Genomic DNA, 143,132 nt, shown 5'->3' with positions numbered 1-143,132 from the left:
TCGGTTCGCTCTGTAGGCAAATTGGTGGGGGTCAAGGTTTCGGGGCAAGCTTCCTATGATGTGACTCCGGACCAGTTTTTCAAAGCACTTCATCACCACTGGCGTGAGTGCTACTGGCCGGTAGTCGTTGTAGCTGGAAATGTGGGTTTTTTTGGGCAGGGGGACTATGGTGGAAGACTTTAGGCAGGGTGGTACAGTGGAGACTATGGTGGAAGACTTTAGGCAGGGTGGTACAGTGGACTGTTCCAGAGACAGGTTGAAAATCCTTGTGAAGACTCCAGCCAGCTCGTCAGCACAGTCCCTCAGCACACGTCCCGGGACGCCATCAGGTCCCGCAGCCTTCCTCGGGTTGACGGCCCGCAGCGTGCGCCTCACCTCATGCTCCTCTACTGTGAAGTTTAAGCTGCTGTGGACCGTGAGGTTTGGTGATGCTGTCCCTTGTGGTGTCACCTCAAAGCGGGCAAAGAAGAGGTTCAACTCCTCTGCCAGAGCGGTGTCACCATCAGCAGCTCCGCGGTTGGCCCTGTAGTTGGTGAGGTGCTGGACTCCCTGCCACACCTGCCTGCTGTCGTTACTGTCCAGGCGTTCCTCAATCCTCCTCCTGTAGTCTGCTTTGGCCTCGCGGACGCCTCTCTTCAGGTTAGCTCGGGCTGTGCTGTTGAGAGCTTTGTCTCCGGAGTTGAAGGCGATGTTCCTCTCCTTCAGCAGTTGCTGGACCTCCCGGGTCATCCAGGGCTTCTGGTTGGGGTAAACCCGAACGCGTTTGTCCACAGTGACAGTGTCTATGCAGTTTTTAATGTAGCACAATACACTATATGTGAACACCTCCAGGTCCTGATGTTCGAAGACCCCCCAGTTGGTCCTATCAAAGCAGTTTGCCCACTGACAAAGAAATTATAAGTCTATAATTTGAATGGTAGGTTTATTTGAACAGTGAGAGACAGAATAACAACAACAAAATCCAGAAAAAGGCATGTCAAAAATTGTATAAATTGATTTGCATTTTAATGAGGGAAATAAGTATTTGACCCCCTCTCAATTAGAAAGATTTCTGGCTCCCAGGTGTCTTGTATACAGGTAACGAGCTGAGATTAGGAGCACACTCTTAAAGGCAGTGCTTTGTTACCTATATACAAGACACCTGTTCACAGAAGAAATCAATCAATCAGATTCCAAATTCTCCACCATGGTCAAGACCAAAGAGCTCTCCAAGGATGTCAGGGACAAGAATGTAGACCTACACAAGGCTGGAATGGGCTACAAGACCATCGCCAAGCAGCTTGGTGAGAAGGTGACAACAGTTGGTGCGATTATTCGCAAATGGAAGAAACACAAAAGAACTGTCAATCTCCCTCGGCCTGGGGCTCCATGCAAGATCTCACCTCGTGGAGTTGCAATGATCATGAGAACGGTGAGGAATCAGCCCAGAACTACACGGGAGGATCTTGTCAATGATCTCAAGGCAGCTGGGACCATAGTCACCAAGAAAACAGTTGGTAACACACTACGCCGTGAAGGACTGAAATCCTGCAGTGCCCGCAAGGTCCCCCTGCTCAAGAAAGCACATATACATGCCCGTCTGAAGTTTGCCAATGAACATCTGAATGATTCAGAGGACAACTGGGTGAAAGTGTTGTGGTCAGATGAGACCAAAATGGTGCTCTTTGGCATCAACTCAACTCGCCGTGTTTGGAGGAGGAATGCTGCCTATGACCCCAAGAACACCATCCCCACCGTCAGACATGGAGGTGGAAACATTATGCCTTGGGGGTGTTTTTCTGCTAAGGGGACATGACAACTTCATCGCATCAAAAGGACGATGAACGGGGCCATGTACCGTCAAATCTTGGGTGAGAACCTCCTTCCCTCAGCCAGGGCATTAAAAATGGGTCGTGGATGGGTATTCCAGCATGACAATGACGCAAAACACACGGCCAAGGCAATAAAGGAGTGGCTCAAGAAGATGCACATTAAGGTCCTGGAGTGGCCTAGCCAGTCTCCAGACCTTAATCCCATAGAAAATCTGTGGAGGGAGCTGAAGGTTCGAGTTGCCAAACGTCAGCCTCGAAACATTAATGACTTGGAGAAGATCAGCAAAGAGGAGTGGGACAAAATCCCTCCTGAGATGTGTGCAAACCTGGTGGCGAACTACAAGAAACGTCTCTAAGTCATGTTTTGCAGAGGGGTCAAATACTTATTTCCCTCATTAAAATGCAAATCAATTTATAACATTTTTGACATGCGTTTTTCTGGATTTTGTTGTTGTTATTCTGTCTCTCACTGTTCAAATAAACCTACCATTAAAATTATAGACTGATCATTTCTTTGTCAGTGGGAAAACGTACAAAATCAGCAAGGGATCAAATACTTTTTTCCCTCACTGTATCTGTATGGCTAAGTCGCCGCGTGTGCGCCATTCTCAGCTCCTCGAAGTTCGCCGCCGTGGGTTTCTCCGAGGCTCTGCAAGCGGAGCTGCGCTTGCTCGGCCGGGACGGCGTCCGCACCACCTGCCTGTGCCCCTACTTCGTGAACACCGGCTTCGTGCAGAACCCCCAATCACGGTGAACACCCGCCACGGCACTCCTGCTCCACCCACTCCTCCACCCACTCCTCCACCCCACTCCTCCACCCACTCCTCCACCCGACTCCTCCACCCGACTCCTCCACCCCACTCCTCCACCACACTCCTCCACCCCACTCCTCCACCCACTCCTCCACCCCACTCCTCCACCCCACTCCTCCACCCCACTCCTCCACCCCACTCCTCCACCCCACTCCTCCACCCCACTCCTCCACCCACTCCTCCACCCCACTCCTCCACCCACTCCTCCACCCACTCCTCCACCCACTCCTCCACCCCACTCCACCACCCACTCCTCCACCCCACTCCTCCACCCCACTCCTCAACCCACTCCTCCACCCACTCCTCCACCCACTCCTCCACCCCACTCCACCACCCACTCCTCCACCACACTCCTCCACCCACTCCTTCACCCCACTCCACCACCCCACTCCACCACCCACTCCTCCACCCACTCCTCCACCCCACTCCTCCACCCCACTCCACCACCCCACTCCTCCACCCCACTACTCCACCCCACTCCTCCACCCCACTCCACCACCCACTCCTCCACCCCACTCGTCCACCCCACTCCTCCACCCCACTCCTCCACCCCACTCCTCCACCCCACTCCACCACTCCCACCTCCACCCCACTCCTCCACCCCACTCCTCCACCCCACTCCACCACTCCCACCTCCACCCCACTCCTCCACCCCACTCCACCACTCCCACCTCCACCCCACTCCTCCACCCACTCCTCCACCCACTCCTCCACCCACTCCTCCACCCCACTCCTCCACCCACCCACTCCTCCACCCCACTCCTCCACTCCACTCCTCCACCCACTCTACCACCCACTCCTCCACCCCACTCCTCCACCCACTCCACCACCCACTCCTCCACCCCACTCCTCCACCCTACTCCACCACCCACTCCTCCACCCCACTCCACCACCCCACTCCACCACCTACTCCTCCACCCCACTCCTCCACCCCACTCCACCACCCACTCCTCCACCCCACTCCTCCACCCCACTCCTCCACCCCACTCCTTCACCCCATTCCACCACTCCCACCCCACTCCTCCACCCACTCCTCCACCCCACTCCTCCACCCACTCTACCACCCACTCCTCCACCCACTCCACCACCCACTCCTCCACCCCACTCGTCCACCCCACTCCTCCACCCCACTCTTCCACCCCACTCCTCCACCCCACTCCTCCACCCCACTCCACCACCCACTCCACCACCCACTCCTCCACCCACTCCACCACCCACTCCTCCACCCACTCCACCACCCACTCCTCCACCCCACTCCTCCACCCACTCCACCACCCACTCCTCCACCCCACTCCTCCACCCACTCCTCCACCCCACTCCACCACCCACTCCTCCACCCCACTCCTCCACCCCACTCCACCACCCCACTCCACCACCCACTCCTCCACCCCACTCCTCCACCCCACTCCACCACCCACTCCTCCACCCCACTCCTCCACCCACTCCTCCACCCCACTCCTCCACCCCACTCCTCCACCCCACTCCACCACCCACTCCTCCACCCCACTCCTCCACCCCACTCCACCACCTACTCCTCCACCCCACTCCTCCACCCCACTCCACCACCCCACTCCACCACCTACTCCTCCACCCCACTCCTCCACCCCACTCCTCCACCCCACTCCTCCACCCCACTCCACCACCCCACTCCACCACCTACTCCTCCACAACACTCCTCCACCCCACTCCTCCACCCCACTCCTCCACCGCACTCCTCCACCCCAGTCCTTCACCCCACTCCACCACCCACTCCTCCACCCCACTCCTCCACCCACTCATCCACCCCACTCCTCCACCCACTCCTCCACAACACTCCTCCACCCCACTCCTCCACCCCACTCCTCCACCCCCACCTCCACCCCACTCGTCCACCCACTCCACCACCCACTCCTCCACCCACTCCACCACCCCACTCCTCCACCCACTCCTCCACCCACTCCTCCACCCCACTCCTCCACCCCACTCCACCACCCACTCCTCCACCCCACTCCTCCACCCACTCCACCACCCCACTCCTCCACCCACTCCTCCACCCCACTCCACCACCCACTCCTCCACCACACTCCTCCACCCCACTCCACCACCCACTCCTCCACCCCACTCCTCCACCCACTCCTCCACCCACTCCACCACCCACTCCTCCACCCCACTCCTCCACCCACTCCTCCACCCACTCCTCCACCCCACTCCTCCACCCCACTCCACCCCACTCCACCACCCACTCCTCCACCCACTCCTCCACCTCACTCCTCCACCCCACTCCTCCACCCACTCCTCCACCCCACTCCTCCACCCCACTCCTCCACCCCACTCCTCCACCCACTCCTCCACCCACTCCTCCACCCCACTCCTCCACCCACTCCTCCACCCCACTCCTCCACCCCACTCCTCCACCCACTCCTCCACCCCACTCCTCCACCCACTCCTCCACCCCACTCCTCCACCCCACTCCACCACCCACTCCTCCACCCCACTCCTCCACCCACTCCTCCACCCACTCCTCCACCCCACTCCTCCACCCCACTCCTCCACCCCACTCCTCCACCCCACTCCACCACCTACTCCTCCACCCCACTCCTCCACCCCACTCCACCACCCACTCCTCCACCCACTCCACCACCCCACTCCTCCACCCCACTCCTTCACCCCACTCCTCCACCCACTCCTCCACCCCACTCCTCCACCCCACTCCACCACCCACTCCTCCACCCCACTCCTTCACCCCACTCCTCCACCCACTCCTCCACCCCACTCCTTCACCCCACTCCTCCACCCCACTCCTCCACCCCACTCCACCACCTACTCCTCCACCCCACTCCTCCACCCCACTCCACCACCCACTCCACCACCCCACTCCTCCACCCCACTCCTCCACCCCACTCCTCCACCCACTCCTCCACCCACTCCACCACCCCACTCCTCCACCCCACTCCTTCACCCCACTCCACCACCCACTCCTCCACCCACTCCTCCACCCACTCCTCCACCCCACTCCTCCACCCACTCCTCCACCCACTCCTCCACAACACTCCTCCACCCCACTCCTCCACCCCACTCGTCCACCCCACTCGTCCACCCCACTCCTCCACCCCACTCCTCCACCCCACTCCACCACCCACTCCTCCACCCCACTCCTCCACCCCCACCTCCACCCCACTCCTCCACCCCACTCCTCCACCCCACTCCTCCACCCCACTCCTCCACCCCCACCTCCACCCCACTCCTCCACCCCACTCCTCCACCCCACTCCTTCACCCCACTCCACCACCCACTCCACCACCCACTCCTCCACCCCACTCCTCCACCCACTCCTCCACCCACTCCTCCACCCCACTCCTCCACCCCACTCCTCCACCCCACTCCTCCACCCCACTCCTCCACCCCACTCCTCCACCCCACTCCTCCACCCCACTCCTTCACCCCACTCCACCACCCACTCCACCACCCACTCCTCCACCCCACTCCTCCACCCACTCCTCCACCCACTCCTCCACCCACTCCTCCACCCCACTCCTCCACCCCACTCCTCCACCCCCACCTCCATAGTCGTCGTTGTTGCTGCTGCTTCTTTGCTCCGCAGGTTCGTTGACGTGCTGGAGCCCGAGGCGGTGGTGTCGCGCCTCCTCTCCGCGATCCTCGCCGGAGAAACCCTCGTGCTCATCCCTTCCTCCATGCACTTCAATATTCTCTTAAGGAGGTGAGGGTGTTGGGGAGGTGGTGCGGAGAAGGCGCTTGAGGGGGGCGGTGAGCGAGCGAGTGAGCGAGCGGAGTTTGTATGTTCTCCCGCGGTTCTGCATGGGTCTCCTCTGGGTTTGTGGTTTCCTCCCATAACTAAAACAAACACACACGCACGCACTGCAACTGGTATTGGCTAAAACATCGCAATGCTGAAACATTTCCAGCAAACAGTCCTCGACTTATGAACATCCGACTTAAGAACACCGTACTTATGAAACAGCTTCCATGACATCTAAAAAAAACATCAACTTCAAACGCGTTTAAATACAGTGCATTGTTGCGTTCCGACTTACGACCCGTTCGACTTGCGAACGGGTCTCACGAATGAATTCGGTTGGTAACCCGAGGACCCCCCGGACCTGATTCGGGTTTCAGACTCAGCAGCAGCAGCAGCATCGCCCCCTACTGCAGCAGCGTGGCATTGCCCTCCTGACAAAGTCCCGAGACTCGGCTGAAGCCTTTCGTGCGTAAACAAGTGTGTGGGTGATCATGAGTATTATATTACTAATCGTAATTAACCAGGTGGGAACACGAGAGATCTGGATCGGAGTCTCATTCACACGAGCGGCGCGCGTCACCACAATCACAACGACAGATTAACGCGCAGTAGAACTTGTACTTTATAACTTGTACAATATGACTTGTACAATATAACTTGTACAATATGACTTGTACTTTATAACTTGTACAATATGACTTGTACAATATGACTTGTACAATATAACTTGTACAATATAACTTGTACAATATGACTTGTACAATATGACTTGTACAATATAACTTGTACAATATGACTTGTACAATATGACTTGTACAATATAACTTGTACAATATAACTTGTACAATATAACTTGTACAATATGACTTGTACAATATGACTTGTACAATATGACTTGTACAATATGACTTGTACAATATAACTTGTACAATATAACTTGTACAATATGACTTGTACAATATGACTTGTACAATATGACTTGTACAATATAACTTGTACAATATAACTTGTACAATATAACTTGTACAATATGACTTGTACAATATGACTTGTACAATATGACTTGTACAATATGACTTGTACAATATAACTTGTACAATATGACTTGTACAATATGACTTGTACAATATAACTTGTACAATATAACTTGTACAATATGACTTGTACAATATGACTTGTACAATATGACTTGTACAATATAACTTGTACAATATGACTTGTACAATATGACTTGTACAATATAACTTGTACAATATAACTTGTACAATATGACTTGTACAATATGACTTGTACAATATGACTTGTACAATATAACTTGTACAATATGACTTGTACAATATGACTTGTACAATATAACTTGTACAATATAACTTGTACAATATGACTTGTACAATATGACTTGTACAATATAACTTGTACAATATAACTTGTACAATATGACTTGTACAATATGACTTGTACAATATAACTTGTACAATATAACTTGTACAATATGACTTGTACAATATAACTTGTACAATATAACTTGTACAATATGACTTGTACAATATAACTTGTACAATATAACTTGTACAATATGACTTGTACAATATAACTTGTACAATATGACTTGTACAATATGACTTGTACAATATGACTTGTACAATATGACTTGTACAATATGACTTGTACAATATAACTTGTACAATATGACTTGTACAATATAACTTGTACAATATGACTTGTACAATATGACTTGTACAATATGACTTGTACAATATAACTTGTACAATATAACTTGTACAATATGACTTGTACAATATAACTTGTACAATATGACTTGTACAATATAACTTGTACAATATAACTTGTACAATATGACTTGTACAATATGACTTGTACAATATAACTTGTACAATATGACTTGTACAATATAACTTGTACAATATGACTTGTACAATATAACTTGTACAATATGACTTGTACAATATAACTTGTACAATATGACTTGTACAATATAACTTGTACAATATGACTTGTACAATATAACTTGTACAATATGACTTGTACAATATAACTTGTACAATATGACTTGTACAATATAACTTGTACAATATGACTTGTACAATATGACTTGTACAATATGACTTGTACAATATAACTTGTACAATATGACTTGTACAATATGACTTGTACAATATGACTTGTACAATATGACTTGTACAATATGACTTGTACAATATAACTTGTACAATATAACTTGTACAATATGACTTGTACAATATGACTTGTACAATATAACTTGTACAATATGACTTGTACAATATGACTTGTACAATATAACTTGTACAATATGACTTGTACAATATAACTTGTACAATATGACTTGTACAATATGACTTGTACAATATGACTTGTACAATATGACTTGTACAATATGACTTGTACAATATGACTTGTACAATATAACTTGTACAATATAACTTGTACAATATGACTTGTACAATATGACTTGTACAATATAACTTGTACAATATAACTTGTACAATATGACTTGTACAATATAACTTGTACAATATAACTTGTACAATATGACTTGTACAATATGACTTGTACAATATAACTTGTACAATATGACTTGTACAATATAACTTGTACAATATGACTTGTACAATATGACTTGTACAATATAACTTGTACAATATGACTTGTACAATATGACTTGTACAATATGACTTGTACAATATAACTTGTACAATATGACTTGTACAATATGACTTGTACAATATAACTTGTACAATATGACTTGTACAATATGACTTGTACAATATGACTTGTACAATATAACTTGTACAATATAACTTGTACAATATGACTTGTACAATATGACTTGTACAATATAACTTGTACAATATAACTTGTACAATATGACTTGTACAATATAACTTGTACAATATGACTTGTACAATATAACTTGTACAATATGACTTGTACAATATGACTTGTACAATATAACTTGTACAATATAACTTGTACAATATGACTTGTACAATATGACTTGTACAATATAACTTGTACAATATAACTTGTACAATATGACTTGTACAATATAACTTGTACAATATGACTTGTACAATATGACTTGTACAATATAACTTGTACAATATAACTTGTACAATATGACTTGTACAATATGACTTGTACAATATGACTTGTACAATATGACTTGTACAATATGACTTGTACAATATAACTTGTACAATATAACTTGTACAATATGACTTGTACAATATGACTTGTACAATATGACTTGTACAATATGACTTGTACAATATGACTTGTACAATATGACTTGTACAATATAACTTGTACAATATAACTTGTACAATATGACTTGTACAATATGACTTGTACAATATGACTTGTACAATATGACTTGTACAATATGACTTGTACAATATGACTTGTACAATATGACTTGTACAATATAACTTGTACAATATAACTTGTACAATATGACTTGTACACTATAACTTGTACAATATGACTTGTACAATATGACTTGTACACTATAACTTGTACAATATGACTTGTACAATATAACTTGTACAATATAACTTGTACAATATGACTTGTACAATATAACTTGTACAATATAACTTGTACAATATAACTTGTACAATATGACTTGTACACTATAACTTGTACAATATGACTTGTACAATATGACTTGTACAATATGTCTTGTACAATATAACTTGTACAATATGACTTGTACAATATGACTTGTACAATATAACTTGTACAATATAACTTGTACACTATAACTTGTACAATATAACTTGTACAATATGACTTGTACAATATGACTTGTACAATATAACTTGTACACTATAACTTATACAATATGACTTGTACAATATGACTTGTACAATATGACTTGTACAATATAACTTGTACAATATGACTTGTACAATATAACTTGTACAATATGACTTGTACACTATAACTTGTACAATATAACTTGTACAATATGACTTGTACAATATAACTTGTACAATATAACTTGTACAATATGACTTGTACAATATGACTTGTACAATATAACTTGTACAATATGACTTGTACACTATAACTTGTACAATATGACTTGTACAATATGACTTGTACAATATGACTTGTACAATATGACTTGTACAATATAACTTGTACAATATGACTTGTACAATATGACTTGTACAATATAACTTGTACAATATGACTTGTACACTATAACTTGTACAATATGACTTGTACAATATAACTTGTACAATATGACTTGTACAATATGACTTGCACACTATAACTTGTACAATATGACTTGTACACTATAACTTGTACAATATAACTTGTACAATATAACTTGTACAATATGACTTGTACACTATAACTTGTACAATATGACTTGTACAATATGACTTGTACAATATGACTTGTACAATATAACTTGTACAATATGACTTGTACAATATAACTTGTACACTATAACTTGTACAATATGACTTGTACAATATGACTTGTACAATATGACTTGTACAATATAACTTGTACAATATGACTTGTACAATATAACTTGTACAATATGACTTGTACAATATGACTTGTACAATATAACTTGTACAATATGACTTGTACAATATAACTTGTACACTATAACTTATACAATATGACTTGTACAATATGACTTGTACAATATGACTTGTACAATATAACTTGTACAATATGACTTGTACAATATAACTTGTACAATATAACTTGTACAATATGACTTGTACAATATGACTTGTACAATATAACTTGTACAATATGACTTGTACACTATAACTTGTACAATATAACTTGTACAATATGACTTGTACAATATGACTTGTACAATATAACTTGTACAATATGACTTGTACACTATAACTTGTACAATATGACTTGTACAATATGACTTGTACAATATGACTTGTACAATATGACTTGTACAATATGACTTGTACAATATAACTTGTACAATATGACTTGTACACTATAACTTGTACAATATGACTTGTACAATATGACTTGTACACTATAACTTGTACAATATGACTTGTACAATATGACTTGTACAATATAACTTGTACAATATAACTTGTACAATATGACTTGTACAATATGACTTGTACAATATGACTTGTACAATATGACTTGTACAATATGACTTGTACAATATAACTTGTACAATATGACTTGTACAATATGACTTGTACAATATGACTTGTACAATATAACTTGTACAATATAACTTGTACAATATGACTTGTACAATATAACTTGTACAATATGACTTGTACAATATGACTTGTACACTATAACTTGTACAATATGACTTGTACAATATGACTTGTACACTATAACTTGTACACTATAACTTGTACAATATGACTTGTACAATATGACTTGTACAATATGACTTGTACAATATAACTTGTACAATATAACTTGTACAATATGACTTGTACAATATGACTTGTACAATATGACTTGTACAATATGACTTGTACAATATGACTTGTACAATATGACTTGTACAATATGACTTGTACAATATGACTTGTACAATATGACTTGTACAATATGACTTGTACAATATAACTTGTACAATATGACTTGTACAATATGACTTGTACAATATAACTTGTACAATATGACTTGTACAATATGACTTGTACAATATAACTTGTACAATATGACTTGTACAATATGACTTGTACAATATGACTTGTACAATATGACTTGTACAATATAACTTGTACAATATGACTTGTACAATATGACTTGTACAATATAACTTATACAATATGACTTGTACAATATGACTTGTACAATATAACTTGTACAATATGACTTGTACAATATGACTTGTACAATATGACTTGTACAATATAACTTATACAATATAACTTGTACAATATAACTTGTACAATATGACTTGTACAATATGACTTGTACAATATGACTTGTACAATATGACTTGTACACTATAACTTGTACAATATGACTTGTACAATATGACTTGTACAATATGACTTGTACTCGCGTTATGGTGCAAACGAACACCACAACAACCGGCAACTCCACCTTAGACCACAATGACACCCATTACAACCAACAACAGCAGCTAGAGCCACGGGTACTACCACAAGACTGGCGATAACAATAATAACCACAACATTGGCAACAACAACAACCACAACACCGGAATCAACAACAAACATTACAATGGGAACAACTACAACAACTGGAACGATGTGAACAACAATAACCACAACACTGGCAATAACAACAACACAAATAGCACCGCCCACGGCACGACGACAAGCACATCAACCACTACGACATCGCAGCCACAACACAGACTCACACAGCACAACCACCACAACACAGACTCACACAGCACAACCACCACAACACAGACTCACACAGCACAACCACCACAACACAGACTCACGCAGCACAACCACCACAACACAGACTCCCACAGCACAACCACCACAACACAGACTCCCACAGCACAACCACCACAACACAGACTCACACAACACAACCACCACAACACAGACTCACGCAGCATAACCACCACAACACAGACTCACACAGCACAACCACCACAACACAGACTCACACAGCACAACCACCACAACACAGACTCCCACAGCACAACCACCACAACACAGACTCCCACAGCACAACCACCACAACACAGACTCCCACAGCACAACCACCACAACACAGACTCCCACAGCACAACCACCACAACACAGACTCGCACAGCACAACCACCACAACACAGACTCACACAGCACAACCACCACAACACAGACTCCCACAGCACAACCACCACAACACAGACTCACACAGCACAACCACCACAACACAGACTCACGCAGCATAACCACCACAACACAGACTCACACAGCACAACCACCACAACACAGACTCCCACAGCACAACCACCACAACACAGACTCACACAGCACAACCACCACAACACAGACTCACACAGCACAACCACCACAACACAGACTCACACAGCACAACCACCACAACAAAGACTCACGCAGCATAACCACCACAACACAGACTCACACAGCACAACCACCACAACACAGACTCCCACAGCACAACCACCACAACACAGACTCACACAGCACAACCACCACAACACAGACTCGCACAGCACAACCACCACAACACAGACTCACACAGCACAACCACCACAACACAGACTCCCACAGCACAACCACCACAACACAGACTCACACAGCACAACCACCACAACACAGACTCACGCAGCATAACCACCACAACACAGACTCACACAGCACAACCACCACAACACAGACTCCCACAGCACAACCACCACAACACAGACTCACACAGCACAACCACCACAACACAGACTCCCACAGCACAACCACCACAACACAGACTCCCACAGCACAACCACCACAACACAGACTCCCACAGCACAACCACCACAACACAGACTCACGCAGCATAACCACCACAACACAGACTCACACAGCACAACCACCACAACACAGACTCCCACAGCACAACCACCACAACACAGACTCACACAGCACAACCACCACAACACAGACTCACACAGCACAACCACCACAACACAGACTCCCACAGCACAACCACCACAACACAGACTCCCACAGCACAACCACCACAACACAGACTCCCACAGCACAACCACCACAACACAGACTCACACAGCACAACCACCACAACACAGACTCACGCAGCACAACCACCACAACACAGACTCACACAGCACAACCACCACAACACAGACTCCCACAGCACAACCACCACAACACAGACTCCCACAGCACAACCACCACAACACAGACTCCCACAGCACAACCACCACAACACAGACTCACGCAGCATAACCACCACAACACAGACTCACACAGCACAACCACCACAACACAGACTCCCACAGCACAACCACCACAACACAGACTCACACAGCACAACCACCACAACACAGACTCACACAGCACAACCACCACAACACAGACTCCCACAGCACAACCACCACAACACAGACTCCCACAGCACAACCACCACAACACAGACTCCCACAGCACAACCACCACAACACAGACTCCCACAGCACAACCACCACAACACAGACTCACACAGCACAACCACCACAACACAGACTCACACAGCACAACCACCACAACACAGACTCCCACAGCACAACCACCACAACACAGACTCACACAGCACAACCACCACAACACAGACTCACACAGCACAACCACCACAACACAGACTCACACAGCACAACCACCACAACACAGACTCCCACAGCACAACCACCACAACACAGACTCACACAGCACAACCACCACAACACAGACTCACGCAGCATAACCACCACAACACAGACTCCCACAGCACAACCACCACAACACAGACTCCCACAACACAACCACCACAACACAGACTCCCACAGCACAACCACCACAACACAGACTCACGCAGCATAACCACCACAACACAGACTCACACAGCACAACCACCACAACACAGACTCCCACAGCACAACCACCACAACACAGACTCACACAGCACAACCAACCACAGCGCACACGGCCACAACAGAGCGATGGGCGTGTGGGCCCCTAGGTTATGACGCTTGCGGGTGATTGAGTGATGGGGCATGTGGTGACGGGGGGGGGGTGTAATGATGGGGTGTGTAGGTGTGTGGGCGATGGAGCGACGGGACCTGCTGATGATGGGGCGTGTGTGTGATGGGGCGTGTGTGTGATGGGGCGTGTGAGTGATGGGGCGTATGGGTGATGGTGTGATGGGGCTTGGAGGTGATGGGGCGTGTGAGTGATGGGGCGTGTGAGTGATGGAGCGTATGGGTGATGGTGTGATGGGGCGTGTGAGTGATGGGGCGTGTAGCTGATGGGACGTGTGGCCCCGCTTCTCCCAGCCTGCTCCCCACCCGCGCCCTACAAGCGATCTACGCCACGATGGCGATCAGCTTCAAAACCCGCGCCGGCCTCGCGGGGACGAAGACGAGCGGCGAGGAGGCGCAGGAGCCCGGAGCGGAGCACGGAGCCAAGGTGCGCCTCTGAGAGCCTCCCAACCATCCAGCCCCGGCCCTCCGGTCCGGGGCTGGATGTTGTGGCAACGTGTCTGCTCGGATCTCTCGCAGAGCAACTCCTTCTGAGATCGCCGAATGTGACTTTTGTTTTCATCGACACACGCGGGGACGCCCTGAAAAAGAGGGGAATGCTGATCCCGCAGTCGCCAAATAAAAAAAACCTGACGAACACGTCGCTTCTGTGCCGTCTGTGATGATTCGCTGCACGAGAGCACCCGGTTTCATCCCGAGTGGCTGAAACCCAGGTTCAAGGCCAGGGTCTCAGCAGTGCCACCTGATTGTCCTGACCCCCCCCCCCCAATCCACCCGGCCACGGCGAGCTCTGGCTCAACGTTGAACGCAGATCGTTTTCGTCGGTTCGTCGGCTCGTCCGTTCTTCGGCCAAAACCGCGACGACGTCTCCATCATCAGCGGCACGGCGAATCGCCGCGCAGGGCGACGGTCTTCACGCGTCACGCGTTCCGTCGGGACGCACACCACCTGCCCGCTGGGACCTGCTGCAGCTGGCGGAACCGTCCGTTCGCGCGTGCGTCCGTGCGTGTGTCTATCCATGCACGTGTCCATCTGTGTGTCTATCCGTGCGTGTGTCTATCCATCTGTGTGTCTATCCATGCGTGAGTCCGTGCGTGTGTCTGTGCGTCCGTCTCCAGATCAGAATGCCAACCCCCACACGGGAGCTGCACGGCCCTCCACCAGAAGGGCCCTGAGACCCACTGAGGCTTTCCTGCATTAACGACTCCTGCTCCTATGAGAATGATTTGCGATGGTGACATTGACCAGGGGTTTGTGGTCCGATTCCAGTAGGCCGCACGGGTTGAACCTGCGGGGTGTACTCACCGTAAACGATGCGCAGTCCGCTTCGTAGTGCATGAGACGTCGGTCAAAGAATGGTAGAACGGCGGTGTGTGCGGGCATCGCGGTCAGTGGCGGATGAAGCTCGTGCGGGGCCTGTAGCATGATGCTATAAAGGGGCCCAAAGTAAAAAAAAACACGTAAATATTAAAACACAAATGTTTACTTGCATAGTAAAGTAATTAAATTTTTTTATTTGCTATACAGCCAGAAAATATGACAAATCGCTAACCTTAAACACCCAGTCGGTCATAAAAGTTGAAGGCAGTGTAGTACTATAGAAATACAGCAAGTGCAGAACCACTGAACCGGAATTGATAGCTTGAAAGCATTTAGCGCGGATCCCTTGAAAGTGCGGGGCCCGTAGCTACTACACCTGTAGCTACTACACATGCAGCTACTACACGTGCAGCTACTACACGTGCAGCTACTACACGTGCAGCTACTACACACATGTAGCTACTACACGTGCAGCTACTACACACGTAGCTACTACACATGCAGCTACTACACGTGCAGCTACTACACGTGCAGCTACTACACGTGCAGCTACTACACGTGCAGCTACTACACGTGCAGCTACTACACGTGCAGCTACCACACCTGTAGCTACTACACCTGTAGCTACTACACGTGCAGCTAGTACACGTGTAGCTACTACACGTGCAGCTACCACACCTGTAGCTACTACACCTGTAGCTACTACACGTGCAGCTACCACACCTGCAGCTACTACACGTGCAGATACTACACGTGCAGCTACCACACCTGTAGCTACTACACGTGCAGATACTACACGTGCAGCTACTACACGTGCAGCTACTACACGTGCAGCTACTACACGTGCAGCTAGTACACGTGCAGCTACTACACGTGCAGCTACTACACGTGCAGCTACTACACCTGTAGCTACTAGACGTGCAGCTACTACACCTGTAGCTACTACACGTGCAGCTACTACACGTGCAGCTACTACACGTGCAGCTACTACACGTGCAGCTACTACACGTGCAGCTAGTACACGTGCAGCTACTACACGTGCAGCTACTACACATGCAGCTACTACACGTGCAGCTACTACACGTGCAGCTACTACACGTGCAGCTACTACACGTGCAGCTAGTACACGTGCAGATACTACACACATGTAGCTACTACACCTGTAGCTACTACACATGCAGCTACTACACATGCAGCTACTACACGTGCAGATACTACACCTGTAGCTACTACACGTGCAGCTACTACACATGCAGCTACTACACATGCAGCTACTACACATGTAGCTACTACACATGTAGCTACTACACATGCAGCTACTACACATGCAGCTACTACACATGCAGCTAATACACGTGCAGATACTACACCTGTAGCTACTACACATGCAGCTACTACACATGCAGCTATTACACATGCAGCTACTACACATGTAGCTACTACACATGTAGCTACTACACATGCAGCTACTACACGTGCAGCTAGTACACGTGCAGCTACTACACGTGCAGCTACTACACGTGCAGATACTACACGTGCAGCTACTACACGTGCAGCTACTACACGTGCAGATACTACACGTGCAGCTACTACACATGTAGCTACTACAAATGCAGCTACCACACGTGCAGCTACTACACATGCAGCTACTACACGTGCAGCTACCACACGTGCAGCTACTACACATGCAGCTACCACACGTGCAGCTACTACACATGCAGCTACTACACGTGCAGATACTACACATGTAGCTACTACACGTGCAGCTACTACACGTGCAGCTACTACACGTGCAGCTACTACACGTGCAGCTAGTACACGTGCAGATACTACACCTGTAGCTACTACACGTGCAGCTACTACACGTGCAGCTACTACACGTGCAGCTAGTACACGTGCAGCTACTACACGTGCAGCTAGTACACGTGCAGATACTACACCTGTAGCTACTACACGTGCAGATACTACACCTGTAGCTACTACACGTGCAGCTACTACACGTGCAGCTACTACACGTGCAGCTAGTACACGTGCAGCTACTACACGTGCAGCTAGTACACGTGCAGATACTACACCTGTAGCTACTACACGTGCAGCTACTACACGTGCAGCTACTACACGTGCAGCTACTACACGTGCAGCTACCACACGTGCAGATACTACACATGTAGCTACTATACGTGCAGCTACTACACGTGCAGCTAGTACACGTGCAGATACTACACCTGTAGCTACTACACGTGCAGCTAGTACACGTGCAGCTACTACACGTGCAGATACTACACCTGTAGCTACTACACGTGCAGCTACTACATGTGCAGCTACTACACGTGCAGATACTACACCTGTAGCTACTACACGTGCAGCTACTACACGTGCAGCTACCACACGTGCAGCTACTACACGTGCAGCTAGTACACGTGCAGCTACTACACGTGCAGATACTACACCTGTAGCTAGTACACGTGCAGCTACTACACGTGCAGCTACTACACGTGCAGCTACCACATGTGCAGCTACTACACGTGCAGCTAGTACACGTGCAGCTACTACACGTGCAGATACTACACCTGTAGCTAGTACACGTGCAGCTACTACACGTGCAGCTACCACACGTGCAGCTACTACACGTGCAGCTACCAAACGTGCAGCTACTACACGTGCAGCTACTACACGTGCAGCTAGTACACGTGCAGCTACTACACGTGCAGATACTACACCTGTAGCTAGTACACGTGCAGCTACCACACGTGCAGCTACTACACGTGCAGCTACCACACGTGCAGCTACTACACGTGCAGCTACCACACGTGCAGCTACTACACGTGCAGCTACCACACGTGCAGCTACCACACGTGCAGATACTACACGTGCAGCTACCACACGTGCAGCTACTACACGTGCAGCTACCACACGTGCAGCTACTACACGTGCAGCTACCACACGTGCAGCTACTACACGTGCAGATAATACACGTGCAGCTACCACACGTGCAGCTACTACACGTGCAGCTACTACACGTGCAGCTACCACATGTGCAGCTACTACACGTGCAGCTACTACACGTGCAGCTACCACACGTGCAGATACTACACGTGCAGCTACCACACGTGCAGCTACCACACGTGCAGCTAGTACACGTGCAGCTACTACACGTGCAGCTAGTACACGTGCAGCTAGTACACGTGCAGCTACTACACGTGCAGCTGCTACACGTGCAGCTAGTACACGTGCAGCTGCTACACGTGCAGCTAGTACACGTGCAGCTACTACACATGCAGCTAGTACACGTGCAGCTACTACACGTGCAGCTACCACACGTGCAGCTACTACACGTGCAGCTAGTACACGTGCAGCTACTACACGTGCAGCTAGTACACGTGCAGCTACTACACGTGCAGCTACTACACGTGCAGCTACTACACGTGCAGCTACCACACGTGCAGCTAGTACACGTGCAGCTACCACACGTGCAGCTAGTACACGTGCAGCTGCTACACGTGCAGCTACTACACGTGCAGCTACTACACGTGCAGCTACCACACGTGCAGCTAGTACACGTGCAGCTGCTACACGTGCAGCTACCACACGTGCAGCTACCACACGTGCAGCTACTACACATGCAGCTAGTACACGTGCAGCTACCACACGTGCAGCTAGTACACGTGCAGCTACCACACGCGCAGCTAGTACACGTGCAGCTACTACACGTGCAGCTACCACACGTGCAGCTACTACACATGCAGCTAGTACACGTGCAGCTACCACACGTGCAGCTAGTACACGTGCAGCTACCACACGCGCAGCTAGTACACGTGCAGCTACTACACGTGCAGCTACCACACGTGCAGCTACCACACGTGCAGCTAGTACACGTGCAGCTGCTACACGTGCAGCTACCACACGTGCAGCTACCACATGTGCAGCTACTACACGTGCAGCTACCACACGTGCAGCTACTACACATGCAGCTAGTACACGTGCAGCTACCACACGTGCAGCTAGTACACGTGCAGCTACTACACGTGCAGCTAGTACATGTGCAGCTACCACACGTGCAGCTAGTACACGTGCAGCTACCACACGTGCAGCTACCACACGTGCAGCTAGTACACGTGCAGCTACTACACGTGCAGCTACCACACGTGCAGCTACTACACATGCAGCTACCACACGTGCAGCTACCACACGTGCAGCTACCACACGTGCAGCTAGTACACGTGCAGCTACCACACGTGCAGCTACTACACGTGCAGCTACCACACGTGCAGCTACTACACGTGCAGCTACTACACATGCAGCTACCACACGTGCAGCTACTACACGTGCAGCTACCACACGTGCAGCTAGTACACGTGCAGCTACCACACGTGCAGCTACTACACGTGCAGCTACTACACGTGCAGCTAGTACACGTGCAGCTAGTACACGTGCAGCTAGTACACGTGCAGCTACCACACGTGCAGCTACTACACATGCAGCTACCACACGTGCAGCTAGTACACATGCAGCTACCACACGTGCAGCTAGTACACGTGCAGCTACCACACGTGCAGCTAGTACACATGCAGCTACCACACGTGCAGCTACTACACGTGCAGCTACCACACGTGCAGCTACTACACGTGCAGCTACCACACGTGCAGCTACTACACGTGCAGCTAGTACACGTGCAGCTAGTACACGTGCAGCTAGTACACGTGCAGCTACTACACGTGCAGCTACCACACGTGCAGCTACTACACGTGCAGCTACCACACGTGCAGCTACTACACGTGCAGCTAGTACACGTGCAGCTAGTACACGTGCAGCTACTACACATGCAGCTACCACACGTGCAGCTAGTACACGTGCAGCTAGTACACGTGCAGCTACCACACGTGCAGCTACTACACATGCAGCTACCACACGTGCAGCTAGTACACGTGCAGCTACTACACGTGCAGCTAGTACACGTGCAGCTACCACACGTGCAGCTAGTACACGTGCAGCTACCACACGTGCAGCTACCACACGTGCAGCTAGTACACGTGCAGCTAGTACACGTGCAGTTAGTACACGTGCAGTTACCACACGTGCAGCTACCACACGTGCAGCTACTACACGTGCAGCTACCACACGTGCAGCTACCACACGTGCAGCTAGTACACGTGCAGCTACCACACGTGCAGTTACCACACGTGCAGCTACCACACGTGCAGCTAGTACACGTGCAGCTACCACACGTGCAGTTACCACACGTGCAGCTACCACACGTGCAGCTAGTACACGTGCAGCTACCACACGTGCAGCTAGTACACGTGCAGCTACCACACGTGCAGCTACTACACACATGTAGCTACCACACGTGCAGCTACTACACGTGCAGCTACTACACATGTAGCTACTACACATGTAGCTACTGCATGTGTAGCGACTTTTGCTACTAGGATAATCCGTCACTGATCACGGTCCGAATCCACCAAAGTGTAGAGAGAGAGAGGTAGCCCGGCTGCATTGGGAAACAGGGCGATCGTCGCCCACGTGATGCGAGCACGTGGGCAGCGCCCTCTGGGTCAGGGGTCGGCAGCCTGCGGCTCCGAAGCCCCACGCCGGCTCTTTGGCTGCCCCCTTTGCGGGCAGCCGCTTTACAAATTACAAAAACAACGTAATTCTTCAACGCAATGTTACGTCAAGATAAGTGATTAAATATGGCAGGGAATGGGCAGCTATGGAATGTCTTGGTGATGACAAAATGTACAAACAGGCAAACTGTATTGTTCAAGGTTAGCGAAGGGGGACAAACACTAAACTAACGCAGCTAATGAGAATAGGGTTCCCCCTTTTATCTGGCAACAAAACAGCTGTGTTAAGTTGTTAAAACACCAGACTGAAACCTGTTACGAGGAATCATGTCTGCATTAACTACAATAAATGTGGTCAGAATGCAAACAAAAAAAACACACTGATAATATACAGTGAGGGGAAAAAGTATTTGATCCCCTGCTGATTTTGTACGTTTGCCCACTAACAAAGAAATGTTCAGTCTATAATTTTAATGGTAGGTTTATTTGAACAGTGAGAGACAGAATAACAACAACAAAATCCAGAAAAACGCATGTCAAAAATGTTATAAATTGATTTGCATTTTAATGAGGGAAATAAGTATTTGACCCCCTCTCAATCAGTTAGATTTCTGGCTCCCAGGTGTCTTTTATACAGGTAACGAGCTGAGATTAGGAGCACACTCTTAAAGAGAGTACTCCTAATCTCAGCTTGTTACCTGTATCAAAGACACCTGTTCACAGAAGCAATCAATCAATCAGATTCCAAACTCTCCACCATGACCAAGACCAAAGAGCTCTCCAAGGATGTCAGGGACAAGATTGTAGACCTACACAAGGCTGGAATGGGCTACAAGACCATCGCCAAGCAGCTTGGTGAGAAGGTGACAACAATCGGTGCGATTATTCGCAAATGGAAGAAAAACAAAAGAACTGTCAATCTCCCACTGTCTGGGGCTCCATGCAAGATCTCACCTCGTGGAGTTGCAATGATCATGAGAACGGTGAGGAATCAGCCCAGAACTACACGGGAGGATCTTGTCAATTATCTCAAGGCAGCTGGGACCATAGTCACCAAGAAAACAGTTGGTAACACACTACGCCGTGAAGGACTGAAATTTTGCAGCGCCCGCAAGGTCCCCCTGCTCTAGAAAGCACATATACATGCCCGTCTGAAGTTTTCCAATGAACATCTGAATGATTCAGAGGACAACTGGGTGAAAGTGTTGTGGTCAGATGAGACCAAAATGGAGCTCTTTGGCATCAACTCAACTCGCGGTGTTAGGAGGAGGAGGAATGCTGCCTATGACCCCAAGAACACCATCCCCACCGTCAAACATGGAGGTGGAAACATTATGCTTTGGGGGTGTTTTTCTGCTAAGGGGACATGACAACTTAATCGCATCAAAAGGACGATGAACGGGGCCATGTACCGTCAAATCTTGGGTGAGAACCTCCTTCCCTCAGCCAGGGCATTGAAAATGGGTCGTGGATGGGTATTTCAGCATGACAATGACGCAAAACACACGACCAAGGCAACAAAGGAGTGGCTCAAGAAGATGCACATTAAGGTCCTGGAGTGGCCTCGCCAGTCTCCAGACCTTAATCCCATAGAAAATCTGTGGAGGGAGCTGAAGGTTAGAGTTGCCAAACGTCAGCCTCGAAACCTTAATGACTTGGATGAGATCTGCAAAAAGGAGTGGGACAACATCCCTCCTGAGATGTGTGCAAACCTGGTGGCCAACTACAAGAAACGTCTGACCTCTGTGATTGCCAACAAGGATTTTGCCACCAAGTACTAAGTCATGTTTTGCAGAGGGGTCAAATACTTATTTCCCTCATTAAAATGCAAATCAATCTATAACATTTTTGACATGCGTTTTTCTGGATTTTGTTGTTGTTATTCTGTCTCTCACTGTTCAAATAAACTTACCTTTAAATCATAGACTGATCATTTCTTTGTCAGTGGGCAAACTCACTGTATGCATTGTCTTTGAAACTGATTGGTCCACATCAGAGACAGCTTTCCTTAGAGCCTCGTCTCCAAAAGGTGTTCGACCAGAGGACGCCAAAAGGCGAACAGCACAAAGACAGCGCCACTCTCAGAGCAACGAGAGCTCGGGGCGAGCAGCTACATCACGGGACCTCCTTTGCCAGAACCACAATATGAGAATACGTTTTTCCCCTTTTATCTGGCAACAAAACAGTCGTGTTAAGTTGTTAAAACACCAAACTGAAACTTTTTTTACAAGGAATCATGTCTGCAGTTTACTCCATCGCCTATTTCGTTTTATTTACGTGAGAATGTGTGTTGTCATCTGCTGTATACTTGCTGCTGCTGTGTTTGTGTACACACAGCTTTGCGTGTGGTGCGGCTCTCGAACTATTGTGGTCAAAGGCAAACACTTTCAAAACACGTCTCTCCTTACTGTTTGAAACGTTGCCGACCCCTGGGCTCGAGAGAAAAAGAAGAGTTGGGAATCCGCAAAGGCTTTCCGGAGTAAACGAGCGTAATAATCGACAATGTTAACCTCTCATGAAACAATAGATGTTATCATAACGCACACGCATACACAGGGAGACATCAACAAAAACATCCCCCCCCCATAGCCTGCAAAGACAAAGCTCATGCAAAGACAAAGATCCCCGGTATAGCCCTTTAACAGAATGTTGGGGCAAGTGCTGTTAGCGAACACCGATTAAGACCGGCACCACGCCCCGTCGCCTTTGTCTCCCCAGCGCTGATGTTTACACACCGCAGCAGGTACTCATTTGAGGCTGAGTAAATCTTGGGGAGGCCCATGTCCGGTTCAAATATGCGAGACTGTCATTGGTCGTGAGCGGGAATCGAACCCGGGTGGCCGGATTCGTGGCACAGTGCGCTAACCACAACACTACCGCTCCCCATAGGCACGCTCACACAGGCAAAGACACAGGCAAAGACACAGGCACAGACACAGGCAAAGACACCCGCAGACAACAACAGAAGCCGCCATTCTCCACCACGTGGCCTTGATGTCACCACGACGCTCGTGTGTCAGGCCAGATGCACGTCGAGGCCACGTGAAGGCTCGCTGACGGGAGGTCACGAGGCAGACCCAGGTGCCGTGGTTTGACTGACTGAGATGACTGGCAGATGCATCAGCTGTGGCCCCCACCCCCCACTGTGCCAACCTGCGGGATTCTATCCGCGCGGCGCTCCGCTCGTTGTGAGCGTCGCTCCGCTGCCCTCCGTTGCTGTTGGAGGGCGACTCCTCAGGAGCGTCGACCTTGACACTGCTGGTATCAGTGTTCGACAAGTCCACCCATCTCCATGTCCGCCTGAACAACATCACTCCATCGTTTTTCCAGTATTTGTCGCGCCCGTTTAATCCCCTCTATCCAGCCAAACAGAAGCTGCTTGGGCATGCAGTGGCTGGGCATGCGGGCTACATGACTCAGCCATGTAGCATGCGGGCTACATGATCCTGCCAATGCAGCCTTGCCCGCCGGAGGCGCTCACCGATGGGAATGCGTCCAGATCTTTTAAGGATGCGTGAGCTCCTCGCACAATCCAGCCTGGTTAAACCCAGAATGGATAGTGGGCAGTCTAGTCTGAATGCTTAGAACTGGCGCAGATGTTCCATTCGAGGAGTCCAGGTTTCGCAAGCATAGATAAGGGAGGACATGACCGTGGCCGAAAAAACCCGAAGCGTCGTGTGGAGCGACAGACCAGGTAGCTTCCACACAGCGTTATGCAGCTGGTGAAATGGAAAACTCTCTCCAGAACTGCGCCATCACCAATGGGGAGTTTAGGGGGTGTGATAGCAAAACATTCCCAGTCAAAGTGCTTAGTTTTGGTGGGGCTGATGGTAAGTTACCACCTCTTAGTGGCACGCTCCAGGTTCAGCAGCAGCACCTCCATCTCCTTCTCTGAGTGAGAAGCAATCACCAGATCATCAGCATACATAACATGGTTGACCAATAGGAAGTCAATCGTCGACCGCACCAGAGCATCGATCAGCCTCCCATTGTATCTGTACCAGATGGACATTCCTCTGGCACAGCTATGAATAGTTTATCAAATTACATGGTCGAAGAAGATGTAAAAAAAATGTGGGATCCAGATTACATCCCTGTCGCACCCTAAGGTGAACAGGAGCTTTACCAGTGACTGCCCACTATCACCAAGGCGCTTAATGATTGTGAACAGAGTCAGGGACTCGGAAAGCACGATGAACAGTCCAGAACCCTGTCCTATTGATGGTATCATAGGCCTTGACCAGGCCAATAAAGCAGAGATGCAGGTCGTGTGGGAATTCCCTCACCTCATCTACAGCAGACGGAGAGAGAATATGGCATCCGTGCAGGACCGCACCGCTCTGAAACCACATTGGGGCTCCGCAAGCCTCTCCTCAGCGTGCCTGGCCAGGCGATGTCAAATAATCCCCGCCAGAACACACACACAGAACACACACACAAAACACACACACAGAACACACACACAGGACACACACACAGGACACACACACACAGGACACACGCACAGGACACACACACATGACACATACACAGAACACACACACACAGTACCCACAAACAGAACACACACACACAGGACACACACACAGGACACACACACAGAACACACACACAGGACACACACATGACACACACAGAGCAGACACACACAGGACACACACTATACACATGACACACACACACAGGACACACACATGACACACACAGAACACACACACAGGACACACACACACAGGACACACACACAGGACACACACACACACAGGACAAACACATGACACACACAGAACACACACAGGACACACACACAGGACACACACACACAGTACACACACACAGGACACACACACAGTACACACACACAGAACACACACACAGGACACACACATGACACACACAGAACAGACACACACAGGACACACACTACACACAGGACACACACACAGGACACGGGCATGCGCGTAAACACAGAGACAGCGGATCAGTCGGGACTCGCCAGACCCCGCGTACCCCGCCCGCCCCTCCCCTCCACACCCCCTCCCTCCCCCCACGCCCAGAGCGTGCTCATCAGCTGCTCCCCTTCCCGCACCCCTACGCGGACACGACGTGACGTCACAGCCCCCCCTTCCTCCCATCCCCCCCAACCCCTTCCTCATCATCAGCGCTTGAGCTCGCAGCGCATTCCCCGCTCCGCGTCTCTCGTGCACCACGCAGCGAAACGAGCCGCGTCCACCTCCTCGCCTCCTCCTCATCCTCCTCCTCATCCTCCTCGTCTCGCGCCCCGGCTCGGCATGAAGCCGCTGCTGCTGGTGCTGCTGCTGGCGCTGGTGCTGGCGCTGGCTCGGGCCGAGGAGCCGGGCCCGAGCGCCGCCGGCTGCGGGCCGTGCGAGCCCGACTCGTGCCCCGCGGCAAAGTGTCGCGCTCCGGAGCTGCTGGCCAAGGACGCGTGCGGTTGCTGCCCGCTCTGCCTCGGGGTCGAGGGGGAGCCGTGCGGCGGCGTCGACCCCGCGGGCCGGGGCCGCTGCGCGCAGGGCTACGTGTGCCTCACCTCGCCGGGAGACGTCGGGGCGGCGGCGGGGGCCGCGAGCACGACGGGCCGCTGCGTGTGCAAGCACGACTTCGCGGTGTGCGGCTCGGACGCGCGCACCTACGAGACGGTGTGCGCGCTGCACCTGGCCAGCTGGCTCGCGGCGCACGCGGGGCGCAGCAAGGTGCACAAGGAGCACGACGGGGAGTGCAAGTACGGTGAGTGTGCGGTGGGGTGAGTGTGTGGTGGGGTGAGTGTGTGGTGGGGTGAGTGTGTGGTGGGGTGAGGGCGCGGTGGGGTGAGTGTATGGTGGGGTGGCGGGGTGAGTGTGTGGGGTGAGGGTGTGGTGGGGTGGCGGGGTGAGTGTGTGGCGGGGTGAGTGTGTGGGGTGGTGGCGGGGTGAGTGTGTGGGGTGGTGGGGTGGCGGGGTGAGTGTGTGGCGGGGTGAGTGTGTGGGGTGGTGGCGGGGTGAGTGTGTGGGGTGGTGGGGTGGCGGGGTGAGTGTGTGGCGGGGTGAGTGTGTGGGGTGGTGGCGGGGTGAGTGTGTGGGGTGGTGGGGTGGCGGGGTGAGTGTGTGGCGGGGTGAGTGTGTGGGGTGGTGGCGGGGTGAGTGTGTGGGGTGGTGGGGTGGCGGGGTGAGTGTGTGGCGGGGTGAGTGTGTGGGGTGGTGGCGGGGTGAGTGCGCGGTGGGGCAGGTGCGCCACGTAGGGGGTGGCGCGCACGCGAAGACACCCACGGACGCGACATCTCACGGGCGCTCTCACGTGCAATAAGCTCAAGGGCACGCACGGACACACACGGATGCGCACGGACATTGATGGAATTCAAGCATGTATATGTGTGTGCGTGTGCAGGCGGGTGTGTGTGCAGGTGCGTGTGTGGGTGTGTAGGTGGGTGTGTGTGTGTAGGTGGGTGCGTGTGTGTGTGTGCAGGTGTGTGTGTGTGCGTAGGCGTGTGTGTGTAGGTGGGTGTGTGTGTGTAGGTGGATGTGCGTGCGTGCGCACGCGAACCGCAATTTATTCGAACGGAACAAAAAAGCCACAAAACCACAAAACCCGGCTCCGAGGCCAGGGGTCGCACCCCGCCCCTCCCGCCAAGTCCCCGCGGAGCTCATCGCGATCCCCGCTATTGAGCGGGGACCGCGGGATGGGATTGCGATGTCGGGGGGGAGGAGGAGTTCAATCGACGTGGCCGAGTGAGGAATTCAAATCGTTCAGCGCGGGCGACGGCGCTCCCGGGCGGGCGTCGCTGCTCGTGGAAGCGGCGACTCTGGCGACTGCTCGGCTATAACGGGGCTCCTGGGCTATTTATAGACTTCCATGTGCACCGTGCAACACAGACACACACAGACACACACAACACACACACACACACAAACACACACAAACACGCAGATACACGCACAGCCACACGCACAGCCACACACACAGCCACACACACACACGCACACAGACAGGCGAGCACGCGGTACAGTACACGCACGCTGATAGGCACCTTGTGCACACACACACGTACATACAAGAGACAAAGATCCCCCGTATAGCCTGCGACAGTCTGTTGGGGAAAATTATGCTAGCGAGCAGCACCTATGAAGGCCGGAACAGTACACGAGGGGGGTAGGTGACCAGCACCACGCCCGGCCGCCTTTGTCTCCCCAGTGGCGATCTTTACACACCGCACCAGGTACTCATTTGAGGCTGAGTCGACCTATGGAATGCCCAGGGCCGGTTCAAATAATTGTCACCGGTGTAGGCCGTGAGCGGGAATCGAACTCGGGTTGTCGGGTTGGCAGCGCGGCGCGCTAACCACTACACCACCGCTCCCCACAGTACAATGCGCACACAGAGAGAGACGCGCGCTTTGAGGATCAAGAGCGAAAGACATTAGCTTCTCTGTCTCGCCGCCGCTGCTGCTGATGTTGCTGAGCTCGTGATGGGCCTTGGCTGTGGGTTTTATTTATTTCATTGTTCCCCATGACATTTCGCATGAATGAGACCTCCCCCCCCATCTCTCTCGCACGCCCGCGCACTGCGTGATGCACACGTCCCATCGGCAGCGGCCGCTACTGCTGCCGCCCTTTCCCGGCGGGGGTTAGGGGTGTGTGGGGGGGGGGGTCACCCTCGCTGGGGGGCTCTGCTACATCAGGGGCTGTCGGCACAGCGGGACGTGGCCCGGGAAGAGATGCCCGTTGTGAGGCCGTCACCGTGTTCCGAGGAGTGGCACGCACCAAGAGGCTGTTTGTCGCCCGTCACCCCCCTCCACCCTCCAATCCCCTTTAATTTGGATTCGCGGGGTCCGCGATGGACGGGGGCGTGGAGCCCCTTCCGTGGTAGCGGCTGGTGGCGGCGACGCGGCTCCTGGGGAGCGAGAGAGTTGCTGGACCGCCGAGAGGTTCGGTGGCACTCACGGACCAGCTGCACTCTGCCGTGAGACCCCGAGACGTGAGCTCGATTCCCTGCGCCACGATCAATATCGGTGGTGATATCTGAACTGATCCTGCCCCCGCCTCTCTCCACATCCCATCACCAATTGGCACCGACCAGCGTGGTGAAGTATGGTCAAAAAGTCCCCCGGGGAGGCCATCGTTCAGCAGGGGATTTAAATGGGGTTGTACATTTATGTATTTTGCATGATGAGCGTGTACACTGATTCACACACACAGTGACGCGCATCTCAACGCATCTCACACAGTGGCACGCAACTCACACAGTGAAAGGCAACTCACAGAGACACGCTCGCGGTAACCGCGTTATCACGGGGACGACGCGGAGTCGTCCCTTCTTCCCCCGTCGGCCGCGTACTCCCCCCCCCCCCATCCATCTCCACCCCATTGCCCCGCCCCCCACCAGATGGGGGCACCTGCTCCTGGGGGTCTCGGGGGTCCGCGTCTCGCCTCGGCAGCTGAGCGCAGGTCCCGCGGGGTCCCGCGGAGTCCCGCGGGGTCACGCGGGGTCCCGCGGGGTCCCGCAGGGTCCACTCGCCCCGACACCAGACCTGGGACTAGCCTTAATCCTCGCCTTAATCCTCGCCTCATGCCGAACCGAACCATTAACTCTGACCGTAATCCTGAAGCCAAGCCTCGGCCTGACCTTCAGCCTGACCCTAACGCTAGCGTCGACCCCGTAACCGGTGACCCTGGCAGAGTGACCGTGACCCCGGACACTGCCATTGCTGCTCGTGGCCGTGAGGGACCCCCGAGAGGAGTCCGAGGCAGGAAGGCCGCTCAGGAAGGCCGCTCATGAAGGCCGCTCATGAAGGCCAGGAAGCCCGCAGCTGCGGAGCTAAGGCTGTTGTCCTTCCTAAGCAGCTCCAATCCCCCCCTCCCCCCAACTTCCACCCCCCCCCCCACTTCCCCCCCCCCACTTCCTTGCCTCCTCCTCACTGATCCCCCGCAGGAGCTGCGAGCTCACACACAGCAGCAGCAGCAACTCCGCTCCCACGCGCACAGAGCCGCACCTTGTAGAACCCCCACCCCCTTTGACTGGGGTTTGCGGGATGAATGGGGGTTGCTGCAGGGTCCCAATCCGTGGCGGCAGCTGGTGGCGGTGGCGCACGCCAGTGAGCCGGCGCCCTGGACGGGGAGGGTTGGTGGATCATGTAGGGATTTGTGAATCTCCCAAACTCTTTTGTTGTTGAGCATTGGGACAGAAAGTGGTCTCGACGTGACCCAACTGCGCGCAACTTTGAACGTTAATCCTTAAGATGCGTGCTGGGCTTTCTCCGGGTATCCTGTTTCCTTTCACACGAAACAAACCCTTAATTATAATAACTAAAGATGTTTTTGTAACCGCACGAATTGGCCAGAAAGCTCGATGTCGCAGGGCCAGCTCCGAATGTCAGCCAGAACATTCCAGAAACATCGTCCCGGGGATTCCTCGGCACGCCGCATGCATCTCGACTCTTTTATTTTTTGTCCTCAGCGCTTCACGAATATCGGATGGAATAATACATTTTGATTTAAAGCTTTCGTGACTGCAGGAATTCATATTCTTGGTTATTTCGGTAAAGTCACGTAGAAGGGAAATAATAAAATAATAAACATAGAAAAATAGAAAACAATAATAGATGTGTAGGATTATTATGGCTCGACACAACTCGTGCTATAGTCGTAGTGCCTTACCATCATTATGGCTCTTTCAAGTCAGTTCAGTAGCATTCCTGATAAATGAAGCTTTGGGCAGAACCATCTTACTGGACATCTGTAAAAAAAAAGAGAGTTTCACAGCTCATCGGATTTTTTCCAGGATAAATCTCGTTTTTAATTCTGATTCTCTTAAAAAGAAAATTATCCTTGAGACTCAATGAGACTTTCCTGGGAAAATAATTGAGAGGGCGACCCGGCACAGGGGTTAGAGGATGGTGGGGGGGGGGGCACCTGGTCGACATGGGACGCGCACATCGCTTGGATTCGCCACTGCACCGATGGGCCACGCACCTGGCGCGCCTTGCCAATGAAGCGTCCCGCGAAGTCGTCGTTATTCTGCGCATCTTTACCTCGGCGGACGTGGCGTGTTTGCTTTTTTTTATGCGCGTAGACCCGTCCACCCCCATGACAATTATGACCTCAGCCAACGTTCTTCACTGGCCGATTCATTATTGAGAGCGTTGCATCCACAAGCAGGGGTAGGAGAGGGGGGTGAGCCAGTTGGGACAGTTTTTCCCCGAGACTCAGATTCGAGGAGAATCTAAAAAAAAGACCGATGTGAGGCCTCGTCCAGGATTTTCCTCCGGGACCTCAAAAAAAAACCTGTGGGAGCCTTGGCTGCCGCAGCATTGCGAGGACCTTGGGGCGGGGGGGGGAACAGTTGCGCTCACGCGACTTGAAGACCACACGGGGTGCCACGGTGGCTCGGAGGTGTTAACTACCTCGCCTGGTATACAGGAGGGCGTGGGTTTGATCCCGACCCTGACGCCTCCTGCTGTATATTTGGAATTTGCATGTCTCTCCCCGTGGTCGCGTGGATTTTTCTCCGGGTCCTCCCCTCGACGTTTTTAAACATGCGCTTCGAGTATTTGGCTAGTATAAATGTCCACATGATAAGCCACTTAGCTGAGCTATCATTCGAGGCCAGATCGTTTCTGAAAAGGAGCTAGATAGTTCAATGGGCCTTACCAAATTATGTGCTGTACATATGGTCTGCCCTCCAACTTAGAACTCGTTCTCATGCAACTGATTGAATTCATCCTGGGATGAGCTACTGTGAGTAATGTACACGCAAAGACGAATATCCCCCTCTGTAGCCTGCACAGATTGTTGAGGACCACCTATTGGTGGCCTCGAGGGAGGCCCAGGACCGGTGCAGATCATTATTAATCGTAACCGGTATTGGCCGTGAGCGGGAATCGAACTCGAGTCGCCGGGTTCGCACCGCTAACCACACACATGCAGCGACAAAAAGACAAAGATCCCCCGTATAGCCTTAACAGACTGTAGGGGCAAGTGCTGTTAGCGAGCACCTATAAAGGCCGGAACGGTACACGAGGGGGTGGGTGGCCAGCACCACGCCCGACCGCCTTTGTCTCCCCAGTGGCCATGTTTACACACCGCACCGGGTACTCATTTAAGGCTGAGTCGACCTAGGGGAGGCCCAGGACCGGTTCAGATAATCGTCACTGGTGTTAGCCGTGAGCGGGAATCGAACCCGGGTCGCCAGGTTCATAGCGCAGCGCGCTAACCACTGCACTACCGCAGCGACACACACACAGCGACACACACACAGTCACACACCACGCTCCCACACACACACAGTGACACACACCACGCTCCCACACACACACAGTGACACACACCACGCTCCCACACACAGTGACACACACACAAACAGTGACACACACACAGTGACACACACACAGCGACACACACACAGTCACACACCACGCTCCCACACACACACAGTGACACACACCACGCTCCCACACACAGTGACACACACACAAACAGTGACACACACACAGTGACACACACAGTGACACACACACACAGTGACACACACACAGTGACACACAACCAGTGACACACACACAGTGACACACACCACACACACACAACTGTCAGTGCTACGTGACCCGAAGCGCGGAACGATGCCGCGCCGGTGGCGGGGGGGGTTCTGACGAGCCCCCCCCCCTCCCCCTCCCGGCGCGCCCGCGGCTGCGCTGCTCGCTCGACCCTAATTGTTCACCCCCCCCCGCTCTCACCACCCCCCTCGCTCTCACCCCCCCCCCGCTCTCACCCCCCCCCCCGCTCTCACCCCCCCCCCCCCGCTCTCACCACCCCCCGCGCGCTTCCAATGAACGCGGCGTCATTAGGAACGGGCGCACGTGCGGCGGCGGCGTTTCTGTGTCCAGGAGGCGGGCGCGGCGAGCGCTAATGAGCGCGGCTGTAACAATGTTGGCGGCAATTAGCCTCCATCTCGACTCGCTCTCCAGCGCCCACCCCCCCCACCCACCCACCCACCCCCTTCCTCCTCATCATCATCCTCACGCCGCGACTCCACGCGGAGGGAGAAGCGTGAGCCCGAGCCAGCCGCCAAGGTGGAGTCGACCCTTTGGCTTGAGCCGTGCCCCGAGATGGTCTCCGCACGCACGAGTCAGCACCTGGGGTCCTCGTGCGAGCCATCACCACAACTCGCAAAGTAACCCCAACTCAAACCCTACGCCTTACCCCTAATCCTAACAATTACCCATCACCCTGACACTAAACCCCAATCCTGACTCTAACCCTTACACGTGACTCTTACTCAATCCTAGCCCTGACCCAAGTCTTAATCCTTCATCATAACCCGAGTCATAACCCGAATTCAAGCCCTATCGCTTGCACTATCCCAGGCCGCATTCCCAGCCAGGCTCATGCCTCTCACTCCGGACTTCGCGTGACTGGATCACGCCGAGAGGTTCCGGACGGCGCGATGACGACTCGATCGTGGGTCGTGGAGATGATGTCCATGCTGGACCGTGGAAGAAGTTGAACATACATACAGTACATACATTCTACAGCTCATAGAGGTCACGGTATCCGTGATGGATCACACGGATAACGGAGCCAAATAACGGGTCTCTGTTCACGGATCGCTCGGCCACGCGCTGCCTTCAACGAAGTCATCGCCCATCGGCACTGACGGACGCGTGGAGGCGCCTTCCCTCCCTTCCTGCTGCCAGGCCGTGTGCGGTGTGGGGCCGGCGTGCCGCGTCGAGCAGTTGTGACTATTGGGGCGGTCACGTGCCGGGTGTGTGGTGCGTGGTGCGCAGTGACGCGGGGGGGTTCGGGCGATGGGGTTTGTGTAAGGGGTGCTGCGGCGTGTGTGTGTGAGTGTGCGAAAGGTCGCGTGCTTTATCACGGCCACATGGCTCAGGAACGCGAGGCCTCGACCAGGCAGCGAGGCGTTAACAACAGCCGCCGCCACAGCCACCATGACAGCCATCATCACAACCATCACCGCAGCCATCATCACAGGCTCCATCACAGCCATCACCGCAGCCACGACCAGCACAAACCCTCACAGACATCGTGACAGCTGCAATAATGAATTGTCATCACCATTATCCACACGCTGCTGATGTCCACCGCGATCATCACTGCGGGCCGCGTGCGCGCCTGAGCGGAGCGAGGCGACACCGCGCGGGGGGGGGGGCAGTGGGAAGATGGGGGGGGGGTGGGGGGGGCAGTGGGGAGATGGGGGGCGGGGGGGGGGCTCACAGTTCGCAGTCTCCATCGTTCATCACCTCCCGCTGATCCGGATCAATCATCGGAGGGGATTCTAATCTCACCGTCGGGATCAATGTGGACTTTGACGATTCGTGAAGTTCAGGCGCGTGGGAGGAGAGGCGATAATCCGCGGGGACCTTTGAAGGACATTCATTGACGGTGGGGGGGGGGGCAAGAGAACGTGGTGGTGGTTGTTGTGGTGTAGTGGTGCTGGGGTGTGTACGTTGAACTTCTTTCGTACCGTACGTAGCCAACCGTGCTAATCGGAGGTGCGGGAGGAGGGCCAACAAACTAAACACAAAAAGCTGTTCTGAAGAAACAGTTTTCAATCTAATATCGTGGTGCAATGTATGATAGTTGTGTAGTGTTTCTTAGTGTAGCATATAGGAGTGCGTAGTGTATAGTGTGGTACGTAACACGCAGTGCAGTAGGTATGTGTGGTGGCGACGGTGGGAGTGGTTGGTTGGCGTGGCGGGGTTGGTGGTGGAGGAGGTTTTGTGTTTGCCCGGCGCGAGGCCTCGTGGCCCCGCTGCGAGGAGATTCGGGGAGGGCCCCCAACATGTCCCCTCTGCCCCCCCCTTCCCCCTCGCCCCCCTTCCCCCTCTGCCCCCCCCCCCAATCCCTCTGTCTCCTCTGCTTTCTCGCCCCTCGGGTTCAAATCACCGAGACATTGATTTCGGTTTTTGTATCTCATCAGCGGCTGCTGTGGGTAGCATGCATGGGGGAAGGGGGTGTGGGGCTTGGTGGGGGCGATCGGTGTCGCAGGAGGGGGTGGGGGATGGACAGACACAGACAGGTAAGGATTGCACAAAGACGCCCCCGTCTAGTCTAAACAGACTGTTGGGCAAGTGCTGTTAGCGAGCACATATGAAGGCCGGCACGGCACACGGGAGGTGAGTGACCAGCACCACGCCCGGCCGCCTTTGTATCCCTAGTGGCGATGTTTACACACCGCACAACGTACTCACTTGAGGCTGAATCGACCTAGAGGAGGCCCAGGACCGGTTCAGGAAATCGTCACTGGTGTTAGCCGTGAGCGGAAATCGAATTCGTGTTGCCGGGTTCGTAGCGCTAACCGCTACACAGGGATGCACACACACAGAGACAGACGCATCGGGATACGGACATATTTACATACACACGGGCAGGCAGACGGGAAGGCAGACAGACAGAACAACAAACGGAGCGACATCGGACTCGAACCGGGATGAGATCCTGACCCCGCGTCCCCACGGCGCCAATCCCGGGCCGGCTCCGCGCGTCTGCAGGACTCGGGGTCGCGGGGAGCCGCGCGCACGAGTCTCCACTCAGAGCGGGAGACCGGCCGCGAGACAGACGTGAGGCAGAGGGGTCCCTGTGTTGTCTACGTGTCCTTGTAAGGTCAAGGGGTGCTATCCGTGATCTCCACTGGGAACCCCGTAATCTCAAGACACGGGGTTCTTCGCTATGGAATGTTCCCACTCGCAGCTGACGTCCAGCTCCCATCGGTGCGGCCCGACAGCGCGTGGATGCAGCTGCTGGCGGCCGCAGCTGGAGACACTCGCAGCTGCGTCTCCCCCCCCCCCTCTGGGGCCTCTCGTGTGTGACCCTCCCCGCCCCCTCCCCCATCCACCCAACCCCAACTTCCCCCATCATCTCCTCCCCCCGTGCCCCCCCCCCCCGATCTTGAGCAGCTGTTCAGCTGTAGCGAGGGATGGAGGAGGAGGGCAACATAAACACGGCCCTGCCCCCGCCCTCTCTCGCACGGGCGGCCCGGTGTGTGTGTTGATGTCTGAGCCCCTCTGTGTGTGCGTACGTTGGACTTCTTTCGCACCGTACATAGCCAACCGCGCTAATCGGAAGTGCGGGGGAAGGACAACAAACTAAACACGTACAAAAAGCAGTTCTAAAGAAATGTGTTTTCAATGTAGATGATTTAAAAGTACATTGCTTCCGTGGCTTCCTAATATATCGGAAGGAAGAGCGTTCCAGACGGCCGCAGAGACGCATCTGAAAGCGCGCGATGCAGTGGCCGTCTCGCCGTCTTTGTTCGACGATCAGCCACAAGCCGCTGCGAGGATGACCGGAGTCCCCCACGTGAGGGTTGATGCTCGTTCACGAGTCTGTGTTTCTGTCTGTGTGTGGGGAGCGGTCGTGTAGCAATCCCGTGCACTCCCTTAGGTCGACTCAGCCTCAAATGAGTACCTGGTGCGACGTGTAAACATCGTCACTGGGGAGACAAAGGCGTCTGGGGCTCGCTAGCAGCCCTTGCCTCAACTGTCATGTCAAGGCTACACGGGGGATCTTTGTCTTCTGCGTTCTCGTGGCTGGCGCACTGCCCTACGAACCGGTGCTGGGTCTCCCATAGGTCGACTCAGCCTCAAATTGGTGTGGACGTATCAGCACTGGGGAGACAAAGCCTGCAGCCGTGCGGGGTGGTGACCCCCCCACCCCACTACTCGCGAGCAGCAGTCTCCCACAGACTCTAAAAGGCTCTATGGATGGGATCGTCTCTGTGTTTATATCCGTGTACAATGCACGGGGTCTGTGTGTGTGGGTGAGTGAGTGTGGAAACACCGAAATAGGCGCCTGTGTGTGTATATATGTGTGTGTGTATATATGTGTGTGTGTATATGTGTGTGTGTATAATTGGGGGGAAGCGGTGGCACAGTGGTTAGCACACCATTGAGCTCAAAACCTGGCGAGCTGAGTTCGATTTCCCGCTTAAGACTAATAACAGCGGTGAATATTTGTACCGGTTCTAGGTGTGGGCCTCCCATAGGTCTACTCAGCCTTAAAACATAGAACCTGGTTTCGGTATGTAAACATCGAGGCGGCCCGGCGTGGTGCTGGCGACCCACCCTTGTGAGCCGTGCGGACATGCATAGCACTTGTCCCCAACAGTCTGATGAGGCTATACGGTGCTTCTTTGTCGACAGTGTGTGTGCGTGTGCGCGAGTTTGTGTTGACGTGAATTTCTAAGCGCGAGTGTGCACACGCGGAGTCCCGGGGGGCTGATGGGAGGGGGGGTAGCGGGTTTTTCTGGGGTTAGGGGTGTGCAGGGGAGGGGGGGTGAGGCGGGGGTGGGGGGTTATGGTTGTGAAGCGGGGGGGGGGCATGCTTCTGGATGTGGCCCAACCCCGCACAGAGCCGCGATTGTTGCGAGGATTCCGCGTCCTCCTGCGTCGTCACTCGGCAGCCGCAGCCGTTAGCATCCGCGGAGGGGAGGGGGGGGGGCGCGCCTGCACTGGTGAACAAATGGGGGGCACCTCCCAGGAAACAGCGGGGGGGCGGTGCTCATCTCCAGTGGTGGAAATTCCACATTCCTATGGCCAGGGCTTATTTGCTCACGGAATTGTTGTTGCTGTTGCGGTTCGCCGCGAGACTGTAAGAAGTGGCGCGTGGCTACGAGCCTCCGCAGTCACAGCCAGAGGCTGTCGAACATTAAACCTGTCGATGGTGAGCATGGGAGGGACATTTGCGAGGAAAGTCACTCAATAAAAATGACAATGACAATAACAATGACCACTGTTGGACGAAGGGCTCACCATGTCAGTTATGTGGGGCTATGTGGCCATACTTCACCACACTGGTCAGTGAGGTTTGAATATCGCTCCCCACTCATGTTAGCCATGGCCAGGAATCGAACTTGGGGGCTAGGATCAGAGCGCGGTCTGCTCACCGCTGCATATGGCGGTGTGTGTGTGTGGGAGTGTCTTTGATCTCAGTCTATTCCGGCTTCATGGTGAGTCTTTGTCTGGAGAGCGGTGGGGTCGCCGTTAGCGCGCTCCGCTGTGAACCTGGCGACCGGAGTTCGATTCCCGCCCACGGCCAACACCAGTGACAATCATCCGAACCGGTTATGGGTCTCCCCTAGGTCGACTCAGCCTAAACACGAGTCATTGGAGCGATGAGTAAACATCTTCACTGGGGAGACAAAGGCGTTAGGGCGTATCCCGTGCCGGCCTTCACAGGTGCTCGCTAACAGCACTTGCCCCAACAGTCTGTTAAGGCTATACGGGGGATCTTTGGCGATGTGAATCTATGTGAGTGTATGCGAGTTGAAGGAGTCTGTGTGGGGCGAATTATTTCTTTGGAGGGACTTTAACCGTGAAATTGCATTAATAATACTGGAAGCCAGTCGACCTCAACGCCTAACTGGTTACTCAGTGATCGATAACCTTCGGTGACTATGAGACGTTATTATATTTCATCTCTCCGGCGCGTTACCTTAATTCAACTCTCACGCATCGAGGCAGCAACATTGAAAGCTCACGTAAGGAAATGCCCAACTAGAACCCCCCACGGTCACATGCCCCGAATGCTGCATCCGCTGGCTTTAAATATCGCAGGCCAGACCAAAAAGCCCCCCGGCGTTTATCTGACAGTGTTTTGAATGCGTCCCAAGACGATAATGACGACGATTATGACGATGTTGATGATGATATTGATGATGATGTTGATGATGATGTTGATGATGTTGTTGTTGATGATGATGATGATGTTGATGATGTTGTTGATGATGATGTTGATGATGATGTTGATGTCCGCCTTGCCGCACGGGGGATCCGAGCTCGCCGCACGCGGTGCGAGGAGTGGGGGGGGCGGACGGCGCGTGGCACGAGCAGAGCCCCACGACCCACGGGGACATTGCGCCGTGCAGCTCCGCTACTCGGCCACGAGAATATTTATTTTATTTCCAAAGAATGAACACGTGGACACTCGCCCAGTGTGGCCTTATGGGAGGAAGTGTGACGTATGTACGTATGACACTCTTTCACACCGTACGTCGCCAACCGTGCTCATCGGAGGTGCGGGAAATGTACAGTGATAGGCGACGTTTCGGGCAATGGCCCTTGTTGATAGCACATCAGTCACTTGTGTAAAGGACTGCTCGTGTGTAAATGCACGTAAGGGGACTTGCACACCAGGGCAGCCAAACACCCCTCCCCCGCCGCAACCCTCGTCAGTGGCTCTGGCACGGAGTCCCAACATTACAACTCCCCGAGCCCACCCGACACCAGCACTGCGATTGCGACCGTGATCTCCCGGGGTGCACCCCCACCCCCCATTCCCTTCTTACCCCTCCCCTCCGCGGCGCCTGGAGGAGCGATAAGGGGGGGGAGGAGGAGGCGGGAGAAGTCTCCCCTGGCGCGCTCCTCCCGGCAGGAGCCGCGTCGGAATCTCCGCGGAGATCGCCCCCCCCCACCTGCCCCACCCACCTCCCCCCCCGCCCTACCGACCCCCCCCCCCACCGAACCCCCCCCCCCCACCGAACTCCCCCCCGCCCTACCCCCCCCCCCACCGACTCCGCACCCCCACCGACCCCCCCCCGCCCCCACTCCCGGATCGTTCGCTATTAGCGGAAAACTCTGACGGAAGTTCAAAGTGGTGCTGACCGGGTTGACGATGACCCTTTTGCGTGGAGATAATCACCATCGCCACCCTCGGCCGTGGTCGATCCACTGCTGGATGAAAGTTTCCTCAAACCGCCGCAGCCGGCGGCACATGAAGTGATGTCCTCGCTCCATCTCCTCAGTGGATGCCCGACACGGTGTGTGGCGGCCTTCATCCCGCAACGGGTCGCCAATGGGCTGTGATTGGGGTCCTTGGTCGCAGCAGTCTCGGCTGGGCTTCTTACCTCGGTTCAGAGCCGACGTTCAGAACGCTTCAGCGACGCGCGGTTGGAGCGCTCGCCACGAGGTCGGCCAAACATCCCAATGCAGAGTAGGACCGTCTCGAAACCCAGCCTCGGGAAGCGGCAAGGCTTTCAGTTATGTAACGATCGAAACGTTGCTGCTAACAAATGTGTGACTCTACCGTGCTCTCTTACGGGGTAGAGTGCGTGAGTGCACGCGTAGCCTCGTGTGCTCACACGCGCCCCGGGCGTGCGCTCTGCCAGCTCCGTCCCGCACTCTCGGAAGCCGTCGCGCTCTTCACGCGGGTGCGGACAATCCGAGTTTCGCAGTGTGCCCACTCACCCGGCAAGAGTGTTTGTGTGGGTGGGTGTGGGTGGGTGGGTGTGGGTGTGTGTGGGTGTGTGTGTGTGGGTGTTTGTGTGGGTGTGGGTGTACGCGCCCTACCAATTGCGCTACGAATCCGGCGACCCGAGTTCGATTCGCGCTCACGGCCAACACCAGTGACGATTCTCTGAACGGGTACTAGGCCTCGCCTAGGTCGACTCAGCCACACTACGAGGGCGCCAAAGGTGGCCGGGCGTGGTGTTGGCCCTCGTGTTCCGTGCCGGCCTTCTTAGGTGATCGCTAATAGCACTTGCCCCAACACTCTGTTAAGGCTACGCAGGGGATCTTTGTGTTACATTGTGCACGCAAAACCCAGGTGTGCACGGGCCAAATAGCACTCCAACGGTGTGCGAACTCACCCGGCGAGCGCATCACCCCCTGCCACGGTGAGCGAGTGAGTGTGCGTGCATTACACCCTGCCACGGTGAGTGGGTGAGTGTGCGTGCATCACACCCTGCCACGGTGAGTGGGTGAGTGTGCGCGCATCACACCCTGCCACGGTGAGTGGGTGAGTGTGCGCGCATCACACCCTGCCACGGTGAGTGGGTGAGTGTGCGTGCATCACACCCTGCCACGGTGAGTGGGTGAATGTGCGTGCATCACACCCTGCCACGGTGAGTGGGTGAATGTGCGTGCATCACACCCTGCCACGGTGAGTGGGTGAATGTGCGTGCATCACACCCTGCCACGGTGAGTGGGTGAATGTGCGTGCATCACACCCTGCCACGGCGAGCTGCAAGTCGCTGCGTGATGCCGGGTGTCGTAGACTCCGGGGCGACGGGGGCGGTGCTGACGAGGTGATTAAGGACCCCAGTGCGAAGAAGACGAAGAAGTTTAATTATCAGAGCGGTCACGTGCGGCGGGGCGGATAGATGGGAGTCATTAAGGCCGCATGAGCCGCGATGAACGCCGCGGCCCGCCACGAGAGGCCGCCCTCTGCGCTCGGCGGCGAAGGGAGCCGCCCCCTGTGAGCCTGCAGCAGTCGTTCGCTCTCTCGTTCTCTCGCTCAGCTGCCCACACATCCGTTCACACACCCACGACTCCGCTCACAGACGCACCGACTTACTCACCCACTCACTCCCACCCCACCACCCACCCACTCACTCATCCACTCCCCCATCCACTCACCCACCCATCCAAAAAACAAAGGTTCACCCCGTATAGCCTGAACAGTCTGTTGGGGCAAGTGCTGTCAGCGAGCACCTACGAAGGTCGGCACGGCACACGACGGGATGTGGGTGGCCAACAAACACCACGCCCGACCGCCTTTGTCTCCCACCCACTCACCGACGCACACACTCAGTCCAGTGGGGCGAGACGCGCGTGCGAGAGGGAGAGGCGCAGGGCTGGCACTGAGCGGGGATCGTTGTGGGTATTGTTTACGTGTTTACACGATCGTTGTGGGTATTGTTTACGTGTTTACACGATCATTGTGGGTATCGTTTACACCAGGGCTCGGCAATCAAAACAAGAAGAGTCATTTATTTTTTCAAATTTGCCGCAATGCTTGTGAACACGAGACGGTGAGTCCCTTCGTAGACAACGTCCCGAGGTAGCGGTCCTTAACGAGCCTCATGTTGCCGACCCCTGGGCTACACGAACACAGTGCCGGATTCATTATCCTCGTAACACAAGTAGCTACTACATGTGTAGCAGCTACATAAGTAGTAGCTCCATAAGTAGTAGCTACGGGCCACGTACTTTCAAGGGCCCCGCGCTAAATGCTGTCAAACCATCAATTCCGGTTCGGTGATTCTGCACTTGGCTCTATTACTATAGTACTACACTGCCTTCAACTTTTACGAACGACTGGGTGTTTAAGGTGAGCGATTTGTCGTATTATCTGGCTGTATAGCAAATGAAAAAATACAATTACTTTACTATGCAAGTAAAAAATGTCTGTTTTAATATTTACTTTAAAAAAATGTAGGGCCCCTTTATAGCATATGCTGCAGGCCCCACACTAGCTTAATCCAGCACTACATGGACACCATCGTTGGTGTTGTCTACACGGGCACCATCACAGGTCACCCGAGGGGTTCACTAAAGCGCTGTGACTGCAAGGCACGGGGAGTTGATGATTTTCAGAGTTTATTATCTCAGCTGGCGAGGACCCATTGAGCTCAGCAGCTCTCTCACAAAGACGACCATAGAACATGGCCGTTGGCAGTGGCTGGTGTGTGTGTGTAAGTGTGCGTGTGTAAGTGTGTGTAAGTGTGTAAGTGTGTAAGTGTGCGTGTGTGTAAGTGTGTTTGTGTATTTGTGTGTGAGTGGGGTTGTTAGCGTGTGTAGTGTGTGTATGTGAGTGGGGTTGTTGGTGTGTGTAGTGTGAGTGTGGTTGTTGGTGTGTGTAGTGTGTGTGTGTGAGTGGGGTTGTTGGTGTGTGTAGTGTGTGTGTGTGAGTGGGGTTGTTGGTGTGTGTAGTGTGTGTGTGTGAGTGGGGTTGTCCCTGCGCTCGCCTCTTCCTCGGCACAGCGCAGACCTCCATCCAGCTCCCGGCTCCTTCCCTTTATATCTCCTCGAGTCCCAGCTCCTCTGCCGGGGAAGGGACACGGCACGTGCCCTCTCCGTGACCACGCGGCGCTTTCTCCTTCTCCGCGTGGTCAGGGCCCAAACCCCAGAGTACACGCGCATCGACAACCACGACAGCATCAACAACAGCCACCGCATCAACAACAACCACGTCATCATCATCATCAACAACCACTACAGCATCAACAGCCACTACAGCATCAACAACCACATCATCAACAACCACAACAGCATCAACACCCACCACATCATCAACAACCACAACAGCATCAACACCCACCACAGCATCAACACCCACCACAGCATCAACACCCACAACAGCATCAACACCCACCACATTATCAACACCCACCACATTATCAACAACCAGCACAGCAGCAGCAACAACCACATCATCAACAACCACAACAGCATCAACACCCACCACATCATCAACACCCACCACATCATCAACACCCACCACATCATCAACACCCACCACATCATCAACACCCACCACATCATCAACAACCACAACAGCATCAACACCCACCACATCATCAACAACCACCACATCATCAACAACCACAACAGCATCAACACCCACCACATCATCAACAACCACAACAGCATCAACACCCACCACAGCATCAACACCCACCACAGCATCAACACCCACAACAGCATCAACACCCACCACATTATCAACACCCACCACATTATCAACAACCAGCACAGCAGCAGCAACAACCACATCATCAACAACCACAACAGCATCAACACCCACCACATCATCAACACCCACCACATCATCAACACCCACCACATCATCAACAACCACAACAGCATCAACACCCACCACATCATCAACACCCACCACATCATCAACAACCACTACAGCATCAACACCCTGCAATCGTGATGAGCCCCAAAGGGGAACACGCATTTCGGAGCGCATCAGCAAAAATATGGCACGGACAGCGGACCCGGGATCATTGTGAACCCAATTGAGGAGTGGTTGGGTCATCTTCCGTGACGTCCACACGCGCACGCCCGTGGTGCCTCCATCACCAGCGATGGGGCACATGGCCCGGTGCGTCGCATCTCCTCCGACCTCTGTCAAGGCACGAATGCGGCCCCGTGGTCGCGTGCATTTTTCTCCGGGTCCTCCAGTTTCCCCTCCACATTTAGAATCAACGTGCGTTCATAGTATATGGCTGCGATACATTTCCACGTGACAAGCCACTTCGTTGAGCTATCATTTGTAGCCAGGTCGCTTCTGAAAAATTGCTTTTTGAGACTAGGCTCCAGCGAAAGCTGTCTCTGGTGTGGACCAATCAGTTTCAAAGACAATGCATATATTATCAGAGTATTTTTTTTGCATTCTGACCACAAGTATTGTGGTTAATGCAGACATGATTCCTTGTAAAAGGTTTCAGTTTGGTGTTTTAACATCTTAACACCTGTTTTGTTGCCAGAAAAAAGGGGAAAACCTATTCTCATATGTTGGTACTGGCAAAGAAGGTCCCATGATGTAACATGAATTTAGTTTGAGTGTGGTTGCTCTCTGTCCGAGTGGTGGTGGTCGTAGTGGTGGTAGTGGTGGTGGTGATGGTAGTAGTGGTGGTAGTGATGGTGGTAGTGGTGGTGGTGGTAGTGGTGGTAGTGGTGGTGGTAGTGGTGGTAGTGGTGGTAGTGGTGGTGGTAGTGGTGGTAGTGATGGTGGTGGTGGTAGTGGTGGTGTAGTGGTGGTGTAGTGGTAGTGGCGGTAGTGGCGGTAGTGGCGGTAGTGGTGGTGGTAGTGGTGGTGGTGATGGTGGTGGTAGTGGTAGTGGCGGTAGTGGTGGTGGTGGTGGTAGTGGTGGTGGTAGTGCCGTCACGGTGCCACCTCCACCGGGCCTCACCGATCAGGGACTTCTTTCCGATGTCCTCCAGCGCTGCTCTCAGTGCTGTCCCGCGTTTCTCCTTCTCTGCCCGGCAGTTCCAGTAGCGAAGGACCTGGGGGAGCCGGGGGGGAGTCGGGGGTGGGGGGGGAGCCGGGGGGAGAACCGGGGGGGAGTCGGGGGTGGGGGGGGGAGCCGGGGGGAGAACCGGGGGGGAGTCGGGGGTGGGGGGGGGAGCCGGGGGGAGCCGGGGGGGGGCGCCGGGAGAACAAAGGGAGGAGAGAGAGCGAAGCGGGGGGGGGGGTGAGCCCTGGATCTCACGGACGGACGGGCAGGGCCAGGGTCATGAAGGCGTGACAATTCTGTGGCCTGGGGTAGAAGGGACTGGGGTCCATTCGGGAGGGGATTGGATCCCATTATCTCCGTGTCTGGGGGCAGAGAGGCGTGCAAAGCGCGGCGTTGATGGGGAGGCTCAGGGGTTGGGGGGGGGGAGATGCAAACACGACGGTGGCGATGGGAGATGGAGGTTGCTGATGGCAGATGGCAGCGACTTGGAGGTCATGGAACATGGAGGCGGTCAGGAGACCGCTGAGAGTGAGGAGGGAATCTCCAATGTGAGAAAGTCGTGTGGTGTTCGGCACTTGGAGGGAGCAAAGCCGAGGTGGCACGGAACACACGAGCCAACTAACAACACCTAACCCCCCCACCCCCCACCACTTTCACTACCGATCACCTCTCGCTGGTGCTAGTGGGAAGGGGGGTGGGGGCAGACGCGTGCGGAGAGGGGCCCGTGTTGTTACGACGCTTTGTTTGGGCACGCGGGGAGGGCACGCGGGGGTGGTGTGGGGCGCCTGGACCCGCATCTCGCCCTGTGAGCCAGGGAGAGGCGACTCCGTGGCTCGACTCCACCACGTGTTGCCGTGTGGCCGGCACGGTCCCAGTGGATTCAGGACGGCTATCCCTGGCATCCTGAAACTTTGGTGAAAAATTGGGATTTTGTCCAGGGTTTAAAATCCCCTAACCTCATACTCGCGACTCGTGTGGGCCACCGTAGACACGGGCAGTCCCACAATTAGGTGCAATTTAAATGTGCAATGTCATCACCTGTGTAAATGGTGTCTAATTACACAGCTCAAGGTAATTGGTAATTTGTATCTAATCACATTTCCGCGAGTCATTTGTAATGGATTTTGCCATTCTCTGGGGGAGTGGGTGGGGCTGGTAGTGTAGCGGGCGGGGCCTGATATAAGCAGAGGGACATCGGAGACCCAGGGCACACCTCGTGACCACGCAGCTGGTTAACCCAGACCTGGTGACCCGCACACGGTGACGCGTGACCCCGGTGACCCCACACCCAATGACCCGTGGCCCCATACCCGGTAACCTGGTGACCCTTGACCCCGTACCTGGTAGACGCACTCGGCGACCCCGTCGCGCAGCGCGTGGTTGTAGTGGATGTTGTCGATGATGTGGTCAGGGACGAGGAGGGCGCGGGCGAACGCGCGCCACTTGGGCCCCACCTCCTCGCTCAGGGCCCTCATCTTGGCTCGCAGGGGGTCCTTCTCCTTCTCCTCGTCATCGTCAGCGCTCTGGCGCAGGATCTTGGTGTCCATCTGCGGCAGGGCCACGCGCACGCGTTAACCCCACCCGCCCGCCCGCTTTGTGACCGCCCGCTTTGTGAATCCACTGCTGGATGAATGCTCTGGCACGCCGCGTCGGGTGTGCGGGTGAAGTGCTGGGGATGTTACCCGCCACTAACGTTAGCCCTGGCTGGGAATCAATCGCAGGTGGCTGGGTTACTCGCGCAATGTGCTAACCACTGCGCCAGTGCTCACCCGCCACCAAGACAAAGATCCCCCGTATAGCCTTGACAGACTGGTGGGGCAAGTACTGTTAGGGAGCCCCTATCAAGGCCGGCACAGTATACGAGGGGTGGGTGGCCAGAACCACGTCCGACCGCCTGACCGCCTAACCGCCTGACCGCCCAGTGGCGATGTTTTTATACACACCGCACCAGGTACTCATTTGAGTAAACCTAGGGGAGGCCCAGGACCAGTTCAGATAATTGCCACTGTTGTTGGCCGTGAGCAGGAATCGAACTCGGGTCGCCGGGCTCATAGCACAGGGCACTAACCGCTACGCCACCGCCACCCCACACACAGACACACACAAGGGATCAGGCGATTTGTTTTAAGTGCCAGGTGAACTTCAGTCACGCACGATACGCTGCTGAGGGCCATGATATATGGGCCGATGTCTCCTGCGTGACGAGAAGAGCCATGCAGGACTCAAGTCAGCGCTCAGGCTGGGGGCTGCTTTTGTGAGACGGAAAATAGTCGGACACGGGGAAACAAGCGGAAATAATAAAGGCTCCAAACATCAGAGAGATTGCTTAGATGTATTAAAATTGCGTATGAATTTTTAAAGGAATATGAAAGACCTTTGCCTCGGCTCCATCTCGGCTCCATCTCTTGGATCTCCCCAGGGAGCGCCGTGTTTGTTCCTACCGGCTGATTGCCGGCTCACAGACTCTCGCTTCCACATCCTCCTCCACTCCGAACCAACCCTTTCCCCCCTCCTTCCTGTCTCTGTACTCTCTCCTTCCTCACCCCCCCCCCCTCCACCACCACACCAAGCGGCATCCAGCAGTGGAGGGCAGCCGCGGGCCTACAGACCCCAAGGTGGCCCCGTCCCTCAGTGCGTCATCACAGCTCTCACGCACGGCGGTGACATTCACACAAATGTGGACGTACAGCGGGAGGGGTACACACGATTTAACCCCCACCCCACCCCCCGCTTCCACCAGCCTGTCTCTCCCCGGACGTTTTGCGTCGATTGAAAGGAATATTGCATTTGGAAAATCTGACCTCGAGAAATATCACTCCCATCGCACTGGGTGAGTGTCGCTGCGTCTCACCCCTCTGCCTCTCTCTTTGTTTTCTCAGGTGTCTATCTCTCCCCATGCCTCTGTCTCTTTTTTTGTATTTCTCCGCGTGTTTCTCTCGTGTGCCTTGTGTCTCTCTGCACGTCTCTACGAGCCCGAATGGGGGGCGGGGGGGGGGCTCGATCTTCCCTCATGTTGCACAGGGCACGGGGCCTGCGGGGTGCGGCGTGGAGCCGGAGAGTTCGGGACCACGCAGCGGGAGACGGAGCCGGGGGAGCGAGAGACTCCCCACGCGCTACCAACCCCGGCCCGAGCGAGACTCCGCGCACGATCGCAGCCCCCGGCCTTGAATTAGCAACGAGGCAGAGCAAACTCGCCCCGCAGCGTCCCGGGGGCACCGCACAGCTCGCTCGCCGCAGGCGCCGCCTTGCTGCAGCAAGCGGCAGCAGGAGGAGGTGGTGATGAGATAGTGATGGGTGGTGATGGGGGTGGTGATGGGGGTGGTGATGGGGGTGGTGATGGGTGGTGATGAGGTGGTGATGGGGGTGGTGATGGGGGTGGTGATGGGGTGGTGATGGGGGTGGTGATGAGGTGGTGATGGGGTGGTGATGGGGGTGGTGATGGGGGTGGTGATGAGGTGGTGATGGGGTGGTGATGGGGGTGGTGATGGGGGTGGTGATGGGGGTGGTGATGAGGTGGTGATGGGGTGGTGATGGGGGTGGTGATGGGGTGGTGATGAGGTGGTGATGGGGGTGGTGATGGGGGTGGTGATGAGGTGGTGATGGGGTGGTGATGGGGGTGGTGATGGGGTGGTGATGGGGTGGTGATGGGGGTGGTGATGGGTGGTGATGGGGGTGGTGATGGGGGTGGTGATGGGGTGGTGATGGGGTGGTGATGGGGTGGTGATGGGGTGGTGATGGGGGTGGTGATGGGGGTGGTGATGGGGTAGTGATGGGGTGGTGATGGGGTGGTGATGGGGGTGGTGATGGGTGGTGATGGGGGTGGTGATGGGGGTGGTGATGGGGTGGTGATGGGGTGGTGATGGGGGTGGTGATGGGGTGGTGATGGGGTGGTGATGGGGGTGGTGATGGGGGTGGTGATGGGGTGGTGATGGGGTAGTGATGAGGTGGTGATGGGGTGGTGATGGGGGTGGTGATGGGGGTGGTGATGGGTGGTGATGAGGTGGTGATGGGGGTGGTGATGGGGGTAATGATGGGGTGGTGATGGGGGTGGTGATGAGGTGGTGATGGGGTGGTGATGGGGGTGGTGATGGGGGTGGTGATGAGGTGGTGATGGGGTGGTGATGGGGGTGGTGATGGGGTGGTGATGGGGTGGTGATGGGGGTGGTGATGGGTGGTGATGGGGGTGGTGATGGGGGTGGTGATGGGGTGGTGATGGGGGTGGTGATGGGGTGGTGATGGGGTGGTGATGGGGGTGGTGATGGGGGTGGTGATGGGGTGGTGATGGGGTGGTGATGAGGTGGTGATGGGGTGGTGATGGGGGTGGTGATGGGGGTGGTGATGGGGGTGGTGATGGGTGGTGATGGGTGGTGATGGGGTGGTGATGAGGTGGTGATGGGGGTGGTGATGGGGTGGTGATGGGGGTGGTGATGAGGTGGTGATGGGGTGGTGATGGGGGTGGTGATGGGGGTGGGGGTGGTGATGGGGTGGTGATGGGGGTGGTGATGAGGTGGTGATGGGGTGGTGATGGGGGTGGTGATGGGGGTGGGGGTGGTGATGGGGTGGTGATGGGGGTGGTGATGGGGTGGTGTTGGGGGTGGTGATGGGGGTGGTGATGGGGTGGTGATGGGGGTGGTGATGAGGTGGTGATGGGGTGGTGATGGGGGTGGTGATGGGGGTGGGGGTGGTGATGGCGTGGTGATGGGGGTGGTGATGGGGGTGGTGATGGGTGGTGATGGGGTGGTGATGAGGTGGTGATGGGGGTGGTGATGGGGGTGGTGATGAGGTGGTGATGGGGTGGTGATGGGGGTGGGGGTGGTGATGGGTCGCGATGGGGTGGCGCGTTAATGGGTAACCCCGGCGTGGCCGCACCGTGACATTGGCCACGGTCGACCTCCAAGGGCAACGGGAAGTTGAAGCTGCCCGCCGGGGGACGGAAAGGGCAGCGCGGGGGTGGGGGCAGGCGACTGCCCTTCCCCCAGTCGCGTGCTGTGTAGAGCGTGCCGTCATGTCGTCATCATGCCGTCATGTCGTCATCATATCATCATCAGCAGCAGCAGCAGCAGCCATGATCTCTCCGCTGCAGAATGAATGCCTCCCCCAGCTGCCGCTGCCTCACGCCTGCGAGATCGATAACGGCCTTCAATCCATCTCACCTCATTCCACGTCTTCTTCTTTTGCCGCCTCTCAAATTTGACGCCCAAGGGCAGGTAAAACAAGGCAAGTGTTAATAGTTTACATCATCTAGTTTAGATCCATGCTGCAGTTCCCCCCCCCTCTCCTCACTCCCCTCCTTCGCCTCGTGGCGCCGCGCGAGAGGCGCTGAGCCCCGTCCCCTCGCCTGCCCCAGTGGAGATGTGAGGCGACACCATCGCCAGATGCATTCGGCATCGCCCCCGGGACACGTCCCACGTTCCGAACATCCTCGTCGTCATCCCGCGAGCCGTGCGCCGTCAGTCTCGGCCGTGAAGGGGTGAATGTCTTACACGTCCGATCGTTCGTGTTGGTCAATGCTATCCCGGCATTTGGTGATGCTCCGTCGAACTGCTACGAAGGGCCATTGCCTCGTGTTTTTATAAATATTTACATTTATTTTCAAGGTCACACACACTGCTACTGACGTATGTGTTGAGTTTGTAATGCACACACATCCCTGCACTCACACACATACACTAGTTACTGTGTATACGGTAATAGCATTCCTTTATACACACGCGTTTGCGTGCGTGCGTGTGTATACACGATAATAGCTTTCGCTTGTACACACACAGGTGCGATTAGGTGTGTGTGTGTGTACCATAATAGCATTCCCTGACACACACACAACACACCGCCGTGCGTGTCTGCTGTTGTTACGTGAAATATAATTTGTGGCCAAGCAAGCAGCCCGAGCGCAGGCAGAGCCGCTGTGATGTGTCCATCAGCAGCGGAGAATTCCTCCCCGCGTCGCTCCAAGAAACCCACCGAGAATCTCGCTACAGAGCGCGGTGCCCCCCCCCCGCGCCGTTCACACAGCGCTCACAGCCCCGGTGCCACCCCACTGCTGGGCTAGAGCCTCGTAGCGGGCGTTATGTGTCCATACTTCACCGCGCTGGTCATCAGTGCGCAGTGGAACTCCTCAGGGGAGACGCTTCATCGGCCAGCACACAACCGGATGTGGCCGCCCTCCCGCAACACAACGCGCGCTCGCTGACTACAATGGGACTGCCGATTAAGCTTCCCATCACGGGGGGGGGGGGGCCTGGATGGGGGGGGGGTCTGGATGGGGGGGGTCTGGATGGGGGGGGGGGTTCTGGATGGGGGGGTCTGGATGGGGGGGGTCTGGATGGGGGGGGGGCCTGGATGGGGGTGGGTCTGGATGGGGGGGGTCTGGATGGGGGGGGGGGTCTGGATGGGGGCGGGTCTGGATGGGGGGGTCTGGATGGGGGGTCGAGGTCTTGATGGGAGGGGTCTTGATTGGGGGGGTCTGGATGGGGGGGGTTCTGGATGGGGGGGGGGGTATAATCGGTGCACGAGGGACCTCCGCCCGGGTGCAGGAAACCGGGAGAGGACGCGGCCCCCGCCCCCTCAACCCCCGCCCCTCAACCCCGGAGCGCGACGCCGCAGCCACCTCGTGGCCCCCAGCTCGGCTGCCGTGGCGGTGTCGCGAGGAGGGGCGCTGCTCTTTGTTTCGACTCGGCTCGCCGTGGTTGAGTCGGCGAGTTGGTCTGCGGTGTCGCGAGCACAGCGGTGACGCAGGACAAAGCGGCTGCTGCCCTTGAGGGGGTGATGGTGGTGGCGGGGGGCGCGGGAGGCACGGGGGGGGGGGGGCACCGCGCGGTCGAGGAAGGGACGAGGTGGGAACTGGGGATGGAGGAAGTTCGATGCCTGGAGCCCCGTGTCTCTTCCCCACTCTCCTCGCCATCTGTCGCCCACTCTCTGCTGAGGACACGTTGTCCCCGAGACGGACCAGCCCACTCCAGACCGCCGGCCAACTCGGTGATCCAGCCCACTCCATCCTCCGAGACGTCTGCCTCTCTCTGTCCTGCAAATCTAGCGCCACTCTCTGCTCCAGCCCACAAATCGTTCATAGTTTTTGCTGCAATCAATATATTACTGTACTTCTGATGAATATAAAACCACGCAATACCGTTCATCTGCCTAAGCACAATGAACCATCGGTGTATTTTTCCATGTGCTGTGTGTTCAGCGTCTCGCGTGCACACAGAAACGAGTCATGCGGCTTCCGTCACTCGTATTCGGTTTCCTGACAGTGCCCCCCTCTGTTCCGTGCTGAACCCCCCCGCCCCCCTGACCCCCCCCGCCCCCCACCCCGGGGTCTGGGTGGACGTCTGATTTTATTCCGCCTCCGCTGAGAGCCGCCACGCGCGCGGCGCCGTGGGGACGCGGAGTGGGGGAGGGAGGCCGCGCCTGCCGTGAAATCTGGCCCCGACGCGAGCGGCCTCCCAGCGTGCGGCCTGGGCTGGTGGGTGAGACTAGGGAGATTAGAGGGCCCTGTAACGACACCGCGATGGGATGCGTGCACGAGAAGCTCTGGAGTAATGAGGGGCCGCTGCCTGGCAACGGAGAGGGTGGGGATCCGGGTTGGAGAGGGGACGGCGGTTTGAGAGTCGGAACAGGGAGGCTCCCTCTTACCCTCCCCCCCTTCAGTGCGATCTTGTGGTCGACGCGAGCCCCCCATGATTGGAGGTGAGGGGCGGAGGGCGGGCGGGCACGAAGTCCGCTGGATCTGAAATCGGGGCTGGAATTTTTGCTCCCGAGACACCAGAGCCAGAGCGCGACACGGGGGCTGGGGAGGGGTTCGACTTTGTAGGATGGGGAGAACTGGAGGATTACGTTACATTAACCCGATAATTATAATAATTTCCTCGGAAAGCCATACTTTGAGGAGGGTCCTCCTACATTGGAATGTCTGGTCAATGTAATTTACACTGTTTAACACGTAGGAGGCTTTCGCGACCAATATCATCCATAATAGAGGGTTTTTGGGGTTAGATCGCATAAATATGTAAATGTCTCGTTATACCCGCCACCACCCGACACAGCCAACTAATAAGGTCTGTCACGTAAACAGAACGTGCCAATTCGTCGCTAGTACAGCACACCGGGTGTGTTGGAGAGCCAAGCCACAACATTTACAATCTGAGTACGACGTTTGGCCAGTAATTACAACTAGCTTCATCAGGCGACAGCCAGATTTGGCTGTAAATGTTGTGGCCTCTCTATTATGGGTCATGTACACTGTGTGTGTATGACGTTAGCTATGGGGGTAAACCAGGGAACCCGAAGGGAACCTTGGTTTGAACAGGGGGGCAGCATAAACACTGCACGCAGAAAGGTGCCCGAGTCACGAATCGATTCCGGGAAGTGCGTGGCCACTGCACCCTCCCCTTTGACACGGTTATATTGTTCAGATGGAATCGATACAACGTGTGCATGTTGTTGAACTTCATTCGCGCCGTACGTAGCCAATCGTGCTAATCAGAGGTCCGGGGGAAGGACAACAATGACTCAACAGCGATCACTTCCCGAACAACAACATGTATATCTCCCCGTGGGACTCTGGAACTTTGGGCTATGGGCACGTCTCGCTTACCCCCCCCACACCACACACACACTCTAGCCCCGAACTTGATTAAGCAACGTTGTTAATTACAGATACATTTAAACCATTACCAATTAACAGTCGTCTCATCAATGTTTGACTGTAGTGTCTGAGGCAAAAATGTACTCTCCCAACCGGAGGGGCGCTGTGCCCCATCAGCGGTGCGAGACTCAGGATAACCGGACCCTGCTCGTGACAATAGTCAACTAGCCCGGCATGGCAAGTCAACGAGTCCTGGATGCATACAATAAAAACGTATTATTCAACAATGCCCTTTATTTAACCAGGAAATGCTCGTGGAGTCCCAATATGTTTAGTTTTAAGTGAATCCTGCATTGGGATGTTTGGTCAATTCCAACTGTGAGGTCATCTCGCATGGAATGCGATGCCACGATTCCTCCCTGGGGCATCCTCCGTCTTAGAGGCGGAGTGGTCGGTGGTGAGTGGGGGGATGGGAGGGGGAGTTAGTGGGGGGCGGCGGCCTCACCTCGATGCTGGAGTGGGTGGTGTGGGGGTCGAGGACGGTGAGGGCGTAAAGTTTGAGCGCGAGGTCGCGCACCTCGGCGGCCGAGCCCTCGTACGTGACGTCCAGCTTGATGTGGCTCTGCACCACGGGCGCCCTCGCCTCCCGCTCCATCGCGCCGCGCCTCCTCCGTCCGCTCGCGTCGAGAAGAGACCACGCGCCGCGTCCAGTGATGTTTGTCTCACGTCTCTCTCTCTCTTCTCTCTGCAACTCGAGTTGGATGTTGGTTGCTGAGTGCTTTAGTTCGAGACCAAGAGAAACAAAAGTCGAGTTAGAGTTGACAATCGTCCAAGCCGGTGATAAGAGAGCACCATCAATCACGCTCTCTCCCCCTCGCTGTCCCCCGAAACGCGAGCTCGCGGCGCGCCGTCGGTTGACTTTAGCTTTGGGAACAAGAAAACTGGCGATGAGGAGAGGCGAGCGAAGAGGAAACTCACTTTGACGTTCGCGGGAAAGCTGCCGCGTTCTCACGCGCCTCTCCGCTCCGATGACTCCAGCCTCAGTGGCGCGCGCGCGCTCGGGGCACAGGAACTGTGGCCCCCCTCCCCAGCTGACGTGGGCGGCCCGGACTCTCTCGCTCGCATGCCAGAGAGAGCGAGCGAGCGAGAGGGCCCTCCCACCCGTGAGCTGCAGCCGGTTGGCAGAACTCACAAACACAGGGACCCTTTCACTCGACCGAGCTCACACGAGCGCGTTGGTGCGGGCTAACGCCCCGAAACGCAAACACGCAGCGTCCAGAGCGGGGGGTCGGCACGTCGGCGTGAGAGGCAGAACTTGTTTCATTCTCCCTCCTCTGGGAGAATTGCCGCCCCGTGTCGACTGAGGCTGCGACTCGGAATGGGCTCTTGGTTGGGGGTGGGGGGGGGTTGCGCTGGACTTAAATGCTCGCGCCATCGCACGCAGCACGGAAAGTTTCAGATGCGCTTCTGCGGTCGTCTGGAACGCTCTTCCTTCCGATGTTAGGAAGCCACTGCACTTCTAAACCCAGATTGAAAACTCATTTATTTAGAACTGATTTTTGTGTTCGGGTTGTTGTCCCTCCCCCGCACCTCGGATTAGCGCGTTTGGCTACGTACGGCGCGAAAGAAGTTCAACGTACATTCATACAAAGTTAAAGGCTTTATTTGGTATGTTCTTTATTTGGCATATGTTATAAAGGGGCCCTAAATACAAAAACACATACATATTAAAACACAAATGTTTTACTTGCATAGTAAAGTAATTGTATTTTCTCATTTGCTATACAGCCAGATAATACGACAAATCGCTAACATTAAACACCCAGTCGTTCATGAAAGTTGAAGGCAGTATAGTACTATAGTAATCGAGCAAGTGCAGAATCACTGAACCGGAATTGATAGCTTGAAAGCATTTAGCGCGGGGCCCTTGAAAGTGCGGGGCCCGAAGCTACTACTTATGTAGCTACTACACATGTAGCTACTACACATGTTGCTACTACACATGTAGCTACTACACATGTAGCTACTTTTGCTACTACGCTAAATATAATCCGGCACTGGGCACGCCGCGTCGCAAGGAGGAGGAGGAGGGGGTCGCGGAGCGAGGCGCTGGCGTCGTCGTGCCGCGAGGATGGGTGGGGGGGGAAGTGACGGGGGTCGCTCTCCCGGGATCCGGCGAGCCCCGAGCAGGAACTCCCGGGCCCCCAAAACTCCTCCTGCCAACAAGAAAGCCGAGGCAGCACAGCAAGCGGGACTGCATCCCCCCCCCACCCCGGGTCGCTCTACGCTGCTAGAGCAGAATTTGTTTTCCTTTTCCCTTCTCTGCACTCCTTTTTTGTATTGTTTGTTGTTATTGTTGTGACGTTCTTACCCGCCCCTACTGAGCTTTGTAGCTCATCAGCTTCCTCCATAATATTTAGTTAGAACGCGTAAGTATTAATGTGTCGTTAAACCCGCCACCACCCGACACAGCGAATTAGTAAGGGTTGTCACGTAAACAGAACGTGCCAATTCGTCTCTAGTACAGCAACACGGGCTGTGTGTTGGAGAGCCAAGCCACCACATTTACAATCTGAGCACGACGTTTCGCCAGTAATTACAACTAGCTTCATCAGGCGACAGCCAGATTTGTGGAGAAGCCCACCCGTGTCGTTCCTTAAGTAGAGGCGTAGATGTGGTGACCACACTTGTGCAAAGTGGGGGGGGGGGTTAATGAGTCAACGTACATGATACATGCTCAGTATGCAAACCCATTGATCTTCCTGCAGTAAACATTCATACTCTGATTCTGATTCGGAGCCGTCGCTAGAACGTCGCAAACAAAGAGCGGCGGCACCACCAGCTCCCGTGTGTGGCCAATGGGTGTGGATGGCAGCGAGAGCACCTCTTCAATGCGCTTGTTGCGTTAGTCACGGTTTGCTGGCGATGTAAACGCGTCCGTGTACAACTCGAATGTGGCTACCGCGGTCGGCACCAACAGCACACGGGGCAGGCGCGGCTCGGATCGAAATAGTGGTGGCAGTGGTGGTGGTGGTGGCGGCGGTGGCGGTGGTGACGGTGCAAGATCTGCGCCTCTGCTGGGAGCCGCGATTTCGAGCGTGCTGGACACCGCGCGTCGAGTCACCGTGGTCGATGTGGCCGCTGACGCCACGAGAGCCGCGTGTGTTGGGAAATTATTGATTTCGTCACAACAACAACAAAAATGTCACTTCCTGCAGCATTCCAACAGTGGTGTGCAGTAGACCCCCTTGCCGCCCAGCGCTCCCATAATCAGTTATTTATTTGTTCCAGTATAATACAGTATTATTAATTTGTTCCAGTATAATACAGTATTGTTTATTTGTTCCAGTATAATACAGTATTGTTTATTTGTTCCAGTATAATACAGTATTGTTTATTTGTTCCAGTGTAATACAGTATTGTTTATTTGTTCCAGTATAATACAGTATTGTTTATTTGGCTGCCTGGATATACGTGTCAGCGATAGCGCTAGTAAATGGTTGCGATTTGACGATAACAACGTACAAGCGTAATTTCACTCTTTGTGCAAACGTTGTTGGTAGGTTTGTGGCATACCGTGTGGTGTAGTGCGTGGTGCGGTGATGTGTGGTGTGGTACCTGGTGTGGTGATGTGTTGTGTGGTACGTGGTGCGGTGATGTGTGGTGTGGTACGTGGTGTGGTGATGTGTGGTGTGGTACGTGGCGCGGTGATGTGCTGTGTTTTTATGTGCGGTGCTGTGCAATGTGGTGGCCGGTTCGGTGATGTGCACTTTAACGATGTGCCGCGTGTGCGTTGCACTTGTGTGTGCGGGTTTGCGTGCAGCCCCCATAATCGTGACGACTCCCAAAAACATCGTGAACGTGACGGGCTCCCAGGTGTACCTGTCGTGCGAGGTCAAGGCCGTGCCACTGCCCATTGTCACCTGGAGGAAGGTTCGTGCCAGCACCACACTCACCTCCCGTTGCGGGGCGGCGTCCCCACAGCGGAACATTCCAGAAAAATGACAGTGGGCTGAGTAGGCGTGGTGTTGGCGCGATCATTCTTATCGCGCGCAGGAAGGTGCTGCTGTGTGTCGCGCAGTCTGCAGGGAGTTGTCGAAAAAGGGGGGCGACGTTGTTGCTGGGTGCAATTACAATTGAGTGAACTGCGGTGTCGCTTTTAGAATTTAGCAAATTTGGACGACGAAGCCAGCACACAGTGACCTACTCGTTTCGAATAACGTCGCTGTTAGTAAGCAGACGGCACGTGGTATTACCGTGGTCAATCCCACAACCACCGCAGTATTAACCAGGGCGGCCTGCTGGATTCGACCCGCGAACCTCTGCAACGAGTGGCGAGCGCGCTCCCCGCTGGGCCACGTCACCGCAACAAAGGCAAAGATTCCCCCGTATAGCCTTACCATGCTGTTAGGGCAAGTGCTGTTCGCGAATACCTACGAAGGCACACAAGGGTGGGCAGCACCACGCCCGACCGCCTTTGTCTCCCCAGTGGAAATGTTTACACAACACACCAGGTACTCATTTTAGGTTGAGTCGACCTAGGGGAGGCCCAGGACCGGCTCAGATAATCGTCAATGGTGTTGAGCGTGAGTGGAAATTTAACTCGGGTAAATTGGGTTTGTCGTGCAGCGTGCTAACCACTGTGCCACCGCTCTCGCAATTTAAACAGTCATCTTGACAAGAGACATGTTTGTCATATGAGCGTCACACCGATACGTGCCATTCTCGGAGCTGGAATTTGTCAACATTAAGCAAACACCCAAATGTAATGTTACCGTTTATCTCTTTTCCATCTCATGAAATCTGTATTTCTCTGTGTCTTGGCGAGCCAAATCTCTGGGCGCGGGTCACTCCAAGAGCCACATCGGGCCTGCGGGCCGCCAATTGCAGAGCCCCGTGGCTCACGCAACTGGGTTTTTCCTTCTTGTGTGAAGGGCGGCAAAGTCGTGCAGGTTTGGGCAAAGCGAACGACATTCGCTTCACACGCGACTCCATAAGACACGTGTCCGCGCGTCACTGCGTGTTTTCTGACGAGACGTTCCATCCCGAGTGGTTTTACACGTACCATCGCCGGGCGTCACGGTGGCGAGATGTTAACTGCCTCGCCCGATATGCAGGAGGTCGTGAGTTCGATCTCGACCCTGACGCCTGTATATTTGGAGTGCGCGTGTTCTCCCCGTGGTCGCGTGAATATTTCTCCTGCTCCTCCGGTTTTCCCTCCACATTTAGAATCATCGTGAGTTTAGAGTATTTGACTGCTATAAAATGTTACGTGACAAGCCATTTCGCTGAGCTCTCATTTGTGGCCAGGTCGCTTCTGAAAAAAAGCTATATAGCTCAGTTGGCCTTACCTGGTAACATAAAAAAAGTTTAGTCTAGATAGACAAACCATGGCAGATACACAGGCCATGGCAGCAGCAGATGCGGATACTTGACGATGGTGATGCACAGATGGAAAATTTGAATCTTCCCGGCAGTGTGAAGCAACTGTCGTCACCACCCAGAACAGAGAACCGTGGAGCAGAGAACATCGACTCAATGTCCGATTCACAAATTACTAAGGAGGAGGCATCGTCACCACAACAGCGATTCACCACCTCAATGTAAAATCACAGCTGTTGCTCTACATCAACCGTAGCCACACAGAGGAGGAGGAGGAGGAGAAGCAGAAGAAGAAGACACCGCAATGAGATGAGTTCACTCTCGTTCCCAGGTGACGGAGTCGCCCAAGGGCGTGAAGCTGCTGGAGGAGCTGCCCGGGGATCGCATCAACTTGGCCGTGCAGGTGCGCGGAGGGCCCTCCAAGTACGAGAGCACCGCCTGGGTGCTGGTGAGTGCACACCCCCCCCGATCACCACCTCGCCCGCAACACCTCTCGCGCAATGCAACGCACGCGGGTGAATCGAACGTCCGCGCGGTTTTACGTCGTGAGTCTTCTTCCGCTCATCGCCCGTTTGCAGCCCTGAGCCAGCGGTGGTAAGTCCTCGTTCACGTTGACCCTCCCCACAAAATAGTACCAATTTTATCGACCTCGGATGGATGATGGGCTGAATCAGTCCCCCGAACAGGATTTGAATTTGCAATCTTACAATTACTCATTGGTTCTTTCGGTAAAGTCACATAGGTATAAAATAAAATAAATCACGACGTTTCGATTGCAACACAAGCAATCATCATCAGGTGGGAAAACCACAGCAAGAAAAAAGTGTTTTTGCTAAAGTGGGAGAGAGATGCTGTGGTAAGAGGTTATATAGGTAAGAAAGGGGGGAAGGGTAAGGGGGGAGAGGGAGGAGGGGGTGTGGGGTAGGGGGAGCGCTGCGTGGACGCTAGGAGAGGGAAGTGAGGCTGGGGGGGGGAAGTGGGTGGGGCTGGAAGTGGGAAGTCGACAGAGCTGAGGATGCGGGGGTTGGGAAGTTAACATTTCCACGTGATAAGCCACTTCCGCTTCTGTATCGCTCAGTGGGCCTTAGCTGGTAAAATTAGAATAGTTTTTAGTTTAGTACTTTATTAAATCTGGTTGATAGCTAACCAAACTGGCCACGTGGTTCAGCAGTAGAGCGATTTGAAAGCTTCAAATCGAGATTGAATCTTACAATTGTGAGCCGCTCGCTCTACTGCTGGGCCACGTGGCCAGTTTGGTCAGCTATCAACCAGATTTAATGAAGTACTCAAATAAAAATAATTTAAATTTTACCAGCTTAGGCCCACTGAGCTATACAGCTCGTTTTCAGAAGCAAAGTGGCTTATCACGTGAAAATGTATCGCAGCCAAATACTCCAACGCACGTTTCTAATTGTGGACGGAAAAACCGGAGGACCGAGAGAAAAGTCCACACGACCGCAGGAAGAGACATACAAACTCCAAATACACAGCACGCGTCAGGGTCGGGATCAAACCCACAACCTCTGGTATACCAGACGAGGTAGTTAACATCTCGTCACCGTGACACCCCCAGCACAGTGAGATACACATCTGTTTGTGTGGAGAGGGCTGGCAAACCTTGTCCTCGCCGAGGGCCAGAGAGGACGTTCAAATATCTTTGGCAGGCAACCACGCGTTATAACACACGTGATATCGTCGTCCAATAAGAACGCAAACATATCATCAGGGCTCACTGTGTTTACAAACAAACATTGTTTTCAAGTAAAAAAAAATCCCGTCTAAGTAACTGATTAGTGCGCCTAAGATGCCTGCAGTGACGGATGAATATTGTCTGTGGGCCGTCTTGAAGTGGTATACCTGGGAGAATATAATATTAATAGTCTGTGTGAGCTACCTGAAGCATGGCGACCGTCTGACTCTTAAATCCCCCTTTGTGGCCTCCTTGTTTCTCCTGCCGTGCAGATCAACCCTCTGATGCGTGAGGACGCGGGGACCTACCAGTGCCACGCTAGGAACAGCCTCGGGGAAACGCAGGCCGAGTCCTCCATCAAGGTGGTGGAGGGCAAGGCCAAGGCAGGAGGAGGCGTGATGACCAAAGGTGCCCGCACGGCACCGCCGCGGACACCAACAGAAAAACACAAAACGCGACGTGACACGCGCAAGTGATGGAGCTGTGGTCAGGGATGAGGGAGGGGGCCGAGCCCTCCTGTCTGGTTGGCTCGCTGGTGCACGTTGGTGGTTAGGGCTGCTGCACCTCTGAACGGTAGTGGTGGAGTGGTGGCATAGCGGTTAGCGTGCTGCGCTACGAAGCCGGCAATCCTGGTTCAATTCCCGCTCATGGCCAACATTGGTGCCAATTATTTGAATCGTGGGGCGACTGAACTTCAAATGAGTACCTGGTGCGGTGTGTAAACATCACCACTAGGGAGACAAAGGCAGCCTGGCGTGGTGCTGGCCACCCACCCCTAATGTGCCGCGCTGGCTTTCATAGGTGCTCGCTGACAGCACTTGCCCATACAGTCTGTCAAGGCTATAGGGGAGATCTTTGTTTTTTATTTTGTCTTTGCACCCCTGAACGACTTGCAGCCCCCACTCCCCCCCTCGTCGTCCCCATAGCTACGCGCGCCCTCTTCAACGTGTTCTCCCTTCTCGTGGTGTCAGCACCTCCTCACTGATGGGCAAACAGGCCACCGTGGAGCCCACACGGCCACTAAGGGAAGACCTCGTTGTTGGTGTCGTCGTCGTCGTTGTTGTTGTTGTGCCGCCTCTCCGTGTGATCTGTGACCTAACCCGCGCCGCCCCCTGTGCCACCGCCCCATGTTTTCTGTCTTCCCCCCCCTCCTCCAGACGGCCGAGGGGACAGCGTCGAGGGGACCTCCAAGTGAGGGCCGACGTCCCGAGGCCATGGCCGCGCACCGACCGCGAGCTTCTCAGGCCTTAGCAGCTTCCCTCGCGTTTTCCCCACGCTAAATAGTTAGCAAAAATATTCTCGAATGTACAACCTACAACGAGACGCCGTGAGAACACAAGTGGTTAAGATGCGACAGTGAGGGCGAGCAGGCCTCCAACACTCATCAGGTTTAAAACAAGAAAGTGGAATCTTTATATTTTTTAAAATGAAAGATTCGTTGTTTTGAGAGAGAAAAGAATCCTGATATTTTTGCTAACTACACAGTTCGATAAATGCTTAATGCAGCATGGGTAATAAAATAATCAAAAAGGACACCAATGCTAGTACTTGGACAGGGTAAAATAAGTGGCTTTCTGTGTGCTGAGAGGTATTTTTAGACGTTTATCAAGTGCTTTACTTTAAAGCCTTTATTTACTTTTGCTATGCGCCCGTGCGTGCGTGTACGTGTGTGTACGGCCTTCATCGGTGCTCGCTGGCAGCACTTGCTCCATCAGTCTGTTAAGGCTATACGGGGGATCTTTGTATAACACTTGGCAACGTGGCTACGTTCCGCGCGGGAGAGACACCCACCCCTCCTTTGGCACGCACGGAGCGCCGCTTGTTCGCGCACGCTGCGCCCATTACCGCGAGCCGCTTGTTCGCGCTCCGCCAGCCCCGCCAGCGGCCAGCCGAGTGCCAGGTGATCATAACACACTCCGCCAGCGGTTGTCATAAACACGCTGCGTGTGTGGGCATGGGCCCGCGTGCCATTATATCTGCGGTGGGCAAAGCCTCTCTCCCACGTGGAGGGGAGCGGTGGGCAAAGCCTCTCTCCCACGTGGAGGGGAGCGGTGTGCAAAGCCTCCCTCGCACGTGGAGGGGAGCGGTGGGTAAAGCCTGCCTCGCACGTGGAGGGGAGTGGTGGGCAAAGCCTCCCTCGCACGTGGAGGGGAGCGGTGTGCAAAGCTTGCCTCGCACGTGGAGGGGAGCGGTGTGCAAAGCCTCCCTCGCACGTGGAGGGGAGCAGTGTGCAAAGCCTGCCTCGCACGTGGAGGGGAGCGGTGTGCAAAGCCTGCCTCGCACGTGGAGGGGAGCGGTGGGTAAAGCCTGCCTCGCACGTGGAGGGGAGCGGTGTGCAAAACCTGCCTCGCACGTGGAGGGGAGCGGTGTGCAAAGCCTGCCTCGCACGTGGAGTGCAGCCAGCTTTTACGAGTGTGAGAATGTAGCGGACGCCCGAGGGAATCCGGACAGAGTCCGACACCAGCAGAAGTGTGGCAGGGCTTGTTGAGTCGACTGAAAGGGTGGTGGTGGTGGCGGCCAGGGTCTGGCGGTTGGTGTCACTGGCCCGGCCGTACGCGCAGGGCCAGAGGTGTTGACAGAACGCTCTCATCGTAGTAATGTTTGTGGGTGCAGTGGTTTGTTCATCGTAACATTTGCATTGGAAACTCCATGCCTTTATGCTAATCAGTATTATGCAGCACAAAAATTGAGCACAGACCATTTTACTGTTGTTTTGTACCCAAACGTGGCATCGAACGCACATTTACTCCGCGCTTGAGAACGACTCGTAATCAATATCAAGGTAACCAGAATGGAATTGCATTTTCACGAGCTTCTGTATTACTAATTACTAACCGCGTCAATAAAGGGTCAGCATCTATGGATTAAACACGTGCATTTCTGTAAACGAATGTGAGGTGTGGATGAGTTGCCTCTGTGTAAACAGGATGGCACTCGACAGACATGTAACGGGTTGTGCACAACGTGTGTCTGCTTAAATGTTCAGTTTGTGGTCGTCTGTAAGTTCGCAGCGGGGTGTGGTTTCTGTTTGAAGGAGCAGGGCAGTGGCCTCTCCGTGTGTGACCAAGCCTCTGTGTGTGACTACACTCTCTGTGTGTGACCAAGCCTCTGTATTTTACTACACTCTCTGTGTGTGACTACACTCTATGTGGACTACACTCTCTGTGTGTGACTACACTCTCTGTGTGTGACCACGCACTTCTGCACCGAGGGAGGGCACTGGGGAAAGCGCACGTGTAAAATGCGATCACCCCATGCTACTTTGCGCATTTAAAAACACGCTGAGATAGAAGAGGAACATATGGATCGGAGAACATACACAAGGTGATGGCATTGGTAAGGAAAGTTAGTGGGATTGTGCTAGACACGCCACGAAAAGGGATGATAGCCGGTGGTCGAGACTAACTACGGAGCGGCAATCAAAGGAGTGAGCAACAACCACACTGAGTGGCGGTGGCATCACCACGGCGCTTGCGCCACGCTATGTACACCGTGAGGCCACGTGGAGTGTCGAACGCCCACTGGTGGGAGGTCACGGGACAGAACCCAGGTGCCATGGGTCGACTGACTGAGATGACTGTCCGATACACCACCTGTGCCTCCTACTGTGCCAGATTGCTGTGTTTTAGCCGCCCGGCGCTCCGCTCGTTCTTGTGACCCTGCTCCTCCGCCCTCCGTTGTTGTTGGAGGGCGACTGCGTCCAACTGCTCAGCAGCGTCCTTTACAAACCTCCTCCATATAGGCCGATCTTGACACCGCTGGTACCAGTCTTCGGCAAGTCCACTCAGCTCCGCATCCTCTTGTACCACATCACTCCATCTCTTCTCTAGCCCTACAGGACGTGCACCACGGAGATGGAGCGTTCACATCAGTTCGCGTGCATGTACAAGTTGAATTGTTACAGCGTAGGACAGCCCAACGCTGGATTGGACATGGCTGATGATGGTCATATGAGCACGCCTGGCTAATTCAGTCGATTAGTTTTGGTGTAGGCGAACCCTGAACTGGTTCCACGGCGAGTCTTATGTGGTTATAAATGTCATGCCAAGAATCGCTGATGGCCACGTGTCACTTACAGCAGAAACCCGTGGGCGAGTTATTAGGTTTGTTAAAATATGGCTCTTTTTTCTGAACTGGTAACCAAATATATAAATGCGTACAATAATCAACACCACGTGTTTATGTTTTTAAAGTAAAACAATATGGGAGCTGCCACAGTGGTGTAATGGTTCGTAGCACACTGCACTTGCAATCGAGAGGTCGCCGGTTCGAGATAATGGTGCGAGTTTGTTCCCCCACTCCCCCACGCCTCTGTCTACCAAGCAGCAGATGAACAAATTCGTTCACCACCGCTGGTCGATTGGCAGGGGGCGCGTCGTGGGGTAAAGTGTGGGTACGGCCACTTCTTCCAAGACGTCGGGTCAGCGTGGAAGAGTAGGCCAAATAACCTCCAGCGCTCCATCTATTGTCGGCTCTTCCACCGGCAGTGCCGTGAATAATTGATTATGATCAATTGCAAGGCTGCGTCTTGCTGGATGGAGGTCTGCCCAGGCCGTGTTCCATCTCTCGCGGTGCTGCGATGCGACACCCCAACTCGTTCTTGCAGACGAGGGGAACTCATCGCTGCAATTAGACTTTAACAAAAGTCTAAGACGATTATAACACCCCCCCGCTCCCCATACAACTTGTGTAAAGAGTTGCCTCACGTGGACTTGCAACGAGGAACACATATTGATCAGAGACATTGGTTAGAGCAGCATGTGTCAGGCGAGAAAGGGGTGGTGGTGGTGGTGGCCGGGGGTCGAGACGAATGACGGAATGGCAGCCAAAGGTGGAAAAACACGCCCCAGAACATGTCCACTACTGATGCAGCTCGTAGATGCCCGACTCAAAACCGATGCGTGGTGGTGATGGTGGTGATAATGATGCACTTGTAATAAAGGACTCTCAGCCGTTGTTGTTCTCCGTGTCCTTTATTGGGTTCTTGCTCGCACCCCGCGATGTCTCCGCTCCGACCCGCACCGTCTGCTCGCACCCCGCGATGTCTCCGCTCCGACCCGCACCTTCTCCGCCTCGTGCCTCCGCACGTCGTCTGAGTCCTCCGCTCCCGCTCACTCTCTCTGCAGCCACCCCGCTGCTCGTATGTTCCGCACACTCTGCAGCCCCCTTGCTGCTCCGTGTGCTCCCGCACACTCTGCAGATACCCCCGTTGCTCCACGAACACCGCTAGCCAACGGTGCCGTGACTCCTGCCTCGTGGCACTCGCGCCACTCCTCGCCAGCTCTCCGCGTGGCCTCTCCCTTCTCTATTCTGTCTCCACTCCCGATCCCTTTCTGGTTCTCCCCTTATATCCTCCCCCTCACGTGACCCTGACTCCTCCTCCGCACGTGACCCTGACTCCGCCCACACTCACGTGACCCTGTCCTTGCTCGCATTACACACTGATGCAGCTGGTAAACATGCATGTCTCTACATATCTTTACAATGTACATCATTCAGCTAAAACTGAACTATATATTTATTTATTATACCAGGTGTGCCCCACTGAGCTGTATAGCTCTTTTTCAGAAGCGACCTGGCCACACATGATAGCTCAACGAAGTTTCTTATCACGTGCAAATGTTATAGCAGCCAAATACTCGAAATCCCATGTTTCTAAATGTGGAGGGAGGAAAACTGCAGGGCCCAGAAGAAAATCCACGCGACCACGGGGAGAGAGACACGCAAACCCCAACGCGACAGGCGCCAGGGTTGGCGTTGAACCCACTAGGCCGCTGTACGTGAGCTGTATCGTTCAGTTTCGTTCCGACAAACGGGGCACTACTTTTTCTTTTGCTCAATATGTTCAACGTTAATAAAAGGTATCCAAGCAAAAAGTTCTCCACGCATAATCCTGCAGTTAATGAGAAAAGTGTAATTTATTGGCGCACTATATTGACTGCGTATTGAGACATATAAAACTGTTGAGCTAGATTTTGAACCAATCAGCATCGAAAATGTAATTAGTAGGTCTGAGCCAAAATCAAGCCAATATCACTACGCACATGTAAACATGGAGGACGTAAGCAGTGCAGCTTCATCTGATAGCGGCGATCAAGCTCGATTAAGGTGAGTTCCACACAGCCATGTCCTTTATGGCAGTGATAGGCAAACGTTTCAAAGAAGCAGGACTACAGAATATGCTGATTGAATCAAATGTGGTAGCTGTTGGTTCAATAAATGGAGTCATTAGTGGACATCACTGCAACCGTAGCATTCGTGCACACAAACTCCTATTTGAGGCAATGCATATCTTGCGGTTGAGGTCATTTCTTCAGTTCCTTCCTGAGCAACAGCACACTCGTTACATATCAGCCATGGAAGATCTAGTACGAGAGTACAAGTCTGAGGCAGGATTTTCATCTAACTCAGTGTCTGACATATTATCAGATATGCTGCCCTGCTATGATAGATATGTACATGAGATGAACTCTGTTAATCCCACCTTTGGACTTTGGAGCTCATACATTGAAATGGTTCAACTGTTACTGAGTTTCATTAGAGCAACCAGAGACTCTGACTGGAGCCTTCACTTAGCAACAGTGAGACGTATGCTGGCATGGTATTTTGCATATAACCGCCAAAATTATGCAAGGTACCTATCAGCATATTGGTCGAGATGATCAATCTTCCAAAGACTCATCCACACTGCTATGAAGAAGTTACTGCAAAAGGAAACTGGACAGTACAGCGTAAGGATGCTAACAGGTTCTCATCCATAGCTTGTGACCAAGCAATAGAACAAACTTGCAACCGTGATTCAAAGACCAAAGGCGGCATAACTGGGATAACATTGAACAGAGGTGCCCTCCAGCGATGGATACTGTCTCATCCTGAACGTTCTGCAATCACAAGGCAGTGTGAAATGATGGCTGGAATGCAACAAGAAGAGAGGGGTCATAAAGAGTTCTATGCAACAAGAATTGCAAAAGACAATGCTGCTGTTATATCTTTGGTTTCAGCGGTTGAGTCTATGATCAATCCCTTCCTGCCTCGTGAAGATCTTGTATGTATTAGCTCTGGTGTTGTTGCTACAAAGACTGTCAGAGATGACATACAAAGTGCTTGTGATAAAGGTGAAACAGCTCTGTAAAATTTCATCCAAGATCGAGTCCAGTCATCAAAAACAGACTTCTTCTCTCCAATAAAGTCCTTGAAGCTCACTACGTTTGGGGATAAATGAAGAAATCATCCAAGACAAAAGATGGAAATCAAGTCATTCTAAAAAAGGACAGGAGACTCTTTGCACGACTCTTAGTGATAAGTCAATCCCGGTCTGTAAACTTGAAAGAGATTCTGACATTCTCTTGGCAAAATCTCATCCCCGCTAGCAAGCACTGATGGTTCATTAGCCAAAACAAATAAGGCTGCTCTTCTAGCTTGTTTAGCATCAAAGAACAAGGACTGTCATGTGAACAAGACTGTTGGTGATAATGGTGCCCTACTGATAGATGGCATGGCATTGATCAGGAGTCTCAAGAATATACCAGACACATTCGGTGAGCTTGCTGATGATCTTCTTCAACTTATGATTAAGATGGGTAGAAAGTTCAGTTGTCCAAGGGTCGATTTTGTCATTGATCGCTACCCGGCAGTGAGCATAAAAAATGCTGAACGATCAAGACGTGCTGTTGCTGGACAACAATTACTGCAAATATACAGCATCAAGCAGAAGACTCCAAGTCAGTGGACCAAGTTTCTAGCCAGTGGTCAAAATAAAGCAGCCTTGACAGACTTTCTCTTTGAGACATGGAGAACTGTGCCTTTACAAGCAGCTGGAAAAGACATAGCTATCTTTGTGGCACACAGAAATGTATGTCATCAACTCACTCTTAAAAATGGCATTATGTCTGTCAAAGAGGTAGAATCTTTGACTTGTGACCATGAAGAAGCTGACACGAGGCTCCTACTTCATGCAAAACATGACTGGAGTGAACTTTATAATAAGATAATCATCCAGAGTCCTGACACTGATGTTGCTATCATTTCACATTCAATAATGGCTAAGCTTCCCTCAACAAAGATGTACTTTCTGACAGGAACAAAAGACAGGCAAAGAATGTTCGATCTCCAGGCTATTGGTTCTGCTTTGGGTCCTTCACTAACAGCGGCACTGATAGGACTACACACATTCACTGGCTGTGACTCAACTAGTTCCTTTTATGGGAAAGGAAAAGAGAAACCACTAAATATAGTGTCTGGAAATGCAGAGTACATCAGTGCATTTGTTGTTCTTTGGAGGCAATTTGAAATGGACAGCACCACATTTGTGACCATAGAACGTTTTGTGTGTGAGCTGTATGGAGAAAATGTATCAGATATTAATTTGGCCAGATACAATAGGTTCTGTGTCCAGGCCTCTTCCGAGCAGGCATTACCTCCAATAAAAGATGCACTTACAGAGCACTTCAAGCGTGCTAACTACCAAGCTGCAATCCACAGGAGAGCATTGGATCCTTTTATAAATGCTCCCAGTCCAGACGGCTTTGGATGGATTTGTCAAGGATGGTGATCTCATCATATCATGGATGACTTAAGATCCAGCTCCTCAACAGATTTTGGGGTCACTCCACTGTGGGTGTAAGTCTGGTACTTGTCCAGGTGGAAGGTGCTCATGCCACAAGGCTGGCCTGGCCTGCACTGACCTATGTAAATGTGTTCATTGTGACAATGTGAGATTAACTGAGGATATTGTTTCATGTGAATCTGATAGTGAGGACAGTGATCTTGATATTTAGTGATGTGTATATGATAATAAAATTAATATAGGACATATATATTTAATATAAATCAATCAAAATTAAATCTTGTTTACAATAATCATTCCTGTGAATATGTACATGTAGTGCAGTTACTGCTCGTGTATGCGAATTGACAATTCACCATTAAATTTGTTAATTTGAAAAGTTTTTTTTATATATTATATTTTGGCTTAATTCTATTTGTTATTCAGATTTTACCTCAAATATTACCTTTGAATTGGAACAACATAATGAGAAGTAATTGGGATGTTAATGCTACAGTAGAAGTTTTCTTGATAATTTTATGATGTTTACTGTGCATAGATAGCAACTTCAGGTATATCACACATTTCAAACTGGTTTATTTTGTACTTCAAGTGGTAATTCTGCATTTTTGGGTTTATATGATAAACAGGTTTGATAGTGCAAAATTCCCTATGGTTTCCCTTTTTTCAAAATGGGCACCTTTAGCATAATTTTTCTCAAAAACTGCAAGGTTGTGTGCGGAGAACTTTTTCCTAAGGAATCTCTATATATTTCTGATGTTAAATATAAAAAAAAGTAGGTAGTGCCCCACTTGGTGGAACGAAACCCTATTTCTAGGCCTCTTTTAGGCTACCGACAGCGGCCTACACGACCTCCTGCATCCCAGGCGAGGGAGTTAACGTCTCCTGGCCACCGTGGCGCCCTTTTTGCAATGCACAATCGCAGGGGGAATTGGATGACAATTGCACGTCCGTCTTGGCACGGCGGTGACAGCTGATGGCATCGACCCTCCTCAAGCGGCAAAGCTGCGCCCCGCACAAGCAGAGCGCTGCTTTGTCCAGTGGCGTTAATTCCACATTGCCATGGCGAGGGCGAGTCATTTCTTCATGCGGACACCGCGTACGTGTACAGCCCGGTTTGTGCACGGCCCGTTTGGGGCTCCACTGCTGGATGAGGTCCTGCGAGGTCACGTGGGCAAGGGTCTCAACAACACCGTGTGGGGCGTGGGGATTGTTCGGCCATACTTCACCACATTGGTCAGTGCGGATTGGTGAAGGTTATAGGAAGCATAGAAGTACAGGACAACAATGGATGCTATGCACCTATGCTGCCCACAACGTAGGGCCGTAGCCTATAGCAACGGTGGTGGCCCATCCAGGTAGTACCCAGGCTTAACTCTACTTAGCTTGAGACAAGTCACGTATGATGCACCCCCAGCCGTCACCCTGACCCCCCCCCCCTCATAGTTTCCACGGTAACGGGGCGTAGGCCCCCATCCCGGGCGGTAGTGATTGACAGACAAACCATCCAATCAGCGTCCGCAACACCCCCCACCTTCCCACCACTCGCGTCCAATCGCGGCAGGGCTTCTTGCGCGGCTCCGTTGTCATGGGGACGCGTGGCCCCGGAAGCTGAATGCACGCGCGCGGCATGGCGGAGCCACCGCGTGCGGATCGCGACGTAAACACGGAGCGGAGGGAGCCGCTCAGGAAGCCGCGGAGCCGGATCGCGACGTAAACACGGAGCGGAGGGAGCCGCTCAGGAAGCCGCGGAGCCGGATCGCGACGTAAACACGGAGACGGATCACGACGTAAACACGGAGCCGGGGAAGCCGCGGCGCAGCAGCAGTCGCAGATCTCCCCATGAGACGCCTCCAGTCGCAGCAGCAGCAGCTCCCGGGTAAGAATCGCGGTTTGCTGAGGCCACGCTCGCGTGCAACGCAGCGGGAGTGACGGCGGTTTCGCTGTCACCGCGCGTGCCGATATTGATGGATGTGCGGGGGGGGCGGCTGAGCTAAAGAGCTCCCGCGCACAGGCAGGGAGCTGTGAGGGGCGCGGATGCCACGCGACGGCTTCGGAGAGCGAGGCGGAATCCGTCGGTCGGTGGCTTCGATTCCGTTGCGTTTCCAAAGGTCGCGGTGGTTCACAGCGAGCGCAGCGACGCTCAAGGAACCCGGCGCCGCCCCCCGCTGTCGCGATATCGGCGGTGCGAGCGCGTCAACAGGCGACACGCAACGTGTACACAGTGCCACGCACACCGCGATTCGTCCTCGTCCGCTCGCAAAGCAGGGGCTGTGATTGCCGCCACTCGAGTTAGACCCTCTAAGGGGTTGGCGCGATCTCCCCGCTGGCTGCCGTGTTCGTCGAATTACGCAGCTCCCCGCCGCGGAGACGCGGGTTTGCGTGTCGCCTGAAGAGACCGCCGCGCTTAATGCTTCCTCGCGATGATTGGGGACGTCTTCAGCTGTTGCTGCCACGCGGCGGGTCGCGCGCAGTGACCCCACACGACCCCTCGTGCCCGGGAGCTCCGCGGGCTTCGAGGACCGTCAAACCAATCGTATCATCAGTTCATGTAACTTTCACATGAAGGCTCTCAGACACCTACGTCCTCTCATCTCCACTAAAATTGCCAACACATTGGCATGTTGCATAGTTGGGTCTCGCCTTGACTATTGCAACTCCGTCCTAGTCCGGACCTCCACTGGCAACCTAAAAAAAAACTTCAAAGACTACAAAACAACCTAGCACACTCATCCCCGTCTCGACTCACTCGCCTGTCTCCGTGCTCTCAACTGGCTACCCATCGCCAGTAGGGTCATGTACAAGATCGCCTGTCTCTGCCACAATGCCTTCACATCTGCCTGCCCGCCATACCTTTCTTCATTATTGACAACTTGCAGCTTAGCACATGGCAGATGCTTGCGCAGCGCGACTCACGACCTCCTCTTGATACCAAGATCCAGGATGGTCATGTCTATGCGCCGCTTCTCAGTGGCAGCCCCAACAGTCTGGAACGCAATCCCTCTGCACATTCGCAGCATCACCTCAATCGCCTCCTTCAAGAGAGACTTAAAAACTCCCCTCTATAACCACGTGCTTTCGAGCGAATCTGAGCTTGGCTCCGCGCCTCTGAGTTGCGGCCGTTACGTCCGCAAATTTGCGAGCGTTATTATTATTACTTTCCAGTCTTTTAATCCGCTTATCATCCGAGATCTGTTGTACGTAATCACGATTGCACTCTTTTCATGGGTTACGGGTTCTGCCAAATTTTAAACGGACACCTACCTATCTGTCACATCACCAAAGAAATAACACTTGAGCGCAACAGCCAATTTGATTTGCGGAGCACATCCTGCTCACACGAATTAACGTCAAAACCGATCCCGGCTTAGGCTGATTAAATCCAGGCCGCTGGAGAACATTGCTCCAGAAGATCTCTTCGGCTGATGGAACTACATCTATTCTATTTGCTGTTGGCGACTCTCATGGCTATTTTGTTTGCACGAGTTCAGGTGCATTTTAAGGTTGTCACGGAAATGCTTCCTTTGACCTCCGGGGGCACGTGATCCATCGCTGAGCTGGGAATAGAAGATTTGCTTAGGAAGCCTCGAGTCATTCATCCTCACGAGGTGACTTGCCCCTCTGAGTTGATACTTCATCATGATGGCCTCTATGCTGGATGAGTTGGATCGCTCCAGGACACTGATATTAGTTTGTCTTTCTTCCCAGGTGATGTTCAGTATTTTCCTGAGACAGTGTTGATGAAACATTTCGAGAGATTCTACGTGTTTACGATAAGGTGGTCCAGGTTTCTGCACCATATAAGAGCGTTGGAATGATCACAGCATTATACACAGCCACTTTGGTCTTGGTGGTAATGTCGTGGTCTTCAAAGACCCTGTTCTTGAGTTTGCCTAAGGCAGCACTAGCTCGGGCAATCCGATGTTGGATTTCATAATCAAGTAAGACATTTCTAAAGAGATGGCTGCCTAAGTATGGGAAACTGGGAACGTTTTCTAGTATTGCATTGTTGGTAATGATTGTAGGGGGTGGTAGGTGTCCTCCCGGAGCTTGTTGAAAAGGATCTTTGTTTTGCTGGTATTCAATGTTAGACCCATCCTGCTGTAAGCATCTGTAAATATGTTGACGACCTGAAGGTCAGCGTCTGAGCAGGCACTGACTTGGTCATCATCAGCATATTGGAATTCAATAACGGATGTGATTGATGTTTTCGACTTGGCTGTGAAACTTTGATGTTGAATATGTTCCCGTCTGTCCTAAATGTGATATTTATGCCTCTGGGAAATCTGATCTCTGTCAGATGAAGCATTCCCGCCAGGAAGATGGAGAAAAGAGTTGGTGCAATAACGCAGCCTTGCTTCACACTGGTCCTTCCAGAATGATTCTCCATAGTGCTTCACAAATAACAGAATCGGAAGCTTTAGTCAAATCAAAGAAGGTCATGTACAATGGTAGTCTCTGCTGCTGGCACTTCTCTTGGAGTTGAGGGGCTGAGAAGATCATGTCTGAGGTTCCCCTGCCAGGTCGAAAGCCACTCTGCGATTCAGGAAGGAGTTTTTCAGCAAGTGGTAGAAGTCTGTTTAGTAGGATTCTTGCCAGTATTTTCCCAGCGGTGGCGAGAGATTCCTCTGTAGTTGTCACAGTCTGACTTGTCACCTTTTTTGAAGACGGTGACAATGGGGCATCTTTCAGTTCACCAGAACAATGCCCCCTAGGGCCCCCTTCCATGCCATAACATACTCTGGTGTCAGAGAGAGGCTCTAACACTCGCAGTTCTACTCTTCTACCAGTAGCTGGCGCTAAACGCCGTAGTGACCCAATATATATGACTACACTTAGCCACGCAGATCAGTGGAGGTTGGTTTAGGTGTGGAGTATAGAATCGGAGTCTTTATTTAGACTGGATGAATCCGATGAGCTTTGAAACTCTTTTTCACAGATGTCCAGAGTAAACACGTTGGGACATAGAATCAGAGTACCTGTACAGTATAACATTGGGCAATACCGCCAGTGGCCCTTGCTGTCCACATTGCCTCGAAAGCCTCATCACAGATTGTTTGTGAATGGTGCACTGTCTAAGCTCAACGCTGCTTAGCCAGGTGCATTATAGGCGATTTGTTCATGGGCATGTGTCTCACGGGGATTGTATCCACTGTTACGTTGCCCCTATTAACGCCGCTGGGGGGGGGGGGTACCACATGTTCTGCAGACGTCTGTAGCTTCCCCTGGTGGTGGAGGAGCGGCTGAGGAGTGAAGAGAGCACTGTGTTCCAACAACTTCCCACAGAGCGGCAGCGGCCTCATGCACTGCTCTGCCCCCTGTCCCCCCGACCATGATGGCTCACCTGCCCGGGAGCATTGCCGTTCACCCCATGTCCCCTGGTCACAGCCTCAAGGACAGGGGAACCTCAGCCCGGAGGCCAACGGCTATCACGGGAGAGCTGAGCTCGAACAGCGACCAACCAACTTGTAAGTCAAGTGAACAAAAATGAAACCCACCACATTCGTAAATAGCCAGGAGTGTAGCGCGGTTGGCATTGGCCTTGGTAGAAGGAATGACATGGGGCCTCCTGTCTAGCCCATGGGCCCCCGCGTGGTTGCACTGCCTACACACCCAATAACTACGTTACTGTCAATAGCACCGCCTTGCAACAGGAATGTATATGGTGGGCTAACGTTTCAGGCATTGGCCTGTCTTCAGAGATTAAAGATTATGAATTTGGAGTTATTAGATTTTAGTTTGAGCAGCTTCTGCATCATTGCCTACATACTAATTCGAACGTTTTGTCTGATTGTGAATAGTGAGTAGTGTGGAGGGGCTTGTAATAATCCCACCAGCTTCGTGTGGATTTATCAGAGCCCATGCCTTTGTGTGTCCAGTATTCATCATCGTCGTGACAAAATCATGTTCATCATGGAATCACGATCATCATCATCTTAATTTATAATGCACAAATGACAACACAAGTCCCAATACATAACCTCTAAAAATATGTTTGCAGATGAATATTTTATGAACGAGTGATATTATGAGCAGGTAATTACCGAATGAAGTGACTTGGCTACGTGAGCGGACTGTTGTTCTGTGCATCTGAAGGGACTCGCTGTGTCTGTGTTGAGATGCAGCAAACTCGTGTGGGGAAAACTGGCCAAGCAATACATGGCAAATGATGAATGTGAAATGTGACAAACTTGAATATAATCACTGAGCCTCACTCAGCCTTGTGTGTCTTTATTTTAGCTGCTGCTGCTGCTGCTGCTGAAACATTGCCATCTGGTGGACAGTCTCCTGCAGGCGGCTCCAAGGTATAATTTCATTCTTCTAAACCAGTGGATTTAATCTCTTTGGTATGCCGAGTCCCCAATCAAGATCACTAGATCGCGTGCCCTCCTCCCCTCCTCAGATTACTAAGGCCACAATACACAGATCTCATGTTCACATCTCTAGTCAATGCGGTTTTGGTAAGGTATTTTGGTTTATATCTTGGAGTGGTTTTTGACACCAAAACGTGGCGCTGACGTTTCCCACGCATATTAATATTTTTCCTGCACGGTATCTATGCCACTGCCTGCGCCCCCCATGATGAGTTTGGGGAGGGCACCCCCACAGTTTGAGAACCGCTGATCTAAAGAATGCTTCATCAGGTATGCAAATTAATAAATGATGACTCATTAACTGAAAATAAGTAGGTTATAAGAATTATTATCATAATAATTAGATTTTTACGGTCATGATACTTACATCGAAATATAGCGTGCAGGAATTAAATACGATAAACGCAGAGTGTATGCAAATGTTTTGTTGAGGGCAATAGAGTGGATGCTGACTGTCAAAACGAGACAGACCGTACAGGAAACAGCCGAGCCAGAATGGTAACGATGAGACGAAATTCGTCCTCTTCAAGTGCGATCCCGAATTGTGACGATTCATCAGATTGTGGGGGGAGCACTGAATCATTAAATGGTTCATAATAACAATTATGTTTATTTATGCAGGAGTGCTTCACTGACTCTGAAGACTTTTGCATGAGGGTCCTGAATGCTTTTGGCAAGTTCTCTTCGAAGGAAGTTTCGCGTGCGGATTAAAACACGAGTATCCAGAGAACATCCGCACAGTGGAAGGGTTAATCCGCAAGTGATCCACACAAGCTGGCCTAACGAAGCCGCTTGCTGTACTGCCATCTGGTGGCCACCTCTCAGCCTGGCGGGTTTGAGAGTTTCGCAAATTTGGTTGATCCACCAACCCTTGCCTCCAAAGCGCTGCTTAATAATAATTCATGAGTTGTCTAGGTGCTTTCTAAAAGCGTTATATTAACGTTTAGTGAATGACAGAGAAGAACGCGAGTACTGAAGTGTGGGTTTGGTGGCCCCAGCTGATGAGGAAGATGTGAGACAGCCATATCTCAGCAGCAGGAGAGAGTCGGGGATAATTGTTGCTGAGCCCGAGGAGTGAGTGAGTGAATCAGCCTCTTAAACCAAACTCGGAGCAGGACAAGGTGGGCCCTGTTCTCCACACGCCAGGTGCTGGTGCGATCCCTTCGATGCGTTTTACCTGCGTGGCTTCTCCATGCAGAATGTCGATGCGCAGTCTTGTTTCGCATTTTCTTGTTGGCACGTTGCTCGTTCTATTCATGGCTTTCCTGTATTTTTTAACACACATTTGCCTTGAGATGTGTATCCTCATAATCTTTCTTGGTCATAAATAATTTGTATCGTCAATGTACATTATGTCATTAATGGAAACGTGCGCTTAATGATTAGCAGGCAATTCTGGTTGTAGATAATCGCTGTGTGTATTCTTCTCGATCACAGGGTGAGGGGAGTATGAGCAAGAGTGGGATGGAGCCTCAGCTGTCCAGCTTGCTGGCGCCTATTCAGGACGGTCTTCTTGACATGGTGCACGACTTCCGCGTGAACGGTACAGTGGACCACTGCGGGGGCCCTGCATCACACAACTACTGCTTGCACACATCCGACGTGAACTCGTGGGCGTGCAGCGCTGAACTCGGTGTAAACTGCCGCCAGCTCAAAGTGTTCCAACGATTTGCCGTACAGCACTCTTGTGTTTTCGCCTGCAGGATTGAAACCGCTGGTGCTGGGCTCCCAGGTGAAGGAAGGTGGCACTCGGCGGAAGCGCGGGCCCAGCCTCATGACCCGGTTGAAAACCATGGCTGGCCACGAAGGAGGGCAGCACGAGGAATGCCCCGGCCAGCAGCTGAGCAGAAAGGGTGGCCATCCGCCAAGGGAAGGGGGCAACCGTACCCAGCACACGCTCACAGCACACCTCCACGCCTGCCTGCAAAACCTGGGCAAGCACTATCGCAGCGTTGCCGTACCCACCACTCCGCACACCAGGTGGGTTGTGTTTTGGTAGTCCGTGCATCCGCTCACTCGCGCGGCAGCCAGTGCGCATTTGACGACCGTGGTGCTGACCACCTGTTCACGACCGTGTTCGCAGATGCTGCCACTTTGTGGTGGAGGAGGGTGAGGCTGCCGCCCTGGCGTTCTGCCATCACGCCGGCTACGCCATCGTGGGGGCGCACTGCCAAAGGCTGCAGGAGCTTTCCAAGCGCCGCGCACGGCTCCTCTTCTCCAGAGACTACGTTCAGGCTCTGACCTCGGCCTCCTTGTACGTGCGCCACGTGTCGGGGCTGCTGAGCGCCGACAGGGACTTGCTGTGCGACCTGCGAGGTCGGTGCCACTCTGGCAGCATTGCAACGTCTCAACACCAACTCCCGCCTCTGAAAAGCACCTGCAGTGAGTTGCAGGATTTATGTAAGAGCTGGAGTGGACTTTACCAGCGGGTGAGGAGCGGCCCGGCTTTCGGAGAGAATGCATGGACACACGGTGCCCACTTACCTGGGGTGGCACAGAGTAGTACCCGCGACCTACGGACTCAGCAGAGGTCTTGCTTTAACAGGTCGTCCCTGCCGTTGCTGGCTTTGCAAGGTGTTAGTTGCATGGAGCAGCTGCTGTGCATCAGGCTGTGTCTTCTTGCCAGGCATCCTGATCTTGTGCCAAAAAGCGACATTTGCCAAGCCATTGTCATGTTCAACAAAACACTTGCAGAGTTCCAAACGAGTGATTGCGCCAAATGCTGCATTTACCCAAAGATTGATGCTTGTGCCTTCCCCAGTGGGTTGGCTGTGAAGGTCGTTTCTATGCAAAAAGTGCTCAAGATTGTTGCAAATGAGCGTGCAGTATCAGTTGCTCACACTCTGTGCAGTGCCTTTTCACCAGACCAGGAGTGGGACGTCAGCTTGGGGAAAGTGGCCAATGCAGACGATGACTTTTTGGCTCAGATTGGTCTCCTACCTGGTTCTGATGTCCCTGTTGGCTCCACTGACGAAGGCCTGACACCCGGCCAGGCTCCTCCAAAGGACAAATTGAAGGACAAGACTGCATCCATTGTGTGCATTCTTAGGCAGCTGTGCTCAGCAGAGGACGGCTTTATGAAAACAATCCTGGCCGTCTGTTTATCCAACGTAAGCCTGCCCGAGGAAAATGCCGTCCTACAACAGGAAACTTGTATCGTCGGTCAATCATACCTGAGCCATCGCTTGTCGGATTACATTGAGCAAGGCAGTGAAAGGTGTTTGGCTGAAAGGTTGCGCGTGGACGGTGAAACTCCGCGGATCCCGGGCCCCCCTGCTGCAATGTTCTCCGAGACGACGAGTTGGGCGCGGTGGTACCAGCGGCGGTTGTGGCGTGGCGTGTCCACTCGCCTGCTGGGACGGCTCTTCTTACCCACACATGCCTGCGACGGCGGTGCCCATCGCGGCCTGGGACCCTTGGGTTTCCACCCTTACCCGGTGGTGATGGCGCTGGTTGAAGACCTCCGGAAGGCGGGCGCGCAAGGTGTGTTCGCACAAAGCCTTCATGTTTACACTTCGTCTTTTCTTTTTTAATCGATGCAGTGCTCTCAGTTATCCAGGCGCGAATGAGCCTTGCTCGTCCGTGTCTTTCACACTCGCGCTGGTTCTGTTATAGTTGCTGCTTACTCACCAAGGGGCAGTGACTCTGTCGCGCTACTCTAGAAGCTATCGCATAGCTCACAAACGTCAACTGGGACGTATTATTTACACAAACTCGCCATGCGCTCGAAGAAGAAGTGACTCGGTGCCCATGCGACTACAAAATGCTTTGGCAAATAAACTGATAACTTTAAAAAGCCAATAAAAACAGTTGATACATTCTACGTATTCACCCACATTCTATAAAGGTTCGCTATAAATGCCCTTTTTACAGCCCGACTTACACGTATTTTGCATCATCCGTGTTTGTGTTTTACACTGCGTAACCGAGAGTTGGCTGCATAAAAATAAAGTTTGTTATGCCGTTCAACAATTTGTGAGCTGTTGGCAACCGTGCATTTCCCCTCGCTCGTTCCGAGAGGCAACTTACGAGAGTCGCTGTCCTGCCGTGCAGAGTGCCTGCCTCTGGAGTGCCAGCAGCAAGTGCGGGCTGCATCCTCGCATCTGCACGCGTGGCTGGTCATGAGGAGCTGGGATGCAGGTGCCTGTCGCCCCCATTCCCCGCCCGCCCCCACCATTCCCCTCCATCACCCACACCGACCTCCCTCCCCGCCCGTCCGTCCGTCCAGAGTTGCGGCTTATCATGATGGATGGCGAGTTGAAGAGCAACGCGTCTTGCCCAACAACCACAGATTTACCACTCACGGTCCGGACGCGTGATTAATGTCATTGAGATGCGGGCGCTAAGTGACTAACTATTGGCATGTCTGGATGGATTGCAGTGTTTTGCCAAGCGCTGAGCTCGGCGTCGCGAGACCGCTGCGCCCCGTGCGCCGACGAGGGTGCCTGCATGACCACGACTGCTCGGCTCTTCCACCAGTCTCTGCTTCCACTGCAGTCCTTGCTGGGTACATTGATCAACTGGCTGTCTTCCAGCATCTGTGCTTTCCTGCCCTAACGATCTAGATGGAGCAAATAGTCCCCTCTCGTTAGTAACCTTTCCAATGTTCTGATATTCCGAACTTTACAAGCCTCGCAGTTATTTTATCAGTTTGCTCTTCAGACGCAGAATTACTATTTTTAGAGACACTGCACACGGTTGTTGTGTGACCACTAAGGCCAGGTAGGGGTATTTGAGATATCCGTGACTGTAAATGTGGACAGAGGCAGACCATGTGGCACACTGGAGGAGGAGGGAGGAGGAGGGAGGACTGAGAGCACTCGACACTGCAAACGATGGCGCTATGGCCATGGCATGGCCTGGTCAACACACACCAGGAGAATTCCAATCAGAAAATAAAGTTGTAACAAAAGCATTGTCTTTTATTTCTTTTGTTTGTAGCCAGCTGTCATGGTACCACATTGCTGCCGTCTGCGAACAGCCCGATCGCACGGTGTGCTATGGAGCAAGGCTTGGCCACCTTGCAGGCTGCGTTCCATTGGCTGTCGACTAAAAGCTTCCACTTCTTGGCGTCTTGGTCCCTGGAGGAGGTCTTCCTGGTGACGCAAGGAGATCTCCGAGTGAGTGCTCAACCTTGCACGACCGCTCATCAGCGGTTTACCCGTGTGGCGCTGATGTTTGAAGGCAATTTGCCAAAGTACAGTGCATTATGAACACTTGTTTTCTGTTTGCATAAAATATGATTTGTCGTTGGTTTGTGGTGCTTACAGAAGCTTTATTTTTATTGAATGTCAGGTTTTCTTGGAAGCGAGTTCGGCATTTTTGTTGCTGGCTAAAGCCGCTTCCGTGAGTGCGGGGAGCGATGGGCGGCAACGTGATGCACGCAGTGCGCTCACTCTGCTGGAAAACACAGCCTTGCAGCTGCAGGTGAGATGCCTCGCCCGTCATAACAAAAACAAAGATCTCCTGTATAGCCTTTGCAGGCCGTTGGGGAAAGTGCGGTCAGCGAGCATCCGTGAAGGCCGGCACGATGCTCCAGTGTCGCGTGTCCGGCGCCACACCTGGCCACCTTTGTCTCCCCAGTGCTTATGTTTTCCAGGAACCCGGGAAAGGCTGCGTCTACCTAGGGCAGGGGTTGAAACCTGTGGCTCCGGACGTGCATATGACCCTTTCAGGACTGCTTTGTGATGTTATTTATTAAAGACCACCATCTTGTGTTCACATGTATGCATTGCGGCTCTTTTTTTTACCAAATTCGAAAAAATGTCTCAATGTTATTTTGGTTGCCGACCCCTGACCAAGGGGAAGTCGAGGACCAATTCAGGTGTCATGTGGCACTCATTATCCGTGGAGGCAGGTTCATAACCCCGTGCCACTAACCACCGCGCTACCGATTGTCTCCCTGGCATCGCACGCACGCACGTACTTACACAGGAAACTCCGTCGTGTTTTTCACTTATCGTGGATTCTCACTGCGTCCCTCGCAGGCCCTTTCGGAGGAGACCCTGCGGCTGTTTGCGAGTGACTGCAAAAAGATGGCGCAGGAGACACTGGAGCAGACCATGCCCACTTATCGTGGATTCTCACTGCGTCCCTCGCAGGCCCTTTCGGAGGAGACCCTGCGGCTGTTTGCGAGTGACTGCAAAAAGATGGCGCAGGAGACACTGGAGCAGACCATGCCCCTCGGCAAGCAATGGCGGCTCGCCAAGGAGCTTGGTGAGAGGTCCCCTCCTGGCATCTCCTCTCGACTTGCCCTTACTTTCATTGCAGTAATTAACCTCGGGAGATATTGATGAGCTTGTTGGTGAGCTTATTGGTTCAGAGGGTGAATAAGAATAGTAACATACACGTGCATCCCTTTTGTCAATCCGCTGCTAGATGAGGGCCTTTTTATGCCACCAAGATCAACAGTTATTTGGTCATACTTCACCACACTGGTCAGTGCAGGTTGGTGAAGGTGGGACACATATACATTGTAGCATGGTACAGTACAACAAAGCATTCTGCTGCACTGCCCTTGGCTTCCAACGTAGGCCTGCAACAGCAGCCTACAGTACAAGCCCGTCTTGTGCTTGGTCGTTGCTATCCAAGCTAAACTACTTTTTTTATTTTACCAGGTAAGGTCCACTGACCTATGTAGCTTTTTCAAAAACGACCTGGTCACAAATGATAGCTCAACGAAGTTGCTTATAACGTGGAATGCTATAGCAGCCAAATACTCTAAATCCCATGTTCAAAAATCCACAAGACCACGAGGGGAGAGACATGAAAACTCCAAATATACAAGCATCACGGTTGGGATTGAACCCATGACCTCCTGCATACGAAGCGAGGGAGTTAACATCTCGGCACAGTGGCGCCCCACTGACCTGTCTCAAAGCTGCTTAGCGTCTGAGATCTAATGAGTCAAGGCACATTCTGTGTGATTTAGTCAGAGGATAATAGTAATATTCGTGATCTACTTTATTATAACCAGGATAAACCCGTGAGATTCACATCCCATTTCCAAAGGGGTATTGGCAAGATGGTATCGATATTTAAATTCTGTGTAAAATTCACAAAACCAGCCACAAATTTATACAGTCAATTTTGCACATCACAGTAATGCTTTACTTCAAACACTAAAAATGTTAATTTCCAATTAAATTGTAATAAAATAAATGAATGATATAAAACGTTACAAAGAGTTATTAAATTGTTTGAAGATGAAGTGCAGAGAAAGACATTACGTGGCACAATGTAAACATGAAATGGGAAATTTTACACGGATCTTAAAATGAGTGGTTACATCATCGCTCGTGGCTGAGCGTGGTTCCCATGGGGCCTGAGGCAACAAATTAAATGGGGGCCCCCTGTCCAATTTACTCCTTCTCTTCTTAGCCCGGTGTCCGAACCCCTGCGGTCCGTGGGTCCTGGTGCAGGTGCATTGCCTTTACAGTCGGATCTACACCACTGCATCACCACACGTCCACACGTGGTGTCGCGGCACCGGTTCGCGCCATCACCCTGCCCTCCCCTCCTGTCCCCCACAGCGGCACGCCCCACGGAGCCGAACGAGTACGCGCTGGTGGCAGTGGCCACGGTGGTGCAGCCCGTGATGGAGGCGCTCGCTCCGCTGGAGACGCACTGCCAAGCGGAGCCCGCAGCCCAGGTGTGCTCCGCCCTGATGCTCGCATGGATGGAGCACATTGTGCACAAAAAGGTTGTGTTCAGGTGACTGGAGCATGTGGACGTGCTAGCGTTTGCTTGTTGAGTAATTCGTGCTGCACTCGCCGATCATTCTGTTCCTATCATACAGACAAGGATGCGCATTATGAATGCGAGTACAGTTAGCTGTTAATTATCCGTATGCAGATTATCCGGGCTGTGGATTAACCGTGCTTGTGAAAATAATAGTAAAATATGAGAAGGGGCTGTAGGGGCTAATGATTTTCACTGCGCGAGTTAGCACTGACACAAACAAGGGGGATGGGTTAAGTCGGGAACGTCCTTCGCATGTCGGCAATGAGCCAGTGTTTTCAACTGCCGCTCAACTCTCAAGTTGTCACTCAATCCTTGGCACGATTTCTCGAGTGCGTGTGCCGTGTGCCCATGGCCAAATAATCCGCAGTGCACCCAATCCCATTACAACCCGTAAGCTAAGCAGAGTTTATCCTAGATCGTTCTTGGATGGGTGACTTCTATGCAAATAATCTGGTGTTGTAGACGTCGGAAACGGAGGTGAGTGCAATAATATCAATTTTTCTGTACTGCCCGCACCATCATCAACCCACATTGACCATCGTGAAGTTACGGTTAAATAACCCTAACTTTCCTGCATGGCGTGAAGAGGTCCTCATCCAGCAGTGTACGCATGCGTTTGTGTAGCGTGCAGGGCGGGCTTCAGCTGAAGATGGATTTCCAGGCGCTGCGCTCTTACGTGGCCTCCGAGTCGTGCCCCCTGGCACCGGAGACACGCCGCCGAGTCCTCGGCCTCAGCGTTTTCCGCCATGCGGAGGAGGCGGCGCGCTGCCTGCTCAAGCAGCCCCGCCGCCCGCCCAACCTGCTGGAGCGGGGGAGGGGCCAGCTGAGTGAGTGCCCTGGATTCCCACACCCTGCTGCCCCCCTCCTGTCATTGCTTGCCTCTGTTACCGAACTTTGCACCAAGGCCTCCGGCTTGCACCGCTGTGCGGTATCGCGGCGCGAACGCGGTTGTGTTTGCACGTAGACCTACTCAGGTCCCTCCTTGGCCATTTTATTTTATATGATACGGACTGCGCCTTATAAATGAGTTCACATTACATTTCAATCGGCTGTGTGCAGATTAACCGAGTTGTGGATTAAACTTGCTTGCACATTTTTTTTTATAAAATGTTTTTACACGCCCTGGTTTAATTATGAGCTGCTCACTTTCCAAGGATCGGTGACTCACGCAACCACAAACACATCAGCAAGTAATTTGATATTTTAAGAAGAAATAAACAGACCATGCTGTCTTCTTCCCCACTCTGCCTTGGTAGCAACAGCCTCATTTGCATATATTTTGCATTATAGTGCTTATGTGTTACTCCTCTCCTATGTCGTGGATTACTGAGAGTTGACTGGTTTTTTTCCTACACCTGCAGAGTTTTGAAACATTTTCATAAAAAGTTGACTCTTTACAGTGCAGTTTATTAAAAGGAGAGGTTGGTTTTTAGCCCGACATTGCACCCTTCTCGCAGGCAGCTTGTGCAGCAGGGGGTCGGAGGTCAGCAGTTACCACAGCCTCGAGAGCCTGGACTTCCCGTGCATCAGCTCCAAGGTGCTCCCAGTCGGGGAGCCCCAGGACCCCGGCGAGTCGGTGGAGAGTGTGAAGCCGTTCCCGCCCGCCCCTCCGAGGCAGGGCAAGGCTCACGATTACGGCACCAGCAACGCCACGGCACCAGGTGGGGAGGGAGAGAAGTGCTTCCCGTCCGCCAGCGTGGACACGGAACGCTGCCGCCCGGTCGCAGACCGACGCGACGACGACGGCGGCGGTACCGCCAAGGCCCGCGGGCACGCGACGTCAGACGCCGGGCCGCCGGACGGGAACCGCGTTTCCGTGACCGAGGAGGGGATCGTGCCCGACAGGACCACCTCGCCCCTGCCGGGCGAGACGGACGTGTTTCGGCAGGAGGTGTGGCTGGCCTTGAGGCTGCACGGTGGGGTCAGGCGGTGGCGCTTCCCACAGCTGCCCTGCTTGACCAGAGAACCGGAGCAATGAAGGCGATGGAGCTTCGGTGCCGGCGTTCCTTCAGCAGAGGATTCTCCATCGCACGGACTTGCGCTGTGTGAACGAGCACCCTCTGCAGCCTGCATGCAATATGAGTAATAGACGTTTGGGGAATGCTGCTACGCTGGGGTCCACATGTAATGAAGCCATGTTCTCAGGGCTTAATTTCTGACCGCATATATTCTGGGTAGAGTAGGCACGTGACTCGTAGCCACAGCCATAGTGAGCAACATAATGGATGTGCTGTGCCGGGAGTGGATATTTTTCGTGGGCATACCCGGCTGAAATGCTTGTACTGTTTTTCATTGCGATTGTGTACATTTCCCCACTTGCATGCAGTAAGTCACGGATGTTTGGAGAATGCTGCTCCACGTAGGTTCAGATGTAATGAAGCCATGTTCTCAGAAGCGTTTGGCTGATGAGAGCAATGACCTGATTTCTGCAATTTCTTGTCATATATTGATACATCTATAAATTGTAAAGGACACATTGTAAACTAATCTATGCTTTGTGAAATGTATATTTTGTTTACTTTGTACGACATAAACCTTTTATTCTAAATGTTTGATTTGTAGATACAAAGTCTTTATACAGGACACCATGATACCTTGGGTATTTTTTTGTATTTTATGCAATGGGAGTCCTGAGTAAATGTTTCGCATATTTTCACTTGTCGGGGCGACCCTGCTGGTGAGTGGGTGTGGAGTGACCTTTTGGATGAGTGCAGTTTCTCATGCTCCATAACTCACCCATTCGCACACCAACCACAATGCTGCACCTACAATCTAGCATCAGCCGTGTTCCATCCACTGCTGGATGAAAGCCCCCCCAAGCCGCTGCCTTCACTCACGGTCCTACGATCCATTCAGTAACTCGTTCCTGCACGGGAGCCGATTCAATCGCTCCCTCTGCACCGTGGACATCCCCTCACCAACACTACCGGTGTTGGTCACGACCACCGGAGATCGTTGTTTCAAGTGTACCGCCCAAGCACACACTACGTTACATCAAATAGTAGTGTCTGGGTCGTACGTGAAATCGTAATTGTCTGATGTGCAGCGCTTTGGCGGTTGTTCGGGGAGTAAGAGCAACGCGTACGGATCTCTTTGAGCATCTGGTTGTCGTGGTTGCCTGACAGGCCTCGCCTCTTGGGAGCGGCCCGTCCTAACCGTGTCTGTCTGGCTCTCTCCCCGACTTGGCCCTGCTGGCGTTTTGCAGACAGAGGTGTGACGATGCAACAAGCATGCATTATTTACAATGAGACGGCCACTTCGATAAGCGCGGATGTCGTGCGCCGTCCCCACCCCCTCCATCTGTACAAGCGGTGGTGGATGCGGTGATCCGTTTGAGATGACCGCCGCTTGCTGGATGAACGTCGTCTCAGGGATTAGCAACAGATGGGAAAGTCTTGGAATCGCGTGGCTAAATAGCGCCAGCAATCTCCGCCTGCCCCGAACGCGGACTGTATTCACGCGGACTGAAGGGCCGCGTGTGGCTGTGGAGGCCGCGAGGTGGCAGCGCCGGACCTCGGCCTAACCTTGTCGTGCAACAAACACGACAACGACAAGAATAACAACAAAAACTCCGTAGGAAGCAGCAGTAACCAGGCCGCGCTGTGTGTGGCCCTGTGGGTTGCTCGGAGAGACCGAGGCTCTGTCCTGGCAAGTGAGTCCACGTGTTCCCAGCGCAGAGCCGAGTGCGCACGCACGTGGGCTGTTGTCGGTGCGCGTCGTTCCGTTCGTGTCGTGCCAAGTAGGCGATGGACATCACGCCAATCAGCCGGTTCGGCGACAGCGGTTCTCGAAGTACTGTAAATCCGTGCCCTCGTTCGGAGGAGTCGCCCTCGTGGGCAGCTTAAACTATTAACGAAGTCAATAACTCTGCTGGGTCTGGGCCCGGGACTCTGGATCTGCAATTTCCCCGAACACTGAACTCGGATGTCGTCCGGACTGTTCCACTCGGGATTTGGAGGGTGTCTCGATCACGCGCCTCGATCACTCTCACGCGGTTCACGACGGCGCGACCATCACGTATCATGAAATAGAGCTCATAAACATTACAACAAAAATAGAAATCTATTTTCTAAGGTCACTGTCGCATAAGTGGAGCGATTTTAGTTTTAACCCCGAACCATTCCCCCCCCCCACCAGAATGTGGCGCGGGTGGTAGAGTCCGCCTATAAAGGAGGCGGCCCCACGCGCTCCGCTCGCAGTGAGAGCGGCGGTCGCCTCGGGGACGTCAGCGGCAGCAGCGGCGGCGGCGGTGGCGGTGGCGGCGGCGGTGGTGGCCATGGACGCGTACGTACGGGGCCCACTCCTCCCCCGTGCAACCGCGTGACCCGGGCGAGTCGGGCAGGCGCAACACGTCCGCGGCTGTCCATGCCTCGCGGTGATGAGAGCTGCGGTCGGGGCCCCGTGGACGGGTCCAGCGAGGGGGCAGACAGAGAGATCGGGAGTGGGGGGGGCGCGCGCGTGCTCGGGCCTCCACCCTGGGCCTCGCGAGCGGCCTCGCCTGCAGGACCCCCCCCAGCCCCCCCCCCAGCCCGAACTGAGGTCCCTTTGTTGTAACGAGTCCCGCGGCCGTGGCGGCGACAGAGGGGGCGCTGGGGGGGGGGGGGCGCTGGGGGGGGGGGGCGCTGGGGGGGGGGGGCGCTGGGGGGGGGGGCGCTGGGGGGGGGGGGGGGGCGCTGGGGCGGGGGGGGGCGCTGGGGCGGGGGGGGCGCTGGGGGGGGGGGGCGCTGAGGGGGGGGGGGCGCTGGGGGGGGGGGGGCGCTGGGGGGGGGGGGCGCTGGGGCGGGGGGGGCGCTGAGGGGGGGGGGGCGCTGAGGGGGGGGGGCGCTGGGGGGGGGGGGCGCTGGGGGGGGGGGGGCGCTGAGGGGGGGGGGGCGCTGGGGGGGGGGGGCGCTGGGGGGGGGGGGGGGCGCTGGGGCGGGGGGGGGGCGCTGGGGCGGGGGGGGGCGCTGAGGGGGGGGGGCGCTGGGGGGGGGGTGCAAGTGACGAGGGGCGGGCAGGGCTCGCGTGACGAGGGGTGAGGTGATGTCCGCTGACGAGGTGGACATTGGGACGCGTGAGAAACGAGGACGTGGAGACGAGGACACGGGTGACATGGTGTGTGTGTGTAGAGAGAGAGGGACTTGCGTGACGAGGTGGCGATAATACAGTCGCCGCTGATGAGGTGGTAGATCGGTAACCGAGTGACGAGTCGAGTACAGTATACATACTGCATGATGCGGATCAAACCCGCGTGACGAGGTGGCGGGGACGGAGCGTGCGAGACGAGGTTTAGACGGGCTGAGTGGGTGGTGACGAGGGGGGTGACGAGGGGTTTGTATGTCGGTGGAGCGCATTGGACAGAGGGGTGGTGGAGGGTGGACGCAGCGCAGGGTGACGATGCACACCCATCCACCTTTCCGCGTGTGTCGGTCGACCCAGTTTACATTGGCCACTTGCTCTCTCCTCATTAATCCCGGGTGCCCTAAGTGGCAGCCCAGACTAAATCTGCGATGCCTGGAGAGTTTGTGTGGAGGCCCAGTCAGTCGGGTCCATCATCATCATCACCACCCCCATCCCTCGGGAGCGATGGGGGGGGTGGGGTGGGGGGTGCGTGAGCGATGGCCGAGAGAGAGGGGGGTGGTGAGGGGGGTGCAACCGCGCTGATATTTGATACGCCAATTAATTTTCGAGGTTACGTTTGTGTTGGCAAACCTCTAGTATTGCCAGCAAGGTTGGCGAGGTCTGGTTGTGTTATTTCGGGGTTTGGGGCTTTGGTAGCTGGAGGAGGAGGTATGTTGGTAGTGGTTACGCCCCACAATGCATGGCTTCTGCGAGGTGTTTACAGGCAATTAGGCGGGGCTGCAGGCAATTCTCCAGGCAATGTTGCAGCCTTTCAACCATCTGACACGAGCGGGCCGTCGCCTCCTATGCATGTCCGACTTGCTCCCTTTAGTCTTGATTAATGACAATGTTTGAGAGAGAAAAAATAATACATGCAACCAAACGCATCAGTTCTTGGCAGCGTGCACGGCCAAACTATTAATTTCCTGTTTAAAACTAAATATATTTAAAATATTAAAATCGCGCATATGTTTGCTCTTACAGCTGTGGTAACATTTACACGTGTGTCTCTGCTGCTTCCTTGTTTGGTTATAAGCCGATTTTACAGAGCAGCCATGCCCGACCTGCACCTCTTGGGCCGCGAGGGCCATGGACTCGAAAACGAGGCCACATGAGGCCCTTCCTCCCTCGCTGAGCCAGTGTAACCTGATTAATGCTCCACCGTGGGCCCTATCTCCTGCCCGTGCCCCCCCCCTCGTAATCTCCCCATGGGCCCTGTCATGTCTCATCTCCACATGGGCCCTGTCATGTCTCATCTCCACATGGGCCCTGCTTCCCTGGTAGCCCTTCTGTCCCAGGGCAGTGCTCTTTGTGCCGGCACATGGTGGAGGTGGTGGTAGCTGTGTTCACTGCAGCGGCCACCAAAACCGTCGCCCGGCACCGTCTTAAACAATAATGAGTGCTTGTTCCTCTGACCCACTGCCAGCGCAACACACTTCCCTAACTGCGCCGCGGCGTCAAGTCCTGACACCGCAAACGCTTGCGACACGAGCTGCTGGAGTGTGTGCCGTGCCAGAGACCAGCTTCTGAAAAGCATCACGAGTGTCCCTCACCGTAATCATTACCATCATGGCGGGGGGCGGGGGGGAGGTGGTTTCCATCGCGCTTTTTTCCCGAGAGAAAAATAAAAATTGCTGCGGTGTTGGAAAATGCCTTTGCCCAGTTGTTTAGCCGAGGTCCTAGTGGCAGGCCTCGCTTGGCTGTGGCCTTGGCCTTGTCTGCTGCACGTCCCCTGCCAGGACCGGTTTTATCGGCGAGGGGAGGTCGCTGGGAGGCTTGGGTTGGCTTTCATTCCCTACTGCGGGGCTGTGTAAAGTAGAGGAGTGGCAGTGGTGAGGCTTACAGGCAAAGCGTGCAAATTAGTGTGTGTGTGATTTAACTGGCTTGCGCCAAGCCATTATAGCGACTGGCGTTTAAAAACTGCAGCTTTGGCAAAGCGGTGCAAAACTTGAGCGCAAAATCTTCGCTGGGAAATTTGCCACCCTTCCCACAGGTTTGCAGAAGGTGGGACGCATGTCTTCCACGATCAAGCCCCCATGTTCAGACCTGGGTGGGGACAGCAGCACAGGCCTGACTATTCAACACATTCTCTGCAGCCCCTACGTCTGGAACTCCCCCCAACGCTCCATGCTGTCGAATCCCTGCCCTTCCTCAAGTCCAGGCTCAAGACCTTCCTATTTTCCTGTACCTATCACTGACTTTCTCGATGCAAAAAAAAACTATCGCCACTTTTTCAGCACAGCGTCTTGAGATGCAATTGTATTTAGATGGTCTTAAATAAAAAAAGAAACTATTTAACTTTAATTACCTGAAAATACCGAAAGAATCAAACTTCTCCAAGATTGAGTTTCCCACTGTTGTGCCAGGCCTGACTCTTCACTCGACGATAACTGAGAGGCGGGGGGGGGGGAACGGTTTACTCAGAGCTGTCTTGATTCAATCACGCACCGCATGTCACCAATCTCACGCCTGCCGTGTCGGTCTCCTCTCTCTCTCCGCCTGTCCAAGGGGGGCTTCATCGCTCGCTCGCTAGCTTGCTCGCTCGTTCTCTCCCCGCTCACCTATTTGCATCCATCTTAATAGCGTGGCCATTTTGAAGCCAAGTGCTGGGTGTGCACCCCTCAGTAAAAACAAACACAGGCCGCCGCTGCGCCGTGACCCCCCCTCACTCTGATTGCAGTCGCTCGGAACATCTCTCTACTGAGGGGCTTCCGCCTGACATCTAGGAAAGCCTTGTGGTAAACACACTTGGAAGTGAGTGGGGATATTTAAGGGCGCGACAGTGGTGAGATGTTAACTACCTCGCATGGTATACAGCAGGTCGTGGGTACGACCCTGACGCCTGCAGTATATTTGGAGTTTACATGTTTTCACTGTGATCGCGTGGATTTTTTCTTCAGGTCCTGCAGTTTTTCCCTCCACATTTAAAAACATGCATTTAGAGTATTTTTCTGCTTTAAATCTCCACATTATAAGCCACTTCGTTGAGCTGTCATTTGTGGCCAGGTCGCTTCGGAAAAAAGAGCTCTATAGCTCGGTGGTCCTTACCTGGTAAAATAAAAAGAAATCGTTTTTAAGTTTCATCTGAAGTGGAAAGCCACTCGCAGGGCGCGGGAGTGACAATGGGTGCTGGATAACAGGGAGGGAGCGTGCCGCTCTCTTGTTGTGGCGTGGGGCGCTTCGGTCCACGCTTTGCTAGCGGAGTGCCCACGGTGGCACGTGATAGCGCGGCGTGCTGGTAACGACTCGCCACAAACACCTGCTTCCTGAATTTGCAGGTGATTTGACTGCCATTTGCTGCCTGGGCCATTTGTTTTGGATTGCGACGTTGCCATGGTGACGCTCATCACGGAGAAGCTGAAGAGCCAGGCCCTGGAGGACTCTTCCCGCCAGAGCGCAGGCCTGGTACGTGCACGCGTGTTTGTGGGTGTGTGGTACGACTTGGCCTCAAATGAGTACCTGGTGAGATGTGTAAACATTACCATTAGGGAGACCATGGTGGCCAGGCATGGTACTGGCCACCCACCCCCTCGTATTTATTTAGCTGCAGTAAATTTCCACGTGACAAGCCACTAAGTTGAACTATCATTTGTGGCCAGGTCACTTCTGAAAAAGAGCCATGTAAGCTTAGTGGGCCTTACCTCGTAAAATAAAAATAGTTTAGTGCCGTGTCGGCATTCATATATACTCGCTAATGGAACTTTGCCCTGTTAAGGCTATACAGAGATCGTTGTTTTTGTACATGTGTGCGTGCGTGGCACATGTGCCTGCATGTGTGTATGGTACGTAGGCTCCACGCATGCACAGCTCATGTGTGTGTGTAGACTCATATATGTGGTATGTACACGCCATGCACACACAACTAAAGTACGTGTGTGTGCGTTTGTGCTCGCACATAGGTACGTGTGCTACCTGCGTGTGTGAGGGGGGAGGTATCGCAATAATTCTAGCCGTGTTGCGAATCTGGCAACATTGGTCCTATTACCAGTTGAGGATTCGCATCAGTAGCACGTGGCAACCCAACCGTTCCTGGGCCTCGTGTAAGTCAACTAAGCCTTGGATGATGACCCGCTGTGTTGTGCAAGCATCAGCACGGCAGAGACGCGGACAATCTCGCAAGGTGCTCGCTCCACTTGTCTCTTTGTATGTCGTGCCGGTCTCAATAGGTGCTCGCCAACAGTACTTGACACAATAATGCATGTGGCCTAATGGGGGGGATCATTGTGTGTGCGGTTGGTAGACTTTGCACACAAGTGCAAAGGCAATATTTTTAATGCGCTTGTGATGTTTGTGGGTTCAATGTGACTCGACCTTGCCGTGCAGCGCAGCGGGCCCCAGGATATAGGTGGTTATTAACCCACGCCTCGCTCGAGTAAAGTAGAGCAGCAATTTGTTTTGCAAGCATGTTTTGATGTTCTCAAAACGATAACCAATAGCCCCAGCAAGCAACACTGGGGTGGGGTGGCCGGTCCAGTGGTTAGCGCACACTGCATTATAAACCCCACGACTCTAGGTTCATTCCCTTTCCTTGGCTCACATCAGTGGCGAGTGATGTCTGAACCGGTGCTGGGTCTTCCCTTTGGCAACCGGCACCGACCAGCCGTGGTCAAGTAATGGTCAAACACAAACCCACGTGACTGACACGTCCACCCCGCAGTGGCTTGACAAAGGGCTGTGTGTACGCTCTCGCGAGATGACGCGATGTCGCACGGCCCCAATGATGAAGCGTTGTGGCCGCGGTGGAGCCGCCGGTGCCGTCATTCTGTGAAAGCGTCCACCGCCGATTCAGAATTTTTTAAATGGGAGGGGGGGGTGGTGCCCAGTAACGAGAATGTGCATCGCCTTCACCACTCGCACCTCTGTGCCAATAACCAAACGACTGCTTCCCGCCGAGTTTTTCACAGCCGTTGCCCTAAAGGGGTTGGTGGTGCTCGGCAGCAGCAGCGGCTCGCTCGTTGAGCAGCCATAGACAATAGGGGCCGACACCCCCTCCCCTGCCCCAAAGCCAGCAGCTCTGCTCGGGGCCACCTGCTGTGCTGAGAGCCTTTAGGGCCCCACTGGGTGGGAACAAAAACAATTTTAATCCAATTCGTCTGAAAGAAAACACGCTCGAGTACAGTAAGAGCAGCAATTGTCAGTGCAAGTGTGTTTTGATGTATTCAGAACGATAATCGAGAAATCCAGCAAACTATCCAAAACAATCCGACAAAGTTACCATTGAGGGGCTTAGGAAGTGGTGGCGGTACCCTGTGAAGAAAGTCTCCAAACTGTGCGGACTCCGTCTGAATGATCCATGAGGGTGAGCTCTGACAAAGGGTGAGCTCTGACAAAGGGTGAGCGCTGGGAAAGGGTGAGCACTGGGAAAGGGTGGAGGGCGATCACGGCCAGCCTGGCGGTCGCGCGGAACCCCAGACCCCACGCCGCTAGAGCCAGCCATGGAAGGTGGATGGGTCAGACCGACAAGTGTGATGACGACGATGCTGCTGCTATTTAGTACTTTGAGTTCGATCGTGCGGGTACAATGTTAATAAACAGCTGTGCATCCCTCCACCACCCGACATGGCCAAACACGTGAGGGGGGGGGGTTGTCGCAGGGAAGGATGCGCGCCCGGTTTGGTTTAAGTTTGTGCTGCGTTAGTCGGGTGGCTCAGGAGATTGTGCACACGTTGCACTGCCCGGTGGTGCCTGGGTGGGTTGCCAGATTTTTTTTGCATAGTTGCTGGACTAAGACCCAAAGGCCAAACATGTCCACGTGGCCAGCGACCAACGGCTCTGTAAAAGTTGTAAAAGACGCACGTTAACATGGTTTATTTAATTGAGCAAGCTTGGCGGGGAAGGGGGTGGGGAAGCTAACCACCACGGGTGCCTTGGTGGATGGCAAACGTCGCAGGGTACCTCGTTAGGTCACGGGGTTAAACTAAAGAACTAAACTATTTTTATTTTAAAAACTTTGATTTTTTTAACCAGGTATGGCCAACTGAGCTATGTAGTTATTTTTTTTCAGAAGCGACTATGGCCACAAATGATAACCCAATGAAGTGGAAATTTATAGAGGGAAAAACTTGGAGAAAAATCCACACGACCATAGGGAGAGAGACATGCAAACTCCAAATATACAGGCATCAGGGTTGGGATCGAACCAACGACCTCCTTTATACCAGGCAAGGTAGATAACATCTCACCCAGGTTACTGAAGAATCTTGACTTAAAGCATTCGTGAATGCAGGAATTCGTATTCTTTCGGTAAAGTCATGTATCTACGTGACTTTACCGAAAGACCCAAAGAATAGGTTCCTGAAGGTCGAGGGCCACGGTGTGGTGGTGCTGAGAACGGGCCACACTGACACACAAACGCGCTGACACACAAACTAACGCACTGCGCCGCTAAGCGGGGCCTGCGACGCTCACGACAGGTGTGCGGCGGGGCAGGTGCAATGCGGGGTCACAGGCAGCGCAGTGCACCGCCCACATCTCCGCAGCCACTCCCCGTGTCTCGGGGGGCGGCCGCGGGGCCGTCAACCAGGTCGACGCGACGATTCCCCTGCCTGGTTATGCCACGTGGCGAACTGGCGGCCAGAGAAGCGGAGCGATGACTGCGGTGGCCCACGTCGGGGCTCGCCGCGGGAGGTTCGCGACGCCGTAATGATCGCTCGCTTGCACGGAGCCCGGTGGTGTAGCTATCTAGAGTCTGAGCACGCGGGAGAGGGGGGCGTTGACCTGTGGCGAGGAACGATTGTGTCACTGTTTGTATTGTGTGACTGACAATGCGGTAGGAGGGGGGGGTAATTGTTGGGTGTGTTGTGTGGGGATATTGAACATTCAATATTGATCGGCGTGCTCATTTATGTGTTGTCTGGTTGCTGTGCGTGCCCTCCGCGTGTATGTGTATGTCTCTATCTGTGGGGAGCAGTAGCGTAGTGGTTAGTGCGCTGCGCTACGAACCTGGCAACCCGATTCCCGCTCACTGCCAACACCGGTGACGATTATCTGAACCGGTCCTGGGCCTCCCCTAGGTCGACTCGGCCTCAAACGGGTACCTGGTGAGATGTGTAAACATCGCCACTGGGGAGACAAAGATGGCTGAGTGTGGTGTTGGCCACCCCACCCCCTTGTGTGCCGTGCCAGCCTTCATAGGTGCTCACTAACAGCACTTGCCCTAACAGCCTGCTAAGGCTATACAGGGGACCTTAGTCTGTATCTGTTCTGCTGTCGACGTCGAGCAACCACACGGCCTTGATTTTAAACATGTGCTTGAGAAGGCAAGGAAGGGTAACCGGTAGGCACAGCCATTTTGTAAACCACTGCTGGATAGAAGGGCGGCTTCCCCCTGCTCTGCAAGTTTTCGGGGTCATTTTAACATGCTTCACCAACAATAGTAGAATTTTGCTTTGTTGATGGCGTATGAATCGCCACATATTGATGCTTTCGTAGGTGATTTTACACTGGCATCATCAGCTTAAGAATCGATATTAATCGGGTACACCTTTAGTCTGCAGTACTCTTAACACAAGGACTCGCATGAATTGTTTTAATCCAGCCGGTGTGGCCTATTGTGCGCGTGTGCGTGCGTGTGCGCATGTATCATTCTGAAGAAGGTTTGTGGCGATTGGGGTATGCGTGTTGCATGTTTGTCGGGTGCAGGGCGTGCAGGATATGCGGCTGTTGTCATTCAGCCCTTCCCGGGAATGCCTATTTCACAAGCGCACAGCCAGACCCTCGCACGCATTCATTCGCAAGTCTCTCGCGGGGCCAAACAAACCTGGAACAGCCATGGAAAGTTCTGTTTTTTTGTTTAACCAGAGGCCCCTTCCCCTCTCTGCTTTGTGCGTTCACATGGCATTCTCTCCGCGCTGTCATTCGGCCATCGGCTTTATTGTAGCTGCGAGTATTGCACAACGGCGTTAATGCTCGATTGCGAATAGTGTAACACCCAAAACGCAATTGGCGGTGGCGGGTAAATGTGTAACGGCGGCCCTCGTGCGCCTTCGCAGTTTAAAGTCTGGGTAAGAAAAAAAGATATTTTGTGAAGGCGGTGGAGTTGAGAGCGGGGAGAGGAATGCGTGTGACTCGAGTTTTCGGGCAAAGTGAAGTAGTCGCCCCGGAGGCACTTTCTGATATTCAAGTGCGAGGCTCCGTGATGATGCAGGCCGCCTCGCTAAGCAACTGCAGGCCTGCCCTTTAGGACACAAAGGAAATGTAAATACCGGGAGAAGCACTTGAGAACACACGCACCACGCCGCCCCGTGGGGTGGGAGGGAGTGGGGCGGGTGGGCGCTCGGAGGAGCCACAGGGCCCATGAGAGCCGTGCTGTGGGCCCTCTACACTCCACAAACGGTGAGATGGCCGCACGCTATGCCATGGACTCGGGGGCCAGAAAACGCAGGCCTTAGCCCAAAACAACTAGCCAATACCAACACTAGTGCTAGCCCTAACGAACTAGCCAACCAAAGACTTGCACAAGCTGTAATCAGCGAGCCAAGCAAACCCCAGCCCTAACCCTAGTCATACGAGCCACACAAACTATAGCCCTATCAGCACTGCTAACCAAACACTAGCCCTGAGCCCAAACCAACTAGCTGAGAGGGACACTAGCCTTTAACTATCAGCATCTGCCAACTAAGCACAAACTCGAACCAGGTGGCCAAGCAGCCACTAGGACTAGCCCTGCCAGTGACTCCACGTGTTCACAAAGGCCCTTTTTCACTTGCTGCTTGTGTTTGTGTTAATGACAATGATGTTCGCTTTGCCTTTGCCCTGTTTCCTGAGCCCCCCAGTACCCCTCACTGCCCCCCCAAGCCTCCCACTCACACTGGGAACCTCCAGGGTGGTTATGTTAATTGAGAGCTATTTAATCTGTCCCACGTGTCTTATAGAGAGAGAGCGTGGAGTGGATGGGACTTGGCTCCCTCATCGTTGTGCGGGTCTCGTGAGTGGTAGTAGTTTGTCCTGGTGCTATTTCACGATCGTTTTAAACTAAAAATCTAACTTTTTATTTCACCAGGTAAGGCCAACTGAGCTGTATAGTTCTCTTTCAGAAGTAACCAGGTCACAAATAATAGCTCAACGAAGGGGTTTATGTGGAAATTGATAGCAGCCAAATACTCTAAACGCATGATTCTGAACGTGGAGGGAAACACCGGAGGACCCAGAGAAAAATCCACACGACCACGGGGAGAGATATACAGGCGTCAGGGTCTGGATCGAGCCCACGTCCTCCTGCGTACCAGGCGAGGGAGTTAACATCTCGCCACCGCGGCGCCCCTTCGGGCTGCAGGGGCGCCTGCAGGGCCCTGCAGTAACAGGTGACCGCTCACAATGGGCGCTCGCCCCCCCTCCCCTGTGCCGCCGCTTAGCAGGTGCCACGCCGGCTCGTGCCGCCCCTGGCCAGGTGTGGCTCGTTGAGCGTGTTTGCGGTGGCGCTGGCCTTTGTCCTGCGTCGGCTCCAGCCGCCCTTCGCCGCGTCGCATCGCCCCAATAACGATCGGTCTGCTCATCATTGATCGCAGTTTCTCGCGAGTAATTGGTATTGCTCGCATATGGTCAGAGTGCTCGCTAATTATCTGAGTGCTCGGTAGCAGTTGCCGTGCTTACGAACAATCTGAGTGTCAGCTGACACTCGGAGCGCTTGCTGAAGATTGGATCAGTAAAGTGCGCGATTCAAAGAATTTTCGTGATTCTTGGCACAGTTTGATTTTTTTATTTAGCCAGCACTGCCTGCACATTGACTCAAGATCAACAGCCACCCATGCACCAGTCGGCCAACAAAATTTTTTTCGAATTTTTTGTATGACTGGCAAATGGGGGGCCTCTGGTGGCTGCAAACAACTGGTATGTCAACGCACATGATGCAGTGTGCATGTCGTGAGCCAAAGCATTTATTTTAATCGATGCATCGTTGCGCAGCGATTAAAAACCCATGAGTCAGACTTTGTGTGGCTGTGTTGCAGCCAAAAAATCGGCAAAGGAGGACATTGACTGCATTAATTAAACGTTATTGAAACCGTTTTTCTTTTCCCCCGCGGGACCAGGCTTCCCAGTAAATGAGAAGTAATGAACAGGCGGTCTTCCAGTGCGGAGAACTGTAGAGGAGAAACCCCGGTGTGGTGCTCCCACCGATGATGAGGACGGCTAATTTAGCCGGGAACGATGTCTGCCATCATCATCGCGTCTGTGTGAAGGGGATGGGTGGCTGCGCAATAAGCGCCGCATCCCCCCCCCCTCCTTCCTCCTCCACGGTCCAACCGCGAGCAATTGCCTCGTTCACCCGGGGAGGTTCGCGAGCCGACCTTGCGCAATGGAGCAAGTGCTCGTGCTTCTGGTTGGTGGTTGTGACCGCTTTCCAACTTGGGTTGAAAGTGTTTGCATTAATTCCGTTCCAACTGTAAATGGGGGGAGCCTTGGGTAATTCTCGTAACGGTTAGGCAATGGAAAGTTCGTATAAAGTCCCGTTGCTATCAACGTTTTTTCCTCCCCAAAACTTGACAACAAAAAAAACCCAGCGCTAAACATATTCGTCTTGCCGGCCGAGGTGGTGATGTCACACAATGTGCACTCTTCTGTGGGAGGTGTGTGCTGCGACGGGACGTGGATTCAAATCCAGCATTTTGGCGGTACTGGCTCAGTCTCCCGACATGGCCATAATGAACCATCTGAGCCACCCGTCCTCTTCGCGCAAACACTGCGCTCTTCATTGCAAGGCCCGCGGGCCACTGGCGGTCCTTGGTGGCCTTTATTGCGGCCCCTTGACATGCGACCCCCAAAATACACAAATGCGAAAACACCCCCATCATCATCTTGCTGTTAATCCCCCCTCCCTCTGAAAAATAGCGAAGAACGTTGCCCCAACGTGAGCGTGCAACCGAAACACGTGGCGCTCGGCGGTGGTGCCGACTCGTGCCTCACTGGCCCGGGCTGCCCCTGGCTCCCACGGCTGATGGTTGCGTGTACGTAAACTTTGAGCGGAGCTGGCGACGAATGGGAGTCGGCGTTTCCCAAGGCCCGACTGGAGCGACAACGGCGTGGGAGCCAAGAAGGAAACACATTATTTCCTGCACTGGTAGAGGCCACGCAGGCTGTGGGCCCGTGCCAGCGATCGTGCCAATTGAATCGTGGAGGAGGAGCTGTTTGACAATGCTGGCTGTCGAGCCTGGGCCTCTGGAGGCCTTGCGAGTCTCTCTCTCTCCTTCCCAGGCACGTTATCGGACTGCAGGAGCATTTGTGGAAAGTCCCGTGTTTCCGTAAGGACTCTTGTTTTTCTTAATTTTTTTTTTACTTTCATTGGGGAAGTGTCGTCCCTCGTGGACTCGGTGTTGTTTATCCCCCTCGTGGTTAGGGAGGCAGGTAGGGGCTTGTGCACTGTGGAGACGACTGCGTTCACTGACTCATGCAAACCCCCCGGAAGTCCAGACACCGCTGAGACGAGAGCCGCGTGCCGAAATGCTAGCGCTCCGCCTTGCACCCGAGTGGAGCTTTAGCAGAAAAAACCCTAAGACACCTGCACAGGAGAGGTCATGCGACCCCCGTGCGACGTGCACGCCGCCAATTGAATGGGCGGCAGCTTGGTGGGACGTGCCTGCTGCGACGGGACGAGAAACCGCTCGTGCGACACGGGGAAGATCCAACACCGCACGTATCCGTCGCCAGAGTTTCTTTGTGCCACGTGCCGGCGCTCCTGAGTGTGCACGTGTGCGCTCCCTCCGCCGGGCGACCGTGCTATCAGTGACGTGCGGCGGTGTCCCCCGTCGCGGTACGGCGTGCATCGCGCTCGGTGGCCACGCTCGGCCCTGCAGGGTAGCGCCGCCCACGGAGGTGGGGGGCTGACGGAGGGGGGGGGGGCGAGGTGGCTCGTCCTCCTGCGCCGGCGCTAATGAGCCCGCCCGCCTGGTTTTCCCGTGGTGTGCGGAGCTCGCGCCCGTCCTCGGGAGCGCTGGGAGTCTCGGCTTTCATGCGGCATCTTTGGTTCCAGCTCGTGACCCCGGGGCACGCAGTTGTGGCCCGCGGAGGCGAGCGGGAAGAGACGGTGGCGCTCGCTCGTGCGCCCAGTGCTGTTTGTGTCCACGGATCCTCCGCCCGCCGGCGCTGTTATTGTATAACAAGCTCGCCGAGAAGCAGTGACGGTGAACGTAGTAGACACTCGCGCAAAGCTCGCCACAAACATTGGGTTGGTACGCCTTGGGACTAGTGCCGTTGGTGGGCAGCTATCAAGACCGGCATGAAAACAACAACATCGTGTGGCCGGCATAAAACCCAGCCACCTTTGTCTCCCCGGTGTTGATGTTTACACGCTGCGCCATTTCAGCCTCATTTAAGTATGAAATGACGTAGAGGAGGACCACTGAGCTACGACTTGTTACAGATATTATCTGTGGTAATGAATCGAACCCATGTTGCTGGAATCTAAGCTGTGTGTGCGAGTCATTGTGCCACCACTCCACACGGAGATCCTCACCTGCACGCACACTCGCAGACGCGCACACACTCGCAGACGCGCGCACACACACACACATAGGTGTACTGCATAACCAGGTAGGGTGAAGTGCTGTTTGTAACTGTTAAGGGCCGCTTGACACAAGCGAGAGTGGTGTGGGCTGCTCCCACACCCGGCTGCCACGCACACGCACACACACGCACACACACGCACACACAGTCCAAACTGGTCCTGTGCAGTTAAAATCCTATCGAGGGCAGTGGTTATGTGCAACTGCGTTGCAGGAACTTCGTATATAAACAATATATGCCACATTTAACGTATCTCGTAAAAATGTACAGCGTGCATATCTAATCGAGCACCTGATCTTGCGGAGTGTAAAAATGTCATGTAAGGCATTAGCAATGCTCCCTCTTGTTCAGGAAGGCGGATGTTGGAATGGCGTTATCAGCTTTCTTCGACCCTAATTTGTGAAGCCCTGCACAGTCTTTTGCTTACTTTTGCACTAAATCCCTTTATTGTGTAACAATCGTGCTCTTTTAGGATTGTTTTATTTATGTTGGGCCTGCGGAAAGTGGTGCCCCGTTGCTGTCCCGTGCACGCAGGGGGAAGTTCTGGTGGCTGCGAGGGGCACCGCCTGTTTTTATGTTTTAATTTTAAAAATGTTTCTCTCTCTCCCGTTCTCCCTTCCTCCCTCCTCCCATGCGGCGTCTTCTCCCTCCCCGCGCGCCTCAGTATCCCGCACAGAAGTTGACCCGGGGCCCCGGGTGGTTCCTGTATGACTTTGCTGGAAAAAACAGTGAGTAGACTTGTAACTCGCGGCACGTTCCTTTCTCCGCTGCTCCGGTTCACGCACGCACACGCTCGTACAAAGACAAATTTCCCCCGTATAGTCTGAACAGACTTTCGGGGCAAGTGCTGTTAGTGAGCACCTATGAAGGCCGGCACGGCACACGAGGGAGTGGGTGGCCAGCACCACGCCCGGTCTCCTTTGTCTCCCCATTGGCGATGTTTACACATCTCACCAGGTACCCATTTGAGGCTGAGTCGATCTAGGGGAGACCCAGGACCGATTTAGATAATCGTCGCTGGTGTTGGCCACGCACGTGTCCGCACCCGAAACCTCAACCCGCATCATCGTCGTCGTCGTCGTTGTGTGCATCGCTCCCTGCCGGCGAGAGGGCCCAGGCCTTTTCTCCTCCTCTCCCGGCCGTGCTCCGACCCAGATCGGCCCGGGCCGCAGTCCCGCACCCTTGGGGTGCCAATGGGTGGCGGCTGCTCACCAGGCTCCCCCCGCAAAGAGGCGCGGGGAGGCATGGGCCCGCGCGGGCGTTTGTTTGTTTTTGTTGGCAGTGTGGGTAACGCCTCGCAGAAAAATGTAATCTACGGGCGCTGCTTTGCATTGCTGGCGCCCCAGCGCCTGTTATCAGGGCTTCTCCCACTTGTTTCTTGCGCTGTCGCTGAGATGTAGCGAAGGGGCTGCCCCCACGGCTTGGCCGGTGTGGCTAAAGCGACAACGTTCACGTTAACTTGAAAAGGACAGTTTACCCCGGTGAACTTTCGGCTTAATAAAAATAGCCCAACTAGGGTTGCAACCCGGCGCTTTGACATAACAGCAATTGCGTAACGAATAATGAATTAGATGAACCGTAAAAGGGCCGGGCGCTGTGCTCTCGCCAGCAGCACCGCTCCCTGCGTTGGCAGTGAGCACCGCGACGACACCGAGAGTCGTTTTTATTTTGGTGCGGGTGTCTCGTACCACTAGACCTGGCGTGGCGACGGTGCCGCCGGTGAAAGGGAAGCAACCGAGCGGAGTGTGGGAGAAGGTGGGTGGCGGGGGTTGGGGTTGTTTCTACCAGCACGGAAAGCTACGCGGGCATTTCACCTGCTGCGGGCTGCGCCCCTTGCTGTGCACGGTCGCTCCCCTCTGTGGGCGTGGGCTCCGAGCCAGCGAGTTGCACCCCTCCTATTGAACGCTCAGCTGGAGCCGAGCGATACGCACACTGCACGTGTGCTGGTGCCTCACTCACGCTTCACCCACGCTGCACCCACGCTGCACATGTGCAGCAGACGAGAAGCGGCTCACGTTTTTAAGATGGCGTGGTAAACCATGTGACCGACATGAGCGTCGCACGCGGACCTGTCTGCTGCTTAACCTCCAAACGAGTGTGTCGGCGTGTTTGCCATGTCGTGCAAATCTAGCACCCCTGGACGCCCCCCCGAATGAGATGTTCGCAATGGAATTGCAGTGCGAAATGTGCGTAGTTAGTCAAGTAAATAATTGGCTTTGTCCGCGGGACGTGGAGCTTCCTGTGTGTACAGCCCCAGACCGCGGAGCTCGCTTTCTCAAGCCCACCGGGGACTCGGAGCCCATCGTTGTTTCCTTTATCAGTGTTGGCATTTGTTGTCGCAATCAGAATGATGTAGTTTTATAGACGTTTTCCATTATTTTAATGTTTAATTGCCATATTTGGAGCTATAAGAAGTTGAAATCTTTTGCTTGTGTTGCAATCGAAACGTCGTGATAAAATTTATTTTTATCTTTATTTATTTTCTTTACCTACGTGACTTTACCGAAAGAACCAAGAGTATACTGCAGTACAGTAACTGGGCCATTGTCAGTCCACTGCTGGATGAAGGCTTTCACGTTCCCGTGTCAGTTATGGGTGGTTGACTGTCCATACTTTACCACCAGTGCCAGTTGGTGAACCGGTAGTTGGTCTGGACTGTTTCAGATATCGCTCTTCACCGCTGTTATTAACCATGGCTGGGAATTGAACTCGGGTCGTCGGGTTCAGAGTACAACTCACTCTGCTCGGCGTCGCCACCCCTCCTGCTCGACACAGCCAGCCGGGTTTAATTTTCAATGCCATCCAACCGAGCTTTCAAACATTTGTGTGTTTAGTTTAATGACCATTCTAGTCGAGTAGGGGAGTGTGGGGGATTCTTTGATGCTCGTGAAGATGATCCCCTGTGAACCAAAGTTGGGTTACCATTCGCGATTTGTAACTAAAACTAAAAACACTAAACTCTATTTATGTTACAAGGTGTAAGGCCCACGGTGTTTTTCCGGATTGCAAACCATCCGAAAGCTCGGAATGCAAACCAGAGAAAAAATAACTTGCACGCGGATATGGTTTCCCCTCGTGGCTGGCCGCTGTCTTCCATTCCGATAACGCGGTACTCGGAGGACAAAAACGCGCGTTGGAAAGCGTTCGGCAATCGACGAGCGCGCGACATCGTCGCCGTAACCAATGCACGCGCGCGTGTGTGTGCGCGCGCGCGTCTCCCCCGCAGAAGGGAAGACCTCTATATGGAACATGTTCTCTCAGACGTGCCCCATCAAGATCCGGCCCAAGCCCAGCGTGGCCATGACAGCGGCGCCCAGCACCGGCCCGGGCTCGGCGGCCAACGGGGGCGGCCGCCACACGTCTCCCCGGCACGGCGCCAACGCCGGCGCGGGACTCAACGGCGCCGCCGCGACCTCCTCCTCCTCCGCCGTTGTCACGGGTCTCATCCGAGAGCTCAACATCAACGAGACGCTGGTGGGGGGCGGCGGCGGCAGCCCGCTGACGCCGCCCAGCAAGCGCCACTGCCGCTCCCTGTCGGTGCCTGAGGAGCTGTCGCGCTGCCGCTCGCCCTGGAAGCCCGGCTCCAAGATCTGGACGCCGGTCACCAAGCGACGGTGCCACAGCGGGGGCAGTGCCACCCTGCAGCGCTGCAACAGCCAGGGCAGCGCCGCCGCCAGCATGGTGCAGAGGCCCTTCCTGGGCTGCGGCGCCAGCTCGGCCTACTTCAAGCCGACGGTGACGTACGCGGGCTCCGGATGCTGCCTGGCGAAGGCGTCTAACAGCCGGGCCACCGCGGTCTCGCAGGCGTCCGGCGCCGGCGGCGTTGGCTGCGGGGCGCTGTTTCAAGGTTGGGGCAGCGTCGGCGGCGTCGGCGGCTTCCCCTGCTTCCCGGCACCGGTGACCCCTCCGGAGTCGCCCGTGCCGCGGCCCGCGTCGGCCAGCGCCGGCTGGGGCCTGAGCGGCCACATGGATGAGCGCAGCTGCACCCCGTGGGGCCAGTGTCTCTGGGCGCCGGCGTCCGCCCCGCTCGGCTCCAGCTCCGCTGCCGAATCGCAGGTGGCGGCGGTGGCGGCAGAGGCCGGTCCCGGCGCCGGTCCCCCGTTCCACCTGCTGGAGGCGCGGCGCCGACTATCTCTCTCGCAGGAGCGCATCACGGAGTCGGGCCGGGCGCTGCTTTGGGGTCACGCCGGCGGCACACCGGAGACCGTCAGGCGGGCAGCGCCGGCGCACGTGACCACCGCCGGCGCCGGGCACAACAGGCTTCCCCGGTGCCGCTCACAGCCGTGCGTCTCCAACGAGCGCAAGTCGGGGCTCAAGCGGCGGCGAGACGACGACGTGCGGTGGATCCGACCCTCGCTGGACTTCCTCAAGATGACGTCGCAGGTAACGAGCGCCGGAGGATTCGGGATCGGACGAGGATGAGCCGAACAGTTGCAATCGATTCTCGCGGGCGCGAAACTCGCGTCGAAACTTGCGCCTGCGAGGAGCGATCGTTTTACCTGCGAGGGGACGGCGAGAATGAGAGACGGTCCAGGGAAAAGCGGCTACAAAGGAAACGCACAACGCAGAATACACGTGAACAATGGTTGGCCTCCGCGTCTCGCTCTCACCGTCCCCATTGTTCAGCCTCGCGTGCGCTCTCCCTGTTTACGCTTGCATTGACACTCAAAGTGGAAAATAGGGTCAGCCCTTTGGCGATCGCCTCCTGATTGACCGTTGGCATGGACCGTAATTGATTGTGACACTCACAATTCGATGCATTTATCTTGAGCGCACAAATCAATATTAATCTACGAGTCGTTACACTAACGACCACCCCTTGCACTGCCCGGGTCCCGGCCTCCTCTCCCTGCGACGAGCGGCTACCTGCCGAAGGGCCGCGCCCTCACCTTGTCCCTTTGCTTTGACCCCGTGGCACCTGGCGCGCGAGTGCTTAGCGTGCGTGCTCCTGCAGCCCAGGTGTCCGCCGCTGCGGGGGCGTGAAGTTTGTACCCTGGGTGGGTGCTGTGCGCCGCCCGCTCTGTTTGCTTACCGCGGGGGTTGATTGATGGAGCCCGGCCCCGTGAGGTCGCTGCTCAAACACACACGGGGGGGGGGGTGGTCGCCGCAGCTGTCGCCCCGGGCGTGACGCCGCTGCCGGAGTGTGGTGGTGCGGTAGTGTGGTGGTGGTGCCGTGATACGGGTTTGTTGTGGGGTGCTCGTGTGGAGTGATGGTGCGGTGCTGCTGCGGCGATGTGGTGGTGTGTTGAGGTGGCGCGGTGGTACCGTATTGTTGTGGTATGGTGGTGGGAGTGCAATGGTAAGAGTGTGGTGGTGGTGCAGTGTGCTAGCATGGTGGTTTTGGGAAATTCGCCCTTCATAGCACGCGCATTAGAGACGAGTTGGTTTTAGTGACCTCATTGCAACAGGGCTCACTCTGGCCTCTCTATTCAGGCGCTATGAAGAAGGGTCATTGCCAGAAACGTCACCGATTATATTGTTTTCTTTTTTAAGGCCACATTGTTAACAAACGTGTTTTTTTGTCATATCTGTTGAAAAGGATCCTATTGAAATGCGGGATTTTATGTTGCCCAATGTGTTGACCTGCCCATTTATGGAATTGGGTGTCAGAATGTACAATTTTTCGTTTGTCACACGATGTGAGTGCGTATGGCTCGTGGGGTCGCTAGCGGGTTCACGCAAAACCCTGCAGCGGCTACAAACTCGGCACGCACCACGCGGGGAACAACAATAATAAGACGACAAGATCATTATTGAATCGATTCGTTACCCAGAGTTGTGACTGTTCATCCGATTGTGGAGAGTTGTTGTTACTGCATTGCCTCATCAGAAACTTGAGGGTTGCAGAATCAGACACTGTATACCAGGCGCGGCCATGCCCCGAGCCACGTGTGGCTGCCGGGCAGTTCAATTGCGACCTGCTTGATGTGAAATAGGAAAAATCTGCGTAAGCGGGAGGCGCTCGCATCACTCGCACCTGGCAGTGGAGCCACAAATGAATACTCACGAGGCGCTCCCACAGATTTCTACATTTTCAATCCCACACCCAACCCGCGTCAGCGGACCGCCGCACGTGACCGCCCCACGTGACCGCGCATGTCTTTCGGCTTTGGGCCATGCTAAGAGTCAGGAAGTTTGGCCACCCCTGCACGAAGATCGCAGCGTGCAAACGCTTTCCAGCGCCGCGTAGGTTTGCGGTGCGTGTTCCGTCACGCCGTTTTTCAACTGTCGGTTGTTTCACGCCCCACCGGCGAGACGCGTCAATCAATTTTTATTTTAGGGTGCCAAACCGGTGCCGTTGAGTCTGTACCGTAACTCATCTGCATCGACAGCCGGTCGAGGTGGGTAGATCCTAAACATTGACTAAAGCCACTTGAAGTTTTGAAACGCGGGTTATGGAAACATTGGATAAACAGCTGATGGCATTCTTTTTAAAAAGGTTCCGCACGTCCAAATATAGACGAGGGTGAAGTCACTTGTGCAGTACCCCTTCTTTGCCCTTCACCCTTCGCCCTTTGACCCTCCGCCACCTTCTCCCCTGCCGTGGAAGAAGCGGTGGTAGCCCTCCCCGCGCTGGAGCGTCTCGGCGATCCTGTGGGTGACTTGCAACTCGTCAGCACTGACGGAGCCGTGTGCTCATCGCATGACGGCCAAACGCTATTTTAATTCTCAGGGCTTTAAATCGGCCACATTAAGCACAGAACCAAATGGAACGTGATGGAGTTTCTTTGGGCAGTCATTGGTGACCAGACTGAAGCCATCAACTCTCTGCGCTTGAAAACTCTGTTTCATCGCAGTTGGGCAGCCGAAACCCGTATTCAAACCCAGAGATGCTGCGGTGCTGGTCTCTGAGCCACCCGGCCTGCTTTGCTTCGCCGATGGCTGTCCCGCTGCGTGGCCGGTGGAAGGAGCCGCTCGTGTCGGTGGCGACGCGTAGCCACACGTGGTCACGCAAAGGGCCCGGCGCAGGTTCCAGTGTTGGGGTTCATCTCCGGCTCTCCATCCGCTAGGCTCTCGACTGAGGATCAAGAGTTTGTGTGGGAGGGGGGGGGGGCGCCAATCGTGAATCTGGTGCGATCTTTAGTGGGGCCCATGTTCACCTGCAGGGACGCGAGTGGCTCCGCATGGTACGTGCCTCCTGCGCGTCATCTCCCACCCCTCTCGCTCTGTGCGTGTGCGTACACGTGCCCGTGTTTGTGTCCAACTGTGTTTTTTTAAATCTGTATATATTTTCAAAGCGCTCTCTCTCTCTAAGTCTAGTGGGGGTGAGGAAATGTTCCACTCGAGGTTCACATGGGAATGCTGCTGCTGCAGCCCCACGCTGGCATCAACCGCCGGGGCACTGCGGGGGAGGGGCGCAGTGGAGGTGGGGGGGTCGTGGGGGGTGGAGGCAGCGGCCGCTGTATTGGATGGAAACGATGCCCCACGGCTCGCCGGCCCCGCCTCACCCCCCACCCACCACTCGGCCCCCAGCCCTCTCCTCTCATGACGTTTGACTGCTCGCAGGAATGAGTGCAATCGTCTGGTTGGCAGATTCCAATCTGCCGACGATTCTGCGTTGTGCGCGCAGATAAAACCTTCTTGTGACACCCGTCGTGGCAGCGGAGCTCTTGGGGGTGAGAGCGGAGGCCGTGGTGGGGGTGGGGGGCGCCGCCATCTCCCTTGCTTCTCCCTCGTGGTAGGATGAGGGTGGGGTGAGGGTGATGGGTTGGTGTGATGGTGAGGGTGGGAGTGAAGATGGGGATGATCGTGGGTGTGATGGTGGGAGGGTAGGGGTGAGGGGTGGAGTAGATGGGGGTTGGGTGCTATGGGTGAGGGTGGGGGGAGTAATTAAAGGAGGACGATAACGATGAAATCGCAGGATTCGCTGCCCGGCTCCGCTCTTCTCTGCCTCCCGCTCGCTCGCATGCTTACGCGTGCGGGGGCGCCAGCTAAATATAACTCGGGGCTGGCGTGAGAGAGTTGGTTTTTTTGGAGGTTGTGTTTTTTTCAAATCAAATAAATCATTTGGCTCTGAAAACCCGCATCCAGGGCCCATAGAAAGCGGAGGAGACCAAAGAGGAGGGGGGGGTGGCCTCGGTAGTTGGGACTCTCGGGCAGCAGGGGCCACCTGGTGTGGTGGGCACCTGGTTGGCCAGTGTCACCCTGGGGTCTGGGTCCGGCAAGCTCGCCTCTTGGCTGCTGCCCATGGAAGCACGTAGACCCTGCGAGGAGGTGGATGCGGACCGCACGAGCAAGCCCAGCAGCACAGCTAAGACGTGTGGTGCGAGACATGCGGCCCGGTTGGTTTGGGGAAAGCGAGAGAGAGATGGGGGTTGGGAGAGGGGAAGAGGATAAAGCTTAATTTACAGATCCCCCCCCCCCACCCACAGTGCGTTTTGCAATCCTGCCCGTGTGCTGTAGGGGTGAATGATATATTCACTTCCGTTACCAGCGGCTGGTCCTGGTAGCCCAGGCTCTCGTTTCTGTTTTTTTTAACAACGGAGCGGACGAGGCACGGAAAGAGAGCGGCAGGCCGCTGAAGGCAACCACGGCTGTAGGAAGAGCCGTCGCGACGCTGGGTGGTGCCCATGCGCTTGTGTCGCAGGTACGCTATTTAACTCGCTCCGTGAAGCCCTTGTCTCCAGGGTGCCTTTGGTGGAGTCGCACGGATGCGGCGGTCCTTGTAAAACTTTCAGAAATTGCCAACCCACTTCACACCCGACTTCACCACACTGGTCATTTCAGGTTGAGGGGGTTGTCCCAGGACCGGTTGCTGGTCCCGTTCGCCGCTGATGATAGCCATCGCCGGTCGCCAGGCTTGCAGTGCGGTGCGCTAACTTCTGCTCCACCGCTCCTGCGGCTGCGTATTTGTGGACAATAAACTCGCCTTCGGCACCATGGAGGGTAGCGAGCAGAGCAGAGCGTGTGTAGCAACAGGTGACCTGTGGCCGCCCTGTTTGAGCCACGGTATTTTCACCGTGCGGGCAGGATGCGGCTCCGATTTTACGTAACGACGGTCGTGCCGAGTGCGAGAAGGAAAACGAAGAGACCGGGCGACCTCCGTGCTGCCCCTTCCCTGGGGATGACTCGCCTTTCCCGCAATCTGCCTGGCTTCCCTCGCCCTCGCAGTTTGGCCGTCTTCGCTTCGTTCCCGGTGGGGGAAGGTCAGGGGTCAACAGGGATTGTTTTTATGGGGGGGAGGGTGGCAGCGGTGGTTGCGAGAAGCGGTGTTTGTACGGAGAGCCCCATGATCCATCACTCATTCATTTGGCTCCGATAGGTTGCCGCCTACACTTGCACGAGCATCACATCCAAGGCCACGGTGTCGCTCGCTCAGGGAGTGAACCTGGGGGGGGGGGGCCCTCTTTTAGCGATTGGGGAGGTGGTTTCCTTGCACAACATCTGAAGCCAATCCAGACGCACTCATTCTGCCCCCCTCCCACCGCCGCCCTGACTCCAGCCCCTTCCTTTCTTTCCTCTGGGTCCCTAATTGATTGAAAATGAGCCCCCAGGGGGGGCCGAGCAGCCCGAGTTGTCCCAGTGCCACGTGGGAGAGGAGAGAATTATTTTTTTACTTCATCCTGTGCACCTCTGCCCCCGTCACTAAACGACGTGAAACATGCACGCTACGACTCGCGATGATGTCGAGGATCAGTGGCGTTCTGGTTTGGGCACTGCACTGTAAACCAGGTGACTGGAGTTTAATTCCAGTGACGCCTGAAGCGGTGCTGGATACAGAAACTCGCACGGAACGAGCCCTTTGTCAATGCGTTGCCGAACAAAAGCCACCCCGCACCCAACATGTCAGATGTAGTGATTGTTTGACCATACTTCACCACAGTGGTCAGTGCGATTTTGAAGCGGTGGCCGCCCCCATCATCTGTTCAGATATCACTCGCCACTAGCCATGGCCACAAATCAAACTCGGATCCCCTCGCTCACTACTGGATCACCACTCCACGCACACAAGCGACGTGGATCTAGAATGGTTTTTGTTCACGCGCACGATCCACCGTGCGTACCGTGGGCTTTGGGGATGGAGGTGGCTCGGCACGCCATCGCGCATGGCGGGTTCCATCCATATTTTAGTTTGGAATTGATTTGACAAAAATTCTAACCGCAGCTGACGTGAAACTGCCAGAACTGATCTTTTATTTATACAATACACAGGCAGCGCGTGCAGTGCCATGTTCTCACGTAAGGGGCCCGCATCGTGTAAACTGCCGCGATGGACGGTGAGGGGAATTCACTGGCGCCGCCGCTCGGCTGCCCTCGATGAGCGGCACTGACGTTGCGAACCCGCTGCGGCATTAACCGGCGCTGTGGGCCGCGAGCCGGAGATTGGAGGGGGGGGAGGCTCCCTACTAAGTGACACTGGCATGTGGGTACCTGCACGGGGCATGGGGTGGTGGGATAAGTGTGTGGAATAATCATGCCGTAAATCACACGTCGTTTCCACAGTTGACAGAGTTGGGTTATTTATACATTCGTAAAAAAAAACATTCCTAACCCAGGAAAGCTGCTTTCAGTTTTAAGACGGTCCAGCTTGGAGTGTTTATTGTGGAGCGTTTTGTATGACATGTGGGAGGACGCTGAGGTATCCGGGGACAACCCACGTCTGCCAGGAGACGTCAAGGATTGGTGTCTGCAGCAGCCTCTTGGGAATGATGCCCCCTGCCAGCGATGCAAGGTGGACCTGTCGCACTCCTCATCTCGATGTGATCCATTCAGTAGTCCCCCGGTTTCCAGTGACATCGGTTAATGGTTTTTCGGTGAACATTTCGCCTCCCATAGGACCCTCATGGTTTCGATTTAACGTTAATATTTGTGTTAACGGTATGTTCATGTTATGCACGCGGATGCTAATTTCGGCCAATCCTAGTCCCTGTAAGTGGGCTGAGCATGCCTCGGCCAATCAGTGACCCCCATTTATGAGCGTTTAGACCTCGACTGGCCTTGTTTAAATTTTTTTTCTGTTTTGGCAGTGGAAACGGCTCTCTTCCAGACTCAGTGATTTATATTTTCTACTTATAAGTGAATTAATTTCACCATTTCGGTGAACAGTAGTTTTTGTGGATCCAATAAAAAAAGTTATCCGAGGGACTACTGTACATACATGCATAGTCACAGTCCGAATGTGGCAAATATGTAAAAAAAAATATCCGCAAATGACTTAATCGGAGTAACGCATGAATCGCCGCACCCGATAGCGAAAGCTTGGCAGGACCCTCCTGAAAGAGTCTTCATACTCTGTGAGGCTTTCTCCGGTGAACAAGTGTAGTGATAATAACAATAATAATAATAAGGACCCATTTCCAAGACTGGGGGTGGCTCGTCGGGTCCTGTGGATGGTTTCTTGAAGTGTCTCGAGTTCAAGGTTGCCCTAAGGTTTTGCATCGAGGGCCAGGTCGAATCTCGTATTCCGAGCCACACTCCTTGGCTACGCACAGTACCCACATGCTCTTCATCGGAGAGAGACGAGAAGGCATGCGTGTCGGTTAAACAGGAGAGACGGGAGAGATGTGTTTAATATGCATGTGAGAGGATAGCCGTAAAAACTATGTATTTAGAATACAGTGATACCTCGGTTCACGAACTTAATTCGTGAACTGACTCTGTTCGCGAACCGAATTGGTCGTGAACCGAGGCACATTTTCCCATAGGGTTCAATGTAAATCCGGTTAATCCGTTCTGACCTGTTTTTTTTGGTTTTTGAAGCACAAAAATATGAAACAAATGACAATACACATTACTGTAGTACTGTACAGTATAGTAATGTATAAAGAGAGAACACTAACCTTGCTTGAGATGACTTCTGGCATGGAGGAAGGCAGGTGGGAGGCGGGTGGGAGACAGTAAGCACTCAAACGGGTGAACTGTACAATACAGTAAGTACAGTACAGTAGTACCGTACAGTACTGTATGTGCTAAAAAGCACACCAAAAATCCAAAAGTCACTGAAAGTGTCTTCACAGTACTCACAGTACTTCTTTCTGCGTCTCTGCTTCTCTCCACGATCTTCCTACAGGAAGTCACGACCACGTGACAGCCTGGAATTAGCATAAAAATGGCCGCGGCTCCTGTTCGTGAACCGAGTTGTTCGTGAACCGAAGCGGAGTTCGTGAACCGGAGCAGATTTTATGAACTTTTCTGTTCGTGAACCGAGTTGTTCGTGAACCGAAGCGGAGTTCGTGAACCGGAGCAGATTTTATGAACTTTTCTGTTCGTGAACCGAGTTGTTCGTGAACAGAAGCGGAGTTCGTGAACCGGAGCAGATTTTTATGAACTTTTCTGTTCGTGAACCGAGTTGTTCGTGAACCGAAGCGGAGTTCGTGAACCGGAGCAGATTTTATGAACTTTTCTGTTCGTGAACCGAGTTGTTCGTGAACCGAAGCGGAGTTCGTGAACCGGAGCAGATTTTTATGAACTTTTCTGTTCGTGAACCGAGTTGTTCGTGAACAGAAGCGGAGTTCGTGAACCGGAGCAGATTTTTATGAACTTTTCTGTTCGTGAACCGAGTTGTTCGTGAACCGAAGCGGAGTTCGTGAACCGGAGCAGATTTTTATGAACTTTTCTGTTCGTGAACCGAGTTGTTCGTGAACCGAAGCGGAGTTCGTGAACCGGAGCAGATTTTTATGAACTTTTCTGTTCGTGAACCGAGTTGTTCGTGAACAGAAGCGGAGTTCGTGAACCGGAGCAGATTTTTATGAACTTTTCTGTTCGTGAACCGAGTTGTTCGTGAACCGAAGCGGAGTTCGTGAACCGGAGCAGATTTTTATGAACTTTTCTGTTCGTGAACCGAGTTGTTCGTGAACCGAAGCGGAGTTCGTGAACCGGAGCAGATTTTTATGAACTTTTCTGTTCGTGAACCGAGTTGTTCGTGAACAGAAGCGGAGTTCGTGAACCGGAGCAGATTTTTATGAACTTTTCTGTTCGTGAACCGAGTTGTTCGTGAACCGAAGCGGAGTTCGTGAACCGGAGCAGATTTTTATGAACTTTTCTGTTCGTGAACCGAGTTGTTCGTGAACCGAAGCGGAGTTCGTGAACCGGAGCAGATTTTTATGAACTTTTCTGTTCGTGAACCGAGTTGTTCGTGAACAGAAGCGTTCGTGAACCGAGGTATCACTGTATATGGTACCAAAATGTAAATAATAGGAGATACATTTTATCGATCTCTCTGTGCTGTTAAAAGTGCCATTGGCCAAAACCTCAGCACTTACATGTTGTCCTTTTTAATGGTAGTAGAGAGATGTATTCATACGAAATCGGAGGAATGAAGAGATGGGGCGAGAGGGGTATGGAGGAAACGCGCGTGTTCAGTGCATGTTGCACATTGAAGGCTTTAGCCCAGCTTCATGTTCATTTGAAGTGAAAGTGGTGGGCCACCGTTTGGCCCACTCTGGCCTGAAGTGGAAGTATTCACCAAATTTAAAAAGGAGACCGAGAAAGGAACGTCTCTTGTAGCTGCCGATCACCTAGGCTGCTGAAACGGTCACTTGAGGTGTTTCACACCAGCACCCCGTTAACCTGTCACCTTGCGAGTTTTGGCGTGGCCCGGCCTCAGCGATGGTGCCCTGGCGGGGCTCGCAGTGGTGTGGGGGGGGCAGGGGCGCAAACAGCAGCAGCTCGAGGCCGCTCGTGGCAGCCGCGGGCAAGGGCAGACGTGCAGGGGCAACACTCCCAGTCGCTTCTCGCCCCGCGCTATTCCTGTCCGTCCACTCTGCTCGCGAGAGTCGGTTATTAATAACAAAAGGGTTAATATTCCCACCCCCCCCCCCCCCCAATGAAAGCAGTGCTCATCGTTAATCAACGCGAGGCCACTCTTGTCCCTTGTTTGTTTACAAGCCGCCGTCCACTCTCGTGGGGAAGTCCGGTTATCTCTTAATCATGGACGTGACCACCGTTGTTTTCCTGTGTGGGGAGGAGAAGGAGGGAGGCGAGGTGCACAGTGGGCTCAGCCCGCTGTCTCCCAGCCTGACCCGGAGGGGGGGGGGGTGACCACCGGCAGTCGCCCAATCTCGACGTGCTCATGCCTTATCGCACCGGCCGTCCTCCAGATACCGAACGACTCGGAACTAGCCAGTCGCCAGACAGCAGTCTCCAACGCCGCCTGGGTCCCTCTGCCCCTACCGCAGTTGTATTCCGTCAGCCTGTTTTACAAGGCCCCCCTCGTTTGTTACGCTTGCTGCATCTGGAATGTACGGTTCGAGCGATGTTTACTTTTGAACCCGATTGATTCGGCAAGGCTTTTTTAAGCCGTCGATTTGTAAATCTCACGGTGATACCCGGCGTCTGAAGGATGCAGCGCATGAGCGACCTGTTATTGCGCTTCGTTTCCTCGCGCTCTCTCTCTCGGCCACAAACGCCGGCAAGCGCCATCCAACACTGGCCTAAGCACGGAGGCTGTTTGCCTATTTTTTACCGTATTTTATTTTAACAGTCTCTTGAGCACAGGGCCAAACATATCTAAGTGGCCAGTAACTAACAGCACTATAAGAGTTGTGATCGGTAGCAGTCAACACATTTAAGAGTTGATACAAACAGAGACGATGGGAGGAAGGAATTCCAAAATGGAGCTGTGCAAGAGAAGGAGCGGACAGAGAAGTGAAGTGACGTGCAGTGTGGTGGTTGAACAGTGCCCACGAGGACCCTCGCAACACGGGTTAAATTCCTGCTCCACAGATTCAATTCCCGCTCATTGATAACATCGAATCTGAACCAGTCCTCGGTGTCTCCTAGGTCTACTCTGCTTTGAATGAAGCCCTGGGGGTGATGTGTAAACATAAAAAATCAAGGGTATTCGAGTGCTGCTGACCATACACCACACCACCATTTGCATACTGTACCGGCCTCAATAGGCACTCTCTAAACATCGCTTGCCTTCAGGCTGAGAAGAGGCTGCTTGTCTATGTTGGTGCATGTGTCGTGCGTGCGTTACATATCATGCGCGTCTTATCGTGCGTGTGTTTAACGTATCGGATGCGTGGCACGGCTGCTACCATTGGGGTCGGGACGCGTGCTGGGGGTGCTTGGGATGGCGCTGTGGCCGCAGATCTTGATGTGATTCACACCACCGTCACCCGGCCTGACGCCCGTGTGGTTATCGCCGTGCCGCCTTGCGAGGTCTGATTTGGCGCTGGGTGACGACCGTGGTGGCGAACGGGTGCCCCGGGGGGAAAAGTTTGCGTTCTCAGTGGCCACGTCTTGTCCAACCGGCACGGCCGTTAGACCGACTCTGAGCGCCGCGGTTTGTTAGACGGAGCATGTCTGGCTCCCACGTCTCCCAACGCGAGACCAGACGGTGACCACGAGGAAGGGGGGGGAAGAGCCTCGCTCAGCGTTCCTCCACGGTTCCCTCCCTCGGCCTCCATCTTGCACTGCCCCCTCCACCTCCTTCACCCCTCCACATCTTTCCCTCTGCCCCCCCGCCTCCACACTCCTCGCGTCGATGGAGCGAAGTTCTTTACTCGAGTGCACAAAAGGAGCCCCGGTATCGGGAGGGGCCACGCTGACCCTGTTCGATGACCCCAATTACCATCGGATTCCACGGTGAAACCAATTACTCATTCGGCTGTGAAGCGGTAGAAGCGGCGCACGGGGCCTGCGGCCTCCTGCGTGGTTTTGTCCCCTCCGAAGTGGGCCCCAGGATTTATGGTGCCGCGGCTTCTAGTCGGGCCATTTTATACCCCGAAACTCTCGGCGTGTCGCTCGCTTGGCCCCGACGCGCTCCCGAAGCTAGCGCCGTCCTGAATTCTAATCTACTCGGACACAACACATGCACACCGCACGCACGGAGGGGAGTGAGGTGGGGGGGGGGTTCTTTTTTTACTTGGGTGGATTTACGCCCGACCTCCTGGCACACGGGAAACGCTTTCTCTCCATGTAAGTGGAATGGATGGCGTTTTTGTTTCAGATTGCAGCGCTTTTGGGATTTCGTGGCACTGGCCACAAAGTCCCCTGATCCAGCTCTGAGCATTAGAGACCATGTGGGGGTCCAGGTCGCCATTCGCGCGTGCGTGCGTGTTTGTGTGTACATTTTTACGAGTGAGTGTGTGTATCCATTATGCACGTGCGTGTGCGTCAATTGGGGGAGCAGTAGTGTGGTGGTTAGCGCGCTGCTTTACAAACCCGGTAACCCGAGTTCAATTCTTGCTCACGAACTGGTCCTGGACCTCCCCTAGGTCGACTTGGCCTCATGAGTGCCTGGTGCGGTTTCTAAACATTGCCATGAGGGAGACAAAGGCGGCCGGGCGTGGTGTTGGCCACCCACCACCTCGTGTGCCGTGCTGGCCTTCATAGGTGCTACTCGCTAACAGCACTTGGCCCAACAGTCTGTGAAGGCTATACAGGGTGGGGGGGGTCTTTGTCTATGTCAATTAACAGCTATTAATATCTAGAGTGTATGTGTGTTTTTAAGTGTGCCTGCCTGTGTGCGCGCGCATCAGTGTGTGCATTGGTGCGTTGTGCGTTCTAATCTCCGTGAGTGCGTGCGCATGCACGCACTCACGCCGGCGTAATGCGCATGCATTACGCCGGCGGTTGGGGCGGTCGCCGAGCCGGATCTGCGCCGGCAGGTGAGGTGAGGGAGCAGCGCCTCGCGGGGGCCCCGCGGGGGCGCCCTGCGCGCCCCCCAACGCCCCCCCCCCGCATTCCTGTGGTGCGAGTCCTCTCCGTGACGCCGGCGACAAAACAAATATGAGCCGGGAGAGAATGGGACTTTGTGACGAGACAATGAGGCGAGCCGCGGGCACGCAGGCTCTCTTCACGAGTGAAATAGTTTCTGCCTTTCTTGATCTACGGAGAGACTCGCGTATTATGATACGCGTAGCGTGTGCGGGGGAGAGCGTGGGGACTTTGGGGGGGGGGGGGAGGGAAGCGCTCGCCCGGTCCTACTCGCGTTGCCTGGACCGGCCGCGTGCCCCCGCTTGCCTCTTGCCGACTCGCGGCGCCCGTCCTCGTTGACGTGTCCGGGTGTTCAGTCGCGAGTTTTTGTGCGGTCTGCGTTGCAGCGTTGGGCATCCACGCTTTCTGCGATTTTATTGTTTTGATGATCCAGAAGAGGTGGCACGTGCCTGCGATCTGGTGCTTTTGGTGGCATCGGTTGGTGGATCGTGCAGAGATTTTTGTGCAGCTTTCAAGCCCGCTACGCTCTGAGGCGGCAGTACAACAAGTAGGTTTGTGATCCTGTCATCTGTGTGAACCTCTTGAGTGCCATTCCCTTTAGGTCTGCGTTTTCTCCAGGAACTCCAGTTTCCTCCCACGCACCACGCATGAAACGGTCGTTAAACTGACCAAACGTCTCCCTGCAGGAGCCTTGTGAAAAAGTCTGGACAAATTTAATTAAATATCTTTATTAGTTGGTGCCTTCTTCTCGAAGCTGCCAGCATTGTAGTTTGGCCGCAGATGTGCGATTTGAGACGTGGGGTTGAAGCCCACTCCCTCCCTCCTCCTCTGCGCCGTGGCGGTGGCAGAGGCGGCATGGTGGGTCGGTGGCTCGTGTCCGAGTGATGGATGCATGCAGGGGAGGGGGTGGGGTATGGGTGGGGAGTTCATCCCAGCCGCCGCGCTGGGATCCAGTAATGAACTGCGCTGAGCGACGGAGCTGTCATCCATAATCCGATGCCTCGTGGCCCGCTCGCGCAGATGCGCCGCCATTTACACGCTCGCACCCCCGCGCTGCGTGCAGGCGCGGGCCGCTCGACGCACCCCTCGCCCGTTCGTTAATCTCTCTGTTTGTTGAGTTCCTATATTTTTTTAGACGCCGGTAAATTACCACGTGTTTTGTACCGCGACGCGCGGCCGAGGCCCGGCGTCTCCTCCGTCGGCCTGGTTCCAGCTCGTGCTGCCGGAGATTTGCATTTGAATGGCTCGGTGGGAAAAACCACGGCGCTCTAAATAGCGCGCGAGTATTAATTTATCGGCTGCACGGGACGTTTCAAGCGGCCGTGTTGCAGCCCCTGAGCTTGCGGGCGACTTCCCACCGCGGCCCCTTTGCCGAGCGAGTTGGTCCCAGGCGAGCAGATGTTGGACCTTGGGCCTTGGGTCTGGATGAGCAATTCCGATTCCCTCCGCCCAGTGCAGACGCGAGAACCCGCCGATGCGTGAATGCACGCGCGCGCACACTCGCGCACACGGGAATATTAACGCGGCCGCTGACGCACACACGCCGCCGATAATGTGGCACCATGTCACAGTTGGGAAAATTGATTTGCGCCGTGGCACGAAGAGGCTCGATGCCACCGCACGCACACACACATGCACACATGCACACATGCACACACGCACACATGCACACACGCACACATGCACACATGCACACATGCACGGCGGCCGTGTGTTTTATGGCCCCGAGCAGAGTCATGACTCCGTGTCCAAAATTAGCGCCGTCCTGCCGGCTTGATGTTTGCGAGTGTCCGTCACAACCTGAGCCCAGAAGATGAAATGTTTTCAACAGTGGGTGGTGGTCGCCTCCAAAACCCCCCCTCCCACCCACCACTCAATCCCTCCGGCCTCCGTGCTGTGCAAAGTGATGAAATGTCACGTTGCCGTGTCTTTACTGTCGGGCGTTTTTACCAAGAAATACGGCGTCGTTAACACGGTGCTGAGAAAACAAACCGAGCGCGAGTCGCCTCTCTTCAACTCCGTTGTTGGCAGCGTGCGGACTTTTTGGAGGAGAGGTTCTCTGAAGCGAGGTTTCGCGTCTCTGCTCCGTGTAGTCATCCGAGCATTTTGCGTTGAGATGATGCCTGACAGAAAACGGGGAAAACAGTCACCTCAACCTCACAAGCTCGCAGCGTCGTCAGTATCGTTACCCGTGGCGGTCATAACGATGGTGGCGATGATGCCGCCGTTGATGATGCTAACGATGAGCGATGCTGATAACGACGCTGATGTTGCTATGAACGATGAAAGTAGTGGTGCTGCTGATGACCAATGAGTGGTTATAACGGTGGTGATAGTGGTGGCATCTAAATCCACGATGATGCTGGCGACGACGACTGTGACGATGGCGGCGCACGTAGGTCTGCCGCTCAACGACTGGACGCGCGTCCGCACGGCGAGGGTACGCGCCCTAATGAATGTACAACGCAGCGGGGGCCCCCTGCTTATGAGAACAGCATGACTCGGGGAACTTTAATGGGGAAAAAACATGCGGCAGAGAACCTCCGTTGAAATTCCCCGGGTGTTGGATTGCAGGCAGCACAAGACAGTTCATTGTTTGTAGCGGCACCGGGAGGGCCGCGGCGGCAAATGAATATTTCCAGTGTGGCCGAGGGCCCTGTAATGAATTGTAGGGTAACTGAAACCAAAACAGTTGGTGTTAGATTGTGGGAAAGTTTTACTGGCAGAGGAAGTGCTCACATGAATGAGCTGGAATGCGTGCGTGTGAGTGAGAGTGGGGGGGTGCCTCTCGGCAGCCCCACTGTCTCCCCCCCGTTGTTTAATGCGGCCTGTGCTCTGCGTTCCAGCACCCCTTGAGCGGAGTGCCGCGTGAACGCCGTCTGGCGTAATTCCTGGAAAGGCGACGCTCGGCGCGTTATCAATTTACACAACTCCTCTGGCAACGCGTCGCCGCTGCTGACTTTGCAAAACAAAAACAAAACCTGGGTCCTGGGCCCCCTGTGCACTGTACCGCACCGCCCCGTGCCTCGCCTGCTATTTTAGGAGTCCGTGTCTCACCGGTCTCGTAACCTTGAGTGCCAAATTGTGCTGGGGGCCGGTCGACGTTAATCGGCCCGTCGGCTGACAATGTGGGCCGTGGCGGGAACATGGGTCAAGCGTAATTTCTCGCTGAACGTCTTATGGGTCTGCTGCTACACTAGCCTTCGGTGGTACGTGACTTGTTGTAGCCATAGCTATAGAGAGAGGGAATACTGGGTGTGGTGTGCCGGTCGCGTAAATAATTTCCAGGTCATCGGCTGAAATTTAAGCCCCTGCAATGGGCGCTTGCGGCAGCCGCCGCTCGCCTCGAAGTGATTCTCTTGAAGACGTTCTGACTTCCTGTGCCCAGCTGTGAGCAGCCTGCAGATGACTGAGTATTGTGGGGGATTTTGCTGTAAAATATGGAAGGATGCATTCCGAGCGGTTCCTGCGTCTACTGTTCAAGCTGCACTTTGTGTCTGTGTTGTGGATGTTTGTGTGTTGTGTGTGAGTTGTGGGCTGTGTGTTGTTGGTGTGCCCCCACATGCGACATTGCCCATGCCATAGTCACAAAGGCTCCTCTGTGCTTGGAAAGCGGTGGAGCAGTGGTTAGTGCACTGCAAAACAAATCTAACGACCCGATTTCAATTCCTCTTCCAACAAATAACAGTGGCGAATATTTGAACCAGTCATGGGTCCTCTCCTAAATCTACTCTGCCTTAACAGAGTATACAGTGCAGCATGTAAACATCAACACTGGGGAGACAAAGGCGGTCGGGTATGGTGCTTGTCATCTACCCACTCATGTGCTGTGCCGGTCTTCATAGGTGCTCATGAACAGCACTCGCCCCAAACAGCCCGTTAAAGGCAACGGATCCCCTGAATGAAGGGCAGCTGTGGAAGGTAGCGCGACGTTGCGGGGGGGGGGGGCGGCACGGGGCAGGGGGAGCACGAAGGGGCAGGGGGGGCGGGCAGGGGGGGCGTGACGGGGCAGGGTGGCACGACGCTGCAGTGGGGGGCGCGAAGCGGTAGGGGGAGTGCCACCCCCACGTGTGGCATCGCCCCGTGCCATGGTCACAAAGGCTCCTCTGTGCCGCGTGGTGAATAAACGAGGGGAGAGAGTGAAGGAGCGAGAGGGCGCCCAGCTGCCGAGGGCCACACAATCGCAACTTGGCCAGACGCGTGCCACATTCAACCACGTTTGAAGGGGTGGGGTGGAGGGGGGATTGTTCCGGCCTGCTCACCATGGGGCCTGGTTGAGTCTCCTAGATACGTGGTAGCTTTAGCGTCCCCAGCTCTCGGTCGAAGTCTGCTGGTTCCCAGCACCGCGGCCCGGTCATGTTCACCATCGTGGCCCTTGGAGAAGGCCAAGCGGAAGCGAGCTGAGTGGAGGTGTCAGGTGGGGAGGTAAGGCAGCCTCCTCGCAACATCGCAAATACCTGTCGCACGAACAGAATGAGAACATCCCCCGCTGATGGTCAGTGTCCGTTTGTGAAGGCGGAGACCATAGAGATATAGTACAACAGTGGAATTTGCTGCACTGCCCACTACGTAGCCCCCACAAGCCCTTTGGCTCCATGTTTGTGCATGGCGGTCGCACGTCCAAGTGCATATCGAGGCTCCACCGTGCGTGGCCTCCGACATCCGACGAGATTGGGCATATTCCGGTGATGTGGTGGTCAGCATCGCTAATGCTCGATACAGAAATCTGGTTTCGAAGATTTTCTTAAATGAGCTCGGCCGAGGTGAAAACGGGCCCTGATGTTGGCTGTGGTGCTCGGCCCCCCCGTCGTCTCTTTAAAGAGGAGCTCTTACATTGATGAACTGTAAATGGTGACGGCGTGGGCCCCGGGCTCCGGCTGGGCGGTTGGAGCGAGCGCGTGCCCGCAGTGCCAGGCGGCCGTGTTCTACGCGACAGAACCAGGCTGCTCTTATTCGTCGGCTCTGAGCGAGGGCGCCCCGCTGGCGTGCAGCGAGTCTGGTGCGGCAGTGCAAGCAGAGTGGGCCAGGTCTGCACCGGAGCAACCCGCACCTCCCTGCCGGACGCCGGGCGTCAACGGTTACAGTCCATAATTGCGCTCGCTCTACGCCTGTCCAGCGGTCAATCCGGATGAAGGCCCTCTCCAAACCACCGCCGCAGCCTCCTCCCTTATCAATTTGCGATGTAGTGCAGGTGATGCACCCAGCACCTGCACACGAACCGATTTTCATTGCTCGGTCTCCTCGGTGAACGTCTCTTGGACGCGTTCCTTGGCTTTCGGCCAATCGTCCCTTCGGTTATTTACTACTTGTGCAAAGTCTACGCAAAAAGTATTTTCTCGTGTCACGTCCAGGCGAGCGGAACAAACGAGATGGCGCGAGCGTCGCAGTTAAAGTGGAGGACCCGAAGACGAATCGATTCCTGAATTGAGCCGTGATGACAATCCGACGGATCGCTTTGCCGGGTGGGGGGGGCGGTGGGATTGAGTCGTCGCAAGCCAGTCGCCTGCGGTGGGAGGAGAGGGGGCCACGGTACCCGTCAAAACCGGTCCAGGGTTGTGCTGCGTAAACAAACGCTGCGGTGGCGGCGCAGGGCTGAGCACGACGTCGTTTGGTGTTTGCACGGGCCAGTTGATTTTTTTGTTCATTACTATGAGGCGTGACGTATTTTTCCCCCTCCTTGCGATTCCACGAATAGCTCCTGATTCGATCCAAGAGTAGATTTGTTTTTTGTTGTTTCGTGGCCGACGCGAAGTCTCGAAGTGGCCGCAGCGCGCAGGAAGAAGCAATCGCAACACGCGCACATCGACAATAATAATCACCGTGTTCTTGTCATTTGCTGCCACCGCACGGTGTTGACTCGCTCTCGCAGAGAGGGCGACCTCCTGTATACCAGGAGAGGAAGTTAAGTTGCCACAGTGGTGCCCATATCTGTAGTACGACAATCTCCTGGCAAGCCGGTATGGCTCCTCCTCGACGCCCACGGAAAGGGAATTTCTCAAAGTTTCGTGGCGATCCACCAACCCTCACCTAACCATTGCTGGATTGCTGCCCACATCTGCAGCCACCACCACCCGGCTATAATAATCATCGACAGTAACCAATGCGCGCATGGTGGACGTGTGTGCGAGGATGTCGCGCGCGACCCCCACAGTCTACCGCCACCGCGGCGCAATTTGTGCTCGTCCATCGGGCGACTACCAGGTGCCAAGCCTCCCCCCTCCATCGCCTCTCCGCCTCCCAGCGAGTGAAAATCACCGTTTATGGTTCTCGGTCACAAACATCATCGCACGGTGCGAGACTCGGCCATCATTACCGCCGCCCCATGCTGGGCTGTAACCCGGCGACCGTGGATAAGGTAATTAGAGCGGTTAATCATAACCTCGGCGCTCTGTTATTTTTACTTTGCGGCGCGCTCTCACTAATACCTGGAATACCGGCGCTGACGGCCGCGTGAGTCGAGGCAGGACCGTCTCCGCGCGAACAACCGCGCCGGCTCTGCGTCGGCTGGCGGCGTAACCCTGGCTCTTTTAAGCAACGCCCGCCTCGTCCGGGGATTGAACCCCCCCCCCCTCCTGCCAGCATGCCTTCCGAGCAAGGTTCCGTGCGAAGGTCGCTCGATGGCCGTTTTTTCCACTCTCCACCCCGCGGCATGCGCGGCTCTGCATGTTCCCTACGCAGCCCCTCAACCCCTCCGCGGCCCTCCAATCGCCGACTTTATTTAGTAAAAAAACTGGAGGTCGCTTGAAGGTTAATTCTGAGAGCCGGGAGTACAGTGCCTGGCTTGTGTGGTGTCGGAAAGCTGGCCAGGGCTACGGTGAGCAGCACCGTGTGGGGGGGAGGGGTGCTTCGGCCTGTTGTGCTTATGAAAATTAGAGACTCGCTCTTCTCCATGCACACTCTCCTCCCTGCACACTCTCCCCCCTGCACCCCCCCCCCCCGCACACTCTCCCTTCCTCACGTTCGCTACCTTCGCAACCACTTGTGATATTTGGTGGCTGTGGTGAAGCTTTCCGGCCCTGGTAATTGGGACTCGATGGCTGCCTAGGCTGGCTTAAGTGCCGTCACGCGAGGCCCAATGCTTCGCTCGGCGTGCGTCTTCCCTCACCGCCTTCGTGCCAGACTCGCCGGGCCTTCCACCCCCAGGTTTTTATCATTGGGGAAAGCTGCCACGCCCTGGCCCGACACCTGGCACATTTATTGTACCCGATAATGAGGCTTTGAATATATAAACCGTTAATAAACTGAACTATTAAAACTGTTTATATTACCAGGTAAGGCCCACTGAATTAATGTAGCTAATTATTAGAAGCGACCTGGCCACAAATGATAGCTCAACAAAGTGGCTCATCGTGTGTGTAGCAGCCAAATACTTTGAACGCACGTTTCTAAATGTGGAGGGATAAAACTCGAAGACCTGGACAAAAATCCACGCCACCACAGGGGGGAGAACTTGCAAACTCCAAATATACAGACGTCAGGTTGGAATCAAACCCACGTGCTCCTATATATACCAGACGAGGTAGTTAACATCTCGCCACCATGGCGCCCCGATAAAAGAGCGTCTCAAGGCAGCCATATACACAACAGCCCACACGAAAACCATTTAAATAAATGAATAAGAATTACGCGGCAAAGTAGAGGGGGTGCACACTGTTGGAAACGCCATGATCTCGTGCTGCTGCTGTGACGGCCGGCCCAACAGCCGGCGGATTGGGCTAACGATCAACGATTGTGCAATTCGTAAAACTATCTCGTCGCGACGACGTAGCCGAGTTTGCTTGAGCGTGTATTGGCATGTTGCGATGGACGTGGCCGAGGAGCTGCCAAGGCCCTAAGCAAGGGCCCGGTGGGAGTGGGAACGTGGAACGGCGGCACGGTGACGCTGCCGCGTGTGACCCTCGCGAGATATGGAGCAATTAAAATAACTGAAAAGCGGAGCAAATGCGCCGCGGCTTGTTTGCCTGCATTCTTGCGGTGCCATAAAATGGGGTTTGAGAACCCGTGGTCGGGACCAGCGAGAGGTGCCTGCCGGCGCGGTACGTGGCGAAGCCTGTTCCACGGTGGCGCTCGCTGCAGCGCACGGCACCGCCCCGCCGGCGTTTGTCGCCACAATGTTTTGCTCGTTTTATTGACCCCTAAAGGGATGGTCGATGATGAGGATGGGCTGAATTGACCCCTGACTGCTTTGAACTCTGCGACCTTACGCGTGCGAGTCGACCATCGTCCCTACCACAGATGCGTGCACGCACACAAACACGTCCGTGTGTCTGTGTGTAAAGTGAAGTGGTTGCACAGTGGCTAGAGAACTTCACAACAAAGCTGGCGACCTTAGCCGATTCCCAGCGACTGGTCCTGGGCCTGCCCAGGGAAATTTCTACCTTAAATGAGTACCTGTTGCAGTGTGTATCCATCAGCACTGGGGAGGTGGCTGCCTGCATTTCGTCCTGATCAAACCACCCCCACGTTCGTCGTGCCTGCCTTAATTGGTACTCGCCAATAGCAATTGCCCTGACAGTCTTTATATGGAGGATCTTTTGTCGTATGTGTGTGTGTGTGGACTGCACACACAGACACTGCCCAGCGGCCACAGAGCTGTCACGGTGGCCCCGAGTGGACACCTCGTGGGTACAGCTGCGTGTAATCGCAGTTGGTGTGGCCCTCCCCGTTTCTCTTGCCATGCGACTGCGGGTTTTCTATTTGGCACGGGCAGTTGCCTGGACGGCCCAAGAAGAACCGCGGCGTCGCACGATGAAGGCCGCTCGCTCGTTACTCAGTCTCAAGACTCCATCTAAGAGAGGGTCCTGCCTTTGGATGATTGTGTCGAGCACCAGGACACCCAGCACAGCCCAGCAGCCAGGAGCCTTTGTCTCGAGCAGTGGAGGCTGAGGAATAAATCGCTGCTTAAAAAAAAAACGGCCTTAGCGCTCCATACAGAAGGCCTACCGGGAGAAATAAACACAAGGCTTGAACAAAAGTTTAAATGTATCTGCTTGTTTTACATTGAAAACTCGTAGCAGACATGCCCAACCCCCCACCTCCTCCTTCAGGGGGTCAACAATTGAGCCGTAAATCTGGTAATCTGCAAACTTGGCGAGGAAACCCCCGGCGGTCACCACCGTGGCCTTGAATGGGCTGCAGGTTGGGCGCTGCTTCCAAGTCCTGGGGCGAGAGAGAGGCGGGAACGGGGGGCGGCACGCGTGGAAGCGTCCGAGCCGATGTGCCTGGGTACAGAGCGGGAGGAGCGCGACTCGGGTTCTTTTTACGGCGCAAATTCCAGACGATCGGGATTTTGTTTTAAAATCCAACGTCCGGAGCCGCGCAGAATGGTGGTGGGCGCGTGGCACGACCTTGGTGTTTAGGTGGTGATGGAGGGGGGGGGGAAGTGGTGGGGCGGTGTGAGTGGGGGTTTTGGCCCTGCTCGGCGTGGGTGTGGAAGGCCAATCCCGAGTGGCGGCAGCAGTGGTGCCGGAGCACGTGACTCAGGGTTCCCCCCCCCTCTACCCCTGGTGAAAACCCGCAGGTGCTGTTTAGCAAGCGACGTTCGTCTCGGCCTCGCCCCATCCCGGCGGCGCTCTCGTCGTTCTCCATGTCGCGTCGCCACGTGCGCCGAACCGCGCGCTCCGTGCACTTGTCACGTCGCGCTCCCCTCTGGGGCGCCCAGAGACCTTGAGCGTCTTCTCTCGCCACAACCGTCGAGCCTGGCTCCGTGTGGCATTCTCTTTGTGGAGCTGTCGTGTCACTTTTTTTTCTTTCTATTAATGGAAAGTAGCTCTGCTCGTGGTCTTGCTATAGCGCCCGTGGGCCGACTGCCAGCGGCGCTACGGCAACGAGCCACGGCCGCTCCCACCACGAGGGCCGGGGAGGGCTGCCCTCATTTTTTGTCAAAATCAGCACAGCTCTGTGTCTTCAACGAGCGGAATATTTCATTAAAGGAATGGGCCGAACTTCCCAATACAGGGCTCTCTTGTAAAAAGGCTCTGCTGGCTGTAGATATACGACTCTCATGACTGAAACTTCAACCGCGGTTGACTTTTCCAATAACGCGTCCATGAGCTGCGTTTGCCGCTCACGCGTTTTTAGCGCTGGCGCGCGTCGTGGCAATGTGGCCCCTCGTGCCCGGGTCCGAACCGGCTCTGCCAAAAGTGCCGCACTTGCCCAGTGTGTCCTCGAAAATACCAGGCTCGTGCAGGAGGTGCCCCTGCCTATTCATTGTCTCATTAACACCCCGCTATGTCCACGAAGATCGAAGTTTGCTCGTTTACGGCTTGTAACGGTGTTTTTAAAAAGCAATTCGAAGCAACTGTTAAAAGCCACCACTCAAACCGCTACTAAAACCACCACTGATCCCACCACTAAAACAACCACTAAAACCAACACGAATACCAACACTCAAACCGCCACTAAACTCACCACTAAACTCACCACCAGAACTTCCACTAAACCCACCACTCGAACCACTGCTAATACCACCGCTAATACCACCGCTAAAACCACCAAGACCCACACGCCAATTTTGGAATGCACAACCCACTCCTGCAGTAGTTGCTGTACAGGCCGGCACTAATCTGGGACTGTGCAGCGCGTCTCTTTTCTGTGCAGCATCGAGGAGAGGCGGCGAGGCAGCGTGGCTTCACGTGCTGTTAAGATTTTGGGCTTGGAGGGGGGGTGGAAGTGCATTTTCTCAATTGATTCTAATTTAAAATATAAACACTTGCATTCCCACCCGCTCGCGTTATTTGAGGCGGATGGGAGGGACAACACCATGGCGGGAGCATCGTCGCTCCCATTTCTCCTCCCCGTTACATTTGACGAGCGGGGGACGAAGTTCCTGAAGTTCTCGTTTCACAAAATGGCCCCGACTATCTCGCTTGAAAGCGGCGGGCGCGTGGCTGCGGCGGCGGCTGCGGCGGCGGCTACGGCGCAGCGCACACGCCCCCTAGCCGCGTCTGCATTTGAACCTGAGTTGCGGATTAGGAGCTCTGGGGCCCGTGATGGACGGCGGTCAAATCCCGGTCAGGTTTGCTTTGTGAAAAAAAAAAACAGTGCTCGTACCGTGGTGAAACTGGTCCGCTTCATGAGAATGTGGAATTTCCCCCCCCCCCACCCCACTGGCTCGGGGCCACCAATAGAGGTGACCGCCGCCCAGGGAGACGCATGAGCTTTGTGGAGCGAACCCTTTGGCGCTGGCGCTGCTACTAAGTTTTACACCCCCATGTTTGCTCGATCGCATTTTGGCTCGAGCGCGTGATGGTCCGCGGTGCGACCCGAGCCCACACCCGTGATGAATGAGATCGGGGCGGGGGGGGGGGTGCGCGCGTGCTTGCGTCGGCGCAGTCAGGGGCGTGCGTTGGGTAAGCACAGGTGCGCGGGGGCAGAGGTCGAAGGGTGCTGCCCAATTCAGGTGCAGGCTGGGCGCGTCCACCTGCGTGTGTGTGTGGCACCATCTCGTTCTCGAGTGCCACCGGCATCATTCACGCAGCGGGGGGGGGGGGGCCAGGGTGGCCTCGGCGTACTTGGCAGCCAGGGTGGCGGACGGCGCTTGCACGACGACGGGCGCTTGGTGTGGGCGGAAGCTTGCTTGCGAGTGGTCGTGGTGTACGATGTCCGATCGTGCGTGCGAGTGAAAAAATTTGGGGTTGAGGTGAGAAAGACCCCCTCGTCCGTAGCCGTATTGTGAAATCTTTTGTCCCCCTCGGAGCCACGAGGCGGTCGTTGCCGGGATTTACCACGCTTGCCGATCCCCGGCCCAGCCGCCTCCGCGCCCAGATTCTGCCCGAGGAGCCGCGCGATAGCACTGCCACACGCGATTCCCCGCGGCAGGCATCTGGCACCGGCGCGTGTAGCACGGGGGTTTTATTGGCACAAGTTGCGGTGCCGGGCGGTGCAGGTTTGGCAGGATGCACGATGCCACCGCCGTCGCCCCCAAGGACAGGAGTGAGCGGCCGAGTCACAGAATCCGTTGCGGGTCGCGGGGCCTTGGTAGAGCGGTGCCGAGGCCCGCGCGTTTGTTCACCGCAAAGCCGCTGCACGTCAGCGGGAGATGCCCTCGGCCTCCCTCTCGACCCATCGTTCTCCGCGACACCTTTAGTGTTGACACCGCACGTTTTTTCGGGCACTTTACTCTTCCCTCTTGTCTCTCCCTTGCAGCCTATATGGAGGCCGCTGGGCCCCGTGGGCCGCAAACGGTGGAGACATCCCTCCACGTCCGTCACGGGACGACACCTTAAGTCGATTTTTTCTGTCGCAGACGTCCTCCGCCCCTGTTGGCCTCATCGCATCACCATGGCTCTTGCTGGATGTGTGTTAGACGGTGGCAATCTCCTGGCACGCCAACACGTGCTTTGTATGGAGCCGGTAGCTGTGACCGCAGCAAAGCGGTGTTGGCAGCAAGCCGTGTCGACTCCGCAGACCCTGCCGATAGCTCCGAGTGCCGAGTGTCTCTGGGGCGCCGGGCTCCAGAGACGCTCGGCCATCCCTTGACCACGGTGTGCATGCAGTGCGTGCTGTGCTACGTGTGGTGCATGCGTGCTGTGCTACGTGCAGTGTATGTGGTACGTTACTCTACCCCTCGCCTCTGACGTGCAGGATCGTGCAAACAAGGAGACAGATGGGTACATTTCAATATCGACATGCTGATTCCAAAGAGCAAAGTTTCGAGTTTATTTTTTGCAAACACAGCTGTACAAGCTACTTAACCACACCTGGGCGGTGTTGGTGATTTTTACACCTTTGTTGGAAACGTCTCCGGTGCTTTATTTTTATCCCACGCACTGGGAGCGGCTTGCTGGGATTTTTCCATTCACCACTGCCTGGGATTTTAATTTGCCTGAAATGTTTAATGAAGGGAACTCTATCAAAGCTGCGGCCCGTGGGAGTTGCTAAGCGAGTCCTCCCTTGCGTCTCCCCTTCTCACTGCTCCCCGTGTCTCCCCACTCTCGCCTTGTCTCCCCACGCAGACGCTGAAGAACTCCCAGAGCTTGTGCTCGCTCGATGACGAGATGGAGGCCGCGAGCCCTGCGCTGGAGACCATCGTCTCCCCCAGCGAGGGCGAGGGCCACCTCGCCGCCGCGTACGCGCGGGCGGCGCGCAGCAGCAGCGGCAGCAGCGGCACCGGCAGCGACGAGGACGACGACGATGAGGAGGAGGAGGCGGACGGCAGGAAAGAGAAGAGCGACGGCGGAGGAGGTGTCTTCCACCTGGACTGCGATGAGCTGGACGTGGATGAAATCGAGAAGAACTGAGGGTTGAGAAGGGGGGAGAAGAAACGTGGACCGAGAGCTGGAGGGGCACGTGGGGGTGCGGCGGCAGTACTCGCCGAGACGCTGGTGACGAGCTCCGGCGGTGTCCGGCCCGGTCCCTGCCAGGTCGCGGCGTGGTGTTGGCTGCCCCCCCCACCCCCCACCCGAGGCTTTTGATGCGACCGTCTTCAAACATCGTGCGCAGTTTCATTCGAGTGGCTTTTGATGAACGCATCTTCCGCGGACACTGTTTGATGCATCACGACAAGGCCAGCGCCTCCCTCCGAGCCGCCCACGTGCGTTCGCCGACCGCCATGCGCGGTGGCGAGCGGGCGGCGATCCTCACTGCCCTCGTCCGCCCGGCCGGATGGCGCGGCTCGTTTTGAACTCTCTCGTGTGCGGATCGAACGGATAAACCTGCTCGTGTTAAACTCCGTGGCCCCGCCGTTGGAACTGACGTTGTCTGCGGCAGCGTGATGGCGCACGAGGTGGGGGGGGAGAGGGGGGAGGGGGAGGAGTCTTTCTCAGGGGCGTGAATTGAAAGAGGCTTTAATGTTTTGGTTTTTTTCTCTCCCAAATTTTCTTCTGGACCTGCAATCCCTGGCCCGCGTTCTATAAAGCGGCCTGCGTCCATGACGTCTGCTGTATTTCAGCAACTACACTCGGAGGCTTAAAAAAAAAACATTTGCGGAGGCTGAAAGGTTTTCCTTCTTTTTTTTGTCCGAGAAAATGTCACCTAAACATGTTTTTAAGTTTTAAGCTTCCAGACGTTAAGACATGCCCAGGAAACGTGCGTAAAGGCACGCACGCGTGTACGTGTGTGTGGTTTGCAGGAAGCGCACGGGGTTTGGGCAACTTGCGACGAAGCATGTGGAAAGCAATAAGCGCCTCTGAATTTGCACTAAACACCCTTACCAAGCATCGGGCGTGGCGAGTCTGTTCCACAACACAAGCGTGGCACAAAACGCGGGGGAGGGAGGGAGATGCCTTTTGGCCACAAACGTGATTTCAGAACAAGGAACGTACAATGTGCTCTTCCCAGACTGTTTCCAGCAAAATCCCACACACCACCAGCATTGGGCGACCAGCCTCTCCACTTCTCTCTTCGGGGAGGTCAGGAGATAGGAGATGATGGGGGGAGATGATTGGGGTGGTAAGTGCTGGGCGGCTTGTGAGATGATGGCACTGGTAGGTGGGAGATGATTTTGTGGGATTGATGGGGGGGGTTCAGAGATGATGAGAGATGGTGCTGTGGAAATAGGAGATCCAGAGCTCCAATTAACAAATGACCATCGGATGATCTCGCACCAAGGCTGTGATGTTTCGATTTTTATTCAGGGACATGCACAGCTAATCCTGGCCCCACCATGGCCCCATAATTTTATTCAGGGGCCTGTGGGAGCCCAAAGTGGCCTTGCGTGCGGAAGGGCAGAGAGGTTCCTTTGTTGATGACTGCGGCCAGTGCCAAGGGGTCCCTCCGAAAGACTCTCGGGTGAGAATGAAATTGGCGAGCGTTAAAGATCAGGAAGGATCCAATGAAGCACTTGTCAGAATTTGTAGGTTTCATTTTTTCGTTCCGGCACCACTTTGCAGTCATGTGACCACCCAACAGGGAGATCCCTCGGGGGTCCCAAGAGCCGGGTATGGCTACAGACCCCCCCCCCCCCCACGGCTCCACCTCTCGGTGGGACGGCTCCAATCTGGGAGCTGCTGCTGCTGCAGCCTCTGCTACTACTGCTGCCGATTGAGCGACTGCTGCTTCCCAAAAACCGCTGCTGGTTTTGAACCTTGTTACGAGAAACCGAGCACTTGAGAAGCACCAGACACCCCCCCCTCCCCTCAGCTAGGCTACTTTGTAGTGCTTCCCTGCAGCGGTCGAACTTTCCAACGTCTCGTTTCTTGTATCGCCATTGAAAGCTCCCCTTCGTCGTTCATTTCTGCGTACATCTACGTCTTGGCCATTTTGAAACTTGCGTTCTCCGAGCTGGGCTCGTCTCTTGGTTGTGCCGGGGGAGCGGAGGTGGAACCTCGCTTCATTGCCTTTTCTGTTTTGGCCCAGTGAGCTGTTCCATAATCCGCGCTCGGAGAGGTTGACAAAGTTTACAACGCTCGGTTATCCCCGCCTGGTTTTGTTTCTCCATTCACTCCGTGGCGTGGAAGCTTGATGACGAATGCAGCTCGAGTCAGGTTTTCTCATTCAGGACAATCTCTCTGTGTCGCCCCCTTCGGAGTCGCATGGCTCATAGTGTGTGGTCTCTAACTCGATTGGTCATAGTCCAGACGCTCTCAGGTTGTTTTTACTTGTGGAATTGTGCGATTTCTGTGTGTGTAATCTGTGCGTGCATCAGCACGTGTGTGTGCGCATGTCAGCGTGTTGACTCTGACTGTACTTGTCCCGTCTACACCCTTACGATTGAAGCTTTCGAGTGTTGCTTGAAAAGTGTATATTCTGTACAGACATTTTTGTAGTAAGAATTAACTTGTGTGGTCTTTCAAAGTAATCACTGTTTACTGACCCCCCCTTCCCCCTTGTTACTGGAGTAGATTTTTCCGTTCTCCGTTGCACAGTTCTCAAAGGCCAGTATAACGCCCCCGTGGCTGGGCGTGATGAGAGTGGCGGGCGAGTGCACGTAACCCGCGGTGCGCGCTGGCGCCGCCACGTAGACTCCCATCTCTAACACGGATCACCTCCGCTGCCTGTTCGTGTTCTTAAGACAGGAGGTGAGCAGAATGCTCAATTTAAAAATATATAAATATATATTTTTTAAAGTGTGTTGTAAATAAGGGGTGGGGTTGTGGGGGGAGGGGGGGTGTGCCTACCTGGGCTCGGCGTCTAACCTTGGCACCGGGCCGCAGGAAACGGTCGCTGGGAGCGACGCTTCGGCGAGTTGCCTGGAGCCGAAGCGTCGCCAGGACGGTCGCTCTCCCATCGCGCCGACGATGATGCCCTTCTCGGCTTGTATGCCGAGACGCGCCGGGCGACAACGCTGAGGAGAGGAAGGGCCGACTCCCCGGGGCAAGACCTCCTCGCTCTCTGCGCAAATTGCCGAGCAAGGGCTGGCTGCTTGGGAGCTGCGCCCGCGTTTGATGCCCGACGCACGAGTCCCCCCGCGCTGCACGCGCACGGCGGCAGCGTCTTGAAGGCAGAGCTGTTCACGCAACGTTGGACGGCGATGTCGGTTTAACAATTTTCTGTCGCTTCAGGGTAATGTGACACAAACCAGTTGTGAGACCGCGTGCGTATCTGCTGCTCGTGCAGCCTGGATGCCAAATGCAGCGATTGATTGGAATCTCCGAACAGCTAATTCCCAGGCCTTTTTGGACCCAATGCACAGCAGCGTGCAGGGCAGCGGGGGGGGGGGACACGCAAATGCAGCTCGCTTCCAAATGTTGTGATGCTGCGTTAACGTCGGCGAGACCCTCCGGGGAGACTGTTGGTCGCGTGGGCTATGGAGAGAAAAGAGTGTGGAGTTTGCAGTTGCAAAAATTGCATGACGTCAGTGGCGATTCGATGGGGGGGGGGGGGCGGCTTGGGGGGTGCATATAATAACCATCGGTGTGGGGGGTCCCCTCAATGTTGCCCCATGTTGTTGGAGCGGCTGGGGAGGCACCGGATTTTAATTGAGAATGTTATCGCGAGATGTGTGACGATTCAAGGTTTGATGAATTATCTCGGCTCTAAGTCGTAATTGGATCCAGTAATAAATTACGGGAATCCCCCCCCCCCCACCCCGCTATACGTAATTAATGCGTTCCTGGGAAATGCGACTTGATCCGAAATGACTTAAAGCGAACTTTACTTTCCGACCGACGTAATGTTAGACTTAGGGGTTGCGTTCCTATCCCAGATTTCTGGATGGAAAAAATGCGCGACCTGATGTCATGAAGTGAACAAAGATGCACATGATTATTATGAGTTAACATACGCTTTCACTCATGATAAATACAAATAAGTGGATACAACTTTGGGTGAGCAGTGGTGGAGCTATGTAGACGCATAATGGGCAGGAGTAACCTTGCCTCTTCATCTGACGAAGCTGGAGCCGGTTCACCAGAGGAAGCCGGGTGTCCTCTGGGCTCTTCTCAAGACCTTTCTGGCTTGACTGCAGAACATTTATAATATTCTGTCGAAAGACACCTGAACATCAGTTTTATTTTTCTGCTGGTACAGCTCCATATGGCAGTGAATTCGAGTGGATATTTGTGTTGGTGGTGGTATTGGTTCATTGCCCTCTTCCTCAGCTCGTTCCAGCTGCATCGGATCATTTGTCAAGTCCTCACAAAATGAATTATAAATGACGTTAATGTACTGGGGCAGCCAATGTGTCAATGAGCAGACATCACCATACCGATTTTAAAAAAATCGCCTCTCTCGATCACTTATCGATCACATAGACACGGATCGTTTTGCTGCTGAAAAATCGGTATCGTTTCTGACGATTCCCGTATCAGTATCCCTTATTTTGGCAAGAACACACCCCCAATTAAATCATATTTGGGCAAAGTCACCCCTAATTTCTCCATTATATAATCCTGAAAATGAACCATCTATATTCTTTGGGTCTTTCGGCAAAGTCACGTAGATGGGTACACATTTATAATAAATATAAAATAAACAAAAGACTACGACGTTTCGATCACAACACAACGATCGCTTGTGTTGTGATCGAAATGTAGTTTTTTTGTTTATATTTCTTTTTATTCATTTGAACTTATCTTCGTGACTTTACCGAAAGACCCGAAGAATATGAATTTCTGCAGTCACGAAAGATTTAAGTCAAGTTTGAACCATCCATCATTGATTCTTGCGTATTTTTTAACAACGCATGTGGGAAACATTAAACCTATCAGAAAATGTGTCGCTTAATTCATAGGCAACGTATTTGTGAAACAACGCATAATGCAGCAACGTGTAGCGGGGGAATGCATTATTAGTTTACCCTCTTGTGGCGAATGTAGCGGCCTCTCGTGTACACACAAGGTGTGCGAACCGACAATGGTGTCCACCCGATTCGATGAATTGTTCACCCCAACTCGGGAGGACGACGCCAGTGACGGCCCACCACACCTCGCTCTCTCGCCCCCCTCGGGGCTCGGTACCTGCACGCTGCTTGATCGTATCGCCCATCCAGCCTCCAAACTCCCCCCCCCCTTCCCCAACTCGTGGAGTGAGGGTGGCGAGATGGATCACAGCTCCAGTGTGGAGTGTGGTCCGCTCCCCAAGTGGCTCTCCAAGTGCTCCCCCCCCTCCCCCCCCCCCCTTGTTGGCGCCTATCGGCCTCTCCCACTCTGGAACACGCCGAGGACCGCCTTAGGGAAACAGGTTTTCGGGTCGATGCACAACCTCGTCTTCTTACTGGTTCCTAGAATCAGAACTGCACCAGAGGTTCCTCGAGCCCCATTACAGAATGACCTGCACCCCCTTGTTCTGCTATCCACAAGCCCGACGTGGGCCCCTCTGCTGTGTGATGTACGGGGCAATTCGCCCCCCCCCTCACCGCCCGCTTTAGAATCGCCACTGCCTCGAGTGAGGGAGGAGGAGGAGGCTTGCGTTGGGGGCCCCCGTGCTGAGCGTGGTCGTGCGTTTCGTGGCCTCTGTGCCTTCTCGGGCCCATGGCCCCCAGGGCTGCTCCGTTTTGTATTTGAGCGCAGCGGCTGCTGCTGATGCCGCCGCCGGTGCTGCTGTTTCCATGCCGGGGTTTCCTCTCTCGTGAGAGCCGCCGGCTGCTGCTGCTGCTGCATCCACAGAGTGAGCGATTGAACGTCGGTGTGGCTCCAATAAATTCAAAAGTGGCCTAAAGCTGGGTGTGCTTCCTGGCGTGGTTTATGTGAGCAAAGCGAGCGTGCATTGTGTTGGCGACCCGAGTTTGAGTCCCGTTCTCGACCAGCATGAATGATGAATATCAGATACTGGTCCTGTGTCTCCCCCAGATCGACTCTGCTTTAAATGAGTTGCATGATCCGGTGGTGTGTCTTCAAGGAGGAATGTTAAAGCCAGGAGGGTGCGATATTTGGTTCTCGAATGAGATGTTTATTCTGAACATCTACGTAGTTCCGCTTGCTGTGGCCTGTATGGACGTGTGTGGTGTGTGTATGGTATATGTGGTGTATGCACGGGTGTATACGGCGTAGTGAGTGCATGATGTGTGTGGTTGTGCTGAGCAATGCCATGGGGAGAAGGCCAATTCAATTGGCCAAAGGACCTACCGTGGAGCTGATCTGCCCACTGACCATCAGTTTGTCATTTCTAAGATGCGCCTGCCATTCTTCAAACCCACAGTGTCCTGGTCTCAGCTGATGAAAGTTACAAGTGAGAATTTCATCCTCGCATACAGCAGGGGTTGGCATCTTCCTGATGTCGATGGGAAATTAGCGAGGTTTAGGACTGTGGCTCATGCAGCTGCAATGGCTGCTTTGGGTACACGGTCCAAACCGAGCCAGAGACCCTGGCTGATGGAGGTGTTCCAGCTGGCTGAGAAAAAGTGACAAGCCAACTCCCAGCGCCTACAGAATCCCACGTCGGAGAATGTGGAGGCTTACTGCAGTCTTCGCTCGGAGGTTTGGAGAGCCGTCCAGCGCTGCAAGGATGAGTGGTGGTCGTGGGTTGCAGCATCTTGCAATCGCAAATAACTCTTTAATTCCATTTTAAAAGTTTCTTGCAGTGCCACACCTATCGCCATTCTTCAGTGAAATTAAGGTGATCCGATCTCTGAACCCCACGAACAAGTTTGTAGATTTGCTGAGCATTTCTGAGGTCTTAGGGGAGGGGAAATCCCTCAGCCTCAAATATTGGAGGAAGTAGTCACCCCCTGTGAGTGGTTGGCTAAAGTGCCATCTGTTGAGGAAGTACGGAAGACAATCCAGAGTATGAGATTAGGGAAAGCGCTGGGCAGAGATGACCTCCAAAGCGAACTGCTGAGGGAGTGTTGTGTTTCTGCGCAGACTGCCCTATACGACGTCATAATAACAGTCTGTACCACTGGATGGGTCCCGCAGGATTGGAAGGATACCCTGGTGGTCCCCCTCTTTAAGAAGGGGGACCGCACAGACTAACAACTACAGGGGCATCCCCCTCCTCAGTGCGCCGGAAAAGGTCCTGGTATTCAACATCGCCTTGCCAGGCACGCTGAGGAAAGGCTTGCAGAGCCCCAATGTGGTTTCAGGCCAGGGCGGTCCTGTACAGGTGTTGAGTAGTAGACGGAGGTACTCGGAGACGGAGGTGAGTTAGGGGCTTCCGCCAGGGTTTATTAACACATATCACTATCCCTGATTCCCTCTTTACCCCTTCTACTATCCCCGTTCCTCCAGTGACCCCGCTTACGTCACGGGGTCTCCCTTAAATACCCTAGGAGGGGTGACGTCACGTGCACTGCCCAGCGCGTGCGACCCCACGTCCCGTGATGTCACCGCACCGGACAGCGCACACGACGCCACCACTCTCCTCTACTCCTCTACATCACCCCCCCCGTGAAAAAAAAACAGCCGACCCAGCTGCAATCACCCCGCAAGCGGGGCCCCACACCGGACCGAAGACCGAATAATCACGAGTTTGTGTGCCTGAAGGTAAAACCGGCTGCTATAAAACTAAACCTTAGGGCAGCAATGCCCTTCAAGCAGAACAGCAACAACAACCACAACAACAAAAAAACAAAACAAATAGAGCCCGAAGGCCTCATCCGCCGGATAGCGCCGAACGGGTGCCAGGGGCTGGGCCCGCTGAACGGCCATCAGGGCCGTCACCGGAGCCGCATCCCCCTCGAGCGGGTATGCGCTGCTGGCCCGCTCCCCCGTGCGGTGTCCGCCACCCGTGCAGGTGGCCCGTCAGCGGGCAACAGGCCCACCGCCGTGGCCTCCGGTGACCGGGGGGTCTCTGTCGGCCTCACTCGGGAGGGGCCTGGGGGCACACACACAGGTCGGACGTCACCTCCGTCAACGAGACCCGGCCGGTCAGGCACGCTGGATACATCATCAGCCGGCCGCTCCGGAATTGGGGGTGGATCCCCCAGGGTAGATGGAACATAACGTTTGAGCTGGGACGGGTGCACTATCCACTGTCGGCGACCGAACCGAATCCGGACGCATTGCGGCCGGCGGACCTCCACAACCTCCACGGGGCCCTGCCAAGGGCGATGCAATTTGGCCGATGTGCCAACGGGGACCTAGGGACAATGCAGCCACGCTTTTTGACCCGCTACCCACGGGAGGCCAGCTGCCTGGTGTTTGGGCAGCCGCTCATTAGCCGCCTGCCGGCTTGCGGAATTCTCAGCAGCGGCCTGTCGCGCCTCGCGCAGCCGGTCAAGCGCGACCTTCAAAGGGGTCGGCACCGCTGACCCCTTCTTGGAGGAGCCAACGTCCATCTGGACGTGCACCGGGGGCTCCGGTTCCCTACCGTACATCAAATAAAAAGGCGAAAATCCCGTGGAGGCATGAGGGGCCAACCGATACACCGCCAAGACCCCCGGGACGAACAGGTCCCAGTCTGACTGGGACGTGTTCACCTGGTGGCACAGCATGGACGTAAGGGTGCGGTTCAAGCGCTCTACCATCCCGTCTGACTGGGGGTGGTAGGGCGAGGTGCGGATTTTCTTGGTGCCAAGGAGGTCACACACCTCCTTGAGCAACCTAGACGAGAAATTCCGCCCCTGGTCAGTCAACAATTGTTCCGGCGCGCCCTTGTCAAACACGTACCCCTGGACGAAGGCCTCGGTGATAGAAGAGGCCGACTGATCGACCAAAGGCCATGCCATGGGCCAACGTGTGAGGTACTCAACGCCCACCAAGAGGTATTTGTGGCCCCGTTGGGATGCAGGGAATGGCCCCAAAATGTCGAGCGCCACGAGCTCATTAACGCGAGAAACCCGGATGGACTTGAGCGGGGCCCGGTCCCGGACAACTGGGGCCTTCCTCCGCGCGCAGTCGTGGCAACCCTTCAAAATCAGTGCCACGTCACCCTCAACACCCGGCCAGTAATAGTCCCGCTTAAGGGTCAATAAGGTCTTGTGGTAGCCAAAGTGCATAAGCTTCTCGTGAATGGCTCGGGTTAATTTACCACGCAGGCTAGTGGGCACAACCACACAATAGCGTTCCAATTGGGCATCCCAACGCATGAGGAGTCCGTCATGCACAGCGATCGCCGGGGCAGCCGATGAAGCTGGCCTTATGTCCGACACAGCGCCGTAGCTTCAGCAGAGAGGAATCCTCCATCTGCAAGCCGGACCATACCTCCCAGGGAAGTCCAAGGCCGAAATCCGCGGGCACCGCCGCACCTGGAGGGGTGTCCGCCTCGGCCGACGCGACCAACTGGGCCGCGGCGTCCCCTGGGGCCTTGCAACGGCTAGATCCCAGGGCGCAAGCACACCCGCCGCCTGCCGGCAATCGGGATAAACCGTCCGCATTTCCATGCTGTGTCCCCTTCCTGTGGATTACATCAAAGGGGTAATCCTGGAGCACTTCGAGCCAGCGAGACAGCTGACCCGAGGGCTGTCTAATCTTCAGCGAATATTGCAGGGCCGCGTGGTCGGTTCGGACCCTAAACAGCCTACCGTACAAATATGGTCTATACAACTGAACAAAATAAACTATGGCCAAAAGCTCCCTCCGGGTCACACAATATCGCTGTTCCGTCGAGGACAGAACGCGACTGCCATAGGCTACCACCCTCTCAACCCCGTCGACCATCTGGGCCAGGACAGCCCCAATTCCCGTGTCGCTGGCATCGGTATCGAGCAGGAAGGGTTTCGAAAAATCCGGGTACCCCAAGGGCGGCGCATCCGCCAAGGCCGTGCGAAGCGCCGCAAAAGCCGCCTCCTCCTCTGCGCCCCAGTGAAACCTTTGGCCTTTGGCGGAAAGGGCGTGCAGTGGCTTCGCAATTGTCGCAAAATCGCGGACAAACCGATGATAGTACGATGCGAAGCCAACGAAGCTACGCACCTCCGCGACAGATGTGGGAGTCGGCCACGTCCGGACACAAGCCGTTTTATCCGGGTCCGTGGCGACACCTGACATGCTAACAATGTGTCCCAAATACCTCACCGATGGTTGTAGCAAGTGGCATTTTTGGAGTTTGAATTTCAAGCCAGCAGCACGCACTTTGACGAACACCGCCTCAAGGCATTGCAAGTGCTCGCCAAACGTACGGCCAAAAACAATAACGTCATCCAAGTAGATTAGACAAGACTCCCACTGCAGCCCCGCCAAGACCATCTCCATGAGACGCTGGAAGGTGGCCAGGGCCGAATGGAGACCCATAGGAAGCCGATTGAACTCGAACAACCCCTGGGGCATGCGGAACGCTGTTTTGGGTCTAGAGGCCTCATCCAGTGGCAATTGCCAGAAGCCGGAGAGCAAATCTAAAGTCGAAAAGAACCGCGCGCCCGAGAGGGCGTCCAGGGAATCATCCATGCGAGGCAATGGATATGCATCAGCCACCGAGATCTTGTTCAATCTACGAAAATTGACGCAGAACCGGAGACTCCCGTCCCGTTTCTTGACTAGCACAATGGGGGTACCCCAAGGGCTAGTAGATGGGGAGATGATGTCCGCCGCCAACATTTCCTCGACAGCCGAGCGGACATGATCTTTTTCCGCTGGGCTAAAGCGGTGGGAATTAAGTCGAATAGGGGCCGCGTCGCCCGTGTCTATGTGGTGGTCCAAAAGAGTAGTGCGACCCAGATCAAACTTACTTTGGCTGAACACATCGGTGAACTGCTCGATGAGGTCGCGGAGTTGCCGACGTTCCCCGGAGGACAACAAGGCATTCTCGTCGCACAACGTGGCGATCCATGATGCATCGGGGTCCCCCGTGCGCATCACGCCCGCCACGACCCCTCCATCCGGGGCAGCGCTCTCGGGTGGAGGAGCCGGGGTCGCGTGTGCCAGGACGGCGCCGGCCGGGACTACGACCGGCAAGGGTCCCGAATTGAGGACCTGCAAAAAAAGGTCCTGGCCACCCGACACGGCTGTCAAGGCGCCCACCAACCCCTTCGTCCTTGAAAAGTAGCTTGACGGGGACAGGAGGATACCCGTCTCCGTGGAGCCCATTTCGAGCGGTTTGCGCAACCTAAGGGGTATCAGGATTTGTGACGCCGGTGGTACGGTCACCGGCGCTTTATTCAAGGCCCGTACACCGGCGACCAAGGGAGACAGGACGGTAGGCGATTGTAGGAATTGCAGCCGCCTCCCTGACGGCATTTCCACACAGCCCTGGTCAACGAGAATTCGGATGGGCATCCTAGACAAAATGTTGGTCCCCAAGAGGCATGGCACTGCCAAGGTCCTGGAGACCAAAATCGGCCCGGCCAACTCAATCTCGTCAACCCGAACCGACGCTACAACGTGGCCCAAGATGCCCAAACTGCCGCCGTTCGCGGCGACACATGCCCCGCGAACCGGCCTTAAAGGACCCACGCTGCGGGGTAGCAGCCCAAAAATGGCCTCAGAAATAATGGTGGCCGACGCCCCCGTATCCACCAGGAGGCGAACGTGCACCCCTTGCACATATCCTGCCACCGCTGAGGAGCCGGCAGCTGCCGCCACCATCCTATGCGCAAGCGCATCCCAGTGGCGGGTCTGTCTGGGCCATTGAGGGGGTGATGACGATGGTGCACCCGACCCTTCGAGGACAACCCCATGACGATGGACCCTAGCCCCGCTAGATGCATGAGGTGAAGGGAGCGGCCGCGCAGATGATGCGTCGC

General features: G+C 54.1%; 6 protein-coding genes across 8 annotated transcripts in view; 5 read left to right on the top strand and 1 right to left on the bottom strand.

Moving 5' to 3' along the window:
• LOC144721480 (estradiol 17-beta-dehydrogenase 11-like) overlaps positions 1–15,720 on the top strand; it is a 36,188-nt gene extending 20,468 nt beyond the window's left edge. Inside the window, exons 6-8 of the mRNA XM_078599119.1 lie at positions 2,424–2,561; positions 6,204–6,320; positions 15,376–15,720. Coding sequence (XP_078455245.1) covers positions 2,424–2,561; positions 6,204–6,320; positions 15,376–15,520 — 400 coding nt within the window. The 3' untranslated portion in view covers positions 15,521–15,720. The remainder of the gene's footprint in view (positions 1–2,423; positions 2,562–6,203; positions 6,321–15,375) is intronic.
• An 11,371-nt stretch (positions 15,721–27,091) lies between these two features.
• Positions 27,092–62,851, top strand: LOC144721476 (insulin-like growth factor-binding protein-like 1). The gene is made up of 5 exons (XM_078599111.1): positions 27,092–27,710; positions 58,064–58,173; positions 59,954–60,070; positions 61,585–61,720; positions 62,470–62,851. The coding sequence occupies exons 1-5, from the start codon at positions 27,257–27,259 to the stop codon at positions 62,505–62,507; spliced, it is 855 nt and encodes a 284-aa protein (XP_078455237.1). The 5' UTR covers positions 27,092–27,256; the 3' UTR covers positions 62,508–62,851.
• Positions 43,271–55,450, bottom strand: LOC144721475 (uncharacterized). The gene is made up of 5 exons (XM_078599110.1): positions 55,219–55,450; positions 54,746–55,018; positions 46,997–47,203; positions 45,612–45,705; positions 43,271–43,731 (listed from the first exon to the last, which is right to left on the bottom strand). Exons 2-5 carry the CDS (start codon positions 54,893–54,895, stop codon positions 43,706–43,708), a joined length of 477 nt encoding a protein of 158 aa, XP_078455236.1. The 5' UTR covers positions 54,896–55,018; positions 55,219–55,450; the 3' UTR covers positions 43,271–43,705.
• Positions 62,852–71,488: 8,637 nt separating the features above from the next.
• LOC144721787 (uncharacterized) lies at positions 71,489–82,391 on the top strand. The gene is made up of 10 exons (XM_078599710.1): positions 71,489–76,183; positions 77,690–77,795; positions 77,956–78,232; positions 78,336–79,735; positions 80,306–80,392; positions 80,634–80,759; positions 81,194–81,372; positions 81,548–81,679; positions 82,240–82,327; positions 82,366–82,391. The coding sequence occupies exons 2-10, from the start codon at positions 77,702–77,704 to the stop codon at positions 82,389–82,391; spliced, it is 2,409 nt and encodes an 802-aa protein (XP_078455836.1). The 5' UTR covers positions 71,489–76,183; positions 77,690–77,701.
• LOC144721474 (uncharacterized) lies at positions 82,352–86,651 on the top strand. Its single transcript, XM_078599109.1, has 4 exons — positions 82,352–82,468; positions 83,785–83,965; positions 84,620–84,822; positions 85,453–86,651. Exons 1-4 carry the CDS (start codon positions 82,402–82,404, stop codon positions 85,971–85,973), a joined length of 972 nt encoding a protein of 323 aa, XP_078455235.1. The 5' UTR covers positions 82,352–82,401; the 3' UTR covers positions 85,974–86,651.
• Positions 86,652–88,184: 1,533 nt separating this feature from the next.
• On the top strand, positions 88,185–137,236 carry FAM53A (family with sequence similarity 53 member A). 3 transcript variants are annotated; one of them, XM_078599106.1, is made up of 6 exons: positions 88,185–88,279; positions 92,374–92,500; positions 102,258–102,321; positions 103,288–103,348; positions 104,820–105,976; positions 131,155–137,236. In XM_078599106.1, the coding sequence occupies exons 3-6, from the start codon at positions 102,301–102,303 to the stop codon at positions 131,437–131,439; spliced, it is 1,524 nt and encodes a 507-aa protein (XP_078455232.1). In that variant the 5' UTR covers positions 88,185–88,279; positions 92,374–92,500; positions 102,258–102,300; the 3' UTR covers positions 131,440–137,236. The 3 variants fall into 3 exon arrangements, with proteins under 3 accessions (XP_078455232.1, XP_078455234.1, XP_078455231.1); XM_078599108.1 differs by lacking the exon at positions 103,288–103,348 and having other exon boundaries at positions 104,855–105,976; XM_078599105.1 differs by lacking the exon at positions 103,288–103,348.
• Positions 137,237–143,132: the final 5,896 nt, after the last annotated feature.

The sequence above is a fragment of the Lampetra planeri genome, chromosome 12 (genome assembly GCF_965212315.1).
Source record: "Lampetra planeri chromosome 12, kcLamPlan1.2.h2, whole genome shotgun sequence".
NCBI lineage: Eukaryota > Metazoa > Chordata > Hyperoartia > Petromyzontiformes > Petromyzontidae > Lampetra > Lampetra planeri.
This window is presented reverse-complemented; position numbering and strand designations above follow the sequence as displayed.

What these genes read in the sequence shown, in the direction of transcription:
- LOC144721476 (XM_078599111.1), top strand. Translation starts at nt 27,257, where the DNA reads ATGAAGCCGCTGCTGCTGGTGCTGCTGCTGGCGCTGGTGCTGGCGCTG. An exon ending in CCATTGTCACCTGGAGGAAG is followed by an intron (nt 58,174 to 59,953) that starts GTTCGTGCCAGC and finishes TCTCGTTCCCAG; the next exon opens with GTGACGGAGTCGCCCAAGGG. An exon ending in AGAGCACCGCCTGGGTGCTG is followed by an intron (nt 60,071 to 61,584) that starts GTGAGTGCACAC and finishes CCTGCCGTGCAG; the next exon opens with ATCAACCCTCTGATGCGTGA.
- LOC144721475 (XM_078599110.1), bottom strand. Translation starts at nt 54,895, where the DNA reads ATGGAGCGGGAGGCGAGGGCGCCCGTGGTGCAGAGCCACATCAAGCTG. An exon ending in TCGCCGAGTGCGTCTACCAG is followed by an intron (nt 45,706 to 46,996) that starts GTACGGGGTCAA and finishes CGGCTCCCCCAG; the next exon opens with GTCCTTCGCTACTGGAACTG. An exon ending in CGGAAAGAAGTCCCTGATCG is followed by an intron (nt 43,732 to 45,611) that starts GTGAGGCCCGGT and finishes CTTCCCCGGCAG; the next exon opens with AGGAGCTGGGACTCGAGGAG.
- LOC144721787 (XM_078599710.1), top strand. Translation starts at nt 77,702, where the DNA reads ATGAGCAAGAGTGGGATGGAGCCTCAGCTGTCCAGCTTGCTGGCGCCT. An exon ending in CCGGAAGGCGGGCGCGCAAG is followed by an intron (nt 79,736 to 80,305) that starts GTGTGTTCGCAC and finishes CCTGCCGTGCAG; the next exon opens with AGTGCCTGCCTCTGGAGTGC. An exon ending in CATGAGGAGCTGGGATGCAG is followed by an intron (nt 80,393 to 80,633) that starts GTGCCTGTCGCC and finishes GATGGATTGCAG; the next exon opens with TGTTTTGCCAAGCGCTGAGC.
- LOC144721474 (XM_078599109.1), top strand. Translation starts at nt 82,402, where the DNA reads ATGGCGCAGGAGACACTGGAGCAGACCATGCCCCTCGGCAAGCAATGG. An exon ending in CACAAAAAGGTTGTGTTCAG is followed by an intron (nt 83,966 to 84,619) that starts GTGACTGGAGCA and finishes GCGTTTGTGTAG; the next exon opens with CGTGCAGGGCGGGCTTCAGC. An exon ending in GCGGGGGAGGGGCCAGCTGA is followed by an intron (nt 84,823 to 85,452) that starts GTGAGTGCCCTG and finishes CCCTTCTCGCAG; the next exon opens with GCAGCTTGTGCAGCAGGGGG.
- FAM53A (XM_078599105.1), top strand. Translation starts at nt 92,429, where the DNA reads ATGGTGACGCTCATCACGGAGAAGCTGAAGAGCCAGGCCCTGGAGGAC. An exon ending in CCCGCCAGAGCGCAGGCCTG is followed by an intron (nt 92,501 to 102,257) that starts GTACGTGCACGC and finishes CGCGCGCCTCAG; the next exon opens with TATCCCGCACAGAAGTTGAC. An exon ending in TGACTTTGCTGGAAAAAACA is followed by an intron (nt 102,322 to 104,819) that starts GTGAGTAGACTT and finishes TCTCCCCCGCAG; the next exon opens with AAGGGAAGACCTCTATATGG.